We start from the raw sequence: 124,576 nt of genomic DNA on the forward strand, positions 1-124,576 counted from the left end.
GGATGTTACCATGAGGTCATTGGTGACTTTAAAACAGCTACAGAGTTCAATAGCTGTGATGGGAGAAAACTGAGGATGGATCGACATTGTAGGGACTCCACAACAATGACCTAAATGACAGAGTGAAAAGACGAATGTACAGAATAAAAATATCCAAAACATGCATCTTGTAGGCAATTAGGCACTAAAGTAATTAATGAGGGGGGACAGCAAAGGAACATGCTTTTTGGCCTAAATGCAGAGCCTTATGTTTGGGGCAAATCCAACAACAAATCACAGAGTAACTGCCTCCTTATTTTCCCAGAGTGTTGGTGGCTGCATCATGGTATGGGTATGCTTGACATTGGCAAATACTGGGGAGTTTCTGGATTTAAAAAAAAAAAAACAGGATGGAGCTAAGCACAGGCAAAATAGGAAAACCTGCTCGTCTGATTTACACCAGAGACTGGGAGAGGAATTCACCTTTCAGCAGGATAATAACCTACAACACTATGCCAAATTTAAACTGGAGTTGCTTACCAAGAAGACAGTGAATGTTCTTGAGTTGCCATTAGTATAATAATTGAGCCATGTTGTGAAGGAGCTGGTCCCAATGCATTAGGTTTTATCTTTACCCTGTCAGCTCAGACAGGATGACATAATAGGGGAGTTATGAACAAATGTTTTTGTTTCCGTGGTGGCCAAATTACAGATTTGACCTAAATATACTAGAAAATCTATGGCAAGACTTGAAAATTGCTGTGTAGCCATGATCCCCAACATCTTGACAGAGCTGAAAGAATTTTTAAAAGAATAATGGGCAAATATTGCGCAGGTGTGCAACGCTCTTATCGACTTACCCAAGAAGAATCACATTTGTAATCGATGCCAAAAGTGTTTAACTCAGGGAGCTGAATATATATATATATATATCTTTAAAAATATCTAATTTTCCTTCCCCTTTGGCATTAGAGTATTTTGTGTAGATTGTAGCACAATAAAATGTGAAGAAATCCGAGGAGTCTGAATACTTTTGCAAGGCACTGTGAATCTCACAAATAAAAAGGTTTTGTTGTGATAACTTGTGAAAGAGAAGGGTTAATATCACCAGCTTAAATGTCCTCCCATTAATTATTGCTTAAAATGACTGCTAGAGCTGCCCAGTGACACGAGATAAGCTAAATAACATCTATGCTCACTTCGAGGCAAATAACACTGAAACATGCATGAGAGCATGAGCTGTTCCGGACGACTGTGTGCTCACGCTCTCTGGAGCCGATGTGAGTAAGAAATTTAAACAGAATATAATTCACAAGGCTGCAGGGCCAGATGGATTACCAGGACGTGTACTCCGAACATGCGCTGACCAACTGGAAAGTTTCTTCACTGACATTTTCAACCTCTCCCTGGCCGAGTGTAACGCCAACATGTTTCAAGTAGACCACCACAGTCCCTGTGCCCAAGAACACTAAGGTAACCTGCCTAAATGACTACTGACCCGTAGCACTCACATCTGTAGCCATGAAATGCTGGTCATGGCTCACATCAACACCATTATCCCAGAAACTCTAGACCCACTTCAATTTTCATACTGCACCAACAGATCCACAGATGATGCAATCTCCATTGCATTCCACACTTCCCTTTCCCACCGGGACAAAAGGAACACCGGTGTGAGAATGCTATTCATTGACTACAGCTCAGCGTTCCATACCATAGTGCCCTTAAAGCTAATCACTAAGCTAAAGACCCTGGGACTAAACACCTCCCTCTGCAACTTGATCCTGGACTTCCTGATGGGCCGCCCCCAGGTGGTAAGGGTTGGTAACACATCCGCCACGCTGATCCTCAACATGTGGGTGCATACTCAGTTCCCTCCTGTACTCGCTGTTCACCCATGACTGCACAGCCAGGCACGACTCCAACACCATCATTAAGTTTGCCGATGACAACTGGTAGGCCTGATCACCGACAATGATGAGGCAGCCTATAGGGAGGTCAGAGACCTGACCACGTGGTGCAAGGACAACAACCTCTCCCTCAACATGATTGTTACGCACGCCTCTAAGGGAACGCACTACCCTGCTACAACTCAACGTGAAGCAAAAGAGGTATGGACTGTAGGTGCGAGTAAGGATGACAAGGCAGAATTTACCACTTACGAAGAATTTATTCCTTCACACGGTAATATGGGCTGGACAGAACCAAAGCAAAGAAAGTAAATATCAAAGCCCCCTCATTACATTTAAGTCATCATCTTACCTGCCTAACCACTACTTACCTAATTTAGCACCACCTGGTGCACTAACCAAAATACAGGGGGTGGTCCGCCCAGGTCTTACCTAGTGTGCCTAGACAATGAATATACTACGGGTATATGTATGCCCGTGGGCCTCTTGCCTAAGCACTCCCTTGGTGCCTTCCCCATTTCCCCCCTGGGAACAAATTAAACTGAATATTAAACAATCCACTTCACAACAAAACTGAGAAAAAAACTCAGGCCATTAAAGAAGCTCTAACAAAGCAACAAACACAGAACATAACAAAGCTGCTACCAACAACTAACATAGTACATACCAACGACCAACATGCTATACCCCCTCAGCCCTCAACCTCCTCTCTCAGCAATGATCTATATCACAATCAATCTCTCTGCAATGATCTCTCTTCTGAACAGAACACTGGCTTTTATATAGCTTCAGAAGTAATGGTTAATTGGCGACAGCTGCGTCTTGACGAAGGGGCGGGGTCAGCTCTCCAATTAGCCATGGAGTCGACCAATCAGCTGCTTGGGGAGAATTTAGGAAGCCGTCTCCTGAAACACACACTCAAATACACAAGCTATAACACAGAAACTGGGGAACGTAACAGTGATCAAGACAAAGGAGATGATTGTGGACTACAGGAAAAGGAGCCCCGAGCACTCCCCCATTCTAGTCGACGGGGGGCTGCAGTAGAGCAGGTTGAGAGCTTCAAGTTCCTTGGCGTCCACATCACCAACAAACTAACATGGTCCAAGCACACCAAGACAGTCATGAAGAGGGCACGAAAAAACCTATTCCCCCTCAGGAGACTGAAAAGGTTTGGCATGGGTCCTCGGACCCTCAAAAGCTTTTACAGCTGCACCACCGAGAGCAGCTGTGGTTGCATCACTGTTCGGCCTCCGACCGCAAGGCACTAAAGAGACTAGTGCGTACAGCCCAGTACGTCACCGGGGCCAAGCTTCCTGCCATCCAGGACCTCTATACCAGGCAGTGTCAGAGGAAGGCCTTAAAAACTATCAAAGAATCCAGAGAATCCAGCCACCATAGGCTGTTTTCTCTGCTACCGCATGGCAAGCGGTACCGGAGCGCCAAGTCTAGGTCCACAAGGCTTTTAAACAGCTTCTACCCCAAAGCCATAAGACTCCTCCTCAGCTAATCAAATGGCTACCCAGACTATTTGCACCCCCTCTTGATCGCTGCTGCTCCTCTCTGTTATTATTATAAGTGCATTGTCACTTTAATAACTCTACCTATATGTACCTCGATGCCGAGTACCGGTACTCCCTGTATATAGCCCCGCTATTATTTACTGCTACTCTTTAATAATTTATTATTCTTATAGCTGACTTATTTGAGGTATTTTCTTAAAACTGCATTGTTGGTTAAGGGCTTGTAAGTTAGTATTTCACTGTAAGGTCTACTACACCTGTTGTATTCGGCGCATGTGATAAAACATTTGATTTGATTTGAATCAATCAAATCTAGTCTACACCAGGGTTCCGTATTTATTTGCATATGAATAATGGGTATGAATAGTGTCAGGCAAGTTCTAAATGAATACTGGCCAAGGCCAGAGCTAAGTGCGTCATTCACAGATTCAGCTTAAGGCAAAGTAAAACACAAAAAATGAACCACCGCATGGCTCATAATGGGTTTCAAAGGGAGCATCAATGCATAATGTAAATTAGCCTTCTTTCGCTCTCTCTTCCTGTCTCTCTCTTTCCCTGCCTCCTTCACTTCCTTACTCCCAGTCCCTCCCTCTCTCTCTCCCAGTTCCACCCTCTCACATGCTGTCTGTGCTGCTATTATAAAAGGCTGACACTCCTCTAATCTGCAGGCGTAGAACCTTGATAATCCAGACTCATTAAAGGTTGAGATTAGCAGAGAGCTGGAAGGGGAGGAATGAAAAACATAGGCACAGATAGGAAGACAGGCAGGGAGAGAGGGAGAATGACAGTGCATGCATGACATGGATGAGCTATGCTGCTCTGGGATTGGTGAACATAAATAGCCAAGCAATCACAGAGGAGGCAGTGAAAATAACAAGGCTATCGAAAATATGGAGAAAGGGAAGAGCTATGAAAAAAAGATAGAGAAGGTGAAATCAAAAGACTACAGAGTAGAGGCAGCGCTAACAAAGACAGAGAAGGTATAAAAATGGGAGAGAGTGCAGATCAGTGAGATTTCCAGAGAAAACAGGAAGAGAGAAGAGAGAGAGGGGGGTGAGCAGCTAGAAGCATCAACACAGAGAAAATACGTCAGCCAGACCAACAGCATCAACCTGGGCACCCATACTCTGAGAGGCCTGGAGCAACGGGCCTATACAGGCAGCACACAGCAGGGCACAGGCCTAGTCAACAGGAGGGAGAGAAGACGCCCAGTCCACACTGTCAGCTGCTGTAGCCATGAGGACTGCACGGAAGGGGAGCATGGAGATGCCTGCATTTGTCCGGCAGCTGGTGAAGGAGACAGAGAAGAGGGTCAGCTCCTTCTTCAAAGGAGGGGGGCATGGAGGGGCAGGGCACACAGACGGGGAAAGAGAGGAGGTGATCCCCAGCCCCTACCTGGACCGTCCCATCCTGGACAAGTTGACTGAGGAGGGTTGTTCCTGCTGGGGCCTGACCTACGCTCTGTGCAGCATGCAGGGCTGGAGAGCAAGCATGGAGGACTACCACAACTGTGTGCCTCAGCTGGGCGCAGGGCTGACAGACTGGAGCTTCTTTGCTGTGTTTGACGGGCACGCGGGAAACAAAGTGGCACAGTACGTTTCACAACACCTGCTGGATCAGGTCCTAGCTACAGGTGAAATTTTTTTGACAGACTTATCATGTTACTTACCAGACAGTTTTATCTCTTAGTTTAAAAAGATGCTTGCTTCAAAATAGATGCATGAACAGATCTTGAAACAATGATGGCTCATTCGAGAGCAGATATTTATATGCAGCATTATACTCTTTAGGAGTAAAGCATGTGACTCCTCAAATATGCATTGAATAGTGTGTTAGAGAGAGGTTTGTACCTGGTAATAACTATAAAAGATCACTACATTTTAGAATAATATTACTGGTGACTGCCATTTTATCTTGCCAGTGTTTATGTGGTTATATAAATTATGTATATAAATGAATAACACCATTTAAAATTATACTGCCTGTGTGCACTGTGAACTAACTTCCTGTGTGTACTTACTGCTTGTGTACTTACTGCCTATTTATGCTTACTGCATGGGTGTACTTACTGTACCGTCTGTGTCTTGTAGGAGGGATCGGGCCAGACGACCACCCTAATCGGGTGAGAGGGAGCTTCATAGATGGCTTCCTACACACAGACAAACACCTGCTGACTGCAGCCCGCCGTGAGGGCTGGGAGCGGGGTGGCACCACCGTGACCTCCACACTCATCTCACCAAGATACATCTACTTCGCCAACTGTGGAGACTCGCGTGCCATGCTGTGCCAGGCAGGGCAGGTGTGCTTCTCCACTGAGGACCACAAGCCCTACAGCCCTCTGGAGAGGGAGCGCATCGAGAGCGCCGGCGGTTCCGTGTCCCTGCAGCGCATCAACGGCTCCTTGGCGGTGTCCCGAGCCCTGGGGGACTTCAGCTACAAGGGGACAGTGAACCGGCCGCCCACCCAACAGATGGTGTCTCCGGAGCCAGAGGTGTGTGTGGTGGAGCGGTCGCCCGGGGATGAGTTTCTGGTGCTGGCCTGTGATGGGGTGTGGGACACGGTCTCCAACGAGGAGCTATGTGCCTTCATCCAGAGTCGGCTGCGCGTCTGCACTGACCTCAGAGATGTCTGTTCCCAGGTCATTGACCTCTGCCTCTACAAGGTCAGTACACATGGTCATAGATCACCTGTAGATCCGTGCATGTGGACCACATCAGTGAACTTTATAAATAATCCTTACATGTACATGTTGGAGCATAAGTGTATCAATTCGCTGTCAAAATGTGGATGCACTTTCCTTAATGTAGACAGGGCAACATTCTCTGATCTGGTTAAACATGAGCCACACGGACATGTTGTTAGTTAAACAATCTGTGATTACATTATTTTAGTAGAGGCTTTATTTTCTATTTCATAATCTTAATCCTGTAAAATAATCATAAAATCAAATCAAATGTATTTATATAGCCCTTCGTACATCAGCTGATATTTCAAAGTGATGTACAGAAACCCAGCCTAAAACCCCAAACAGCAGGCAATGCAGGTGTAGAAGCACGGTGGCTAGGAAAAACTCCCTAGAAAGGCCAAAACCTAAGAAGAAACCTAGAGAGGAACGAGGCCATGTGGGGTGGCCAGTCCTCTTCTGGCTGTGCCGGGTGGAGATTATAACAGAACATGGCCAAGATGTTCAAATGTTCATAAATGACCAGCATGGTCAAATAATAATAATCACAGGCAGAACAGTAGAAACTGCAGCAGCAGCATGGCCAGGTGGACTAGGGACAGCAAGGAGTCATCATGTCAGGTAGTCCTGAGGCATGGTCCTAGGGCTCAGGTCCTCCGAGAGAGCGAAAGAAAGAAAGAGAGAAAGAGAGAATTAGAGAGAGCATACTTAAATTCACACAGGACACCGGATAGGACAGGAGAAGTACTCCAGATATAACAAACTGACCCTAGCCCCCCGACACATAAACTACTGTAGCATAAATACTGGAGGCTGAGACAGGAGGGGTCAGGAGACACTGTGGCCCCATCCGATGACACCCCCGGACAGGGCCAAACAGGAAGGATATAACCCCACCCACTTTGCCAAAGCACAGCCCCCACACCACTAGAGGGATATCTTCAACCACCAACTTACCATCCTGAGACAAGGCCGAGTATAGCCCACAAAGATCTCCGCCACGGCACAACCCAAGGAGGGGGCTGCCAACCCAGACAGGAAGATCACATCAGTGACTCAACCCACTCAAGTGACGCACCCCTCCTAGGGACGGTATGAAAGAGCCCTAGTAAGCCAGTGACTCAGCCCCTGTAATAGGGTTAGAGGCAGAGAATCCCAGTGGAAAGAGGGGAAACGGCCAGGCAGAGACAGCAAGGGCGGTTCGTTGCTCCAGAGCCTTTCCGTTCACCTTCACACTCCTGGGCCAAACTACACTCAATCATATGACCCACTGAAGAGATGAGTAAAGACTTAAAGGTTGAGACCGAGTTAGCGTCTCTCACATGGGTAGGCAGACCATTCCATAAAAATGGAGCTCTATAGGAGAAAGCCCTGCTTCCAGCTGTTTGCTTAGAAATTCTAGGGACAATTAGGAGGCCTGTGTCTTGTGAACGTAGCGCACGTACGTGTAGGTATGTACGGCAGGACCAAATTAGAGAGATAGGTAGGGGCAAGCCCATGTAATGCTTTGTAGGTTAGCAGTAAAACCTTGAAATCAGCCCTTGCCTTGACAGGAAGCCAGTGTAGGGAGGCTAGCACTGGAGTAATATGATCAAATTTTTTGGTTCTAGTCAGGATTCTAGCAGCCGTATTTAGCACTAACTGAAGTTTATTTAGTGCTTTATCCGGGTAGCCGGAAAGTAGAGCATTGCAGTAGTCTAACCTAGAAGTGACAAAAGCATGGATTAATTTTTCTGCATCATTTTTGGACAGAAAGTTTCTGATTTTTGCAATGTTACGTAGATGGAAAAAAGCTGTCCTTGAAACAGTCTTGATATGTTCTTCAAAAGAGAGATCAGGGTCCAGAGTAACGCCAAGGTCCTTCACAGTTTTATTTGAGACGACTGTACAACCATTAAGATTGATTGTCAGATTCAACAGAAGATCTCTTTGTTTCTTGGGACCTAGAACTCTGTTTTTCCGAGTTTAAAAGTAGAAAGTTTGCAGCCATCCACTTCCTTATGTCTGAAACACATGCTTCTAGCGAGGGCAATTTTGGGGCTTCACCATGTTTCATTAAAATGTACAGCTGTGTGTCATCCGCATAGCAGTGAAAGTTAACATTATGTTTTCGAATGACATCCCCAAGAGGTAAAATATATAGTGAAAACAATAGTGGTCCTAAAACGGAACCTTGAGGAACACCGACATTTACAGTTGATTTGTCAGAGGACAAACCATTCACAAAGACAAACTGATATCTTTCCAACAGATAAGATCTAAACCAGGCCAGAACTTGTCCGTGTAGACCAATTTGGGTTTCCAATCTCTCCAAAAGAATGTGGTGATCGATGGTATCAAAAGCAGCACTAAGGTCTAGGAGCACGAGGACAGATGCAGAGCCTCGGTCTGATGCCATTAAAAGGTAATTTACCACCTTCACAAGTGCAGTCTCAGTGCTATGATGGGGTCTAAAACCAGATTGAAGCATTTTGTATACATTGTTTGTCTTCAGGAAGGCAGTGAGTTGCTGTGCAACAGCCTTTTCTAAAATCTTTGAGAGGAATGGAAGATTTGATATAGGCCGATAGTTTTTTATATTTTCTGGGTCAAGGTTAGGCTTTTTCAAGAGAGGCTTTATTACTGCCACTTTTAGTGAGTTTGGGACACATCCAGTGGATAGAGAGCCGTTTATTATGTTCAACATAGGATGGCTAAGCACAGGAAGCAGCTCTTTCAGTAGTTTAGTTTGAATAGGGTCCAGTATGCAGCTTGAAGGTTTAGAGGCCATGATTATTTTCATCATTGTGTCAAGAGATATAGTACTAAAACACTTGAGTGTCTCTCTTGATCCTAGGTCCTGGCAGAGTTGTGCAGACTCAGGACAACTGAGCTTTGAAGGAATACGCAGATTTAAAGAGGAGTCCGTAATTTGCTTTCTAATAATCATGATCTTTTCCTCAAAGAAGTTCATGAATTTATTACTGCTGAAGTGAAAGCCATCCTCTCTTGGGGAATGCTGCTTTTTAGTTAGCTTTGCGACAGTATCAAAAAGGAATTTCGGATTGTTCTTATTTTCCTCAATTAAGTTGGAAAAATAGGATGATCGAGCAGCAGTAAGGGCTCTTTGATACTGCACGGTACTGTCTTTCCAAGCTAGTTGGAAGACTTCCAGTTTGGTGTGGCGTCATTTCCGTTCCAATTTCCTGGAAGGACATCAAGGAATCTTTGTGTTGTCTGTGAATTTATAGCACGACTTTTGATGTTCCTTGGTTGGGGTCTGAGCAGATTATTTGTTGCAATTGCAAACGTAATGGTCCGATAGTCCAGGATTATGAGGAAAAACATTAAGTTCCACAACATTTATTCCATGGGACAAAACTAGGTCCAGAGTATGACTGTGACAGGTCCAGAGATATGTTGAACAAAACCCACTGAGTCGATGATGGCTCCGAAAGCCTTTTGGAGTGGTTCTGTGGACTTTTCCATGTGAATATTAAAGTCACCAAAGATTAGAATATTATCTGCTATGACTACAAGGTCCGATAGGAATTCAGGGAACTCAATGAGGAACGCTGTATATGGCCCAAGAGGCCTGTAAACAGTAGCTATAAAAAGTGATTGAGTAGGCTGCATAGATTTCATGACTAGAAGCTCAAAAGACGAAAATATTTTTGTTTTTTTTGTAAATTGAAATTTGCTATCGTAAATGTTAGCAACACCTCCGCCTTTGCGGGATGCACGGGAGATTTGGTCACTAGTGTTGCCAGGAGGTGAGGCCTCATTTAACACAGTAAATTCATCAGGCTTAAGCCATGTTTCAGTCAGGCCAATCACATCAAGATTATGATCAGTGATTAGTTCATTGACTATAATTGCCTTTGAAGTAAGGGATCTAACATTAAGTAGCCCTATTTTGAGATATGAGGTATCATGATCTCTTTCAATAATGACAGGAATGGAGGAGGTCTTTATCCTAGTGAGATTGCTAAGGCGAACACCGCCATGTTTAGTTTTGCCCAACCTAGGTCGAGGCACAGACACGGTCTCAATGGGGATAGCTGAGCTGACTACACTGACTGTGCTAGTGGCAGACTCCACTATGCTGGCAGGCTGGCTAACAGCCTGCTGCCTGACCTGCACCCTATTTCATTGTGGAGCTAGAGGAGTTAGAGCCCTGTCTATGTTTGTAGATAAGATGAGAGCACCCCTCCAGCTAGTATGGAGTCCGTCACTCCTCAGCAGGTCAGGCTTGGTCCTGTTTGTGGGTGAGTCCCAGAAAGAGGGCCAATTATCTACAAATTCTATCTTTTGGGAGGGGCAGAAAACAGTTTTCAACCAGCGATTGAGTTGTGAGACTGCTGTAGAGCTCATCACTCCCCCTAACTGGGAGGGGGCCAGAGACAATTACTCGATGCCGACACATCTTTCTAGCTGATTTACACACTGAAGCTATGTTGCGCTTGGTGATCTCTGACTGTTTCATCCTAACATCGTTGGTGCCGACGTGGATAACAATATCTCTATACTCTCTACACTCGCCAGTTTTACAGTGCCTTGCAAAAGTATCCGGCCCCCTTGAACTTTGCGACCTTTTGCCACATTTCAGGCTTCAAACATAAAGATATAAAACTGTATTTTTTTGTGAAGAATAAACAACAAGTGGGACACAATCATGAAGTGGAACGACATTTATTGGATATTTCAAACTTTTTGAACAAATCAAAAACTGAAAATTGGGAGTGCAAAATTATTCAGCCCCCTTAAGTTAATACTTTGTAGCGCCACCTTTTGCTGCGATTACAGCTGTAAGTTGCTTGGGGTATGTCTCTATCAGTTTTGCACATCGAGAGACTGACATTTTTTCCCATTCCTCCTTGCAAAACAGCTCGAGCTCAGTGAGGTTGGATGGAGAGCATTTGTGAACAGCAGTTTTCAGTTCTTTCCACAGATTCTCGATCGGATTCAGGTCTGGACTTTGACTTGGCCATTCGAACACCTGGATATGTTTATTTTTGAACCATTCCATTGTAGATTTTGCTTTATGTTTTGGATCATTGTCTTGTTGGAAGACAAATCTCCGTCCCAGTCTCAGGTCTTTTGCAGACTCCATCAGGTTTTCTTCCAGAATGGTCCTGTATTTGGCTCCATCCATCTTTCCATCAATTTTAACCATCTTCCCTGTCCCTGCTGAAGAAAAGCAGGCCCAAACCATGATGCTGCCACCACCATGTTTGACAGTGGGGAAAGGGTGTTCAGGGTGATGATTGCTTTTACGCCAAACATAACGTTTTGCATTGTTGCCAAAAAGTTCAATTTTGGTTTCATCTGACCAGAGCACCTTCTTCCACATGTTTGGTGTGTCTCCCAGGTGGCTTGTGGCAAACTTTAAACAACACTTTTTATGGATATCTTTAAGAAATGGCTTTCTTCTTGCCACTATTCCATAAAGGCCAGATTTATGCAATATACGACTGATTGTTGTCCTATGGACAGAGTGTCCCACCTCAGCTGTAGATCTCTGCAGTTCATCCAGAGTGATCATGGGCCTCTTGGCTGCTTCTCTGATCAGTCTTCTCCTTGTATGAGCTGAAAGTTTAGAGTTACTGCCAGGTCTTGGTAGATTTGCAGTGGTCTGATACTCCTTCCATTTCAATATTATCGCTTGCACAGTGCTCCTTGGGATGTTTAAAGCTTGGGAAATCTTTTTGTATCCAAATCCGGCTTTAAACTTCTTCACAACAGTATCTCGGACCTGCCTGGTGTGTTCCTTGTTCTTCATGATGCTCTCTGCGCTTTTAACGGACCTCTGAGACTATCACAGTGCAGGTGCATTTATACGGAGACTTGATTACACACAGGTGGATTGTATTTATCATCATTAGTCATTTAGGTCAACATTGGATCATTCAGAGATCCTCACTGAACCTCTGGAGAGAGTTTGCTGCACTGAAAGTAAAGGGGCTGAATAATTTTGCACGCCCAATTCTTCAGTTTTTGATTTGTTAAAAAAGTTTGAAATATCCAATAAATGTTGTTCCACTTCATGATTGTGTCCCACTTGTTGTTGATTCTTCACAAAAAAATACAGTTTTATATCTTTATGTTTGAAGCCTGAAATGTGGCAAAAGGTCGCAAAGTTCAAGGGGGTCGAATACTTTCACAAGGCACTGTAGCTTTAGCCAGCACCATCTTCAGATTAGCCTTAACGTCAGTAGCCCTGCCCCTGGTAAACTGTATGATCGCTGGATGATTCGTTTTAATTCTAATACTGCGGGTAATGGAGTCGCCAATGACTAGAGTTTTCAATTTGTCAGAGCTAATGGTGGGAAGCTTTGGCGTCTCAGACCCCGTAACGGGAGGAGTAGAGACCAGAGAAGGCTCGGCATCTGGCTCCGACTCGTTGCTTAAAAACCGGTTGAAAGTTTCTGTCAGATAAACCATCATGTTAATGTTACTACTTTGCTTCAGCTGTTGGAGGTCCTGACGAACCAAGTCCAGATAAACCATCATGTTAATGTTACTACTTAGCTTCGGCTGTTGGAGGTCCTGACGAACCACGTCCAGATAAAGCATCATGTTAATGTTACTACTTAGCTTCGGCTGTTGGAGGTCCTGACGAACCAAGTCCAGATAAAGCATCATGTTAATGTCACTACTTAGCTTCGGCTGTTGGAGGTCCTGACGAACCAAGTCCAGATAAAGCATCATGTTAATGTCACTACTTAGCTTCGGCCGTTGGAGGTCCTGACGAACCACGTCCAGATAAAGCATCATGTTAATGTTACTACTTAGCTTCGGCTGTTGGAGGTCCTGACGAACCACGTCCAGATAAAGCATCATGTTAATGTTACTACTTAGCTTCGGCTGTTGGAAGTCCTGACGAACCATGTCCAGATAAAGCATCATGTTAATGTTACTACTTAGCTTCGGCTGTTGGAGGTCCTGACGAACCATGTCCAGATAAAGCATCATGTTAATGTTACTACTTAGCTTCGGCTGTTGGAGGTCCTGACGAATTGAGGGAAAAAACAAAAATATAAACGCTTATTAAAAAGTAAAAACCGTAAAGTTGTCAGGTAGCAAAGTAAGGTTGGCAACAAAACGCACAGCAACACTTAAACGAGTCTGCAAGTTGTGACCGGAAATGGCGTCAAAAATGGCGATAAGAAATAAGATTATTGAGGATATACCAGCAGGTTTAGACAGACTACTTGGAATTGAATGTGTGGTGCCACAAGACCTTTACAAACACATACACACCAGCACACACCCATTAAACACATACTCTGTGTGTACACAAGCTAAGTGAGCTGAGCTGGGCTGGCTTGTGGTTGTATAACAGTGTTCTAGTTTAGAGGTGCTACCCAACAACCTGACAATGTCACAGTTTCTAACCCTCTCACACACTTCACCACACTTCACCTTAGTAATCATTTCGAGAATCAGTTCAGTTCTGCATGAAGGAGGAAGTAGGCTATTCATGTTCCTGAAAGGAGACACAGTGCTTTAGCTTTGCTGTGTGGACGGCCAGTGTTAAACAAAGGCTAAGGTTGCCTACAGCATTGGTACATTAGACTTATATTGGCCCACTCAGGTCACATCAGGGAAGCCAATGCTGCTTGCTCACATCTTACAGACAGACACACATAATCTAAAGCCAACATAGTCACCAACGGCTAACATCAGTCACTGAAAACAGCTACCTGTGGCTAACGATCTATTCTAACACACCTACTATCAGTTGAGAATGGGTGACCTCTTCGACAAAAGGGGCTTTATTTCGTAAGGATCAGATGAATACAGAAGAGAAGTGGTCGTAATTGGAGGTCAAAGGTCACTACTTAGCACCTGCCCTCAGAGCAGGCATCTGTTGTAATCCTGCTAGTAGCCTTCTAGTAAGCCTTGTTTGGCACTCACCTGATTTGGCACTTGACCAACAAGAACATCTACAGCGCAGGTGATTTTCACCATTATCATAATGGTTGGAAAGATTATCCTATCGCACACTCTGTTCAGAGGTCAGCATACATCACTAAGATTCACTAATAACAGTCAACCCTGTCTACAAATGTAAGACGTACTCATGTCAGATCTGTACTGTACCCTAACATGAGGTCATCTCCTAACATGAGGTCATACTGTAGCTACTAATCTTGGTTGGCTTGTTCTCCTCTGCAGGGCAGTCTGGACAATATCAGTATCATCTTGGTCTGCTTCCCTGGTGCCCCCCAGCTCTCAGCAGAAGCAATACACCAGGAGGCAGAGCTGGAAGACCTGCTGGAGTCCAAAGTGGCAGGTGCAGTGATGTGGCGGTCGTTGTGTGCATACTTATATTCCTCCACTTCAGTTTATCCATGAGTTTACAACAGGATTTACACTGCTATAGTTAATTGCCCCTGAGAGAGGGCATTTTAATCATTGTTTTTTTTGTAACTACTGCCCTCTTCCTTTGATAGAGATTTATGAGGAACTGAGTACTCAGGGGAAGGAGCCTGACCTGTTCTCTGTCCTCACTGTTCTGGCAAACACTGATGTCCCAGGCTTACCACCTGGAGGCGGTCTGCAGAGCAAGTAAATTCATCTGAATGCATTGCATAGTGCTAAAAGTTCATTACAGTACAAGAGGTACTAAATAACAAAGTGCAGTAAGGATCATCTGAGTAGAGAAACTGCTTGTCCTTAAACCTGTTTCCTGTGTGTTGCAGAAGGAACTGTATCATCTCCGCCTATTACGAAAAGAAAGAGGCACACAATCCTACTACACCTAATGTAAGGGTTTGTATTTATATCAAACTGTCTCAGTTACTATACCAAAACTATATCATCTCAGACTTTGTCAGAATGTATGCACAATCACCTCACTGCAGTCTACATTTTTCTCCAGGGGCTTGGTGGTTCTGAGAAGCTCGTCTAGGTTCTGTCGCTTGGGAAACGTCTCTGGAAGACAATCAATGCCAAAAAAAACTGTTTTCATTATGTGGCAATTCAACAAATCACAAATGGAATTTTGTCTCTCATCCCTCACGCCAAGTAAAATCCTGATGTAACAAGTACAATGCAATTTGTGAAAGCTGAAACTATAGATTTTATATTTATACAATATGGCGAACATTTTATTTTATAGGACCTGGCGCTTTGAAACACAGAGATTCTGGCTCAGCAATATGATTCAGTAGTTGACAAACCATCTGATATACAGTGGGGAGAACAAGTGTTTGATACACTGCCGATTTTGCAGCTTTTCCCACTTACAAAGCATGTAGAGGTCTGTAATTGTTATCATAGGTACACTTCAACTGTGAGAGGCGGAATCTAAGACAAAAATCCAGAAAATTATTTTTAAGTAATTAATTTGCATTTTATTGCATGACACAAGTATTTGATACATCAGGCACAGAAACATTTGTTTGCAATTACAGAGATCATACGTTTCCTGTAGTTCTTGACCAGGTTTGCACACACTGCAGCAGGGATTCCGTCTCTCACAGTTGAAGTGTACCTATGATAAAAATTACAGACCTCTACATGCTTTGTAAGTTGGAAAACCTGCAAAATCGGCAGTGTATCAAATACTTGTTCTCCCCACTGTATATTCATCCAATAATATCTATAACAATGTCAAATTCTAAAAACATTTATTTACAGATTTCAGGTTGATGTTTAGTTTTAAGAGTCATCAAACCTCTCTCTCTCAGTCCTGTGTTTGGTATGATTTGCATGACCCGTACTGTGCTGCATTACTTACCTTGATGACATTAGTTTTAGAATGTTACAGTGATATGACATATGACCAAGACAAACCCAAGAATGGTCAGTAGATCCATGAATTTGTTAATATATTATCAAATGTGATTTAAATGAGTATGTGCTTTAGTTACATACTGTTTAGACATTACATGTTCTGACTGTTTTCAGACAGAATAAAGATTATGTGACTAAGAACTTGTTTAGGATTTACCAGAGAGCACCACAACATCCAGTTACATCTCCATCATGCGGATACTCAAGCTACGTATTTATTATGAAAAATATTTTATAGTTAATGTGATTAACTGATATGCAAGACCATTAAATGTTTTTGTGCAATAAATTATTACTGGCGTACGGTAAATCACAGACAACGAAGAGACTCCATTTCATTCATGTCCACTAGGAGTAAAAGTAATAATAAATAATAATAAATAAAAGTGTTCAGCACATTTCTCTTTGAAAAAATGTGTAATGAACAGTGGCGATTTTAGCATGTAAATCTTGGTGAGCCAAACTCAACATTTTTAGTTGCCTGCTAGCAAAGCCACTTACACAACACTAATGAATGAGTGAATGACCTGCAAAAAGAGAGCTGGGACCAAAGTAACAAAGCCTACCATCAGCAAGGGCATTGAAAGATGAAACGTGGCTGGGTCTTTCAGCATGACAATGATCCCAAACACACACACTCCAAAGTCCACTATGGCCAAGACAAAGAGCTGAAGGAGTGGCTTGGTTGGGAAGACTGAATAAGAAACATTTCAAGGTCCTGGAGTGGCCACAAGAACGGTAGCCAGTCTCCAGATCTCAACCCCATAGATCCCAAACACACCGCCCGGGCTTTTGAAAATCTTTTGGAGGGAGTTGAAAGTCTGTGTTGCCCAGCAACAGCCCCAAAACATCACTGCTCTAGAGGAGATCTGCATGGAGGAATGGGCCAAAATACCAGCAACAGTGTGAAAACCTTGTGAAGACTTACAGAAAACGTTTGACCTCTGTCATTGCCAACAAAGGGTATATAACAAAGTATTGAGATAAACTTTTGTTTTTGACCAAATACTTATATTCCACCATAATTTGCAAATAAATTTGTTAAAAATCCTACAATTTGATTTTCTGGATTTTTTTTCTCATTTTGACTGTCATAGTTGAAGTGTACTGATGATGAAAATTACAGGCCTCTCTCATCTTTTTAAGTGGGAGAACTTGCACCATTGTTGGCTGACTAAATACTTTTTTGCCCCACTGGTAATCTGTCCCAACAGCATAGCTTTTCTTTCAGCACCATGGAGTGAATCCTTACCACCGCTACACCTGGCTATTATCGGAGACTTGTCTGTCAGAGAAACAGTTCATTCAGCCTCATTTACTGCTTTTTTAAAAACCATAGCTGATATGGCTGACTTGCTTAAACAAATGTGGTTACTACTCACTCCTTGTAGATTTGTGCAAGTCGATAACCCTTATGAAAAAGATTGCAGTAATAGTGCAGTATAATTGCAGTACAACTTCAGTTAGAGTGCAGTATAACTGCAGTTCAACTGCAATACACTACAGTTATTCTACAATTACTTTAGCCAACTTTTTTCTACAATTACACAGCCGACTGCAGTTGCTGCACTTTTACTGCAGTTTTAATTTGTAAGGGCATTCTCCTTCAATAAAAAGGAATGTTTAGTTTTCACTTTTGAACCATACACAAACATTATTACATTTATTTTCAGTAAATTCATAAAGTTTATTATTATATCATTAACACTTAGCTCTAAGTATAAGCAATTGCAAGCAAAAGAGCTGCGACAATGTAGACCTATTCGTTCAGCACTTTCAAAATGGACATGACAGAAATTCAGATAGATGTTAGTTCAGATAAATTCAGCGAGATGTTGAGGCCTTAACTTTGCTCTTCTTTAAGTCACCACACAGAAAGAAAGGAAGGACAATGTACATTTGGCCTATAGTCAAAAAGGAAGGACAATACAATCATTAGAATACAATATACAACCTTCGGTGGTCGATGTCACCGGTTTTCTAGCCTCCACCGATCTACGTTTCATTGTCCATTTGTTATATCTTTATTGTACACACCTGGTTTCCATTCCATTATTATTTATTCCCTATTTAACCCTCTGGTTCCCACATGGTTTTGTGCGTGTTTGTTCTGTGTTTAGCAGTCGATACAATTTTGTGAGCTGGATTGTTTTCCCTGCGTGGAATTTATTTTGCTGTCTTCTAGAGTAAAAGTGCCTTATTACTCATCCTCTGTGTCCTGCGCCTGATTCCGTCCCACCTGCTGCACATTGACCCTTTACAGCACAGCTGCACAGACAGCGCATTGCACAAACAAAACAATACTCGAAATATCAGCTGGAATTACATTGGTCTACTACTGAACTTTTTGCTGAAAACAAATATTTGAATGGAATCTGGTAGTGATGCCTCTAGCACTGAGATGCAGTGCCTTAGACAGCTGCACCACTCGGGAGCCCCAAGTAAGCCACTGATTCCTTCCAAACCACTCATTGTTGAATTTGCGATTTCTGATCTGTTATGTAACGTTTATGTCCAATGGCCGATGAGCACTGATACGTTTTATCTATAATTTCTCTTCATATGACAAGGATTGAAAAGGATTTGCCAGTAGATTGTTGACGTGATTCATGATGATGACTGCTTGTCTAGCTTGATAGCTAAGATTTTGAAAGTATGATGTTATGATCAGTCCAATCGAAGCTACAGGAAATATAACGTGATTTGACGGAATTTAACTGTGGCCAATGACCTTGAGCTTTCTTCGATGGCCACTTCTAATTTAAATCTATGGCAGCACCCAAGGGGGCTTGAACTGCCTAGCTCTCCCTGTAGATCCTGCGATGACGTAGTGTCCCAATGAGTGACAGAACACTAAGTCAATCATGGCGCAGCTAGAGAAGATTACCATCGCCTACACTATGTATTTTCCACTGATTGCCCATCCACCACAGAAAGCACTGAGCTTGGCTGAAACACCTTCTTTTTGGAGCTGCCTTACTCAAGAAAGCAAGAAAGAAACCTTGTTTGTTTGTGGCTTTATTTTTACATTGTTTGCAAACTGATATGTGACAAGAATGAATGGCAAAATAACATGCAAAACACCCAACCAAAAAATATTCACATATATAAATATATATTTTTTTAGCTAAATAAGTGGGGCTCAAACAGGCTCAAACAGGCTCTGCCCTACCTGCCCTGAATGACTGGTTGACACTGGTAATGAACAGTGGTGGAAAAAGTACTAAATTGTCAAAGTAAAGATAACTTAATAGAAAATGACTAAAGTAAAAGTAAAAGTCACCCAGTAAATGCTACTTGAGTAAAAGTCTAATAGTATCTGGTTTTAAATGTACTTAAGTACAGTGGTAGAAAAAGTACTCTATTGTCAAAGTAAAAAGTAAAAGTATTAAGCAAACCAGACGGCATGATTTTCTTTTTTTGTATACGGAGAGACACGGGCACAATGCAACACTCCAACACTCCAACATAATTTACAAACAATGTATTTGTGTATAGTGAGTCCCACTTATCAGAGGCAGTAGGGATGGCAATGCGTTATATTGATAGGTGCGTGTATTGCACCATAATCCTGTCCATCCTGAGCATAAAAAATGTAATGAGTACTTTTTTGTGTCAGTGAAAATGTATGGGAGTAAAAACTACATATTTTCTTTAGGAATAAAGTGGAGTAAAAGTGAAAGTTGTAAAAAATATGAATAGTAATGTACAGATCCCCCCCCCAAAGACAACTTAATGAAGTACTTTACACCACTGGTAATGATAATGTGGTATGGTACAGGAAAATGGTAAAGAGATAACTATGGATGAACATGGTCATGCTTGAGGGAAATATTTGCATAGGTATGAGGGGGCCCGAACCAGTTAGGCACTGTGAAAATGAGCACAGAATATTGGCAAAACGTAACTCGCTCCAGATTATTGTGGATGTCACACTTTCATCCCGTTTATTGACATAAATACCTTTCCCAGGGCTAGATTATATTTGATGAAGATGAATAGGTTTTGTTTTCCCTTTTACAGCTCTCATACTGTGTGTCTGAGGGCTTTCTATCTAATTAATGCAACACAATTCAACTGTGATACATATTCAACAGGTTCTCTACCAGAGGCCTAGACATTAGGTGACCGAGGATGCATATACATAATATGGATACATATCTATGTTAACTGATCCCGGATACCACCCCATACAAATCCATTGTGTTGTGGTGGAGCTCAGGACACATCTGCAAAGCTCTCATAAATCAGTGGGTCTTCTCAAGAGGCCCGCCACGTCTCCATACTCCACACAAAGCCTGATTGCATTCAGCATTGTATTTGAGCCAATCACTTGAGCATTTCAAACCCATCTCCAGACAGACGCTGTTTAAATGAAAGGCATCTGTCCATTGCATCTCACCACTGAACCAAACAGGAACATTCAAGCAGTGTATTAATAGGAGATCAGTGATCAATGTTCCTCAATTTTTTTCGCCACTGAGCAAATTTCAGGTCTGCTGAGCGCAAACTTGAACTTTGTGAGAATTCTGTGCAACTTCTGGCATGCATTTACTTCTTTAAGTTACAGTTTTAACAGTGGCCAAGTAGGCTACTGTGGCTATTTGTTCATAATGTAGGCCTACCAGAGTGGCCTACCATCGAAAACAATGGAGAAATATGCATCCCATAACATGGTTGTTTAATGTAGGCCTACATTCCATAAGATTTTTGAAAAAAACATGCAGGGCTTGACATTAACCTGTTTATCCACTTGTTCTTCAGACAAGGTGACTGAACAGTTGTGTTGTTTGATGCAAGAAACCACTTTACAAAATAAAATAAATTGTTATTCCCATACCATTATTACAGAGAATCAGACAAATTAAGCTACCCTCTTCCTATCGATTTAGCTTATTCAAGACCGTCTCAAAATATAACAATGCCCCTTTAAGCTCTTCACCTGACTTGATTTTCAAAGATGGCTAGAAATGCACACATTTTGGAAGCAACCACTCCCAAATGATTGACTAGGAATTCACTATAACTCGGCTAATAACTCACAAACTAGCAAAGAATATGAACAAATGTGCGCAGGTGGCTACACAGCTCTCGCTTTGATCTCAAAACAAGTGCATCTACCCACAACCCTCATGCAGCCAATATGTCTACTGCAGCTCTGATTGGTTATGGCACAATGGCCTGCGGAGAGTATGGGCCTCTGTCATGCATGTCAATGCAACAGAATCCTACTCCAATGCGTGCTGCCTACAATAACATCTCTTGCACAGTTAGCTTTGCATAGTTCATTTTGTTTCGAAATGTTACATTGAAAGTGGCTAATATTGCGTTAATTTGAGCACAATTCCCACAGCAGAGCGAAACGTTGATAGTGTTAACAGAAGGGGAAAACTCTAGAAAGTTGAGAAAAGTTCAATCTGTGCGGCAGTCTGAGGGGAGCTGTGCACCAGTGCGCAGTTTAGAGGGACCATTGTCAGTGATCATCATGAATGTCTGGCATTCTGAAAAGCTGTCAGATGGAATAGAGGTCTGCTTTGGGCTATCATCATGTCTAGAACTATAACCTAGCTACCCTCAACATGAGTTACATTGAAAACGAATGAGTTTTATGTGAATATATTTACATTTGGCAAATATGTATGTCCAGCTGTAGTATCCAACTGTTATGTTTCACTACTGTACTGTGATCTACAAACAATGCTAATTCTGAGGATGAAACGTCACTAGTTTTCTAGGAATAACAGAAGAGGATCCAGCATCCAGTCTACCATTCGGTAATATTACAATAACCCTCAGAAAACAGTGCTTTATTTCTGTGAGTTAGTATGACTGGGGCCAGGTGTCATTACCTGTCCACACTGGTCTCCTGCAGGCGGTTGTTCATGATGGCAAATGCGCCCACCCCTCCAGAGAAGCCATTGTGACGAGGAACGTGGCTCTGACGGGGGCCCTGGTGGGCTGTCTCACACAGCTGCTTCTGCAGCAGCGCCAGAGACACCTTATTGGACGCTGTGAAGTCATTCACCGAGATCATCTCCCCAGAGAGACGCCGGCCTCCAGCGACCCCGTCCACCCCCATCCCAGCATCTGTCTCGCTGTTACACACTGTCTCCACCGAGGCGTCTGTGTAGCGGTGTCGCCTCACAGGGGGGTGTGATGGGGTGGGCTGCACAGCGTTGCGTTTGAGCCGCTGCTGGCGGAGCCGTGCGGGTGGAGGCCTCAAGCCGGCGTGTTTGTTAGGGAGGCAGGGGCAGCAGAGCCGCCGGCAGAGGCCCCTCTTAGGGCAAGAGCAGGGACAGCGCCGGCCTGGGCAAGCCAGCCGGGTCAGGATCCAGTTGAGAGTCTGTTTGATGATGATGGAGATAACGTTGAACAGGGAGTAGATGCAGCACACTCCCATGAGGATGAAGAGACAGTTGCCCAGGCGATAGGCATCCTGGGCCTCATAACGCTTCCTCTGGCTACTCACCAGGTCCCCGAAGCCGATAGTGCTGAAGGCCACAAAGCAGAAGTAAAGGGAGTCCATGTAGCTCCAGTCCTCCATGGAGCAGTACAGAAAGGAGGCACTGCAGGCGATCAGCACAGACGCCACTCCCAGGATCAGCATCACGTAGTAGACAGAGGGCTTCCAACCCTCCAGACTGTCCTCCTCACTGCGGGGCTCCCCGACCCCAGACACAGGGCCCACCCCTGAGCGCCTCATCCTCCGCTCGTGGCACCAGCGCATGATGTAGGCTAGCATGGTGATGATCCTCTCCAGGAAGAGGTTGAAGAAGAGGATGGTGGCGGCACAGCCGATGAGGCCGTAGAAGATCAGGAATATTTTACCAGGGATGGTAGCTGGGGTGTTCATACCAAAGCCTGGTGGGAAAGAGTACAAAAGAGAAGGGTCAATGTGCCAATTGTTTGTCAAATAAGTGCCTTTACATTTGTTCTTACTTAGCACTAGATGTCAAGATGATAAAAGATGTGGAGTGGCTATTTCATACCATGAATGCAATTTATATTAGAGTAAGGGATCATCATTTTACAGTACTGGACACTTTATGTTGACAAACTCAAAATAAGAGAGACTGAATGAGTCATGAAAACAGAAGCTGAGAGAAAGAAGGGATGAGATGGAAACATTAACAATGTTCAGTCATTAGTAGTGATCGCATAACAAAACACTAAAGTCCCAGAAATGTAAATTGACCTCACATTTTTCATTTCATTTTTTTCATTTTACCTTTATTTAACCAGGCAAGTCTGTTAAGAACACATTCTTATTTTCAATGACAGCCTGGGAACAGTGGGTTAACTGCCTGTTCAGGGGCAGAACGACAGATTTGTACCTTGTCAGCTCGGGGGTTTGAACTCGCAACCTTCCGATTACTAGTCCAACGCTCTAACCACTAGGCTACGCTGCCGCCCCAAGAGAGACGCCCAGATGCACATTGAAATTGAACTAATTTGACAAATAATGCCTCGGAGTCTCGCCGATCATCAATCTAATCCCGTCCCAGCTTCCTCTCCTCTCTCTATTCATCCCCTTCATCTACTCAAATAAATATTCTACATTATACTGTGTATCTGTTGAAACAGTTGTGTTCAGTTTGCATCTACATGACAGCAAAACTCTTTGCATCTTAAATACCCTGACTCTGACCCTCACACAGAGCAGCTGTCCAACTCACCGATGGTGGACACAACCGTGCCGACAAAGTAGAAGGCTCCAGAGAAGTCCCAGCGGGGCCTAAGAGCGTCCACTCTGATCCCAGCCCCATTGGCCTCTTCATACTGTCGCAGCAGCGCGTGCAAGGCTCCCAGGCTTACCTGGTGACTCAGGGTGAAGTTGGCCAGCTGCTGGTCCCAGAGGTGGTGGGCACGGAGCTCAGAGGGGCGCTCCAGGGCGGAGAACACAGCCGCCCCACACAGCAGGTAGAGCAGGATAAGCCCTGCCAGCAGGCAGAAGCGGGCATTGTCCTCATTGAGGGGCGGCCGGGGGCAGCAGCCTCCACTCCGTTTACGAGCCATGAGTGCAGCTAGCCCAGCACAGATACAACACCGCACTAACATACACTGCCTGTCTGAGCCTGCCTTATTTACATCGCTCACTACACACACATCACACACACCAAACTACAGCCTAAACACAAAAATACAAGCTTAACATACCCTAATATGCTAACAAAAAAGTGGGTACCCACACAGAGAACCTACACACACAGCTGCCCCCCGATGCCAGGGGATGTTGATGGTTGATCCATCCAGAGCGCTCTCAATGTGTTATAATGTCCTGAGTGGTCATTCACCTCTATGAGTTCTGAATCTGATGATGTGCCCACTGATAGAAGAGGACTCCTGACTGTATGGTCACAGTTTATGACTATGAAATCCTGAACTGGTCTGTGAACAAGATACAGGTACTACTGGGTAATTAACTTGGTATTGGAATTGTTTTCAATCAACAAGTAGAAATCCCTTTTTCGATCTTTTCTCAAAATGTGTATATTAATTTATTGACATCTGTCTTGTAAAGTAAAACTATCATGAATCACTAGAGCTATTTACTTTTCCTGAATATCAGAGTATCATCAAAACCTACACCTCTCATATTTTTCTTTTTTTACACGAATTGCTCATAAAGCTTTTCGATAATTCACATCACATATTATCTGAATAATAAAGAGAGACAAAACATACCTGATTTTTGAGATCTTGATTAATCCAATAATTTCACACTTTATTCAAACAGTTTTTGCACATGGCCATGGTGAGACTTGATCTGCGGTTTAAGGTACCTGCACTGAGCGTGCTTTTCCAAGGATCTGATGATCAGTGACCATGTATGTGTAGTGAGATGAGAGCGAGAGAGAGCGGGAGCGAGCGAGCGAGCGAGAGAGAGAGAGAGAGAGAGAGCAAATAGAACCCATGTTTGCAAGCAAACCTTGATTGGTGTAAACATTTCTTGATTTTAGAAGCTTTTCTATTCATGTCCTCCTGTAATCAACATTCAATCTAATATTCTCTCTCACTGGGCAGACAGTAACAGATGGTCTTCAATATATTATTGATATGCAAATACTGTATCTAAACTGATTAAAACACTGGATTTGAGCTGTAAACTGATTAAAACACAGCAACTTCTTATGTGCATGGTATTTATCTATGCAACATCTGACTGCAAATGTGGAATTCAAATACATCAGACCTTCAGAGGTCTTCTGAGGTGGTTCAGAGCTCATTGATTATACTCTTATCAGGCTTTACCAAGTGATTAACTGAGTCTAATTTTCAGACAACCAGATATGTTCTCCTCTCTCCTTTGGTTTAGTACCAAGTGTCTCAGGTACAAGGTGTGCCTCCTCTCTGTTGTAGTTTGTGTGGGAGGGATGGATTTGTTGTTCCTGACTGCTCTTTTGTGTTTGTCCGTCTGCCTTTAATCTTGGATGAGGGCTGAGGGGTACTAGAGGGGCATTGGTTCATGCTACGACACTGAAGTACTGAGTATCCAGGTGCAGAAGAAAGAGGCTGTGCATGAATGAGAGACACCGGCCTTTACACCTTGTGATGGAAATGTGTATAATGTGAAGAGACAGTCTTGAAAATGTTCATCTTGTCCTAGTGTCATAAATAATTATTGGTTCCTGGCTGTGCTTGGTAAAGATATGAGGGGGGCTCCTCCTCCTTAGGACCATCTGCACCCTGCATCCCACTGCTGGCTTGCTTCTGAAGCTAAGCAGGGTTGGTCCTGGTTCGTACCTGGATGAGAGACCAGATGCTGCTGGAAGTGGTGTTCAAGGACCAGAAGGAGGCACTCTTTCCTCTGGTCTAAAAAAAAATGTCAACAAATATCCCAATGCCCCAGGGCAGTGATTGGGGACACTGCTCTGTGTAGGGTGCTGTCTTTCAGGGTGGGATGTTAAATGGGTGTCCTGACTCTCTGAGGTCATTAAAGATCCCATGGCATTTATTGTAAGAGGAGGGGTGTTAAACCTGGTGTCCTGGCTAAATTCCCAAGCTTTCCCTCATATCATCCCCAGCTTACAATTGTCTCATTCATCCCCCTCCTCTCCCCTGTAACTATTCCCCAGGTCGTTGTTGTAAATGAGAACAGGTTCTCAGTCAACTTACCTGGTAAAAAATCAAATCTGGCAGAATGCCCAGAATATGTTCTACAAGTTAAAATAGGAGATGGTACCAACCCTACGAACTATGCCTATGTAACATGTCTGTAACCAGTATTTAAGGAACTAACGGGACTGCCCCGAGTAGAGCTCCTAATTGACATGTGTACTTGGTGCATTGAGTTGGTTGGAACCTTTCCAGCACGCTGATAATAAAAGTTGATTAATTTAATATTGACTTTGAGTGTCCCTAAGTAGAATTTTGACAGAAATTTGGCGTCACGATGTTGATGATTGATGCTGCCTGTGGAGCTTTCCACTGGGGATCTATGAGGAAAACCGGTGGTGCATTTTATGAAGCATGAGGGACATTCCCCACTGACCAAAAGACGATGAGATCCGCCCAGGCCAGACCCTTACAGTGAGCTGCCCAGGAGGAGACACATCATCTGCAAACAATTGAGGGACGGCAACTGATAAAATCAATCAAATTAAGGTGAGTAACGCATAAAAAGGTACTCATAGTCTTATAGAGAGAAGGCTATTTACTAGTCTAATGAGAAGACTAGAAGGAGGGTGTAATGGTACGATGAAAAGCCCCACTGACAGCTGTCTGTATGCATGTATAAGAAGTGACTACATGGTCCGCAGCCACTAACAATAACACGAGGTGTTAATATCTATATATAGGAGATACATTTGGTATATAACAAGTAACGACAAGAGAATCGTTGAAGATGCACATGGGTTCCTCAAGGGGTACCTCAGGGGTGTGTGCTCAGTCCCCTCCTGTACTCCTTGTTCAACAATGACTGCATGGCCAAGCACGACTCCAACACCATCATTAAGTTTGCCGACAACACAACAGTGGTAGGCCTGATCACTGACAATGATGAGAAAGCCTATAGGGAGGAGGTCAGAGACCTGGCAGTGTGGTGCAAGGATAACAACCTCTCCTTCAACACAATCAAGACAAAGGAGACTATTGTGGAATACAGTAAAAGGAGGACCAAGCACACCCCCATTCTCATCAACAGGGCTGTGGTGGAGGAGGTTAAATTGATCAGAAATACAGTGTAGACATTGTTAATGTTGGAAATGACTATTGTAGCTGGAAACGGCTGATTTTTTATGAAATATCTACATAGGCATACAGAGGCCATTATCAGCAACCATCACTCCTGTGTTCCAATGGCACATTGTGTTAGCTAATCCAAGTTTATAATTTTAAAAGGCTAATTGATCATTAGAAAACCCTTTTGCAATTATGTTAGCACAGCTGAAAACTGTTGTGCTAATTAAAGAAGCAATAAAACTGACCTTTAGACTAGTTGAGTATCTGAAGAATCAGCATTTGTGGGTTCGATTACAGGCTCAAAATGGCCAGAAACAAAGTACTTTCTTCTGAAACTTGTCAGTCTATTCTTGTTCTGAGAAATGAAGGTTATTCCATGCAAGAAATTGCCAAGAAACTGAAGATCTCATATAACACTGTGTAGTACTCCCTTCACAGAACAGCGCAAACTGGCTCTAGCCAGAATAGAAAGAGGAGTGGGAGGCCCCGGTGCACAACTGAGCATAGGACAAGTACATTAGTGTCTAGTTTGAGAAACAGATGCCTCACAAGTCCTCAACTGGCAGCTTCATTAAATAGTACCCACAAAATACCAGTCTCAACATTAGCAATGAAGAGGCGACTCCGGGATGCTGGCCTTCTAGGCAGATTTGCAAAGAAATTGTATGTAGCCATTTATAAGAGAAGTGTGCACGTGGTCGAGAACCACTGGAAGTGTTGAAGATACATATGGTGTCCTCTACCGCCCGTCGAGCTACAGGTAGTGAGCACTGACCGGAGAAGCCATTGTGTACCTCTCGGGCTGCTGTGCTGTAATCGTTGCTCATGATGTGGATGTCAAAACATAAAGATCTATAACGGTATAAAGGGATTCTGTATAGAGATATGGAAGGAGAAAGTAATATTCCCAAATATGCTGTTAAATAGAACTCTAACGTGAATATATATATATACATACCTTTATTTAACTAGGCAAGTCAGTTAAGAACACATTGTTATTTTACAATGACGGCCTATTTCGGCCAAACCCTCCCCTGTGTGCTGCCCTATGGGACTACTGATCACAGCCGGTTGTGATACAGCCCGGGATCGAACCAGGGTCTGTAATGATGCCTCAAGCACTGAGATACAGTCCCTTACACCGCTGCACCACTCCGGAGCCTATTTCAACCCCTGTATGAATAGAACACTTGTGTAGAGGAGGAATTTGTGATGTAACACACATTTAAAATGGGTTACTAGAGATAAAGTAAGATAATATTGAGTAAAATGGGTTACTACAGATCTGATGATGTAACAATAGAAATAATAACTTACCCACACGTAGACGTACGTAAGTGGTGTAAAAGGTATTCTGAGAAATGTTCAGTGGTCACTTTATGAATAATTTGATAAAGATAAGTTTAAAGCATTGTACGGGACTTGACTTACCCCTAACCAACACAACTATAAACAGATTTCCCCCACCCTTGTAAATAAACCCCATACCCTGTTAAAAAGACCCATTGATTTTCTGTATTCACCTACTCAACCGTATAACTTGCTATGGTAGAGACTTATTATGGATAGATCACCACCCTCTACATGGGACTAATAGACAGTGCCAGCCCATTTAATACATATTGATCCCTCCAAAGTATTACATATGAATCTTAAAATAATAGACATTTAATAAGTGTGAAGCAGAAAGTGAATATCCAACAGAGATTGGTAATAAAAATAGAGCATTGTTAGGGTAGACTCAAATTAAAACAATGCCTTCCAATATGGAGAAAGTTATCATGTTTGTTTTGTTTTAAACCTTGCAATAGGGGGAAAAGCAGAACGTTGTTTGAGAGTGATCCTTGTGTATTAGAAGTAGTAGATTGAGATGGTCTTCCTATTGGGAAGAAGGGAGTCCTAGTTGAAGGAAACATATGGAGACTAGTGAAAGTAACAAAGCGAATGGTAATTAGCTTTCAGATAGCACTCTAATAATGCAATATCTTAGTAATTTGAAGAAGTAAATGTTTTAATACAAGATCACATGACGAACAGAGGTATGAGGGTGCCATCTTGTGTTTGGGTAAGAGATAAGCCTCCAGTGGAACAATAGATCGTACACACTGAACTCAAACAGGTTGTAAGGAACACAGTGGGGGTAAGGGACACAGTGGGGAAATTTGGGACAGAGGTATGAATAATTGAATAACACACATTTTTGACAACTTATTGCTCAATTCTATAGTTTGGGTAGCACAAATGATTTAAGTAAGAAGGTAATGTCATCTAAAACAATAATCTGTTAGAATATTCAAAAATATGCATCATGTTTACAGTAATGCACTAAAGAAAAACTGCTGCAAATGTGGAAAATAAATTAACTTTTTGTCCTGAATATAAAGCGTTATGTTTGGGACAAATCCAACAAAACAAATCACTGAATATCACTTCATATTTTCAAGCATGGTGTTGGCTGCATCATGTCATGAGTATGCTTGTGATCGGCAAGGACTAGGGAATTTTCTGTGGAATAAAAATAAACGTAATAGAGCTAAACACAGGCAAAATCCTGAATCAGGAAAACCTGGTTCTGTCTGCTTTCCACCAGACACTGGGAGACAAATTTACCTTTCAGCAGGACAACAACCTAAAACACAAGGCCAAATATACAGTGGAGTAGCTTACCAAGACAACATTGAATGTTCCTAAGTCACCTAGAAACAGTTTGGACTTTAATTGTCTTGAACATCCATGGCAAGACTTGAAAATGGCTGTCAAGCAATGATCAAAAACAAACTTGAGAGAGCTTGAAGAATTTTAAAAAGAATGTGTAAAAATTGTACAATCCAGGTGTGCAAAGCTCTTAGAGACTTACCCAGAAAGACACATAGCTGTTATTACTGCCAAAGGTGATTCCAACATGTATTGACTCAGGGGTGTGAATACTTATCTAAATTACATATACAGTACATTCAGAAAGTATTCAGACCTTGAGCTGGCCTCTCGGCCAAACTGAGAAATCGGGGGAAGATGGCCTTGGTCAGGGAGGTGACCAAGAGCCTGATGGTCACTCTGACCGAGCTCCAGAGTTCCTCTGTGGACATGGGAGAAATTTCTAGAAGGACAACCATGTCTGCAGCAGTCCACCAATCAGGCATTTATGGTCAAGTGACCAGACAGAAGCCACTCCTCAATTAAAGATACATGACAGCCCGCTTGGAGTTTGCTAAAAGGCACCTAAAGGACTCTCAGACCATGACAAACAAGATTCTCTGATCTGATGAAATCAAGACTGAACTCTTTGGCCTGAATACCAAGTGTCACATCTGGAGGAAACCTGGCACCATATGGTGAAGAATGATGGTGGCAGCATCATGCTGTGGGGATGTTTTTTTTAGCAGCACTGACTGTGAGACTAGTCAGGATTGAGGGAATGATGAATGGAGCAAAGTACAAAGAGATACTCGATGAAAACCTGCTCCAGAGCACTCAGAATCTCAGACTGGGGCGAAGGTTCACCTTCCAACAGGACAACAATCCTAAGCACACAGCCAAGACAACGCAGGAGTGGCTTCGGGACAAATCTCGGAATGTCCTTGAGTGGACCAGCTAGAGCCCGAATTTGAACCCGATTGAACATCTCTGGCTTGAAAATAGCTGTGCAGCGATGTTCCCCAACCAACCTGACAGAGCTTGAGAGGATCTTTAGAGAAGGGCAGATACTCCCCAAATACAGGTGTGCCAAGCTTGTAGGGTCATACCCAAGAAGACTTGAGGCTGTAATCACTGCCAAAGGTGCTTCAACAAAGTACTGAGTAAAGGGTCTGAACATTTATGTAAAAGTGATATTTAAGTTTAAAAAATGAAATTAACTTGCAAAAATGTGGAAAAAGTCAAGGTGTCTGAATACTTTCCAAAATCACTGTATTTCCTTTTCAAAACATTAGAAAAAAAATCTAAAAACATGTTTTCACATTGTCATTATGGGGTATTGTGTAGATGGGTGAGAAAATATTGAATCCATTTTGAATTCGGGCTATAACAACAAAATGTGAAATAAGTCAAGTGGTATGAATACTTTCTGAAGGCACTGTACAAAATACCCTTCAACTGACACTTCTTTTAGTGATTTCAGATCGTATATCAATGTGTCCAGGAAAGCCTATTTTAAGAGGATATCTGCTAGCACAAGTTTGGTGCTGTAGTCTTGCGTTCAGACGTTTTTTTGCATCCATTATTTTTTCGTCTTAAAATGCTCATGTGTCACTTACCACACTGACCCTTATCATGCTGTTATGCACAGAATGAAACATGGCAATATCCTCAAATCATACAACCCATTCCTTTTCTTTATCCTGTGTTCAATAATTTGCCAAAAAAAAGCATCAGAAGCATCTCCCTTTTAATATCAATTCATTACAATAATTCAAATAAGGCAATATGTATAATATTAGACAATATATGAAGACAACATACAACAGATAGATAACAATTACATCTGCCTTAGATAAGGCTATCTACGTTATGAAAATTATATCAAAAACATGTTTTAGATTAAATTAGGTTCGATAACAATCTAAACAGACTGGCTGGTGGAATTATTGGAATGTTACCAAAATGTACAGTTGTCTGGTCATCTCCTGGTCCATGACATAAAGCTTTTTATCCAGTATTCTTTGTACTGTAGCACAACATTGCAATAGGGTTTTTTGCAATACAGCATGAGAGAGAGAGAGCGCAGATAGAACCCATGTGTGTAGGCATACCTTGATTGGTGTAATAATTTCATAATTTTAGAAGCTTTTCTATTCAGACACAGTGGTCAGTCAGCGATAGTGAGCTACAACAAAGAAGCTGTGTGGGACTCATAGTAGGGGTGCAGAATCAAGGGCCTGTACTCGAGCAGCAAAAAGCAAGACATGCTTCTCAACTGCTGTGTTGATTTCCTTTTGTGAGGCACGTGGATTCTTCTGCACAAAGTCTGCAATGCTCTGGATACATTCTTTCTGTGAGGACAGAAGTAAAGCAAGCAGGTCAGCAAGTGTCTACCCAGACACATAAACATGAACCACATAAACACTACAGTCAGGGCCGGCTCTACGGGTTGGTAAAGCCGGGCATGGACACCCCCCAGTTTTGTTTCCCCATAAACATAACAAATGGTATATGTACCCGACCCGGTTTTGCCAGGCCTGCCAGAGACACAGACCGGGACAGAGGCTATATGCCGGGTGTACGCTCATGATCTGAGGAGGGGTGAGGGAGGGGGTATGCAATAATGTAATATTTAGTATTTAACATTTTAAAATGCATTCAATTGGGCACCTAGCCATGCAATGTCACAAGGTACTGCCTTTATTGCCTTGTTTAGGAAGCTCATTGGATCCCAGGGTCGGTTTTATTTTTTTACAGAGAGGGGGAAAAAGTTATTCACTTTTGCAGACAGCGGCAGCTAATAATAGCCTAGCTAGTAGCTTTGTTAAGTTTTGGTAATGGCACGCTGAATAATTATAGCTAGTTGGCTAAGCTTTTATCAGCATGGATATCCAAAAATGGCTGGGCACTACCAAGAGCAAAAAAAAACTGATGACCACCATGTCGAGAGTAGAGGTCGACCAATTAATCGGAATGGCCGATTAATTAGGGCCGATTTCAAGTTTTCAGAAATCAGTATTTTTGGACACCGATTTGGCCAATTATTTTATTCATTTCTTACACCTTTATTTCATCTTTATTTAAGTAGGCAAGTCAGTTAAGAAAACATTCTTATTTTCAATGACGGCCTAGGAACGGTGGGTTAACTGCCTTGTTCAGGGGCAGAACGACAGATTTTTACCTTGTCAGCTCGGGGATTCAATCATGTAACCTTACAGTTAACCAGTCCAAAGCTCTAACCACCTGATTACATTGCACTCCACGGGGAGCCTGCCTGTTACACGAATGCAGTAAGCCAAGGAAAGTTGCTAGCTAGAATTAAACTTATCTTATAAAAAACAATCATAATCACTAGTTAACTACACATGGTTGATGATATTACTAGTTTATCTAGCGTGTCCTGCGGTGCATATAATCGATGCGGTGCGCATTCGTGAAAAAGGACTGTCGTTGCTCCAATGTGTACCTAACCATAAACATCAATGCCTTTCTTAAAATCAATACACAGAAGTATATATTTTTAAACCTGCATATTTAGCTAAAAGAAATCCAGGTTAGCAGGCAATATTAAATCAAATCAAATTTTATTTGTCACATACACATGGTTAGCAGATGTTAATGCGAGTGTAGCGAAATGCTTGTGCTTCTAGTTCCGACAATGCATTAATAACCAACAAGTAATCTAGCTAACAATTCCAAAACTACTACCTTATAGAGACACAAGTGTAAGGGGATAAAGAATATGAACATAAAGATATATGAATGAGTGATGGTACAGAGCGGCATAGGCAAGATACAGTAGATGGTGTTGAGTGCAGTATATACATATGAGATTAGTATGTAAACAAAGTGGCATAGTTAAAGTGGCTAGTGATACATGTATTACATAAGGATGCAGTAGATGATATAGAGTACAGTATATACGTATACATATGAGATGAATAATGTAGGGTATGTAAACATTTTATTACGTAGCATTGTTTAAAGTGGCTAGTGATATATTTTACATCATTTCCCATCAATTCCCATTATTAAAGTGGCTGGAGTTGAGTCAGTGTATTGGCAGCAGCCACTCAATGTTAGTGGTGGCTGTTTAACAGTCTGATGTCCTTGAAAGCCTCGGTCCCAGCTTTGATGCACCTGTACTGACCTTGCCTTCTGGATGATAGAGGGGTGAACAGGCAGTGGCTCGGGTGGTTGTTGCCCTTGATGATCTTTATGGCCTTCCTGTGACATCGGGTGGTGTAGGTGTCCTGGAGAGCAGGTAGTTTGCCCCCGGTGATGCGTGGGCAGACCTCACTACCCTCTGGAGAGCCTTACGGTTGTGGGCGGAGCAGTTGCCGTACCAGGCGGTGATACAGCCCGACAGAATGCTCTCGGTTGTGCATCTGTAGAAGTTTGTGAGTGCTTTTGGTGACAAGCCGAATTTCTTCAGCCTCCTGAGGTTGAAGAGGCGCTGCTGCGCCTTCTTCACGATGCTGTCTGTGTGGGTGGACCAATTCAGTTTGTCTGTGATGTGTACGCCGAGGAACTTAAAACTTACTACCCTCTCCACTACTGTTCCATCGATGTGGATAGGGGGGTGTTCCCTCAAGTCCACAATCATCTCCTTAGTTTTGTTGACGTTGAGTGTGAGGTTATTCTCCTGACACCACACTCCGAGGGCCCTCACCTCCTCCCTGTAGGCCGTCTCGTCGTTGTTGGTAATCAAGCCTACCACTGTTGTGTCGTCCGCAAACTTGATGATTGATTTGGAGGCGTGCGTGGCCACGCAGTCGTGGGTGAACAGGGAGTACAGGAGAGGGCTCAGAACGCACCCTTATGGGGCCCCAGTGTTGAGGATCAGCGGAGTGGAGAGGTTGTTGCCTACCCTCAGCACCTGGGGGCGGCCCGTCAGGAAGTCCAGTACCCAGTTGCACAGGGCGGGGTCGAGACCCAGGGTCTCGAGCTTGATGACGAGCTTGGAGGGCACTATGGTGTTAAATGCCGAGCTGTAGTCGATGAACAGCATTCTCACATAGATATTCCCCTTGTCCAGGTGGGTTAGGGCAGTGTGCAGTGTGGTTGAGATTGCATCGTCTGTGGACCTATTTGGGCGGTAAGCAAATTGGAGTGGGTCTAGGGTGTCAGGTAGGGTGGAGGTGATATGGTCCTTGACTAGTCTCTCAAAGCACTTCATGATGACGGAAGTGAGTGCTACGGGGCGGTAGTCGTTTAGCTCAGTTACCTTAGCTTTCTTGGGAACAGGAACAATGGTGGCCCTCTTGAAGCATGTGGGAACAACAGACTGGGATAGGGATTGATTGAATATGTCCGTAAACACACCAGCCAGCTTGTCTGCGCATGCTCTGAGGGCGCGGCTGGGGATGCCGTCTGGGCCTGCTCCCTTGCGAGGGTTGACACGTTTAAATGTTTTCCTCACGTCGGCTGCAGTGAAGGAGAGTCCGCATGTTTTAGTTGCGGGCCGTGTCAGTGGCACTGTATTGTCCTCAAAGCGGGCAAAAAAGTTATTTAGTCTGCCTGGGAGCAAGACATCCTGGTCCGTGACGGGGCTGGTTTTCTTTTTGTAATCCGTGATTGACTGTAGACCCTGCCACATACCTCTTGTGTCTGAGCCGTTGAATTGAGATTCTACTTTGTCTCTATACTGACGCTTAGCTTGTTTGATTGCCTTGCGGAGGGAATAGTTACACTGTTTGTATTCGGTCATGTTTCCAGTCACCTTGCCCTGATTAAAAGCAGTTTAAGTTTCAATTCAGTTTCACGCGAATGCTGCCATCAATGCAGGGTTTCTGGTTTGGGAATGTTTTAATCGTTGCTATGGGAACGACATCTTCAACGCACGTTCTAATAAACTCGCTCACCGAATCAGCGTATTCGTCAATGTTGTTGTCTGACGCAATACGGAACATATCCCAGTCTACGTGATGGAAGCAGTCTTGGAGTGTGGAATAAGATTGGTCGGACCAGCGTTGAACAGACAGGAGCTTCTTGTTTCTAGTTTCTGTCTGTAGGCAGCAACAAAATGGAGTCGTGGTCAGCTTTTCCGAAAGGAGAGCGGGGCAGAGCCTTATATGCGTCGCGGAAGTTGGAATAGCAATGATCCAAGGTTTTTCCAGCCCTGGTTTCGCAATCGATATGCTGATCAAATTTAGGGAGTCTTGTTTTCAGATTAGCCTTGTTAAAATCCCCAGCTACAATGAATGCAGCCTCCGGATATATGGATTCCAGTTTGCAAAGAGTCAAATAAAGTTTGTTCAGAACCATCGATGTGTCTGCTTGGGGGGGGAATATATACGGCTGTGAGATTATAATCGAAGAGAATTCCCTTGGTAGTTAATGCGGTCGACATTTGATTGTGAGGAATTCTAAATCAGGTGAACAGAAGGACTTGAGTTCCTGTATGTTGTTGTGGCAACAACACGTCACGTTTAACCAGGTGAAATTGTGTCACTTCTCTTGTGTTCATTGCACGCAGAGTCAGTGTATATGCAACAGTTTGGGACGCCTAATTTGCCAGAATTTTACGTAATTATGACATAACATTGAAGGTTGTGCAATGTAAAAGGGATATTTAGACTTATGGACGCCACCCGTCAGATAAAATACGTAACGGTTCCGTATTTCACTGAAAGAATAAACGTCTTGTTTTCGAGATAATAGTTTCCGGATTCGACTATGACCTAAGGCTCGTATTTCTGCGTGTTATGATGTTATAACTAAGTCTATGATTTGATAGAGCAGTCTGACTGAGCGGTGGTAGGCACCAGCAGGCTCGTAAGCATTCATTCAAACAGCACTTTGTGCATTTTGCCCGCAGCTCTTCGCAAAGCATCAAGCCTATCAACTCCCGAGATTAGGCTGGTGGAACCGATGTGAAATTGCTAGCTAGTTAGCGGGGTGCGCGCTAATAGCGTTTCAAACGTCACTCGCTCTGAGACTTGGAGTGGTTGTTCCCCTTGCTCTGCATGGGTAATTCTGCTTCGAGGGTGGCTGTTGTCGATGTGTTCCTGGTTTGAGCCCAGGTAGGAGCGAGGAGAGGGACGGAAGCTATTCTGTTACACTGGCAATACTAAAGTGCCTATAAGAACATCCAATCGTCAAAGGTTCATGAAATAAAAATGGTATAGAGAGAAATAGTCCTATAATTCCTATAATAACTACAACCTAAAACTTGTTACCTGGGAATATTGAAGACTCGTGTTAAAAGGAACCACCAGCTTTCATATGTTCTCATGGTCTGAGCATGGAACGTAAATGTTAGCTTTCTTACATGGCACATATTGCACTTTTACTTTCTTCTCCAACACTTTGTTTTTGCATTATTTAAACCAAATTGAACATGTTTCATTATTTATTTGAGGCTAAATTGATTGTATTGATGTATTATATTAAGTTAAAATAAGTGTTCATTCAGTATTGTTGTAATTGTCATTATTACAACAACAAAAAAGTTGTTAAAAATAGACAGATTAATCGGTATCTGCTTTTTTTGGTCCTCCAATAATCGGTATCGGCATTGAAAAATCAGAATCGGTCGACCTCTAGTCGAGAGTGATGGCAAGCTCACCGACCAGCCTGCAGGCCCCACCACCATCAGTGTTCTTCAAAGATATGGCGGGCCTTTGTCAGCAATGCCTACTGTGCTGTTGGCACTGAAACATGACTAACATTTTTGGGGAATCTACAGCAATGTGTGAAAATTCGTTCTCCACCCTAAAGAACATAGTCAGTGAACACAGAGCATGTTACATCAATGAGAAGCCCAGCTTATCCAGCTAGCCTTTGAGAGGGACCTCATATTGCTCAAATGAACAGCAAATGTGGTTTCTAAAAGCAGATAAAGCAACACCTCACGGCACAACGCCTCTACAGTCTTCCGGCACTACGGGGTGCCTGAGGAGTGGGGAGAACAAGTATTTGATAACCTGCAAAATCGGCAGTGTTTACATACAAAGCATGTAGACGTCTGTAATGTTTTATCATAGGTACACTTCAACTGTGAGAGACGGAATCTAAAACAAAAATCCAGAAAATCACATTGTATTATTTTTAAGTAATTAATTTGCATTTTATTGCATTTAGATTCCGTCTCTCACAGTTGAAGTGTACCTATGATAACAATTACAGACCTCTACATGCTTTGTAAGTTGGAAAACCTGCAAAATCAGCAGTGTATCAAATACTTGTTCTCCCCACTGTACCTTATTTGACCTCGATAGTTTGTGTGTATGTATTGATATGTAGGCTACGTGTGCCTTTTTTTAAATGTATGTAGTTCTGTCCTTGAGCTGTTCTTGTCTATTAATGTTCTGAATTATGTCATGTTTCATGTGGACCCAAGAAAGAGTAGCTGCTGCTTTGGCAACAGCTAATGGGGATCCTAATATAATACAAAAAATAACTGACAAGTATATTTTTCCAGGAAGGAGAATGAAAGGTTGAGAGGATAAACATAGCATCGAGGAGACTGCAACTCTTCTATGCATCTTTTAGATTTATCTGTGATTCTTAATGTCATCGATTGCTTTTACGGGTCTAATTGCTAATGATAGATATACAGCTTTGAGTTATTTGAAGGGTATCAGGACAATGACCAATGTAGCCTAATTGGTTGTGTTATGAGGTGAGCCCTGGCGCAGTGCTCCTGTTGTCCTGGCTGTCCACTTCAACATCACATGCTTTCTTGTGTGCAAAATGACATGTGTTGTGTATATGGCTGCATTTCACATAGGCCTACATTTTGTATGTCTCAGTATTAGGACCAATACCATGTGTAGCCTACTAAAAGAAGCAGGCAAACGTTCACTCTTATCATTCATTTGCATTACACAGTCATTGTGTGATAGGCTACTGTAAAGGTGATGTCAATACTACGAAAACGGCCTACTTTTTCACCCCCCTCCCTGCTCTCTTGCTATAGTGTGTGTGTGTGTGTGTGTGTGTGTGTGTGTGTGTGTGTGTGTGTGTGTGTGTGTGTGTGTGTGTGTGTGTGTGTGTGTGTGTGAAACTCTCCCACACAGAAAATATTGTGCACCTGGAAAAGTGGCAGCTTGGTTATGCTTATTGCGTAGTGTCACAAATTCAACAGCAATGTGGCCTATAGTTATAATGATTGAAATTGATGCTATGAAGCCTGTAAGAATCTTTGATAGCCTAGTGGTGCTCATTCTGTCGAGCTGATCTGTATGTGTTGGTAATCACAAATTATGTGTAGGCCTTAGACAGCTACGGCTGCATTTCGGATACACTAGTATGTCTAGTGGGGTGCATATATTTATTGTGTTATTATATACAACAAAGGTTGTTGATGTGTATGACCATGGACTTAAATGCCTTTAGGCATGTCATCCTCGAGCGGGGCCTGACTAGAATATGTTTGACAACTTCTGCCAAGATTGTTTAGTATGTAGACTGCTCCTATAGACTATAAGAATTGTCTTTCCATTCTGTTTAATCAATTCACCTTAAAAGCGTCCACTTCTCTTTGTCCTGTGAGACGGTTCATGAGCTCTCGTGCCACCTGAATGCCTGTGATGGCCGTTAAGATCTCCTTGTCTTCTTCGCTGTCTGAACGGAGCCAGCCCAAAAGCGCTAACTGGGAAAAGAGAGGGCAGGTTAGCAGCTGAGTACATGTTACAGCAACCACATATTTAATCTTACAGCACAATTCTTAATGCGTTTTTCAGCCAAACGAAAGCCCTGCCCTCCCACTTAGTCTACTATAGCTGAGCTATGGGGCTGGATAAATAACCACTCTCAAATTCAAAGACGGACCGATAGACGCAAGAACTGACATTGTTTATAACCATCTGAGTAAAATAACCTTGTATTTTGGGATATAATGGAATAATAAAAATGCTATATGAAGTACCCTGCCCGGTTTTGCCAATGAATGTAGCGCTAGGGATATCATTAATTTAAATAGCCATTGAACAGATCAAACAGGCTCCAACCAATAATGTATATGCCTATGACCAGAGCCATGTATTAAGATACATCTAAATATAGCTATGGCTCTGACTAACCAATCTATCTGCATGACATTATATATATTATCATTTGTAAACTAAATACGTCCAGGCTTTATCAATCGAAAATACTGACCTGCTGGAACAACTGCGAATTGGACATTTCACCTGGCCTCGATGATCCGGACATGTTCAAATATTTTACGTAAAACAAATATACAAGCTACTATAACAATAATTCTGTAGATGTGTAATTATCCGATTAAAATGAAATAAAAATGTAGTCTCAATCTCAAAAGACTCACAGGCCAAGAACGAACCCCGTGTATCCACTTCCTGTTTACATTTAACTACGCTACTTCGTGTGCTAAGATCTGCTACGCAAGTTACCACCACCTTGTGGCTATAGCGAGAATCTTACATCGTAATATATAATAATAATATAATTAAGCAATAAGACCGAGAAGCCCCTGACTGCAGTGTGCAGTTCCGGGCCGGGATCAATGTGGGCGGAGTCAAACGCGTTTAATCCGAACCCCTCCTTTCGGGTGACCTAAATAGTTTGGTTCACGTCGAAGGTATCAACGTCAACGAAAGCGAGTCTTAATCGAATTTAATCGAGTTACATGGATAAACACATTGGACATTAGGTGTTAGTACATTTCGTGTTGCCTTTGTTATTGTTTGTTTACTGTAAAACGAAGTTGCTCATTGCCGCTCTTATTATTTTCTAGAATTACAATGCGTTATAGCTGTTTCATTAACCTCTATAGTTTTTAAGTATAAATCCTACTATTTTAAAGTAATGGGTTTGAAAGTTGTGTCAAAGTGTGTCTGTTCATATTTGAACACATTTAACAGATACTGAGGCCACAAGCTAGGGAGATTTTCTTTCTAGATCCCCTCCATGGCACTGGCTGGAGAGAAAAGTAGCACCCAACCATTCAGGTTTTTCGGGCACCCGGTTTCATCCCACCTGGATAGTGGTAGTTCAGTTTAAAAAACTATTGCTCTGTTTAATTTGAAGTAAAATGTTATATGTAAAATATGTTTGTACTTGCATACAGCCACCTGAATGCCTTAAACAGATGGAAACAAAACCATAGACAACATTATCAGTGGGGCAGTTCTCTTTGAACTCATTATGACCCCTTAAAAAAATTGAGTTCGAGCCTTTGGGCAAATTCAATTCCAACTGTGTTCAAAACTGCATGCTGGAGTATAAAAAGCTGTTGAATTGTACTTTTTCTTAACTTTCACATACACTGTGTTCACAGAAACATTGCTCGAATCTTGTCCCCTGGACATTGGAGGACTTTTGGTGTGGATGATGTTCAGGTCAGATATTTCTTGAAATGATTCCACTGAACTGTACCATTTGATTGTCATTCCTTTATTGAAAAGTGTATCTTGTTCACACCACAGGACCTACCAATGCAAAGTTTCTCAAACAAATGTGGGGTGTTTGTTTTGATGGTAAGATGCTGGTTATTCAGTATTTTATATTAGTCATATTTTCTGTTGTTATAACATATGAACAATTATTATTTCTGTGCTTGCAGCACACTATTGTGGTGCCTAGTTCTCCTGCAGAACTTTCCATGTCTTAAGTATTTTTCAATTTGACCTTTATTTAACTAGGCAAGTCAGTTAAGAACAAATTCTTATTTTCAATGACGGCCTAAGAACAGTGGGTTAACTGCCTGTTCAGGGGCAGAACGAGAGAATTTGTACCTTGTCAGCTCAGGGATTTGAACTTGCAACCTTCCGGTTACTAGTCCAACACTCTAACCACTAGGCTACCCTGCTGCCCCAAAGTCTTGAACATTATACAAACTTTTCATTTGCTTCCTTAAAATCATTTGTTTCACTGTAGCCAGACTGACCTGAATATATTTTATGTATGTAATGTACGTCATTCACTCACTAAGGTCTGAAGAAGTGAGGTTGAAAGATTGAAAAAGGAGGCGAAAACAAAACACAGGTAGGAGGTATCATATGATGAGTGGTATAGTCTTAAACACATGTTTAAAGACTTAACCCCCCCTCCAATATATTTCAGGATGATGTATGACTCTCCCCCAAGAAGTCACAGCATGTCACATCAGCCTCCAGCTCTGCAGGATCAGGTACTGTATAGACTATTAGCTAAAGTAAGGTGCATTCCTGTACACACATCCCTAGAGGTTCCCTTACATTACTTAATGACAACAATCTGTTTTCTTTCTAGACAATACTGAAAACAAAATGCACGGCGAACTGGGAGCTGTGAACTGTGTTTGTAGTCTGTGTGTAATGCTGAAGGCTTGATGCATGGCAAGATATAATAGACTTGTTGAGTAGTTATAGATATCACTGAAAACCTCTTTAGTAATAGTGGCTTTTGTTTGCATGGTGGTATTGTAAAACCTGTAATTGATCACCCAATGAGGCACAACTCTTAATATTTATTCGTCCTTTTTCTTCAAGGAAGCAGCAAGGTGGTGCGAATGGCAAACATTTAAAGGCACCATTTCCCTCCCTAGTGTAATTGGGATGGAGGGGGAAGACCGTATTACAACCCTTAAAGAACTACGGTTGTATGATGGCCTGGATGAGGAGGAAAATATTATTCTCAAGAAACCATTCATGTTCTCATTCCAGTTACAGAGAGATTATTAGATGTTCTATGTGGAGGCAGTTGACAACAAAAAAAATGACTGTCTTTGCCTCTTTTGAGGAGCAGGAGTGAAGCAATTTTTGAGGAGTGGTCAAACCTTGTTTTTGTCTGCTGTGTTATTTGTTTCATTTGTTAATTGTGTTATGTTGTTTAGTAAAGATGACTTAGAAGTCACCCGAGTCTCTGATCTCTTTACTGGAGCTGGTATAACTTAATGTACAAAGCACATTCAGCTTGTCTATATGGTATAGTCTGTCTCCATACTGATGAGGAAAGTAAATAGCATTATAAATCAGGATAGCTAGTAACTGCATATTTATTCTCAATTAAATATTATAATTACAAAGTTATAACATTTATCAACACAATTTTAACAGTACATGACATGCATAACAAGTCTGTTGTTCACCGCAACAATATCAGTAGCTTGTCTCAAATATAGCATGAAGCAAAAAGTGTTTCAACATATGTGCTGGTACCACTTTATATAATATTTCTTACGATCTTCAAAAATGAAATATGTTTGTATTCAAAGTGTTCCTTGCACAAACGTGTGTGTTTGTATTCAGTGTGTGACTGTCAAACCTGTGGAGGACATTAAAAAAATACAGTGGGCGGGGTCAAATGTTTGACCCCGCCCACATTGAGCCCCACCCCAAACTACACATTGCAGTCAGGGGTACATGGCCAACATTCATAATCAGTACACACACACAAAATAGATAAGTCTAATATTACAGTGCAAATTACAATACATTATACAGTATATAAAATGTCTGTGTCTCTTCACAGTCCCCTTTTTTCAATAAGGTATTCTTTTATCTGTTATTTGAAATTGGTTTTATTGCTGGCTTGAGTTACCTGGGGTGGCAGAGATCCATGTAGTCATGGCTCTATTTGAAATCTATTTTGGACAGATTTTGGCGAGAGATAACCCTCTTGCTTCACCGATTCCTCTCTGATAGGGCGTAGGGTCAAGGGGTCAATTTGGGATTGGACCATTAGATTTGTCTACTGTCTGTTGCTGACTGGCAGTGTCTAAATTACTCCGGCATTTCTAATTGACTGTATATTTCACGAGCGTTAAATCAAATCAAAGTTTATTGGTCGCATACACAGTTTATTAGATGTTACAGCTGGTGCAGAAAAATGTTTATGTTACGACCTAACAATGCAGTAAGAGTACACCATTTCTATTTTTAAAAGTATAAGATTCCATAACTTGACCTCCTGTGACACGTAAGCATATAATAGTATTATAGTACCTTTTACATAATAGTAAAATTCACTTCCCATACTGATGATAAAAGTCTTTAATCCAAAACACTCAACAGGTAAATGTAGCAAGATGAAAGTAAGTATTTTACAACAATGACCAGAGCAACTGGTCTGCTCAACCCAACAAACTCACTGGCCAGAGATTGACTTAAACATTTATCATCATCATCATCAGTGCTATCCAGCTCTATGAAAGAGTACAGTGCATTGGTACTTTTATACAGTTCAGAACAATGGCCATTGCTTAGGACAATGACTGCACTTACTCAGCTGCAGATTGAAAGTAGTAATCTGACTAGTGAATGATGAACGTAACACAATGGATAATGGTGTATTATCCACATAACTAGAGGTAGCTACAACAGAGGGTGTGGAGACGGAAATAGTGTTGGTTATCGCTCTGCCTTAGGTTTGGAGAAAGTTCCTAGTTGCTTTGTGTTCACATCTTTCAGCTGGTCTAGCTGTCTCTGTCCGCGCCGGTAAAGGTATTCTATGTGCATGACATCAGTCTTCTTGATGCTGGAGTTCTCTCGGAACTCATCCCGGATCCTGGGTAGAAAGCCTGGCTTGTCCTGGCCAGCACGCAGGAACTGGCGGTACAGAGACAACACCTGTTTTTGCAGCTTACTGTGGCGTGCCATGGTGTGGAACACAGGGCAACAGCAACACAGTTGACAAGGGAGGACGACTAACCGAAAGATTAAGCAGTCTCACCGTTGACTAAGTCACAAATGCATCAGAGTGTAGATGAAGTGTCTCCTAAACCTATGGGGGGAAGACATAGTTGCTGGTGAAACAAGGATCTTATCTGGCCATGTTATAAATCTTATCTTATGGTTATAGTGTATAATAATGTATTAGCGTCATGACAATGCCTCTTCCCCCTCAGGAGGCTGAAAATATTTGGCATGGGCCCTCAGAAAGTAGTACATCTGTACCATTGAGAGCATCTTGACTGTCTGCATCACTGCTTGGTATGGCAACTGCTTGGCATCCGACTGCAAGGCGCTACACATGGTAGTGTGTATGGCCCAGTACATCACTGGGGCCAAGTTCCATGCCATCCAGGACCTCTATACCATGCAGTGTCAGAGGAAGGCCCTAAAATGATCAAAGACTCCAGCCACCCAAGTCATAGACTGTTCTCTCTGCTACCGCATGGCAAGCGGTACCGATGCACCAAGTCTGTAATCAACAGGACCCTGAATGGGGCGGCAGGTAGCCTCGTGGTTAGAGTGCTGGGCCAGTAACCGAAAGTTTGCTAGATCGAATCCTCGAGCTGACAAGGTAAAAATCTGTTGTTCTGCCCCTGAACAAGGTAGTTGACCCACTGTTCCTAGGCTGTCACTGTAAATAAGAATTAGTTCTTAACTGACTTGCCTAGTTAAATAAATAAAAAACAGCTTCTACTCCCAAGCCATAAGACTGCTAAATAGTTAAACAAATAGCTACCTGGACTACCTGCATTTAAAGTTTGTGCAAAAAGGCTGACTCATCACATACGCTGCTGCTACTGTTTATTATCTTTCACTTTATTCCTAGCTAAACAGTGCATTCAGAAAGTATTCATACCCCTTGATTTTTTCCACATTTTGTTACAGCCTTATTCTAAAATGGATTTAAAAAATGTTTTTTCATCAATCTACAATACCTCATAATGACAAAGCAAAAACAGGTTTTTAGAAATGTTTTAAAATGAAAAATTACACTTACATAGTTTTACATTTTTTATTTCACCTTTATTTAACCAGGTAGGCCAGTTAAGAACAAGTTCTCATTTACAACTGCGACCTGGCCAAGATAATGCAAAGCAGTGCGACAAAAACAACAGAGTTACACATGGGATAAACAAACATACAGTCAATAACACAATAGAAAATCTGTATACAGTGTGTGCAAATTAAGTAAGGAGGTAAGGCAATAAATAGGCCATATTGATGAAGTAATTACAATTTAGCAATTAACACTGGAGTGATAGATGTGCAGATGAGGATGTGCAAGTAGAAATACTGGTGTGCAAAAGAGCAGAAAAAACAAAAAGACAAATATGGGGAGGTAGGTAGTAGGTTGGATCGGCTATTTACAGATGGGCTGTGTATAGCTATACCGATCGGTATGCTGCTCTGACAGCCGATGCTTGAAGTTAGTGAAGGAGATACAGTGGGGCAAAAAAGTATTTAGTCAGCCACCAATTGTGCAAGTTCTCCCACTTAAAAAGATGAGGCCTGTAATTTTCATCATAGGTACACTTCAACTATGACAGACAAAATGAGAAAAAAAATCCAGAAAATCACATTGTAGGATTTTTAATGAATTTATTTGCAAATTATGGTGGAAAATAAGTATTTGGTCAATAACAAAAGTTTTTCAATACTTTGTTATATACCCTTTGTTGACAATGACAGAGGTCAAACGTTTTCTGTAAATCTTCACAAGGTTTTCACACACTTGCTGGTATTTTGGCCCATTCCTCCATGCAGATCTCCTCTAGAGCAGTGATGTTTTGGGGCTGTTGCTGGGCAACACAGACTTTCAACTCCCTCCAAAGATTTTCTATGGGGTTGAGATCTGGAGACTGGCTAGGCCACTCCAGGACCTTGAAATGCTTCTTACGGGCGTTGTGTTTGGGATCATTGTCATGCTGAAAGACCCAGCCACGTTTCATCTTCAATGCCCTTGCTGATGGTAGGCTTTGTTACTTTGGTCCCAGCTCTCTGCAGGTCATTCACTAGGTCCCCCCGTGTGGTTCTGGGATTTTTGCTCACCGTTCTTATGATCATTTTGACCCCACAGGGTGAGATCTTGCGTGGAACCCCAGATCGAGGGAGATTATCAGTGGTCTTGTATATCTTCCATTTCCTAATAATTGCTCCCACAGTTGATTTCTTCAAACCAAGCTGCTTACCTATTGCAGATTCATTCTTCCCAGCCTGGTGCAGGTCTACAATTTTGTTTCTGGTGTCCTTTGACAGCTCTTTGGTGTCTTGGCCATAGTGGAGTTTGGAGTGTGACTGTTTGAGGTTTTGGACAGGTGTCTTTTATACTGGTAAAAAGTGGAGGACTGCTTGTTTGTAGGTGACCAAATACTTATTTTCCACCATAATTTGCTAATAAATTCATTAAAAATCCTACAATGTGATTTTTCTGGATTTTTTTTCTCATTTTGTCTGTCATAGTTGAAGTGTACCTATGATGAAAATTACAGGCCTCTCATCTTTTTAAGTGGGAGAACTTGCACAATTGGTGGCTGACTAAATACTTTTTTGCCCCACTGTATCTCCTTCACTAACTTCAAGCATCGGCTGTCAGAGCAGCATACCGATCGGTATAGCTATACACAGCCCATCTGTAAATAGCCGATCCAACCTACTACCTACCTCCCCATATTTGTCTTTTTGTTTTTTCTGCTCTTTTGCACACCAGTATTTCAACTTCAGTGACTTTTGCAATTTGTTCCAGTCATTGGCAGCAGAGAACTGGAAGGAAAAGCGGCCAAAGGAGGTGTTGGCTTTGGGGATGACCAGTGAAATATACCTGCTGGAGCGCTTGCTACTGGTAGGTGTTGCTATGGTGACCAGTGAGCTGAGATTAGGCGGAGCTTTACCTAGCAAAAAAAATTGTATTCAGACCCTTTACTCAATACTATGTTGAAGCACCTTTGGCAGTGATTACAGCCTCAAGTCTTCTTGTGTATGATGCTACAAGCTTGGCACACCTGTATTTGGGGAGTTTCTCTCATTCTTCTCTGCAGATCCTCTCAAGTTCAGTCAGGTTGGATGGGAAGCGTTGCTGCACAGCTATTTTCAGGTCTCTCCAGAGATGTTCGATCAGGTTCAAGTTCAGGCTCTGGCTGGGCCACTCAAGGACATTCAGAGACTTGTCCCGAAGCCACTCCTGCGTTGTCTTGACTGTGTTTAGGGTCATTGTCCTGTTGGAAGGTGATCCTTCGCCCCAGTCCGACGTCCTGAGTACTCTGGAGCAGGTTTTCATTGAGGATCTCTTTGCTCCATTCATCTTTCCCTCGATCCTGACTAGTCTCCCAGTCCCTGCTGCTGAAAATCATCTCCACAACATGGTGCTGGAACCACCATGCTTCATCGCAGGGATGGTGCCTGGTCTCCTCCAGATGTGACACTTGGCATTCTGACATGCACTGTCAACTGTGGGTTCTTATATAGACAGGTGTGTGCCTTTCCAAATCATGTCCTTCTGTGGCCTCCAATTGCTCTTAAATACAAGTAAAACTAAATGCATGCTCTTCAACCGATCGCTACCTGCACCTACCCGCCTGTCCAACATCACTACTCTGGACGGCTCTGACTTAGAATACGTGGACAACTACAAATACTTAGGTGTCTGGTTAGACTGTAAACTCTCCTTCCAGACCCATATCAAACATCTCCAATCCAAAGTTAAATCTAGAATTGGCTTCCTATTTCGCAACAAAGCATCCTTCACTCATGCTGCCAAACATACCCTTGTAAAACTGACCATCCTACCAATCCTCGACTTTGGCGATGTCATTTACAAAATAGCCTCCAATACCCTACTCAACAAATTGGATGCAGTCTATCACAGTGCAATCCATTTGTCACCAAAGCCCCATATACTACCCACCATTGCGACCTGTACGCTCTCGTTGGCTGGCCCTCGCTTCATACTCGTCGCCAAACCCACTGGCTCCATGTCATCTACAAGAGCCTGCTAGGTAAAGTCCCCCCTTATCTCAGCTCGCTGGTCACCATAGCATCTCCCACCTGTAGCACACGCTCCAGCAGGTATATCTCTCTAGTCACCCCCAAAATCAATTCTTTCTTTGGCCGCCTCTCCTTCCAGTTCTCTGCTGCCAATGACTGGAACGAACTACAAAAATCTCTGAAACTGGAGACACTTATCTCCCTCACTATCTTTAAGCACCAACTGTCAGAGCAGCTCACAGATTACTGCACCTGTACATAGCCCACCTATAATTTAGCCCAAACAACTACCTCTTTCCCAACTGTATTTTATTTATTTGTTTATTTTGCTCCTTTGCACCCCATTATTTTTATTTCTACTTTGCACAGTCTTCCATTGCAAAACTACCATTCAAGTGTTTTACTTGCTATATTGTATTTACTTTGCCACCATGGCCTTTTTTGCCTTTACCTCCCTTTTCACCTCATTTGCTCACATTGTATATAGACTTGTTTATACTGTATTATTGACTGTATGTTTGTTTTACTCCATGTGTAACTCTGTGTCGTTGTATCTGTCGAACTGCTTTGCTTTATCTTGGCCAGGTCGCAATTGTAAATGAGAACTTGTTCTCAACTTGCCTACCTGGTTAAATAAAGGTAAAATTAAATTTAAAAAATGTCCAATCAATTGAATTTATCACAGGTGGACTCCAATGAAGTTGTAGAAACATCTCAAGGATGATCAATGGAAATAGGATGCACCTGAGCTCAATTTGAAGTCTCATAGCAAAGGGTCTGAATACTTATGATAATAAGGGCAATGTTTTTTTATACATTTGCAAAACAATTCTAAAAAACCTGTTTTTGATTAGTCTTTATGTGGTATTGTATGTACCGTAATTGCTGGACTATTAACCCCACCTGAATATAAACCGCACCCACTGAATTATTAAAAAATATGTATTTTGTACATAAATAAGCCGCACATGTCTATAAGCCGCAGGTGCCTACTGGTACATTGAAACAAATTAACTTTACACAGCCTTTAAACGAAACACGGCTTGTAACAAAAATAAATAGGCTTTAACGAAACACGGCTTGTAACAAAAATAAATAGGCTTTAACGTAACACGGCTTGTAACAAATTAAACAGTAGCCTACCGAGAAAGTCAATGGTCACCATCTTCCTCCTCCTGTGCACTGAAACCACTGAAGTCATCTCCTTCGGTGTCGGAGTTGAATAGCTTCATCCGATGTTGGATCGCTGCCCTCTTCAACACGCAGCAGTCCAGCCTTTCAAAACCCGTTGATGATAGTGGATTTTTTGACAATGCTCCACGCTGTCAGCAGCTCTATTTCCTTTTCCAACAGCCAGATCGATCGCCTTCAACTTGAAAGCTGCATCATATGCATTTCTCCGTGTCTTTGCCATGATGAGGGTGACAAAATGACTACCGTAATCAGAATGATGGGAAGTTTGAGCGCGCTCGATTTACTTCACATTATGTGACGGTGCTCAGTTTTTTGGCGACATGAATCTTGTGAAAGCGGGAAAATCCATAAATTAGCCGCGTCATTGTATAAACCGCGAGGTTCAACGCGTGGGAAAAAATTAGCGGCTTATAGTCCGGAAATTACGGTAGATTGATGAAGGAAATTAATTTAACACATTTTTGAATAAGGCTGTAATGTAACAAAAGGTGGAAAAGGGAAGAGGTTGAATACTTTCCGAATTAACTGTATGTACATATCAACCTCAATTAGCTCGGTACCCTTTGTACAGGGTCGGTTCCAGGCATAAGCGACATAAGCAGTTGCTTAGGGCCCCCAGCTGCTAGGGGACCCCAAGGAACTCAGTCAGGGTCTAAACTTACTATTTAGACGAGAGTAAGAATAGTAGAATACACCAGGTGCAATTTTGAAATTTGGTTGTGCATCAGCAGTTTTGCTCTTGTTATATCAGTCACTGACAGCCGCTCAATTAGCCATGTCAGCTAACAACTTTTAGATTGTTAGTTAGTCTAGCCAGTTAACTAAACTTGTAGTATTCATGGCCGAATACCGACCGACACGCAGGGCAAGTGCCCAGGGGCCCTGACCTCCAGGGGGCCCCTATTCCTTTTGCAAGTAATTCTCACAGATATCATATTAACATAAGTCATTACAAAATGTGTAGAATTGCAGGAAATCAGCTTCAAAACTGCAAAAATGTCTCTCCACCCGATGGCAAAATGAGTAGCATTGCAGGAAAACATACATTTCTCTCCACTGTCAAGAAGGGGGCCACTATAATGTTTTATCATGGGGTGGAGGGCCCCCCAACCTCATTTTACTTAGGGTCCCCAAAAGTCTTGAACCGGGCTGCGCTTGTATATAGCCAAGTTATCTATTATTACTTTTATAATGCGTTTTACTTTTCTATTACTTCTCCCCAAAAATATATCTATGCATTGTTGTGAAGGGCCCATAACTAAACATTTCACTGTTAGTCCACACCTGTTGTTTATTAAGTATGTGAGGAATACAATTTGATTTGATGACAGCCCATGAACCTTATTATCCCTGACGATTAATAAAGTATGGTCAGTACAGCAACAGTATTATATCAGTGAGTCACATCAATAAAATCGGAGAACTTCTAGCTTGCGCGCTTTCTGATTGACCTATACGAACAACAAAGAGGAAAACTTTACAACACATTTTACATATAGACTGATACCCGAAACACCACAATATGGGTTGAAGTCAATGAGCTAGATAGCTAGCGTGTAGCCTTACAGGGGTAAATTAGCTAGAACTGCTAGCTAGCCAGCTGACCTACCTTGATAGTCAGTGTCAACTTCGAAAAAAGCTTCGCTTGTCTTTAACAAAGAAGTGCGTCTCATATCAACTCTGAACCTTTCATTAATAACCTATTTAGCTACAATTTAAACAGCACGAGGAGAATATTGCTAACACACTACCACAGATGAGCATAATGAGCCAAACTTTTTACCAGATGTGTAAATCTGAAGCATCCGGTTGGCGTTACCACTCACCACCAAATATGGTGATCAAAGCAAGCCCAGTGGCTGGCAGTGGGAGAATATGGAGAGAGGTGGATTTTGGCCGACATACTGCACATTTTTATCATCGATGAAATATTTGATCTCAAAACAGTTTTCTGTTCCCAAAACTATAATCTATTAAGAACAGAGTGGACTTTACACTTTGAAAAAGCTTCTAAAAAGGTGCGTTGTTTAGGAGTGCAAGGGCACTTCACAGAAGAAGCGTTCCCTAACGTATATATGCAAATCCATGCTAGAACCCGCCAATAGGATCTCGCTAGTTCTTGCTTGACACGGCCCACTATGATGAATTTGCTTCTGTTGGAAACGAGTCTGTGGTCTATCTTGGGTTCGTTAAAAAAAAATCTACTAGCCACTAGCTAACAGTATGACCTTAATGATAACTCATGTTATGTTCATGTTACGAAAGCCAAAGACGACGGTACTATTGCTTTGGGTATTACACTTCCCTCTATTGGCTTGATTGTCTCACATCTCAATGTTGCTGTCAGCTCAAATCAAATTAAAGTTTATTGGTCACATGCACTGTGAAATGTTTACTTGCAAGCTCTCAGAAACAGTGCAATACACATTTATACAAACAAATACACAGTAAGTGATATTGTTGGTAAATATTTACACATAATAAGAATATACAGACCTAACAATGAATTTAGCTAAAGTGAGTAGGGACATGGTAGAGAAGCTTAGACAAATAGTAGCAGCAATGGGGCATGTGTGTGTGTAAGGGTGGGTGAGTGAAAATAGTCTCTAAGATACAGGTGTGAAAAGAGCAAGTGCAAATAATCTAGTGCAGGTGAGTACAGGTAGACAGGTCTGTGCAGGTAGACTGCTTCGGGTTAGCTGTTCAACAGTCTTATGGCCTGGAGGAAGAAGCTGTCCCGGAACCGACGAGATCTGATGCTTCGGTACCGCCTGCTGGAAGGTAGCAGCTCAGATGTTGGGGAAATGAACGTTTCAACAATTTTTTTCATTTATGAAATAAAACAAATCAAACAAGTTCATATATTTTTTTATTTAAGAAAATATTCTTAGAGGAATTCTATGCAAGCTATCATTCATTTCACATCATTTTTTTTTGTATACCCTACAATGAAAGTATGAGGCAATGTCAGATATTAGTGCAATACAAGGGTTGAGGTACATTACAAACTGTGTATTTTGGGTCCTGGTTGCTGATTGGCTAAAACAGTATTTCAGTCTTGTATATCAGACAATATACCATGGGTATGACTCAAAAATACTTATTTACTGTTCTATTTATATTGGTAACCAGTTTACAGTTTACAATAGCAATAAGGCTTGTGGTATATGTCCAACATACCACACCCTCTCGGGCCTTATTGCTTAAGTATAGCATCAATCAATCTTTCACATAGGCGATTAGATGACTCAAATTGGAGCCTGGGTGCCTGCTTGTTGTGCATAAACAACTGAGTGTTAACAGACGTTATACTTAGCAAGTACCACTTCTTCTTGACTCAGGTCACATGAGGCTCGTACCCAGGACCTCTGCCTTGCTAGCACACGTGACCGCCTTCCTGTAGCATCTTACCAGTCGACACCACGTGAAAAGCTAGCTACATACTGGTGCAAGTAGGGACACTTCAGGCTGAGGAGTAAGTTTCACACATCCCCATGTGCTACATTAGCAGAAACAGACTGGAACCCAGGCTATGTAACAAAACAGTGGCAGTTTCAGCATCCATTCACACAGTATAATAATGTTGGAACTGAGTATGCTGTAACAAGTATTGCACATAAAATAGTTTCTCATTATGCATTATTACATTCTGCTGGCTGACACCTCATGTCAAGGTCATTGTTATGCTACAATAGTGGATGCATACAGTATGCAATAGATAATACTTTTCAATGAGTTATTATCACTTTAGGCCAGTTAAGTGGTAGATGCAACTCTTTCAGTATACAAGTGATATGTAAAGCATTGGCACTGAACCTAGTTTTGATTTTAGACGAATATCTCTAAATATCTTAATGCTCCCTATACAAAGTCATACCAATACATTTGATTCATCTTCATCCTAATACATATATTTCAACAGAGTTCTTGGGTATATGTACTATTGGAAACTTTTACTTTGTATTACTGGTATTAGCTACATGCAATTATATTCCATATAATCTGGCACTTGTCAAAGCACATATTTATTGCTATATTATTACTGGGCTGGACTATAAATTACTTTTTGGGTGAACAAATATGTACAGTAATGTCTGTATATCACCTCTTTATTTCGCCTTTTAAACTGTTTTTCTATCCCTCACTGGGAAGCACTATATACTCTAATGTTCACTACCTTATTTACTGAACATATTGAAAAAAGGCACATTATCAAGTTTAGCCATGTGTTTTTGCATAAATCTGAGACCCACATCGATTATGATAATTAGAGGGAGAGGGTATGTAAAAGCCTCTGTAATCACAATCCTAATTTCAACAGTTTTCTAGTTTGGCTCCAGAATGGATAAAGAAAAAACAATAAGAATAGGGTATAGAATGTGGGATTATAGGTGATGTGGAAAAATTGCCTGGTGTGATAGGACTTTGGAAATGTATGATGTGGGGATGTGATACTAAGTAATCAAGTAATTAACTGCAAGTGGGAGAGTGGCTGATATTATAAAACAAGGGTGGGTGATTGTGGCATAAAATCGAACGGATCAATGTGTATGGTCAATAATAATGGGGGAAAAATGTCAGTCAGAGTCCTATGTATTCAGCAAGGAACACCACTAGCACCTTGGTGAGATTCTCGATAGTCTGAGAATGGATGTGTTCCGCTGTGTCCTCCAGAGTGTGCATAAAGAAGGGGAAGGGCGTTGTGATCATGTGTAGTACTGGAACCCCTGCAGGCATAGAGCAGAGTGGGTGGGAATGGCAGAGAGATAGAGGAGGAGAGAAGAAAAATGAGATAGGGTAGAGTGTAGAGGACAGATAGGGTAGACAGAGTTTGATAGAGTGAGAGAGAAAACAGGCAGATGGTACATTAAGTTCTACAGGGATAAAACTAAAGCAGGAGGGAACCAATCTCTGTAGATACAGTACAGTCATAAGGCCATAGTCTAATCAGCTGTGGAGGTATTCAATGTGTACTGTTAAACATCCATTCTTATTAGTCAGTAAATGTGCTCTCTAACCATCTGTCTATCTATGTACAGTAGGTGTGCTCTCACCCTGCTGGAGGAAGGGCACATGGTCATCCTCCACAGGGCCCAGGTTTATGTCCTTCCTAAAGTAGCTCACCTCTCTGGGGTGGGAGGACAGCAGACCCAGCTTATGGAGTCTCCTCTCTGGCAGACGGACATGACAGCCACCGCGGGCCATGGTCAAGGCCAATGATAAAGAACGGGAGGAATAAGCAGAGAGGAGACAGAACATTGAGGGAGTAAGAACAGCTCACTCCAGGTGTCTTATTACTGTGCCTGAGTGAAATTAAAGTCCGATCAGCACTGGAGAGCCTGGTCCTGTATCAGCATGAGTCAGTCATCCACCTACCTAACTCTCTTTGCCTTGCTCCCTGGCTCTTTCTGTCATTCTAGTGTACCTCAGCCTCCTTCCCTCTACTTCACAATCTCCATTACAACATGTTTTTGCCACATTATGATTAAAGTGAGCAATCAATGTGATAACAATTCTTTCATTTATCTGGCAATTTTTGTGATACTGTATGTGGAGTAAAAAATGTTGAGAAGTGGGGTGGGGGGGTCTTACCTGCATATATGAGCTCATCAAACCAGCGTACAGTGTTGTCAAAGTGGTTGACAAACATAGGGTCAGGTGCACCAATCAGATCCAACAGAACAAACAGGTCCTGCCAGTAAAAAGTCAGCAAACACAGAACACATTGCATACTACATATGGCTTGGCAAGGGAACATTGTAACATACACTAAAAAAGCCTCACCAAAGCATTTAACAGGGTAGTATGTTCGGCTCCTGGGGGATGAGGGGTGCGGGACATTTGTTCAGCAAGGTAACGTGAGCCATACAGAGAGTCGGAGGGGCTTGGCTGCTCAAACGCCTCATTACCATCAAAGAAAACCAACTGCAATGTCACCTGTGACTTCTACCAGAGAGAAAAACAGACAGAAAGAAAAAATGTACAGAGGATGGAGTGGTAGATCTTCTTGTAATATAACATACAGTATATGTTTAGAAAAAAAAGTTATAGGTCGAATAATATGTGACTACCATTCAATATCCTTTAAAATGCATTGCTTCTGCTGCCAACATGGGAGATGACAGGTGAGTGTTAATGATGTCTGGGCTCCAACCCATCAATGTCTGCACAGTTTAAATTGGAAATAAATGTATAAATAATTCATGTGTAAGCATGGGTAAAACTCTATAAATAGTCTGACATCTCGGGAGAGTGGCAAACTCTTCAGAGGGTAGTCCACCCACAAACGATAGCACAACATTTCATCTGTTTCCCTACGCTTTCTGCAAATCCAACATTTTATTTTCCCCATGCAACCGAGAACTTAAAAGGATCTGTGAAGTCATCACTTTCATCCTTGCCCTCTAAAGCATACCTTTGCCCTAAAGTAGCAGAGCAGACACAGTATTTACCTGTTGTTTTAGCACTTTCAGGTGGACGTCCAGTGCAGTCACCAGCTCCAGTATCATGGCACAGGGGACGGCCGCGTCGCTGGCCCCTAGGAACCTCCTGAGAGGACCGTCGGGGGTTTTGGAAGCTGGGGGCATGACCTTGGAGTCGTAGTGGCAGGCCAGCAGCAGACGACGCGGGGCCGAGGGGTCCAGGACTGCTAGCAGGTTGGAGAAGGTGATTAGTCCCTTTGGGGTAGCAGAGTTAAAGGAGTCGACCTCCAACGACCAACCCGCTGACAGGAACTCTAGATGGCTGTAGATGTGCTGTGGCAATCACAGAAAAAAAGTGTGGTTTTAATTTCAGTAAACAAAATGTTAATTGTTAGAATAACATGTAAAGCAGAGATTGAGAGATACCAATTCAGACATTATAGACACTCTACCCTGATGTCTCTTGCAGGAGTCAATACATTTCCTAACCTCACGCACCCTACGGCTGCCTCTTGTACCTGGCAGTCTCTCTACCATGATGGGCCTCAGGAGAGAGTACCAAAGCCTCCCCGAATTTACCTGGCCCACCAGACGTTTGATCTGGGCCACAGTGGACCTACGGGGGTTATGGGTCAACTGCAGAAGGGGAGGACAGCAGGAGAGAGAGGAGGCAGTTGCAGTATTTTTTTCACATATGCATTTTGAAAAACTGTCTGTTACCTTGCAGAAAATATTGTTTATTATTGAGCAATCAAATATCTGACTTGAGGTTAATTTTCTACCATCAGTGAAATGTATCAATATAGATGCTATTATAGCATCTATAGTTGAACAGACAGGGAGGGTTAAGTATTCCTGCTAGCTGGGGTATGTAGGCTGTAGCAAGATAGCATCACCTAAAAAGTATGCTACTCCTTTCGGCTTGGTGCAATAATGGAAAACTGGAGGCTACAATATACAATAAACAATACAGTATCTATCACCTACCTTGTCTCTTATTAGGTCTGGCACACGAAATTGTATGTTATCGTGCATATGAATACTGTCATCATCATCTCTTGTATCATTACTCGACAAATAAAATCCAAGTGTCAGAGCCATAGCCAGCATCCCGAATAGACAAACGAGAAGCATCCGAACTCGGGACATCCGGAGCCGGTTGCAGCGTCCCAGTAGCAGCTCGGTGCCCGTAACAGATCGGTGCCTCCGGATGGTTCTCATGACTTGAAGTATGGATAGATTCACACAACAGTACAGTCTGGTACAGAGCCTTTCTCAACTATTTGCGTAAAAGTGCATATGATTCCACGCTGGCGTATGGCAATGGAGAAGAACGCGCATGTTAAATATCACAAAAAAACAATATGACACCTTCCATGACTGATTGACTGTTTATGTAATTAATGAGGCCACTGGCTGCTTAGACTCGAGCCCATGTATGACATTTATTATTTCATTTGACACAATCTCAACAGGATAGGCTACCATTCAACAAGAACATAGAGGATAATTTACCTGAATGGAACACTTACGCAGTCATGTTGGGACATGCATGCATCGGCAGATCTATTAAATTAAATCTATCAACGTCCACACCAGTCGAATATTGATTCCGCCATATCATTCGTTATGGCCTAATTTTTGCACGCCGAAGTTCCGTGTCTGCCGTTGGTGCAAAAACAAGAGCAGTATTCAGGCAGACAAGTTCAGACCGGTACCTGCTGCAAAAATTGTCGTGCACGAAAAGGTTTAGGTTTACAATCGATGGAGAAAAAAAGTACTGGAAAAGTGGCTTAGTGTTTTTGGAATACATTCTGAAATGTCAACAGGTTAGATTTAAACAAATAAAATAATCCCACATTAGCCCCCAAAATATATGTGTATTGTTTTATCTATATCTGTATAATTGTACATTGTTGAATAAATGATTGAACCAGACAACTGATTGGTTAATCAAGTAGGCCACATTTCCACATGGTAATGTTCAAATCCAATATATTTCTTAAAAATCTTAGAACATTCACTGTACTCCCTAGGATAGGTCTGTGTCTAGCCTCGTGCAAAGGGATTGGTATTTTTTTATTGCAATGAGGTGACATGACTAGGACGAGCTGGCTAGAGTAAAATGATTTGATAAATAGAGAAAGATAGGCACAATTTCCTTCACTGCTAAACTTCTGCTTGGTAAGTGATTGGCAATTACGTCCACAGATATTGATGTTTTTTATTTAGTAGCTAATAATTGTAATTTATATTTCGCTTGCTTATCTCTGCTCGTCCGAGTCAAGTTACTCAGCTAACGCTACCTGGCTAGCTAGCTATATCGATTTTGCTATAGAATTAACGTTAGCTCAAACGTAGCTACGTTAAGATATTTTAGTTAAAGCAGCTGAGGAAGAGGCGAAGCATATAAAAGTTAAAATAATATTTGGTTAAAGGCGTGAAATTAAAACCAGTAACGTTAGCTAGACTGAGAGATGGCAAACGTCAGCTAGCTAGCAAGCTAATGTTACTTTGTATGGGACTGTGAACGGTAATCGTGCATATTTGACGCCCCCTGTGGCAGATTTGAGCAATGGCACCAGAACCCGCAGGCAGGGACGAGACTCGCTGGAAAAGGTCGTTTTAGCTTCTAAAATGGCCTGTTGCATGTCACTGTCAATAATTAGAAACGGGGCTTGAAGAGATCATGATAATTATTTACTGTAGCTAAAAAATGAGTAACTTATCTTACAGTAAGGATCAGCTGGACTGGAGCACATGCTGGAGGAACAGTCTGAAAGAGATTGCAGGCCTCCTGCCCATATCTGAGCCTAGGAATGGCCTCACCAAGGTTTATGCACTGACGTTCTTGATTTATTTGTATTCATGAATTCTCTGTACAAGTCTTTTGTGTCTGTTTTATATAGACAGTATGTGGGTGCATGTCGTTGCCTGAATTCAGTACGGTTACATTATGTGGGTGGGTGTTTCTGTGTGTGATGTCTCTCCTCTAATCTATCTTCAGAAGGAGACACTGGTCCACATGCTGCGCTATTTTGACTTTCTTCAGAGTAGGATGAGGACCCCGCAGTGCCGCTTGCCTCCCCAATGCATCCCCAAGCAGGAACCTGACACAGGTACCACCCCACCCCAGCATCAAGACAAGTACAGACTGTGCTTGAGTTTCATATCAATGCATTTACACTATGTGTGTTTGCATGCACAGGTTCTGAGAGTGAAGACAACACCCCCTTTGAGCCCTGTACTCCCCCTCACAATCCAAAGGCCAAATGCAAGTATGTCTGCAGTCGTTCCCGCAAGAGACCTGCCCCCACCTCAGGTACCAGCCCCACACCTCCCCCAACTCCCCATGACATTATGTTCAACACAGTTAAAGACTATTGTGAAGTGACGAGAGTAGTTCTGTTGATTACATCAAATATGATTACAAACTGTAGTTTTGTGTGTAATAACATCACACTAACCAGGATGTTGCTTTTCTGTTTGCTTTACTCAGAATTTAAGGCAGAGCTTCAGATGAAAAGAAGGAGATGGTACAAAGCTGTAGCTAATGGAAAATTAGTTGACCCAGAGGAGAAGGGTGTGTCTGTCCCCATGTGGGGAGTGCATTCTGATTGGTCAGAGCATTCTGATTGGTCAGAACTCCAGTCTAGTGATAGCCATGGGGCGTGGCCTGTGTATGACAGCGACTCCCAGCTGAGTTCCCTGGATTCAGGCTTCAGTTTCAATCAGCTGCTTCCCTTGAGCACGCTTCTGGAGGGTGAGTTAGACTGGAGGGTCCTCAGAGGTTTCAGGGCTATACAGGACAGGTATGTTTAGGACAAATGTACATGAGTCAATGCCTCTCTATATGTCTACCCTAGGGAGCAGTGGGACTCTGTGGACTCCATCTCCAACACAGGTAGGCCACTGCTCTATCTGTGAGGACCGCACCAGCAGTGAGAGCAGCCCAGGGAGTGGAGTCCTCTACTCTCCTACTGGGATGTGTTTACATCCCTGTAGCCACTGGCATTCATGCCTGTTTTTTATATTATTAAGTATAGTATTATTGCATGTGTTTTCAACCAATATGTGTGTGTTTAGGTCAGGATCACTTTTCCTGGAGGACCGCATGCTTGGTGTCATCCCACCCATGGGAAAGAAAAGAAAGCCCTTCCTAAGCCCTGCTGCTACACCCCAATGCCCCATCCTGCTACCTGTGTTTAGGATGGGAGACAGTCTGAACCTCAGCCCCTCCCTCACGTCCCCTGCCCGGGGCCTCAGCCACTGCCTGCTGCCTGAGGGAAAGGAGGAGCTCTACGGTAACACTTTTATTAATATCACACGCTCAATATTAAGCTGTTTGAACCTTGTCCTTAGTGACCACGGTGTTGCTGCTTTATGTTGGGTATGTATTAGAGGGTGACCGATGAATTGGGGCCGATTTCAAGTTTTCATAACAATCTGTTATCAGCCTTTTTGGATGTCGATTATGGCCGATTACATTGCAATCCACGAGGAGACAGCGTGGCAGGCTGACCACCTGTTACGTGAGTGCAGCATCAAAAGGACCTTGTGGCTGCAAGGAGCCACGGTAAGTTTCTAGCAAACATTAAACTTATCTTATAAAAACAATCAATCTTCACATAATCACTAGTTAACTACACATACTTGATGATATTACTAGGTCAACTAGCTTGTCCTGCGTTGCATATAATCTACTGTTAATTTGTCATCGAATCACAGCCTACTTCAACTTCGCCAAACAGGTGATGATTTAACAAAAGTGTATTCGCGAAAAAGCACAATCGTTGCACAAATGTACCTAACCTGTAATGCTCCGGGTGTTGTGGGTGTGGAGTCAAACGCAGGAGACAGAGAGTGCAATGCTGTGCGTCTTTAATAGCACCAACGCACCACAGGGTGCTCACAATAGTAACGGCCCCAAACACAGGGAATGAAAAATGTACAACGGAAAAAATCACGACCAGGCACTAACACGTACCTCTACAACAGAGCCGAAGGTTACACTGAAATAATCCCGCACAACAACCAGGCGGGCCGGCTGTCTAATAAAAGACAAACTAATCATACATAAACAGGTGCTACCAATAAACATACAAGGAGGGGGAGGAAAGACAATCAGTGGCAGCTAATAGGCCGGTGACGACGACCGCCGAGCGCCACCCGCCCGGGAAGGGAAGCCACCCTCGGTCGGACTCGTGACAGTACCCCCCATGACGCACGGCTCCCGCAGCGCGCCGACACCGGCCTCGAGGTCGCCCCGGAGGACAAGGTGCAGGGCGATCCGGATGGAGGCGATGGAAATCCCTCAACATTGATGGATCAAAGATGTCCCCCACCGGTACCCAGCACCTCTCCTCCGGGCCGTACCCCTCCCAGTCCACGAGGTACTGCAGGCCCCTCACCCCGTGTCTTGAGTCCAGAATAGCCCGGATCGTGTACTCCGGGGACCCCTCGATGTCCAGAGGGGGGGGGGGACCTCCGGCACCTCACTGTCCTGCAGGGGACCAGCTACCACCGGCCTGAGGAGAGACACATGAAACGAGGGGTTAATACGGTAATAGGAAGGGAGTTGTAATCGATAACACACCTCGTTTATTCTCCTCGGGACTTTAAAGGGCCCTACACACCGCGGACCCAGCTTCCGGCAGGGCAAGCGGAGAGGTAGGTTTCGGGTCGAGAGCCAGACCCTGTCCCCCGGTACAAACACGGGGGCCTCACTGCGGTGGCGGTCAGCACTCCTCTTCTGCCGTCCACTCGCTTGTTGTAGAGATTCCTGGACGGCCCTCCAGGTCTCCTTGCAATCCTGGCAATACGACCGCAGAAACCTACCCACCTCCTGGTTCACTCTCTCCACCTGCCCATTACTCTCGGGGTGATAACCGGAGGTCAGGCTGACAGAGACCCCCAAGCGTTCCATGAACGCTCTCCATACCCGAGACGTGAATTGGGGGCCCCGATCAGAAACGATGTCCTCCGGCACCCCGTAGTGCCGAAAGACATGGGTGAATAACGCCTCCGCAGTCTGTAGGGCTGTAGGGATACCGGGCAACGGGAGGAGACGGCAGGACTTAGAGAACCAATCCACAATCACTAGAACCGCGGTGTTCCCCTGAGATGGCGGAAGATCGGTCAGGAAATCTATGGACAGATGTGACCATGGCCGCTGTGGAACGGGGAGGGGTTGTAACTTCCCTCTAGGAAGGTGCCTAGGAGCCTTACTCTGAGCGCACACTGAACAGGAGGAGACATAACCCTTAACGTCCTTAGCCAAAGTAGGCCACCAATACCTCCCCTGAAGGCTCCCCACTGTCCTCGTCACCCCAGGGTGACCCGAGGAGGGTAGGACGTGAGCCCACCGAATCAGTTTGTCCCGAACACAAAGTGGCACGTACCTTCGCCCCGCTGGACACTGAGGAGGCGCGGGTTCAGCCCGTAACGCCCGCTCGATGTCCGAGTCCACCTCCCATACCACTGGTGCTACCAGCTTTGAGGCGGGAAGGATGGGAGTAGGTTCGGTGGACCCATCCTCTGTGTCGTAAAGGCGGGACAGTGCGTCAGCCTTTACGTTCTGGGAGCCCGGTCTATAAGACAAAGTAAACCGGAACCGGGTGAAGAATATGGCCCACCTTGCCTGACGTGGGTTAAGTCTCCTAGCTGCCCGAATATACTCCAGGTTCTGGTGGTCGGTCCAGGTGAGAAAGGGGTGCTTAGCCCCCTCAAGCCAGTGTCTCCACACCTTCAGAGCTCTAACCACCGCTAGCAACTCCCGGTCCCCCACATCATAGTTACGCTCCGCTGGGCTGAGCTTCCTTGAGAAGAAAGCGCAGGGGCGGAGTTTTGGTGGCGTACCCGAGCGCTGTGATAGCATGGCACCCACCCCAGCCTCGGACGCGTCCACCTCCACTATGAATGCTAGAGAGGGGTCCGGATGCGCCAACACGGACGCATCAGTGAACAGCGCCTTCAACTTGTTGAATGCTCCGTCCGCCTCTGCTGACCACTGCAACCGCACCGGGCCCCCCTTCAGCAGTGAGGTAATGGGAGCCGCTATCTGGCCAAAACCCCGGATAAACCTCCGGTAGTAGTTGGCAAAACCCACAAACCGCTGCACCTCTTTTACCGTGGTCGGAGTCGGCCAATTACGCACGGCCCTAATGCGGTCGCCCTCCATCACTACCCCCGAGGTGGAAATGCGATATCCCAGAAAAGAGACGGCTCGTTTAGAGAACACGCATTTCTCAGCCTTGACGTATAGGTCATGCTCCAGCAGTCTACCAAGCATCTTGCACACCAGAGACACATGCGCGGTGTGAGTGGCCGAGTAGATCAGAATGTCATCGATATAAACAACCACTCCCTGCCCGCACAGGTCCCTGAGAATCTCGTCTACAAAGGATTGAAAAACGTCTGGAGCATTTTTTAACCCATACTGCATGACGAGGTACTCATAGTGGCCTGATGTGGTACTAAATGCGGTTTTCCACTCGTCTCCCTTCCGAATACGCACCAGACTATACGCGCTCCTGAGATCCAGTTTTGTGAAGAACTGCGCTCCATGGAATGATTCCACCGCCCTAGCGATGAGAGATAGAGGGTAACTATACCCCACTGTGATGGCGTTTAGACCTCTATAATCAATACACGGACGCAAACCTCCCTCCTTTTTCCTCACAAAAAAGAAACTTGAGGAGACGGGTGAAATGGAGGGCCGAATGTACCCCTGTCCCAGCGACTCCGTGACATATGTCTCCATTGCCAACGTCTCCTCCTGGAACAGCGGGTACACGTGACTCTTGGGAAGCGCAGCGTCTACCTGGAGATCTATCGAACAATCCCTTCCCGCTCGATAAGGTGGTAATTTAGTCGCTTTCACTTTACTGAAAGCGATTGCCAAATCGGCATACTCGGGGGGAATGCACACCGTGGAACCCTGGTCTGGACTCTCCACCGGCGTGGCACCGATGGAAACTCCCAAACACCTTCCAGAACACTCCTCTGACCACCCCTGGAGAACCCCCTGTCTCCACTAAATTTTAGGATTGTGCCGGGCCAGCCAGGGAGTCCCCAGCACCACTTGAAACGCAGGTGAATCAATAATAAAAAAACTGATACGCTCCCTATGATTCCCCTGCATCACCATGTCCAGTGGGACCGTGGTCTCCCTGACCATCCCTGACCCTAATGGCCGGCTATCTAGGGAGTGCACGGGGAAAGGAGAATCTATCGGCACCAGCAGAACCCCTAACTTAAGGGCGAGTCCACGATCCATAAAGTTCCCAGCTGCGCCTGAATCGACTAGCGCCCTATGCTGGGAAGAGGGAAAAAAGTGAAGAAAAAAGGTTAAGACAAACATGTGGCCAACAGGGGATTCTGGGTGAGTTTGATGCTGACTCACCTGGGGTGACCGAGAAGCGTTCCGCCTGCCATCTCTACTCCCAGACGGACCCCCCCAGCACCGATCAGACGTGTGTCCTCTCCGACCACAGTTGGTGCAGGGAAGGCCTCCTCCTCCGGTACCCCTCGGCGCAGCCCCTCCCAACTCCATCGGAATGGGAGCGGAGGGTCTGGGTGGTAGAGCGCACACGACCCTCTCTGAACGCCCGCGGGCAGCCAGCAGATTGTCCAGTCGAATGGACATGTCAATCAGCTGATCCAGTTACAGAGTGGTGTCCCAACACGCTAACTCCCGGCGGACGTCCTCTCGGAGACTACACCTGTAGTGGTCCATAAGGGCCCTGTCGTTCCACCCAGATCCGGCTGCCAAGGTCCGGAACTCCAGCGCGTAATCCCGGGCGCTCCTCCTCTCCTGCCTGAGATGAAATAGTCGTTCTCCCACCGCTCGGCCGTCTAGAGGGTGATCAAACACGGCACGGAAGCGGCAGGAAAACTCTGGGTAGTGCTCCCGCGCTGAGTCTGGGCCATTCCAGACTGCGTTCGCCCACTCCAGAGCACGACCCGTGAGGCAGGAGATGAGGACACTCACCCTCTCCGCTCCTGAGGGAGTGGGTTTGACGGTGGCCAGGTATAGCTCCAGCTGAAGCAGTAACCCCTGGCAAGCCGCCGCTGCTCCATCATAAGCCCTCGGTAGCGTCAGACTGGAGATGGGGAGTCCAGAGCCGGGGGTGCCGAAGGTGGAGAGAGGAGACCACTCCTCTCCCATCGGTCCATTCTCTCCATCACCTGATCCATCGCGGATCCGATCCGATGGAGGACGGTGGTGTGGTGGAGAACCCGTTCCTCCATCGATGGGAGAGGGTTGGCTGCTGCTCCTGCTGACTCCATTCAATTTGATAGGTGTGGGATTCTGTAATGCTCTGGGTGTCGTGGGTGTGGAGTCAAACGCAGGAGACAGAGAGTGCAATGCTGTGCGTCTTTAATAGCACCAACGCACCACAGGGTGCTCACAATAGTAACGGCCCCAAACACAGGGAATGAAAAATGTACAACGGAAAAAATCACGACCAGGCACTAACACGTACCTCTACAACAGAGCCGAAGGTTGCACTGAAATAATCCCGCACAACAACCAGGCGGGCCGGCTGTCTAATAAAGACAAACTAATCATACATAAACAGGTGCTACCAATAAACATACAAGGAGGGGGAGGAAAGACAATCAGTGGCAGCTAATAGGCCGGTGACGACGACCGCCGAGCGCCACCCGCCCGGGAAGGGAAGCCACCCTCGGTCGGACTCGTGACATAACCATAAACATCAATGCCTTTCTTAAAATCAATACACAGAAGTATATATTTTTAAACCTGTATATTTAGTTAAAAGTCATTCATGCTAGCAGGCAATATTAACGAGGCAAATTGTGTCACTTCTCTTGCGTTCAGTGCAAGCAGACCCAGGTTATATGCAGCAGTTTGGGTCGCCTGGCTCGTTGCGAACTGTGTGAAGACCATTTTCTACAAATAAGACCGTAATTATTTGGCCAGAATTGTATAAAATTATGACGTAACATTGAAGGTTGTGCAATGTAACAGCAATATTTAGACTTAGGGTTGCCACTCGTTCGATAAAATACGTAACGGTTCCGTATTTCACTGAAATATATATTTTTTAAATCCCGAAATGATAGTTTCCGGATTTGACCATATTAATGACAAAAGGCTCGTATTTCTGTGTGTTTATTATATTCGAATTAAGTCTATGATTTGATAGAGCAGTCTGACTGAGCGGTGGTAGGCGGCAGCAGTCTCGTAAGCATTCATTCAAACAGCACTTTCCTGCATTTGCCAGCACTTCTTCTTCTTCAAGCATTGTGCTGTTTTGCCTATCAACTCCCGAGATTAGGCTGGCAATACTAAAGTACCTACACGAACATCCAATAGTCAAAGGAATATGAAATACATATGGTATAGAGAGAAATAGTCGACGTGTCATAATTCCTATAATAACTACAACCTAAAACTTCTTAACTGGGAATATTGAAGACTCGTGTTAAAAGGAATCGCCAGCTTTCATATGTTCTGAGCAAGGAATTTAAACCTTAGCTTTCTTACATGGCACATATTGCACTTTTACTTTCTTCTCCAACACTGGGTTTTTGCGTTATTTAAACCAAATTGAACATGTTTCATTATTTATTTTAGACTAAATTGTTTTTATTTATGTATTATATTAAGTAAAAATAAAAGTGTTCATTGTTCATTCAGTATTGTTGTAATTGTCATTATTATCATTATTATTACAAATATATATATAAAAACTGTCCGATTAATCGGTATCGGCATTTTCTTGGTCCTCCAATAATCGGTATCGGCGTTGAAAAATCATAATCGGTCGACCTCTAGTACATATGAGACCCTGCCTGCCATTTTATTTTCCTTTTTTTTTTTTACCTTCGTTTAACCAGGGAGGCTAGTTGAGAACACGTTCTCATTTACAACTGCGACCTGGCCAAGATAAAGCAAAGCAGTGCGACACAAACAACAACACAGAGTTACACATGGAATAAACAAACATACAGTCAACAACACAATAGAGAAAGTCTATGTACAGTGTGTGCAAATGAGGTAAGATAAGGGAGGTAAGGCCATAAATAGGCCATAGTGGTGAAATAATGACAATTTAGCTATTAAACACTGGAGTGATACATGTGCAGAAGATGAATGTGCATGTAGAGATACTGGGATGCAAAGGAGCAAAAAAATATATTAAAAAAATAACAGTATGGTGATGAGGTAGTTGGATGGGCTATTTCCATATGGGCTATGTACAGGTGCAATGATCTGTGAGCTGCACTGACAGCTGGGGCTTAAAGTTAGTGAGGGAGATATGAGTCTCCAGCTTCAGTGATTTTTGCAATTAGTTCCAGTCATTTGCAGCAGAGAACTGTAAGGAAAAGAGGAATTGGCTTTGGGGGTGACCAGTGAAATATACCTGCTGGAGCGCGTGCTACGCAGGGATGCTGCTATGGTGACCAGTGAGCTGAGATAAGGCGGCGCTTTACCTAGCAGAGACTTATAGATGACCTGGAGCCAGTGGGTTTGGCGATGAATATGAAGCGAGGACCAGCCAACAAGAGCATACAGGTCGCAGTGGTGGGTAGTATATGGGGCTTTGGTGACAAAACGGATGGCACTGTGATAGACTGCATCCAATTTGCTGAGTAGAGTGTTGGAGGCTATTTTGTAAATGACATCGCCGAAGTCAAGGATTGGCAGGATAGTACGTTTTACGAGGGTAAGTTTGGCAGCATACGTGAAGGATGCTTTGTTGCGAAATAGGAAGCCGAATCTAGATTTAATTTTGGATTGGAGATGCTTAATGTGAGTCTGGAAGGAGAGTTCACAGTCTGACCAGACACCTAGGTATGTGTAGTTGTCCACATATTCTAAGTCAGAACCGTCCAGAGAAGTGATGCTGGACGGGCGGACAGGTGCGGGCAGCGATCGGTTGAAGAGCATGCATTTAGTTTTACTTGCATTTAAGAGCAGTTTTGGACGCCACGGAAGGAGTGTTGTATGGCATTGAAGCTTGTTTGGAGGTTTAACACAGTGTCCAAAGAAGGGCCAGATGTATACAGAATGGTGTCATCTGCGTAGAGGTGGATCAGAGAATCACCAGCAGCAAGAGCAACATCATAGATGTATACAGAGAAAAGATTTGGCCTGAGAATTTAACCCTGTGGCACCCCATAGAGACTGCCAGATGTCCGGACAAAAGGGCCTCCATTTTGCCATTTTGACACACGGAGCTCTGTCTGCGAAGTAGTTGGTGAACCAGGCGAGGCAGTTATTTGAGAAACCAAGGCTGTTGAGTCTTGCCGATAAGAATGTGGTGATTGACAGAGTCGAACGCCTTGGCCAGGTCGATGAATACAGCTACACAGTATCGTCTCTTATCAATGGCTGTTATGATATCATTTAGGACCTTGAGCGTGGCTGAGGTGCACCCATGACCAGCTTGGAAACCAGATTGCATAGTGGAGAAGGTATGGTGGGATTCAAAATGGTCAGAGATCTGTTTGTTAACTTGGCTTTCGAAGACCTTAGAAAGGCAGGGTAGGATAGATATAGGTCTGTAGCAGTTTGGGTTTAGAGTACCTCCCTCTTTGAAGCTGACTGCGGCAGCTTTCCAATCTTTGGGGATCTCAGATGATACGAAAAAGAGGCTGAACAGGCTAGTAATAGTGGTTGTAACAATTTCGGCGGATTATTTTAGAAAGAGAGGTTCCAGATTGTCTAGCTCAACTGATTTGTAGGGGTCCAGATTTTGCAGCTCTTTCAGAACATCCGCTATCTGATTTGGGTGAAGGAGGAATGGGGGAGGCTTAGGCAAGTTGCTGTGGGGCGTGCAGGGCTGTTGACCGGGTTAAGGGTAGCCAGGTGGAAAGCATGGCCAGCCATAGAAAAATGCTTATTGAAATTCTCAAGTTTCATGGATTTATCGGTGGTGACAGTGTTTCCTAGCCTCAGTGCAGTGGGCAGCTGGGAGGAGATGCTCTTATTCTCCATGGACTTTACAGTGTCCCTGACCTTTTTGGAATTTGTGCTACAGGATGAAAATTTCTGTTTGAAAAAGCTAGCCTTTGCTTTCCTAACTGCCTGTGTATATTGGTTCCTAACCATTGAAGTGTATTTTAAGTGTCTGACTTCAAATAGATTAAGGGAGGCTCGCTGTAGTGTGCTTTCTACCAAGCAGTGCAGTCTGTAAAAGCTGGCTTTAACTCAGTTGGAAGGATTCCATCAGATTTTAATCATCTACAGTTCCTGGTGCAAGGGAGAGAGACAGAGAGAGAGAGTGAAACATAGCCAACATAGCCCTTCATCTTTTTTTACAGTGCTATTCGAGGATGTTTGGGTCACCCCTAAAACAACCCACACGAAAGTGTCCCGCTTGCCCCGCCATGACCCCACTGACTTGGTAAGCCTCACAGAATCATGTTTTCACAACACAAATCTTGAGTGTATAGTATGACGCCGGAGAAGAAGGCTGGCGTTTTACGTGTCCCCAACCAATTGTTTTTTTGTTTGTTTATTTGCGTTATTTTAACTTGTGTTTTTGTTGTTATTTTGTTCATAATGTTGCCGCTACTGTCTCTTATGACCGAAAATAACTTCTGGATATCAGGACTGTGATTACTCACCACGTACTGGCAGAATCCTCTCCTTTAACGAGTCTGACGAGCCCGACGCGAACGATATACTGCTTTCTCTGGAACAGGCCCAGATTCCCGTGATTTGCATGAAAAGCAGGGGGATAAAAAGGGGCCAAAGGGCGAGCTGCCTTCTGAGAATTCGTAGGCGATCAAATTAACCTCCACTTCCTTCCATTCTGCTAGTAAACGTGCAATCTTTGGAGAATAAAATAGATGAACTAGGCGGAAGATTAATCTACCAACGGGACATTGAAAACTGTATTAACCTAAGCTTCACGGAGTCGTGGCTGAATGACGACACTATCAACATACAGCTGGCTGCTAATACGCTGTACCGGCAGGATAGAACAGCGGCGTCGGGTAAGACAAGGGGTGGCGGATTATGTATTTTTGTAAATAACAGCTGGTGCACGATATCTAAGGAAGTATCAAGCTATTGCTCACCTGAGGTAGAGTATCTCATGATAAGCTGAAGACCACACTATCTACCTAGAGAGTTTTCATCTGTATTTTTCGTAGCCGTTTACATAACACCACAGACTGAGGCTGGAACTAAGACAGCATTGAATGAGCTGTATTCCACCATAAGCAAACAAGAAAACGCTCACCCAGAGGCGACGCTCCTAGTAGCCGGGGACTGTAAATGCAGGGAAACTTAAATCCGTTTGACCAAATTTCTATCATGTTAAATGTGCAACCGGGGGAGGGCTCTGGACCACCTTTACTACACACACAGAGACTCGTACAAAGCTCTCCCTCACACTCCATTTGGCAAATCTGACCATAATTCTATCCTCCTGATTCCTGCTTACAAGCAACAATTTAAGCAGGAAGCACCAGTGAGTGACTAGATAAATAAAAAAAGTGGTCAGATGAAGCAGATGCTGAGCTATAGGACTGTTTTGCTTGCACAAACTGGAATATGTTCCAGGATTCCTCCGATGACATTGAGGAGTACACCACATCAGTCATTGGCTTCATCAATAAGTGACCGTACGTACATACCCCAACCAGAAGCCATGGATTAAAGGTAACATTCGCACTGAGCTAACGGCCAAAGCTGCCCTCAGACGAACCATCAAACAGGCAAAGGGTCAATAAGGGACTAAGATCGAATCATACTACACCAGCTCTGATGCTTGTCGGATGTGGCAGGGCTTGCAAACCATTATAGACTACAAAGGGAAGCCCAGCCGAGAGCTGCCCAGTGACACGAGCCTACCAGACAAGCTAAACTACTTCTATGCTCGCTTCGAGGCAAATAACACTGAAACATGCATGAGAGCACCAGCTGTTCAGGAAGACTGATCACGCTCTCCACAGCAAATGTGAGTAATTAAACAGGTCAACATTCATAAGGCCATGGGGCCAGATGGATTACCAGGACGTGTACTCTGAGCATGCTTTGACCAACTGGCAAGTGTCTTCACTGAGATTTTCAGCAGCGGTAAAATAACAATAGCGAGACTATATACAGGGGGTACAGGAAAGAGTCAATGTGCGTGGGGCACCGGTTAGTTGAGGTAATATGTACAGTTGAAGTCGGAAGTTTACATACACCTTAGACAAACGCATTTAAACTCAGCTTTTCACAATTCCTGACATTTAATCAGAGTAAAAATTCCCTTTTAAGAATGTGAAATGTCAGAATAATAGTAGAGAGAATGATTTATTTCAGCTTTTATTTCTTTCATCACATTCCCAGTGGGTCAGAAGTTTACATAAACTCAATTAGTATTTGGTAGCATTGCCTTTAAATCGCTTAACTTGGGTGAAGCGTCCCACAATAAGTTGGGTGAATTTTGCCCCATTCTTCCTGACAGAGCTGGTGTAACGGAGTCAGGTTTGTAGGCCTCCTTGCTCACACATGCCTTTTCAGTTCTGCCCACAAATTTTCTATGGGATTGAGGTCAGGTCTTTGTGATGGCCACTCCAATACCTTGACTTTGTTGTCCTTAAGCCATTTTGCCACAACTTTGGAAGTATGCTTGGGGTCATTGTCCATTTGGAAGACCCATTTGCGATCAAGCTTTAACTTCCTGACTGATGTCTTGAGATGTTGCTTCAATATAGTCTGGCTTTTTTTATGGTGGTTTTGGAGCAGTGGCTTCTTCCTTGCTGAGCGGCCTTTCAGGTTATGTCGATATAGGACTCGTTTTACTTTGAATATAGATCATTCTGTACCTGTTTCCTCCAGCATTTTCACAAGGTCCTTTGCTGTTGTTTTGGGATTGATTTGCACTTTTCGCACCAAAGTACGTTCATCTCTAGGAGACAGAACGTGTCTCCTTCCTGAGAGGTATGACGGCTGCGTAGTCCCATGGTGTTTATACTTGCATACTATTGTTTGTACAGATTAACGTGGTAACTTCAGGCATTTGGAAATTGCTCCCAAGACTGAACCAGACTTGTGGAGGTCTACAATTTTTTTTCTGAGGTCTTGGCTGATTTATTTTGATTTTCCCATGATGTCAAGCAAAGAGGCACTGAGTTTGAAGGTCGGCCTTGAAATACATCCACGGGTACATCTCCAATTGACTCGAATGATGTCAATTAGTCTATCAGAAGTTTCTAAAGCCATGACATAATTTTCTGGAATTTACCAAGCTGTTTAAAGGCACAGTCAACTTAGTGTATGTAATTGTGATACAGTGAATTATAAGTGAAATAATCTGTCTGGAAACAATAGTTGGAAAAATGACTTGTGTCATGCACAAAATAGATGTCCTAACCGACTTGCCAAAACTATAGTTTGTTAACAAGAAATTTGTGGAGTGGTTGAAAAACGCTTTTTAAAGACTCCAGCCTAAGTGTATGTAAACTGTACAAGTGGGTAGAGTTATTAAAATGACTATGCATAAATGATAACAGAGAGTTGCAGCGGTGTAAAAGGGGGAGGGCAGTGCAAATTGTCTGGTTTGCCATTTGATTAAATGTTCAAGAGTCTTATGGCTTGGGGGTAGAAGCTGTTTACAATCCTCTAAATACCATAGTACCCTCAAAGCTCGTCAATAAGCTAAGGATCCTGGTACTAAATACCTCCCTCTGCAACTGGATCCTGGACTTCTTGACGGGCCACCCATAGGTGGTAAGGGTAGGTAACAACACATCCGCCACGCTGATCCTCAACACCGGGCCACTCAGGGGTGCATGCTTAGTTTTCCGATGACACAACAGTGGTAGGCCTGATCACCAACAACAATGAGACAGCCTATAGGGAGAAGGTCAGAGACCTGGCCGTGTGGTGCCAGGACAACAACCTCTCCCTCAACATGATCAAGACAAAGGAGATGATTGTGGACTACAGGAAAAAGAGGACAGAGCAGGCCCCCATTCTCACGGGGCTGCAGTGGAGCAGGTTGAGAGCTTCAAGTTCTGTGGTGTCTACATCACCAACAAACTAACATGGTCCAAGCACACCAAGACAGTCGTGAAGAGGGCACAACATATTCTTTATGGGTCCTCAGATCCTCAATAGGTTCTACAGCTGCACCATCAAGAGCATCCTGACTGGTTGCATCACTGCCTGATATGGCAACTGCTCAGCCTCCGACCGCAAGGCAGAGGGTAGTGCGAACTGTTCAGTACATTACTGGGGCCAAGCTTCCTGCCATCTAGGACCTCTATACCAGGCGGTGTCAGAGGAAGGCCCTGACAATTGTCAAAAGACTCCAGCCACCCTAGTCATAGACTGTTCTCTCTGCCACTGCACAGCAAGCGGTACCGGAGCCAAGTCTAGGACCAAGAGGCTTCTAAACAGCTTCTACCCCAAGCCATAAGCCTCTGAACATCTAATCAAATGTCTACCCAGACTATTTGCATTGCCCCCCTTTACACAGCTGCTACTCTCTGTTGTTATCATATATGCATAGTCACTTTAATAACTACCTACATGTACATATTACCTCAACTAACCAGTGACCCTGCACATTGACTTTGTACCGATACCTCACTGTATATATTCTCGCTACTGTTATTTTACTGCTGCTCTTTAATTACTTGTTACTTTTATTTCTTATTCTTATCTGTATTTTTTTTTTTTACTGCATTGTTGGTTAGGGGCTTGTAAGTAAGCATTTCACTGTAATGCCTGTTGTATTCGGCGCATGTGACTAATAAAATTTGATTTGAAATTATGTTAGGTACATGAGTATGTTCAAGTCAAATATAAAGCCACTGTTCCCCCTAGCTGTCGGAAGGTGAAGCTGTGGTGAGGCATGAAGGAGTGGCAGTCCTCCCCGGGGGAGGAGGGGGACATCACCTGGACCCCCAAGCAACAACTAGTCCCTCTGAAGTCGAAGACCAGCAGCGCAGCACGCCGGCGCAGTGGCAAAGCCTCCACCAGGGTTCACCCTCAAGTCCCTCCACCCCTAAAGAAGAAGAGTGTCAATGGCTTTATCATGTTCTGCCGCATCAACAGGAAGACCTAGCTCTGGTGAGTAAACCCTTTAACCCCCATAACCCTGTGTTTCAGCTGGATGTTCTCTACCTCTGTGTGTCTATAACTAAGATAGCTGCCATGTCTCTGAACAGCACTCACCCTGGCACTCCGTCTACTGTGGTCACCAAGGAGCTGGCCAGGCTGTGGCACGTCATGCCCAAGCAGGAGAGGCGTGTCTACTGGTCAGTATCCCTCTCACTGTGTTGGTCTCTGTACTCTGATATTGTAGTTTGGTAATGAGAGGACGTGCTTCATTAGTTTCTTTAGAGGAATGTGTGTTCGCTTTATCTCTCTGTCTGAAGGCACGTCGCTTCAGCCGCCAGCAGAACCGTAACGTGAGGAGTGAGCTGGTGGAGGGAGAGGGAGACCGGGAGGAAGAGGACTGTGTACCCACCCCCTCCACATGCTGCTGGCCCAGAGAGACCTGTGTGCTGCAGCCAGAGGAGGCTCCTAGAGAAGCTACCTCCTGACACTGACCATATGCATCTAGCATTGGATGTCCATATTTATATATGTGTCCATATTCAAATAAACTCTGTTTATTTAAGTCTTACTGTATGAGTTAATTATGGAGTTCGTTGGAGGTTAAATTATATTCTCAAACGCAGACACTTTATCTCTGTCTTGCACGCCACATTTGAAATGTTACTTATTGTTTTCTACTTCAGGTTGAAATGTATTTATACAAAATGTTCAAACTTGATTTTAAAGATATCATTGATTACATTTTTACTTGGGAGTTTTCTATTTACATTAAGTGAGGTCTTCCCTTGGGTTATAAATGCCAAGGCAGTGTTTTACTAGTCATGTCATTCTGTAACGAAGAGGAGTAGTAGGAAGGATCGGAGGACAAATGCGCAGCGTGGTAAGTGTCCATAACGATACTTTATTTACATGAACACTAAACTACAAAATAACAACGTGAATAACCGGAACAAACACTAACAGCTCGAGCTCAGTGAGGTTGGATGGAGAGCATTTGTGAACAGCAGTTTTCAGTTCTTTCCACAGATTCTAGATTGGATTCAGGTCTGGACTTTGACTTGGCCATTCTAACACATGGATATGTTTATTTTTGAACCATTCCATTGTAGATTTCGCTTTATGTTTTGGATTATTGTCTTGTTGGAAGACAAATCTCCGTCCCAGTCTCAGGTCTTTTGCAGACTCCATCAGGTTTTCTTCCAGAATGGTCCTGTATTTGGCTCCATCCATCTTCCCATCAATTTTAACCATCTTCCCTGTCCCTGCTGAAGAAAAGCAGGCCCAAACCATGATGCTGCCACCACCATGTTTGACAGTGGGGATGGTGTTCAGGGTGATGAGCTGTGTTGCTTTTACGCCAAACATAACGTTTTGCATTGTTGCCAAAAAGTTCAATTTTGGTTTCATCTGACCAGAGCACCTTCTTCCACATGTTTGGTGTGTCTCCCAGGTGGCTTGTGGCAAACTTTAAAACAACACTTTTTTATGGATATCTTTAAGAAATGGCTTTCTTCTTGCCACTCTTCCATAAAGGCCAGATTTGTGCAATATACGACTGATTGTTGTCCTATGGACAGAGTCTCCCACCTCAGCTGTAGATCTCTGCAGTTCATCCAGAGTGATCATGGGCCTCTTGGCTGCTTCTCTGATCAGTCTTCTCCTTGTATGAGCTGAAAGTTTAGAGGGACGGCCAGGTCTTGGTAGATTTGCAGTGGTCTGATACTCCTTCCATTTGAATATTATCGCTTGCACAGTGCTCCTTGGGATGTTTAAAGCTTGGGAAATCTTTTTGTATCCAAATCCGGCTTTAAACTTCTTCACAACAGTATCTCGGACCTGCCTGGTGTGTTCCTTGTTCTTCCTGATGCTCTCTGCGCTTTTAACGGACCTCTGAGACTATCACAGTGCAGGTGCATTTATACGGAGACTTGATTACACACAGGTGGATTGTATTTATCATCATTAGTCATTTAGGTCAACATTGGATCATTCAGAGATCCTCACTGAACTTCTGGAGAGAGTTTGCTGCACTGAAAGTAAAGGGGCTGAATAATTTTGCACGCCCAATTTTTCAGTTTTTGATTTGTTAAAAAAGTTTGAAATATCCAATAAATGTCGTTCCACTTCATGATTGTGTCCCACTTGTTGTTGATTCTTCACAAAAAAATACAGTTTTATATCTTTATGTTTGAAGCCTGAAATGTGGCAAAAGGTCGCAAAGTTCAAGGGGGCCGAATACTTTCGCAAGGCACTGTATGTGTAATGTCTGTGTTTCTATATTACACATTGTAAGAATCACTCATTTTTTACCAGGCAGGTAAGAACTGAAGTCTTAATGTTGTATTTAGTTATTCAAATTGAGAATGGAAGTTTGCTGAAGTGTTTCTATGCATGGTGTCAAAATATGTTTATACTCTACATGGCATATATATACATGGCCTAAAGTATGTGGTAATGTTAGCTATTCTAGTAATTTGACTTTGATTTGGGCCAAGAGCATTTTCTTAGTGATTCTTTCAGAAGCTAGGGAGATGGGAAAGGGACCTGCGGGGTTATTTTAAAGATCATTGCATTAAATCCATCAAGCCCTGCTTAATAGGTTTATTCTCTAAAGGAACATGTCTTTATATAGGAATTTACAATCAACATGCAGGATTTCTTCCTTAAATGTAATATTACCAAGACATACATTTCTACTAGAATTAATGAAAATAACATGTTAGCTATTCTAGTATCACTTTGCAGTCCCCCACCTGCAAACAGCCGACAATATAGTTTCAGTAATTAGGAGCGGAGAATGGCCAATTCATTAAGCATTTTAATGTTTTTCTTTGCTGATGTGAATACACCATATGATCAAACGTCTGTGGACACCTGTTCGTCAAATATCTTATTCCAAAATCATGGGAATTAATATGGAGTTGGTCCCCCTTTGCTGCTATAACAGCCTCCAATCTTCTGGGAAGGCTTTCCTCTAGATGTTGGAATATTGCTGCAGGGACTTGCTTCCATTCAGCCACTAGAGCATTAGTGAGGTCAGGCACGTTGGGCGATTAGGCCTGGCTTGCAGTCAGTGTTCCAATTCATCCCAAAGCTGTTCGATGGGGTTGAGGGCAGGGCTCTGCACAGGCCAGTCAAGTTCTTCCACACTGATCTCGACAAACCACCCGAGGACAGACAATTGTTACGCGCAACAGCACTCAGCGGTCCCATTCTGTGAGTTTGTGTGGCCTACTACTTTGCAGCTGAGCCGTTGTTGTGCCAAGACAATTCAGCTTCACAAAAACAGCACTTACAGTTGACCAGGGCAACTCTATCAGGGCAGAAATTTTACAAACTGACTTTGTGGAAAGGTGGCATCCTATGACGGTGCCACGTTGAAAGTCACTGAGATCTTCAGTAGGGGCCATTCTACTGCCAATGTTTGTCTATGGAGATTGCATGGCTGTGTTCTCGATTTTATACACCTGTCAGCAATGGGTGTGGCCGAAATAGCCAAATCCACTCATTTGAGTTATTTGAGACGAGTTAACATTTATTTTAAATACCACACAATATAGTATTTTAGATGATTAAAAAATAATTATTTGAAAAAATCACATTGTGTACTCAGTTTTTCATAATCTAAAGTCAAGGCCACTGGCCCTCAAACTAAGTATACTTAGTAGTCCTTTAAAAGTTATTATTACTTGACTTTGGGCATCTCAGGTTAAAGTATATTCACAGTGGTAGTAATTCAATTTGGTAGTCACCAGGTGAAGCTGGTTGAGAGAATGCCAAGAGTGTGCAAAGCTGTCATCAAGGCAAAGGGTGGCAACTTTGAAGATTCTCAAGTATAAAATATATTTTGATTAGTTTAACACTTTTTTGGTTACTACATGATTCCATGTGTGTTATTTATAGTTCTGATGTCTTCACGATGTAGAAAATAGTTAAAATAAAGAAAAACTCTGGAATGAGTAAGTGTGTCCAAACTTTTGACTGGTACTGTATATACAGTATATATTTGTATATAAACTCAGCAAAAAAAGAAACCTCCCCTTTTCAGGACCATGTCTTTCAAAGATAATTAATAAAAATCCAAATAACTTCACAGATCTTTATTGTAGATCGTTTAAACACTGTTTCCCAAGCTTGTTCAATGAACCATAAACAATTAATGAACATGCACCTGTGGAACAGATTACAGACGGTAGCCAATTAAGGTCACAGTTATGAAAACTTAGGACACTACAGAGGCCTTTCTAAAACACCAAAAGAAAGATGCCCAGGGTCCCTGCTCATCTGCGTGAACGTGCCTTAGGCATGCTGCAAGGAGGCATGAGGACTGCAGATGTGGCCAGGGCAATAAATTGCAATGTCCATACTGTGAGACGCCTAAGACAGCGCTACAGGGAGACAGGACGGACAGCTGATCATCCTCGCAGTGGCAGACCAAGTGTAAAAACACCTGCACAGGATCGATACATCCGAACATCACACCTGTGGGACAGGTACAGGATGGCAACAACAACTGCCTGAGTTACACCATGAACGCACAATCCCTCCATCAGTGCGAGACTGTTCGCAATAAGCTGAGAGAGGCTGGACTGAGGGCTTGTAGGCCTGTTGTAAGGCAGGTATTCACCAGACATCACCAGCAACAACTTCGCCTATGGGCACAAACCCACCGTCGCTGGACCAGACAGGACTGGCAAAAAGTGCTCTTCACTGACGAGTCACAGTTTGTCTCACCAGGGTTGATGGCCGGATTCGCATTTATCGTCGAAGGAATGAGCGTTACACCGAGGCCTGTACTCTGGAGTGGGATCGATTTGGAGGTGGAGGGTCCGTCATGGTCTGGGGCGGTGTGTCACAGCGTCATCGGACAGAGATTTTTGTCATTGCAGGCTATCTCAATATTGTGCGTTACAGGGAAGACATCCTCCTCCCTCATGTGGTACCCTTCCTGCAGGCTCATCCTGACAGGACCCTCCAGCATGACAATGTGTGATTTCCGCTTTGTTCAAGGACACATTATTCCATTTCTGTTAGTCACATGTCTGTGGAACTTGTTCAGTTTATGTCTCAGTTGTTGAATCTTGTTATGTTCATACAAATATTTACACATGTTAATTTTGCTGAAAATAAACACAGTTGACAGTGGGAGGACGTTTATTTTTTATAGTTTATATATCCTCATTCTCTGATCACATTTTGCAGACAGTCCTCCACCCCTCTGTTCAAGTTATCCCTCTCTCCTCTTAGTGTTGTTGGTCATTCTCTCTCTCTAGGCACCATTCCTGGGGCCACGTTGAACAACAGGCTGAGTTTACTAAGCTTTTCATTGGATGAAATAGACTCCTCCCACAGGCGCTGGTTGGTCTCCCTCAGAATCGTCACTTCACCCATCAGGGCTATCCTGTCCTGCTTCTCCTGACCGCCACAGAGAGCGACAAAGAGAGAGAGAGGTCATTGGGGTTATTTAAAAAGAGATGCTGAGGTGGTCAACACATGGATTTAATGATGATAGATGGGGGTTGTGTATCTGATATAGAAATGTCTCACCTTTTCCAGGTTGCTCTCCAAGTGTCTCAGCAGCACCTCCAGGTGGTGAAGTCTATCAGACAGATCACTGGGCACTTCACTTTAGAGAAGCAAAACATCTTGTTAATACAGAATAACTTCAACACAAGCTTCATGGGGGAAAAGATTATGTGCTGAAGGTGAATTAAAATATGCAACTCCATAATGGCACACTCCATACTATTCCCATGTGCCTTTGAGAATGAATAGCCAGATCTTACAGGACCCACAGTTTCATGAAGTCAGAGTAGAGCCATTATGTGTGTATATCCGCACAGTAAAGGGAAATGAACCATAGGGAGAGAGAATGTGTGTACAGTACCTTCTTATTACAGGCTGGAAATTGTAGTCCTGAGGAAGGTAGTAATTGGGTGGGCAAGCCGTGGGTCCACCCTTTGATCCATGCTTCATGGGCTTACTGGGGGGAATGAGCTCCACTGTCCTCTGTGCTATAAACATGAAAAATAAATGCACCATACACTGATGTCACAAAAATCCCTGCATATTCTCATTTAGTCTTAAATGCCATGGATCTCACAAACATTCATTAGGCAATTTCAGGCACATGGACATGCTTCTTGCACACATACTCTCCTACCCTCATAGGCCTTGGCACCGTTGACCAGGTTGCTCCACTTCAGGCTCCCTGCAGGGTCCGGTAGGGGGTTGTGCCCAGAGCCCCAGACCTCTGTCAGGGACAGCTCTGAGGCAGACAGGTCCTCCAGCCCCGCCAACTCTGAGCAGTCAGACACTGGGGAACAGGCCAGACTGTAGTCCATGGGACCACTGCCTAGACTGATCTCTGTAGAGAAGCTATGACGGCAGTACTAGGGGACAGATGCAAAATGAGCTGTGGTCAGTTAAATGTGTACATGGACATAATCTTGAACTTTAAAGGTTCAATACAGCTGTTTTTATCTTAATATCAAATAATATCTGGGTAACAATTAAGTACCTTACTGGGATTGTTTTCAATTAAAATTGTCAAAATAAAATGAAAATAGCTTCTTAGCAAAGAGCAATTTCTCAAGCAAGAATTTTGCTAGGACTGTCTGGGAGTGGTCTGAGTGGGAATAGAAAAACTGAAAACTACCTGTTATTGGCAGAGAGGTTTGGAACTCTCTTTCTTATTGGTTACTTATGATGTCACCAGGCAGGCCAAAACGCCTTCCCACAAGACAGACTGAAATTTCAATTTCAAGCGGTCTTTTCAAACAGCTCTTACGCTAAAAGGGCATTATCACCATTTTCACAATTTCACAGTATTATTCCAACTTCATAGTGTGGAAATATACACTGCTCAAAAAAATAAAGGGAACACTTAAACAACACAATGTAACTCCAAGTCAATCACACTTCTGTGAAATCAAACTGTCCACTTAGGAAGCAACACTGATTGACAATAAATTCCACATGCTGTTGTGCAAATGGAATAGACAACAGGTGGAAATTATAGGCAATTAGCAAGACACCCCCAATAAAGGAGTGGTTCTGCAGGTGGGGACCAAAGACCACTTCTCAGTTCCTATGCTTCCTGGCTGATGTTTTGGTCACTTTTGAATGCTGGCGGTGCTTTCACTCTAGTGGTAGCATGAGACGGAGTCTACAACCCACACAAGTGGCTCAGGTAGTGCAGCTCATCCAGGATGGGACATCAATGCGAGCTGTGGCAAGAAGGTTTGCTGTGTCTGTCAGCGTAGTGTCCAGAGCATGAAGGCGCTACCAGGAGACAGGCCAGTACATCAGGAGACGTGGAGGAGGCCGTAGGAGGGCAACAACCCAGCAGCAGGACCGCTACCTCCGCCTTTGTGCGAGGAGCAGGAGGAGCACTTCCAGAGCCCTGCAAAATGACCTCCAGCAGGCCACAAATGTGCATGTGTCTGCACAAACGGTCAGAAACAGACTCCATGAGGGTGGTATGAGGGCCCGACGTCCACAGGTGGGGGTTGTGCTTACAGCCCAACACCGTGCAGGACGTTTGGCATTTGCCAGAGAACACCAAGATTGGCAAATTCGCCACTGGCGCCCTGTGCTCTTCACAGATGAAAGCAGGTTCACACTGAGCACGTGACAGACGTGACAGAGTCTGGAGACGCCGTGGAGAACGTTCTGCTGCCTGCAACATCCTCCAGCATGACCGGTTTGGCGGTGGGTCAGTCGTGGGGTGGCATTTCTTTGGGGGGCCGCACAGCCCTCCATGTGCTCGCCAGAGGTAGCCTGACTGCCATTAGGTACCGAGATGAGATCCTCAGACCCCTTGTGAGACCATATGCTGGTGCGGTTGGCCCTGGGTTCCTCCTAATGCAAGACAATGCTAGACCTCATGTGGCTGGAGTGTGTCAGCAAGTTCCTGCAAGAGGAAGACATTGATGTTATGGACTGGCCCGCCCGTTCCCCAGACCTGAATCCAATTGAGCACATCTGGGACATCATGTCTCGCTCTATCCACCAACGCCACATTGCACCACAGACTGTCAAGGAGTTGGCGGTTGCTTTAGTCCAGGTCTGTGAGGAGATCCCTCAGGAGACCATCCGCCACCTCATCAGGAGCATGCCCAGGTGTTTTAGGGAGGTCATACAGGCACGTGGAGGCCACACACACTACTGAGCCTCATTTTGACTTGTTTTAAGGACATTACATCAAAGTTGGATCAGCCTTTAGTGTGGTTTTTCACTTTAATTTTGAGTGTGACTCCAAATCCCGACCTCCATGGGTTGATAAATTTGATTTCCATTGATCATTTTTGTGTGATTTTGTTGTCAGCCCATTCAACTATGTAAAGAAAAAAGTATTGAATAAGAATATTTCATTCATTCAGATCTAGGATGTGTTATTTTATTGTTCCCTTTATTTTTTTGAGTAGTGTATATAAAACACAGGTAAATCACATTTGTAAGGTTCGTACTCATATTGAATTTGAGTATGTTAGAACAATATTCAACACCTGTGCCTCTATGATGTGTGTTGAGGTCTTAACTCACTGCATCCCTCCCTGATTCCTCTGATGTGTTGTCCATTATGATGAGCCTCCTCAGTTCCTCCTCTAGATTTGTTGTCTTGCGGGTCTGTCGCGGAGAGGAAGGTCCCCGCAGCGAGGCCAGGACACCTGGCTGACTAAACACGTTCTGGGACGTCATGTCCACCTGTCTGATTACAGAGTGGTACCGCACAGTTACTCAGTAATTAATCATCTCAACACGCTGCAAATCCTGTTTGGATCAACTCAATAGAAATTTTCTTGGAACCTTCCTTTGTCAACTCAGATCCCATAGCCTTTTGTCTATACATTATAGAAGTATAATCAAATTACAAATCAATGAATTACACATTAATGAAGTAAGTACTTGATACATGCACTATAGAACTGCAATAACTGAAATAATATAGAATAACATTCTCTCACTCTCTCTCTCTTACGCTCAAACTAACCTCTTGATGCTGTTACTGTGAGAGCTGTTGTTGGTCTTGATGGTGTTGCTGTCTATGTTGGTGTTGTCCTTGTGCTGCCAGGTTGTGAGTCTCCTATAGACTGGAAGAGTGGGACTGAGGCTTGGCTGGTAGACCGGCTTGGGATGAAGGATTGGTTGGTAGAGAAGCTTGGGGCTTAGGCTTCGCTGGTGCTGCTGCTGGTTTGGTCTGGGCTGCTGCTGGTGCTGGAAAGGCTGACTCTGGTGCTGGTCCTGGCTCTGGTGCTGGCTCTGCTGTCGGCCAGACTGGTTAGGGTTCGAGGGGCGGGATCTGATAGTGGCTCTGAGCATGCGAGGTTTGTCCACTGTGGTAGTCTTAAATCCCTGAGTGCTGCTGTAGACACTGCAGGCAAAACAAACACACACATCTCAGAACCACGGGTACAGCACAAACATAGACAGACACAGCAGTACAAACAAACACACCAAAGAAATGCATACACAGTGCAGATGTGCAAACTCGCACATGGAACGCATAGAGAAATGTCGACATTATTGAGACTTATCCAAGCATTAATCCAATCACTTATTGCTAACCCGATGCCGCACCCAGTGTGTTTGTATGCAACAGTTATGTGTCACACGAAGGTTGTGGTCCCCCCATGTGGGACTCTGCAGCTCTCCGCTGACCCAGAATCATTACACACATCAATCTATACCAGGGTCCCTCCCACTATGGTCTCTGTCTCACTATGCCTGTCTCTCACCTTTTTGTCCCTTTCCACCTTCCCTTTTTGCACCCCTTCCTGTCTCTCACTCCCGCCAGGTGTCTTACCCACCAAGGTGTCCCTCCCTCACTTCCTTACTCCCCCTGTCTGTTACTCACCTGGGTCTGAAGACAGCCAGGGCTCTGCGGGGCAGGGGCAGGGTGTGGGCATGGTAGCCCTGGCACTGGTTGAGGGAGACAGGCCTGGCAGAAGAGGATGCCCCCCCTCTTCTCTCAGTGCTGGGGCTGGATATCTGTGGAGGGGGGCTGTATGTTCCCCAGCCATGCAGGGACCTCTGGGTGGCCCTGGGACAGGCATAGTGTGACTTGGCATCCTGAGGTTGTTTAGTGTCATTTGGGGAGTACAGATCTGTTGTGTCAAAGTCCCTGCCACTGAAGAGGATGTCCAGCCCAACCCCCTGGTGAACCCCCCTCTCACCAAACCAGCCCTTGTGGGCAGTGATACAGGAGGCCATGGCAGAGAGAGTGTCACTGCTGAGGGGGGGAGCACAGCAACTCCACCTGAGAAATAGAGTGTGTTTGACAGAGGTGATGGTTGGTATGTTCTATGGCAGCTATGGGAGAATGTATGACCAGACTGGCTTGAAAATGTAAAACTGGGGGGAGAGAAATTAGTAAGCATGTGTGGTAGTACTAGGCACCCTTGTTCAGCCCTAACACGAGCAAAACTCCTTGCCTGGTTTAACTGAGCTAAGGCTTCACTATATGAGAGGAGGGACTGTCCAGAGCCAGGCTAGAAGAGGCACGGGCTATATGCTCTGGCACTGAGGAATAGAGGGCTGATTGTTAATGTGAGTGTGGTCAATGTTCTCATCGTTAACACATAGCTGCTTTGTGCTGCACTGGGATTCGGAGCTCTGGGTTGCTCTGAATAGCACAGATTGAAGAAATTAATGTTGAAGGAATTTATTCATGAAATGTCATCAATTGCTTTTTTCTGCAAGACCTTGTTCCATTAATATCAATCAATTTTAACATCCCAACCATAATGCATGTATCAACCAAATCAGTGACCATTCTTCTGGTCATCTTTAGAGAACAGGTTGTAAAACGTTATTGTTGCAAAAGTGTCTTGGCTAACCCCCACAGGTTAGTGCCTACAGGCCTAATGCCAGCACATAACAACGACAGCAGGCTATCTATCTGTGGTCAAGACCATCAGCAAATTTTCCAAAAGCATCCATCAATCATGACCACTCACAAAACAGCTGGATAACTCTTGTCAATAAGTACTTAGACTATGTTATCAGTCATCACTGACGTTCTGTTGTTGACAGCAGACACAATAATACAATTTCTTAGCCATCATCTGCATATGCTAAATCCCATTCCGGAGAAATCAGGGAATAACTTGTAGAGGAAAAACAGAATACTTACCTCTATTCAGTGTCAATGAGCCAGTTCACATATCCTAAATGAACTCACAGTGCTCTCAGCCTCTGTCCACTGTGTGTGTGTGTGTCACACAAGCTCCCATAGAATTTCATATTTTTTCTGACAAATTAGCAGCTATGTTTAATACTCTACTCTTTCTAGCAACCTACTAGTTTTTCAAGAATTTTATGGAATTGTCCAACTTTAATCAATTTGTGATTGCATGTGGCCGTTCCTGCATGTGGGCATTCCTACATCTTCCTACAATGCCCCCTCTCGAGCATCCCATTGGTTTCTGCATGAACGTCCTCCCCCTCGAGCATCCCACTGGTTCCTGCATGAACACCCCCGCTCGAGCATGCCATCTTTATGCTTGTGCGACACTTTTGATATTCTGAATTTCCACTGATTGTCTATGAGATTAAAATGTTGGTCAAAAGTTTAATAAAAGTATTATCTGAGTTTTTCAGGGGTGAAGTACACTGTCTATCGGTGTGCTAGCTAGCTACCAATCCTGCCTGCTAGCTAACTAGCACACAGTGTCCTTCGCTCCTGCTTGCTGAACACCTGCCCTCGCTGTTGTTAACAGAACTGCAGGAAAACAGTGCCCAACAAGCGGGGGCAAAGGACACCGTCTACCGATGTCCTAGCTATCGTTAGCTAAATACCTATCCTGCCTCCTGTGAACCAGAGTCCTAGCTAGCTAACTAACTAACTAGCACCCTGTGTCCTCTAATTCCTGCCCTGACTGTCGTTAGAAGGACACGGTCTACCCGTGGTCCTAGCTAGCTGGCTACCGTTGTTGCCTCAGCCTCTTCTGTGGGGTTTATTGACAGTTGGCATTCAATGTTATGGTGCATTACCGCCATGTGAGAACTCCTTCAAGACTGTTGGAAAAGCATTCCAGGTGAAGCTGTTTTAGAGAATGTCAAGAGCGTGCAAAGCTGTCATTAAGGCAAAGGGATTGAAGAATCTCATGTGTAAAATATATTTTGATTTGTTTAAAGACTTTTTTGGTTAATACATGATTCCATATGTGTTATTTCATAGTTTTGATGTTTTCACTATTATTATACAACGTAGAACATAGTACAAATAAAGAAAAACCCTGTAATGAGTTGCTGTGTCCAAACTTTTGACTGGTACTGTACATATATATATATATATATATATATATATATATGTAAAGTATTCAGACCCCTTGAATGTTTTCACATTTTGTTACGTTACAGCCTTATTATAAAATTGAATAAATGTTTTGTTTTCTTATCAATCTACACAAAATACCCCATAATGACAAAGGAAAAAACGTATTTTTTTTAAGTTTTTGCAAATTTATTGGGGAAAAAACAGAAGTATTAAATATACATGAGTATTCAAAACCTTTACTCAGTACTTTGATGTAGAACCTTTGGCAGCGATTACAGCCTTGAGTCTTCTTGGGTATGACGAATGGCACACCGACCGCAAGGCACTACAGAGGGTAGTGCGTACGGCCCAGTCCATCACTGGGGCAAAGCTTCCTGCCATCCAGGACCTCTATATCAGGCGGTGTCAGTGGAAGGCCCTATAAATTGTCAAAGACTACAGCCACCCTAGTCATAGACTGTTCTCTCTGCTACCGCACTGCAAGCGGTACCGGAGCGCCAAGTCGAGTTCCAAAAGGCTTCTTAAAAAAATATTTGGGACTGGGGGGCAGTATTGAGTATCTGGTATGAATAAGGTGCCCAGAGTAAACTGCCTGCTACTCAGGCCCAGAAGCTCGAATTTGCATATAATTAGTAGATTTGGATAGAAAACACGCTGAAGTCTCTAAAACTGTTTGAATGAAGTATGTGAGTATAACAGAACTCATATGGCAGGCAAAAACCTGAGAAAATATCCACCAGGAAGTGGGAAATCTGAGGTTTGTAGTTTTTCAAGTAATTTCCCATCCAATATAAAGTTTCTATGGGGTCATATTGCACTTCCTACGGCTTCCACTAGATGTCAACAGTCTTTAGAACCTTGTTTCAGGGTTCTACTATGAAGGGGAAGCTAATAAGAGCTGTTTGAACCAGGGATCTGGCAGAAAGCCATGAGCTAAGTCACGCTTGCGGCCGTGTGAGCGGAATTGTCCGGTTGGAATATTATTGAAGATTTATGATAAAAACATCCTAAAGATTGATTATATATATAGTTTGACATGTTTCTACAAACTGTAATGGAACTGTTTTGACTTTTCGTCTGGACTAAGTGCCTGTGCCATGTGAATTTGGATTTGTGAACTAAACGCGCAAACAAAAAGGAGGTATTTGAACATAAATGATGGACTTTATCGAACAAAACTAACATTTATTGTGGAATTAGGATTCCTGGGAGTGCATTCCGATGAATATCATCAAAGGTAAGTGAATATTTATAATGCTATTTCTGAGTCTTGTGACACCGCTCCTTGGTTGAAAAATGGCTGTATGTTTTTCTGTGGTTAGGCGCTGACCTAACATAATTGCATGGTGTGCTTTCAACGTAAAGTTTTTTTTTAAATCTGATACAGTGGTTGCATTAAGGAGAAGTTTATCTATAATCGTATGTATAACACTTGTATCTGAGATCAATGTTTATGATGAGTATTTCTGTAATTTGATGTGACTCTCTGCACTTTCACCAGATGTTTGTTTGAGGCAATGCATTTCTGAACATAACGCACTAATTCCAAATGAGGTTTTTGGACATAAAGGTGAACTTTATCAAACAAAACACACATTTATTGTCTTACATGGAGTCCTGGGAGTGCCATCCGGTGAAGATCATCAAAGGTTAGTGATTCATTTTAAAGCTATTTCTGTCTTTTGTGACACCTCTCCTTCTTTGGAAAATGACTGTATGGTTTTCTGTGGCTCGGCGCTGACCTAACATAATCGCAAGGTGTGCTTTCGCCGTAAAGCCTTTTTGAAATCAGACAATGTGACTGGATTAACAAGAAGTTTATCTTTAAAATAATACTTGTATGTTTGAGGAATTTTAATTATGAGATTTCTATTGTTTGAATTTGGTGCCCTGCAATTTCACTGGCTGTTGGCGAGGTCCCACATATCCCAGAGAAGTTAACAGCTTCTACCCCCAAGCCACAAGACTCCTGAACAGCTAATCAAAGGGCTACCCAGACCCCACTTTCGCTCTGCTGCTTCTCTCGGTTTATAATCTATGCATAGTCACTTTAGCTCTACCTACATGTACATATTACCTCAATTACCTCAACTAACTGGTGCCTCCCCCACATTGACTCTGTACCGGTACCCACTGTATAAAGCCTCACTATTGTTATTTTACTGCAGCTGCTGAATTATTTGCTACTTTTTATTTTATTTATTTTTAAGTTAACTTTTTTTTAAAACATTGTTGGTTAAGGGCTTGTAAGTAAGCATTTCACTGTTAGGTCTACACACCTGTTGTAATCGGCGCATGTGACAAATAACATCATATTTTATATGTTTGAACAAGTTTAAGTCCGGGCTCTGGCTGGGCCACTTAAAGACATTCAGAGACTTGTCCCGAAGCCACTCCTGCATTGTCTTGGCTATGTGCTTATGGTTGTTGTCCTGTTGGAAGGTGAACCTTCACCCCAGTCTGAGGTCCTGAGCACTCTGGAGCAGGTTTTCATTAAAGATCTGTCTGTACTTTGCTCTGTTCATCTTTCCCTCGATCATGACTAGTCTCCCTGTCCCTGCTGCTGAAAAACATCCCCACAGCATGATGCTGCCACCACCATGCTTCACCATAGGAATGGTGCCAGGTTTCCTCCAGACATGAAGCTTGGCATTCAGGCCAAAGAGTTCAATCTTGGTTTCATCAGACCAGAGAACCTTGTTTCTCATGGTCTGAGAGTCCTTTAGAGAGTCCTTTAGTCTTTTAACTCCAAGTGGGCTGTCATGTGCCTTTTACTGAGGAGTGGCTTCCGTCTGGCCACTCTACCATAAAGGCCTGATTGGTGGAGTGCTGCAGAGATGGTTGTCCTTCTGGAAGGTTCTCCCATCTCCACTGAGGAACTCTGGAGCTCTGCCAGAGTGAACATTGGGTTCTTGGTCACCTCCCTGACCAAGGCCATTCTCCCCTGATTGCTCAGTTTGCCCAGGTGGCCAGCTCTAGGAAGAGTCTTGGTGTTCCAAATTTTTTCAGTTTAAGAATGACGGAGGCCACTGTGTTCTTGGGAACCTTCAATGCTGCATACATGTTTTGATACACTCAACACAATCCTGTCTCTGAGCTCTACGGACAATTCCTTTGACCTCATAGCTTGGTTTTTGCTCTGACATGTTGTAGCTGCCTCTAGTTGTAGAAACATCTCAAGGATGATCAATGGAAACAGGATGCACCTAAGCTCAATTTCGAGTCTCATAGCAAAGGGTCTGAATACTGAATAAGCCGAAGGACACCATCCCAACCGTGAAGAATGGGGGTGGCAGCATCATGTTGTGGGGGTGGCAGCATCATGTTGTGGGGGTGCTTTGCTGCCGGAGGGACTGGTGCACTTCACAAAATAGATGGCACCATGAGGGAGGAAAAGTATGTGGATATATTGAAGCAACATCTCAAGACATCAGTCAGGAAGTTAAAGCTTGGTCGCAAATGGGTCTTCCAAATGGACAATGACCCCAAGCATACTTCCAAAGTTGTGGCAAAATGGCTTAAGGACAACAAAGTCAAGGTATTGGAGTGGCCATCACAAAGCCCTGACCTCAATCCTATTGAAAATTTGCAGAAGACATCCTGGCCTACTTCAGTGGCAGCATCTCCCTCATCTCCAGCCTGCACTTCCTGCCTGTCAGGTTACTGAGAACAGTACTGGAGCAGGCCACAGCAGACGATGCCTTGGAGGAACTTGTCCCCTTACTCCCCAGCTCCCCAGACAGCTACAACATAGCCCTGGTGCCCATGATCAGCCCCGGGTATAAGGGAAACATGTCTGAAACAATCCCTCCTGTGGTGATCACTGTGAGTGAGATGCCTGAGCAGCAGCCTTGGCAGACAAAGAGAAGGACTAGGTCTGTAGTGCTACACTACAGCCTGACACCAGGCAGAGGAGCTCTGCAGGGTGAGTGTACAGGACATTGTTTATTGAAGTTTAGTTAAGATTCCGAAAATCTGTTAAAGGTTTATTACAGCGTATTGATAAGCTCATCTCTTTGTTTCCAAGTGGTGAAGTGGAGTGCCCCTGTCAGAGGGGTGGTGTGGGAGGACACAGTGGAATGTGAGCCTGTACCAGAAGTTGATGTCTGGGAGGAGCCTAAACATCAGTCTCAGGCTTCATAAAAAAGGCCTAGATGGTTTGGAGTGGCCTGTTGCTCCAGACGTATTTCTGCCTAATTCAGTGATCCGAGGCAAAGGCCAAAAGGTGGAGGAGTCTATTCCCACTAAGACTGAGCCCAAGGGTCTGCAGAGGAAGTTCCCAGAGGAGGATGTGCTTCAGCAAACAACAGACATCTCTCACAGCCAAAGCTGTGAGATTCACCATGCCTCCTACAAACCCTGTCCGAGTCTTCGAGCCAGAGGAGGAGGTCCAGTCCATTTCAGACATTGATTGTCTGAAGAGAATCATCATCCTCATCTTGAACCAGCTGGAGCAGGCAGATAAACAAGGCTATGAGGAGTACAGTGCCTCCCTGCTGGAGGTGGTCTGCTCACACTCACATACCCTGAACTCTGAGATTATTCAATTCATTAAGGTGTTGCTTCTAAGCCAAGTGGGGTGGGCAGGAGCCTTCATAGAGGCAGCTGGGGAGCTGGAAGAACCTGGAACTGCTCCAAGACGTGGACCTGGTGATGCTGGTGGTACCCCTGACTGACACCGACCCTGAGTTGCACCATATAGTGTGCACCATTCTGGAAAAAGCCTTCAAGATCACCAACAAGACCACCCTGAAGGGCAAGCTGAAGCAGATCGGTCTGGGGTGAGCCTGGGTTAGGTTGATTGTGAAATACAGTGTGAAAAATGCTGAAAATCAGTGATCAAAATACATTTTCTATCACAGCGACCATATTATTTTTGGCAAGCCCAATTGATTATGGCTTCGGACATATAAAATGTATATGTAAAACTATTTCAAAGATGCATACTTTCCGATTTCCCGAGCTCACTTGTTTAGCCTAAATCACTTGCGCTGATTACAGTTTGAAATTCAAAGAGGAAGTTCTAGAGGTTATGCTAGATGTTGATGGACTAAGAGGTCAGCCAATTAAAAACAACGTTTTTTTTGTCCATTCCTGCCATAGACTACCCTTCAAGTCTGTTGGGGAATAATCAGAATTAGTTGGTAACATAGGTAATATGTTTTATATTATTATTATTATTATCATATGTTTGTAAGTTACTTCTCATCAGAATGTTTATTTTTGTATAATACTGTGGCGGGGTTTGCAGTTATCTGTTAATTGTCAGGACTAAGTTACGTGGGCCGGAGAGAGGTCAAGTGTGTATCTCTTGGCTCCACAATGTCTGTGTGCAAGTCAATGTGTCTCTGTGATCTTGTCAAGATAGGATGGATTTGATATACAGTGTGGCAAAAAAGTATTTAGTCAGCCACCAATTGTGCAAGTTCTCCCACTTAAAAAGATGAGAGAGGCCTGTAATTTTCATCATAGGTACACTTCAACTATGACAGACAAAATTAGGAAAAAAATCCAGAAAATCACATTGTAGGATTTTTAATGAATTTATTTGCAAATTATGGTGGAAAATAACTATTTGGTCTGGAGTGGCCTAGCCAGTCTCCAGATCTCAACCCCATAGAAAATCTTTGGAGGGAGTTGAAAGTCTGTGTTGCCCAGCAACAGCCCCAAAACATCACTGCTCTAGAGGAGATCTGCATGGAGGAATGGGCCAAAATACCAGCAACAGTGTGTGAAAACCTTGTGACTTACAGAAAACGTTTGACCTCTGTCATTGCCAACAAAGGGTATATAACAAAGTAGAGATAAACTTTTGTTATTGACCAAATACTTATTTTCCACCATAATTTGCAAATAAATAAATAAAAACTCCTACAATGTGATTTTCTGGATTTTTTTCTTCTCATTTTGTCTGTCATAGTTGAAGTGTACATATGATGAAGATTACAGGCCTCTCTCATCTTCTTAAGTGGGAGAACTTGCACAATTGGTGGGTGAATAAATACTTTTTTGCCCCACTGTATGCCTGTTGATATGAGGATTTGTTTCGGTTCTGAGTTTGAGAAAATAACATAGTTTAGGAGACAAAGATGAACGATAAATTATGGCCAATGCTGTCAGGCTGTGTGTCTTTGCTATAAAGGATCTCAGTTGCAATGTGTAAGGGACTCTCAGAGAATACATTGATAGACACTGAATTGATCTGAGAGTCACAGGGTTGTGATGGAGCTCATATAATTAAAGATGGACTTTGTGATAAACTCTGACTTGTGTGTGGTTTGCTCTCATGATTTGGTAAATACAGGAAATTTCCACGACAAGTCCCATTCTGAGGGTTTGGAAACCAGACATCTCCACAGAGATGGTGGGCGAGATTACAATCAACCCTACCATCAGTAAGAAATATCTCATGCAACTGCTGAAAATACTGACTGAAGACTTAGAGCTCATGGTGCAAAGGAAGCCAGAGCCAAAGAAGACTAAGAAAGCAGAATGTCCCCAGCTTACTCAGACCAGACGTATGTTTGTCGACTTTAGGAAACAGCAGAGGGAGCACCCCCCTATCCACATCGACGGGACAGTAGTGGAGAGGGTAGTAAGTTTTAAGTTCCTCGGCGTACACATCACAGACAAACTGAATTGGTCCACCCACACAGACAGCATCGTGAAGAAGGCGCAGCAGCGCCTCTTCAACCTCAGGAGGCTGAAGAAATTTGGCTTGTCACCAAAAGCACTCACAAGCTTCTACAGATGCACAATCGAGAGCATCCTGTCGGGCTGTATCACCGCCTGGTACGGCAACTGCTCCGCCCACAACCGTAAGGCTCTCCAGAGGGTAGTCAGGTCTGCACAACGCATCACCGGGGGCAAACTACCTGCCCTCCAGGACACCTACACCACACGATGTCACAGGAAGGCCATAAAGATCATCAAGGACAACAACCACCCGAGCCACTGCCTGTTCACCCTGCTATCATCCAGAAGGCGAGGTCAGTACAGGTGCATCAAAGCAGGGATCGAGAGACTGAAAAACAGCTTCTATCTCAAGGCCATCAGACTGTTAAACAGCCACCACTAACATTGAGTGGCTGCTGCCAACACACTGACTCAACTCCAGCCACTTTAATAATGGGAATTGATGGAAATTGATGTAAAATATATCACTAGGCACTTTAAACAATGCTACTTAATATAATGTTTACATACCCTACATTACTCATCTCATATGTATATGTATATACTGTACTCTATATCATCTACTGCATCTTTATGTAATACATGTATCACTAGCCACTTTAAACTATGCCACTTTTTTTACATACCCTACATTACTCATCTCATATGTATATACTGTACTCGATACCATCTACTGCATCTTGCCTATGCCGTTCTGTACCATCACTCATTCATATATCTTTATGTACATATTCTTCATCCCTTTACACTTGTGTGTATAAGGTAGTAGTTTTGGAATTGTTAGGTTAGATTACTCGTTGGTTATTACTGCATTGTCGGAACTAGAAGCACAAGCATTTCGCTAGACTCACATTAACATCTGCTAACCATGTGTATGTGACAAATACATTTGATTTCATTTGATTTATACAGCAAACACCTCTGATTATTACACACAACCCAGCACTACAATATGTCCTCTTAGTTATCACTCTCTCCCTGTTTCAGGCATGACCATTACAGAGAAGCTTCCGCCGGTCATATCCATTAAAAAGCAAGGTAAATAACATCTGCATTATATTTGACCCATAGGGTAGCCATAGGGGAAAGGCATAGGGTACTTCAGAGAGACATGAAGGCAAAGTTAAAGCATGTTAGGTGCAGTATGCAGAGAATCTCAGCCAGATGGTTTTTCAGCATTTGACTAAATTGGTAATTCTCTCATGACAAGCAAATCAGGTGATAATCCCTGAGCTGACAGTCAGTAATACCAGCAGAGAATATGTGATGCCTGTGGAGGTGAAGGAGAAGGGAAAAGCCTCTGTGTTCCCCCCAGTATTCCCCCCTCCTCATGCCAGTGCCCCCAAACAGTGTGTCAAGAACAGGCCCTTCAAGCCGCTGGCCAGACAGAAGGTGGTGGAGGTTGTTGAGAAACAGGAGGTTGTAGTGTTCAACGACCCTTTGCTGTATCATCTACAGGAAGTCCCGTAGGCTCACTGCTGCGAAGACAGACCCCCTGCAGGTCCAGGCCAGTGACTCAGGCTTGTCCTCCTCACTGCAGGCCCCCTTTGTCCCTGCCCCTCACCCTGTCCCAGAGTACTGCCGCCTCCAGCCCAGCAGGGACGAGGCGGTCGCCAACTGGAGGGAGAGCCTCAGCAAGCTGGTCTCCCGCTATGGCTTCCACTCCCAGAAAGCATCCAATGCCTTACACTGCATTCTGCCCAGGGCCTCCTGTTCCTCTCTCTGTCACAGAGCCACAGGCCAAGTCTATGGCCCACAGCCTTCCCCAGCTGCCTTCCAGGCCTGTGGGCCAGTGTGCCTTGGGTGAGCGGGTGGGGCATATGACTCCAGGTAAGGAGGAAGACCTGGGAAAGACCCTCCTCTCAGTTCCAACATGAGCTTCCTCTGCCCCGGCAGCTGAGCAGCTACACTCTGTGTTCACGGGGGCAGAGCAGGTATGAGAGGCTGGAGCTGGACTGGGCCAGGAGCTCTGATGCTCACACACTGGCACACCCCCCTCTCAGCCCCGCCTGCCAAGGATTTGCCCTTTCTTAGCGAAAGGGAAGAGGACTCATGTGGGACCCATAGAGTTATATTTGAACCATATCAGGGATATATTAACAGAGCTTATAGTCTGGCAACATATACATGAATACATATTTTTTTACCAAAGTTAACTAGCATTATTTTTCATATATTATCATTTTTTGCAACTAGTAGAGCTCTTTCTATTCCCAGTTACAAATAAAACATTTTTGTTCAGCAACCTCTGTTCAGCTGACAAACTGCTGTGAGCCTGACAAATAACACAGAACAACAATTACTGCAAGACATGTGTAAGTTGGTCCACATTTTAATGGCTTCCATTTGAGTAGCCTGTCTAAGAAACCAGTTGCAGACTTTTCTCCAAATATCACAATTGTTCAGTTCTATGTTCCAGGCTGCCAATTTGATGAGCTACTCATATAATACTACTAAATCAATAAACACACTAATTGCTGTACATATGCTCTTTGCCTTAATGTCTTAGTTGTAGAGAAAAGATGGGGGGGGGGGGCATAACTGTCTCATCAATATAAAAATATATCTGCAGTGGCACTTAAATAAAAATGTATGAACAGTACGAATCAAAAGTCTGGACACACCTATTCATTCAAGGGGTTTCTTCATGGTAGAATTATAGTGAAGAAATCAAAACGATGAAATTACACATGGAAACATATAGTAACCAAAAAAAATGTTATACAAATAAAAATATATTTTATATTCTTCAAAAAAGCCACCCTTTCGCTTGATGATAGCGTTGCACACTCTTGGCATTCTCTCAACCAGCTTCATGAGTTCCCACATATGTTGAGCACTTGTTGGCTGCCTTTCCTTAACTCTGCGGTCCAAGTCATCCCAAACCATCACAATTGGGTTGAGGTCAGATTATTGTGGAGGCCAGGTCATCTGATGCACCCCTCCATCACTCTCCTTGGTCAAATAGCCCTTATATAGCCTGGAGGTGTGTTGGGTCATTGTCCTGTTGAAAAACAAATGATAGTCCCATTAAGCGCAAACCAGATGGGATGGCGTATCACTGCAGAATGCTGTGGTAGGCATGCTGGTTACATGTGCCTTGAATTATAAATAAATCACTGACAGTGTCACCAGCAAAGCACCCCCACACCTCCTCCTCCATGCTTCACAGTGAGAACCACACATGCAGAGATCATCATTCACCTACTCTGCGTCGAACCAAACATCTCCAATTTGGACTCATCAAACCAAAGGACATATTTCCACCGGTCTAATGTCCATTGCTCGTGTTTCTTAGCCCAAGCAAGTCTCTTCTTATTATTGGTGTCCTTTAGTAGGTTTCTTTCCAGGACATCGACCATGAAGGCCTGATTCACAGTCTCCTCTGAACAGTTGATGTTGAGATGTGTCTGTTATTTGAACTCTGTGAAGAATTTGTGGGTTGCAATCTTAGGGGCAGTTAACTCTAAGGAACTAATCCTCTGCAGCAGAGGTAACTCTGAGTCTTCCTTTCTTGTGAGGGCCCTCAGAGACAGTTTCATAGCGCTTGCGGGTTTTTGCAACTGCACTTGCAGAAACTTTAAAAGTTGTTGAAATGTTCTGTATTGACTGACCTTCATGTCTTGAAGTAATGATGGACAGTCAGTTCACTTTGCTTATTTGAGCTGTTCTTGCCATAATATGTATTTGGTCTTTTACCAATTAGGGATATCTTCTGTATACCACCGCTAACTTGTCACAACATAACTGATTGGTTTAACAAACTATAGTTTTGGCAAGTCAATTAGGACATCTACTTTGTGCATGACAAGTCATTTTTGTTTGTTTGTTGTTTACAAACAGATTATTTCACTGTATCACAATTCCAGTGGGTCAGACATTTACATATACTAAGTTGACTGTGCCTTTAAACAGCTTAGAAAATTCCAGAAAATGTCATGGCTTTAGACGCTTCTGATACACTAATTGACAATTTCAATTGGAGGTGTACCTGTGGATGCATTTCAAGACCTGCCTACCTTCAAACTCAGTACCTCTTTTCTTGACATGATGGGAAAATCAAGTTTAAAAATCAGCCAAGACCTTCACAAGTCTGGTTCATCCTTGGGAGCAATTTCCAAATGCCTTAAGGTACCACGTTGATCTGTACAAACAATAGTACGCAAGTATAAACACCATGGGACCACGCAGCTGTCATACCTCTCAGGAAGGAGAGGAGACGTTCTGTCTCTTAGAGTTGGACGTATTTTGGATGCGAAAAGTGCAAATCAATCCCAGAAGAACAGAAAAGGACATTGTGAAGATGCTGGAGGAAACAGGTACAAAAGTATCTATATCCAGTAAAACGAGTCCTATAATCGACATAACCTGAAAGGACACTCAGCAAGAAAGAAGCCACTGCTCCAAAACCGCCATAAAAAAAATCCAGACTACGGTTTGCAACTGCACATGGGGATTGTACTTTTTGGAGTAATGTTCTCTGGTCTGATGAAACAAAAATTAACTGTTTGGCCATAATGACCATCGTTATGTTTGGAGGAAAAAGGGGGAGGCTTGCAAGCCGAAGAACACCATCCCAACCATGAAGCACGGGGGTGGCAGCTTTATGTTGTGGGGGTGCTTTGCTGTAGGAGGGACTGGTGCACATCACAAAATAGATGGCATCATGAGGGGGGGAATTTATGTGGATATATTGAAGCAACATCTCAAGACATCAGTCAGGAAGTTAAAGCTTGGGCGCAAATGGGTCTTCCAAATGGAAAATGACCCCAAACATACTTTAAAAGTTGTGGCAAAATGGCTTAAGGACAACAAAGTCAAAGCCCTGACCTCAATCCCATAGAAAATGTGTGGGCAGAACTGAAAAGGGGTGTGCGAGCAAGGAGGCCTACAAACCTGACTCAGTTACAACAGCTCTGTCAGGAGGAATGGGCCAAAATTCACCCAACTTATTGTGGGAAGCTTGTTGTAGGCTACCCTAAACATTTGACCAAAGTAAAAAAAAAAAATGTTTTTTAAATGTAAAAAGCAATGCTACCAAATACTAATTGAGTGCATGTAAACTTCTGACCCACTGGGAATGTGATGAAAGAAATAAAAGCTGAAATAAATATACTATTATTCTGACATTTCACATTCTTAAAACAAAGTGGTGATCCTAACTGCCGGAAGACAGGCAATTTGTACTCGGATTAAATGTAAGGAATTGTGAAAAACTGGGTTTAAATGTATTTGGCGAAGGTGTATGTAAACTTCCGACTTCAACTGTATGTGTGTGTGTATATATCTTTATTTTATATAATCAATTTTAGAATAAGGCTGTAATGTAACAAAATGTTAAATTCAGGGGGGGTGGGGGGGGTATATGAATGCAGCTGACATTACATTAAAGCCACTAGAAGCAGTTTATCATAGCACACTACGCTTTATTACAGGCAATAGGTTCAGAACACATCACTGCATTCTCTACCAGAAAGTAGGCTGGCCCTCATTGAAGTCATGTAGGTCAATTCATTGCTTTCTTTAATCTATAAAGCGATCTTACAAAAACAAAAACTCGTACCTAACGTCATTAATGAGGTGGTTAAAAACACCAACACAGAATCCAAGTCCAATTTGTGAACAGTCTCTTGGTTATCCAACCCTCTAAGGTGAAACGTGACGTGGCCATTCAGATACGTTATGGTTCAGGTGGGAGGGGGTGTTTTGGTTTTGATGAGGTTCTGTCAGTCAGATTGAGGTTCAGGTCTGGTAAGGCAGTATGTCAGTCAGGACGTCGATGAGGTTGTCCAGCCCCCACAGGTACCCGTCCTCTCGGTTGCCCTCTTCCCAGGGGGTGCGGTGGTCCAGGGTGAGAGGAGGCGGCAGGGGAACAGTCTTCCCAAAATCAATCATCCATACTCCAGTCTTCCCTGTACTGTCATGCACAAAAAGCAGGGAGCTGCCCACAACCTGCAGAGAGACAGATGTTAGTGTGCACGTCTCCAAACATAGACCAGCATCAAGACATGCATTATACTGTGAAAGCAGTGCAAAACAGCTTACCTCGTGTGTCCTGAAGAAGTCAGATGTCTCCAACACAAGTCGAAGCTCCTTCAGTCGTCTTAGATATCCCTTCTGAAAATGAAGAGAAATGTCATCCTGAACGAGGAAGGGGGATGACGGGGGTAAGATTAAGAGCAACACACACTCACCACAATTAGAGCGTTGCAATCCACATAGTCCTGCAGTGCCTGCTTCACCGCTTCTCTGCTCTTGGTCCTTTTGAAGTTTGTGTTGCACACACCATCAGCCTTCTAAAACAGGCATTTAACAATGTTGTAGAAAATGTCAACTACAAAATACATACAGTACAAATACCATGCTATATTGCATGCTCCAAAACATTTGGAAATTATATTATACTAATATTGCTCAGAGAAAGACATTTGTTAAATGATTGGCAACCCTAAACATCTCCCTTTAAAGAACTGTTTTGGCCTTCCACTGCTTCCCGTTTCACTGGGGTATAAAGATTGGGTCAAATCCCTTTGTCATTCATCACCATGCAGAAATGCAAAGAACTCACAAATGAAGAGACAAAAACTGTGTAAAGAAAAGTAAATACTATTACTACCACTATTAGGGCAACAATTAAGAAGTTGAAAACCCCTGGAACAGTGGTCAACTTACCAGGTGGAGGACACGTGTGGGCACCTTAATTTAAAATATATTTTGGCAACATCCTTACTAAATTTAGGTACATTTAGGTCTGAAAGGCACTTGCCTATTGGGCAAGTCAGGAATATTTGTTGGGTTCCCGAAGACTATAGCCACTTGCCCATAAATTTGGGAATAGTTGATTACACACAGAAATGCCATAACTGTTCAGGCCCTAAAACAACAGGGAGGAAACAGAAAAATGAATTAAATTGACTGACCTGCTAGCGACATTGGACACGCAACATTTGCCAAGCGTGAGACGCTCCTATGAAACTTGGGCCCCAGTATAGGTCCTATGCTAGGTTATTGAAATTATTTGCAGTATGGTTGTTTTCGGTTTTAAAAATCACCTGCCTAATGGGAAAACCCCAAAGCAGTCTGAAATTGTCAGTCTTTCACTTAAACAAAACAATGGGTATGAACCAAAAATATGTTTTAGGCTAGGCCTAGTTGAATTCTTTGCAGTTTTGTGTTGTATTTTTTTAATCAACTGGGGCTACCTCAGAGCAGTTAATTGTTATTATTATTGTTTTACCAGGCAAGTTAACTGAGAACACAATCATTTAGAGTAAAGACCTGGGGACTAGTTACGGGGGGTGAATGAGCCAATTGGAAACTCGGGTTGATTAGGTGGCCATGATGGTATGAGGACCAGATTGGGAATTTAGCCAGGACACCAGGGACACCATGGTATCTTTAGTAACCACAGGGTCAAGACACCTGTTTAATGTCCCATCTGAAAGACAGCACCAATCATTGCCCTGGGGCATTGGTACATTGTTTTTAGACCAAAGGAAAGAGTGCCTCCTACTGGCCATCCAACTCCACTTCCAGCAGCATCTGGTCTCCCATCGAAGACCAATCCTGCATAACTTCAGAGGCCAGCCAGCAGTGGGATTCAGGGTGGTATGCTGCTGGCTACTTGCTCAGTTCACTTGCACCAGGCAACCCTCAAAGTCAATCCCTGCTTCCTTATCTATAGGACTATGCAGGGGAAAAAGTGGGAAGAGGGAAGTTCTCTCTCTCACTCAAATGTTCAAGCATTGAAAAAAATATTGTAGACAACTAATGGTTCAGGCTATAGTATGAGGAAGCATTGCCCACTAATGTTTGTACCATGTTTTGTGCTGCTACCATATGTTGTTGCCTTGCATTGTTGTTGTCTTAAGTCTCTCTTTATGTAGCGTTGTCTCTCTCGTCATGATGCGTGTTTTGTCCTATATTTTTAATCCCGGCCCCACAGGAGGTCTTTTGGTATACCGTCATTGTAAATAAGAATGTTCTAAACTGACTTGCCTAGTTAAATAAAGGTTCAATAATAAATCAATTTTAAAATTAAATGTAAAAGCATGATTTAAGTTCATTTCAGATATTTCTAGCGTCTGAAACCCTACTTCTTTAAAGAGTATCTTAAATAAATCCACTGTCTGCTAAATTACTAAGATGTCATTTCTCTTCCAACGTTCACCAGCCTTGGCTCCGGTCATACAGCACTTAAGCCATAGAAACACAATGGATCAATACATCTGACCAACTTATCTCGTCTCCCTGTATTTGTCTGTCTGTCTGTCTGTCTGTCTGTCTGTCTGTCTGTGTCTGTCTGTGTCTGTCTGTGTCTGTCTGTCTGTCTGTGTCTGTCTGTGTCTGTCTGTGTCTGTCTGTGTCTGTCTGTGTCTGTGTCTGTCTGTGTCTGTCTGTGTCTGTCTGTCTGTCTGTCTGTCTGTCTGTCTGTGTGTCTGTCTGTGTGTCTGTCTGTGTGTCTGTCTGTGTGTGTGTCTGTCTGTGTGTCTGTCTGTCTGTGTGTCTGTGTGTCCATGCCTTGATTCCCTCAATGCGGAAACCCAGAGTGGTGGTGGAACTCAGGGTTTCTCTCCACTGCATGTATCTGGTCTTGAGTACTGCCTGTAGGGCTTGCTCCTCTGCAGTGGGGGCCTCTGGGTCCACGTCCACCATCTTCTCATACATGTCTTGACGAGGCTGTGGACGCTCCCGAGCCTTCGTCAGCTCCTCCTCCAGGTATGTCCTAACAGAGCAGACAGCTCAATATTATATACATACTCATCACAAGACAACACACCCAGAGCCAGTTAGCCTATTCCTGGACTCAAAAGAACACTTTTGAGGTTTGTTTAATCTGGGTCAGGGTAAACCAGTGTCTCTAAATCACACAGTCACACACCGGGTGCCAATCTTGCAGTCCATGATGGCGGGGGAGTTGAAGTGAGTGAGCAGGTCATCCATCATGTTGTAGTCCTGTTCAGCCTGCTGCACCACTCCGTGGTAGCCTGGTACGAAGGGCCTCAAAGAGTCCTCCATCAGCCTCTGCAGGCACTGTTGCTCCCCCTCAGTGTAGCGCTTCAGCAGCATCCCATAGTCCCCTGCATGGAAGCTCCCTGGCACACCAGCCACAAAAGGGGGAAAGAGGGGGGAGGGAGACTATGCATGTTATACTTTCAAAACACATTTGGTACTACACAGCCATTTTTATTAGCAGTAAGAAATGCTAACTTCACAAAACCATCAAGGCAGCAAAAGACCAATTAAAGATTGCCCGACAAAGAACCAACCTGCATGTCCGACCACTTGTACCCAGGGCTGTGGCTTCTTGGGGGGCACGGAGAGGGGAGGCAAGGTCCCTGTACTTCCAGGTTTCTTCCATGTGACGCCCTGCATGGGAAGAGCAAGCATTCTTGCAAATTACACCTCACAACCCCATTCCTTAGCGTACAGTGCAACACCTCTAGCTTACATTTCCTTCTCGGTCTGTCCTACTCCCTTGTAACTCCACTGAGAGACTCCGTCATGAGAAAGACAACCTCAGACTTCAGACTCCGTCACACAACTTGTTGACCTATGGCTGAGTGTCTCTATGGAAACAGCCATTGACAGACTACTAGACTGAGCCAAGACATGTTGGAGAGGTTGGGCTGGAATCTTACGCAACAGTAGCTATTAAAAATATTGCCTACTCAGACCATTATTACCGTTCCTGCTGGCCGATGTGCGTTGTTAGGTAGATAATGTTAAGTGTAGCACAGAGAATTTTCAACCAAACCTTTACTTAACAAAATTCCCAACTTGGAAGACAACACGTGCTAAACATCTATGTCTAGTTTCAGGGGGTTCTTGGAATTTAGAAAATGCTCCATTATTACATTAAATAAATGTTTTGTGCCACAAAGTAATCCAAAAAATGATTTTAATAACGGAGCATTTTCTAAATTCAAATGAACTAGACATGGACGTTTAGAAGAAGTGTTGTCTTCCAAGTCGGGAAATCGGGAAGAATAGCCAAGTAAAGGGTCTCTGTGCTACGTTTAACATTACCTACCTATTAACACATATCAGCCAGCAGGAACAGTAATGGCCTGACTCGACAATATTTTTAATAGCTGTTGCAACAGCTGCACACATTCATCAAACATTTACAGGCTGCTGGACTTGTTTTGATCAAAGATGTAGTGAATGTGAGACCACACCCACACGTTAAAGTACCACAGTGAGTATGCAAAGTGGGTGTTCAAATCAAATGTATTTGTCACATACACATGGTTAGCAGATGTTAATGCGAGTGTAACGAAAAGCTTGTGCTTCTAGTTCCGACAATGCAGTAATAACCAACGAGTAATCTAACAATTTCAAAACTACTACCTTATACACACAAGTGTAAAGGGATAAAGAATATGTACATGAAGATATATGAATGGGTGATGGTACAGAACGGCATAGGCAAGATGCAGTAGATGGTATCGAGTGTTGAGTTTGTTGTTCTGCTCTAAGTCTCTGTAGTTTGACAATATTCTAAAACATGTCCCCCAGTATGTATAGATGAGGATATGCATTTATGTGGAAATACTTGCCCAATCTGTTCTCCATTAGTGTAGTGGCATGCAGCTACATCTGAAACTACAAGGTAAGTATACACCTGAAGGAGTTGACCAAACCTTTTTGTTCTTCAAAACTTAGTTGTCTAGAAGTAGACTACTTTCTTTCTATACAAATACAATGAGATTTCAAAGAATAAATTGTCCCATCTTTGTCCAATCTCTAATATATCCCCACACATCTATGTCCATATTTTTTCTATCACCCATTCCCTCTCTCCTGCATGTTGTCAACTGTAGGATAGTGGGCAGCCAGAGCAGATAAACTCCATAAACAATGGATGCCAAGGGAGAGGCCAGCGTAGTATTAGTGAATGAGAGGGTGTAAAACCTTAGTTCATGTAGACAATACTCACTATATATCACTGGAGTGTTGGCTAGTAGACATGAAGCAACACCCTGGTGCTGCCAGGGGTGAAATTCTGTAATCATCTCTGTATCAGTCTAATACTCTTTAATGCCAGAAAATCTTATGTAGCACAAATACAAATAGCCTATCCCCAGCTCAGCCTATACAGTGACAGGCTTTGAGCCTCGGTCTGTAGATACAGAGGGATGAGGAGAGGGCACCTAGGAGACAGATCACAAGTGTGTTTCGAGTTTCTGTGTCATTGTGGACTTCTTTTCCCTTTGCAGTCACAGTAATAAAAAAGGCATAAGATGTACTGACACAACAGGTGGAAATTTACCGGGACTGGAGAAATCTCATACGTTGCCCTCATTTCCAATAGTTTAGGCTAAATTTAGCAGAACTGTTGAGCCAAAGCTAGTTCTAATCATATAATCTAATGAAACCTGCATCTTCCTGAGCAGAATGTTACATTATTTCAGACTCATGCTGATATGTCCCATCATATGGCAGCTGATAGAGTATGATATCATTAACATAATATTGGTTGGGCCCTCTCCATCACAGGGGCGCACTCCACAAATGTTAACACGCACACACTCACCCGGGGAACCTCATCAGGAAAGCCGCGGTCGTCCTCGTATTCTTCAAAAGACGAGGCGGGTGACAACCCAGACGATGAGGCGTTTGACAACTTTCTGAGTAGAAGTGATGCGGGGGAGCCTCCGAACCCACTGTCAGAGCAAATCGAATCATCGTCGGGATGAGAGCCAACGGAGATCCCGCTAACCCTGATGGACTCCAATTCAATTGGGCATGGGCTTGTATTACGTTTGACCACCAGTTGTGGAACATTTTCGTGTGCGTTTTCGCAATGTGAGAGGAAATCAGCGGCATGTTTTGTAGAGTCTGCCTTCCCGTTTGCCGACCATAAAGGAACCCCCGATACGTTTGGGTAACTGTGGTTCATCTCCCCCATACTCATCGGGCTATGAGCTGTGGTCACTGGGTTTTAGTCATACTCATCGGAAATTTAGCGGTGAATGAGTGCAGCCTCACCTGATTTAGCTGCTGCCGAGGTTTGCTAGCTAATCCAAACGAAAAGAGAGCCACCGTGCATTTCATCTCCGAATGGAAACAATAACCTGGCTGATCTCAGCAACTCTATGCCCCTTTGAACCATCCAGAACAGTTTAACCACCTAAGCAGGCCTATTGTTACATTACCTTTTGCACGGGTAATAAGGCAGATATTGCGATGTTTTAATTAACAAACACATTCACATTTTTATAACCGCGACCAAATGTTTTCAACCAGATGCTGGCAACAATTCTTCGTCACCACATAGGGGTGCGAGATTTACATGAGTTATTCTTTAGCCACTCCCTGTTGACCCAGTTAACTCCGCCCATAAGCTACACTGCGTTGGCCACATGTTAATCATCGATAAGTGGCTGTCTTGCCATGGGGCTGTAGCTCAGTTTATGATAACGAAATAGTCTTGCCTTTATTTTCTGGAGAATTGCCATTTTAGTTAAAAATGGTTATAAAGTATTGAGCACGTGCTACACAAGCACCGCATTTTGCATTCGTAACTAAAACCCATTGAAAGAGAGGACATTCAATGTTTAAATGTGTAAAGTTATGAATGATCCTCTAAGAAACAACTTCTGATAGATGGTGATTTAGTTAAGTGGAAAGCATCTGACATTTTATTAGCAGTCGAGGTCAAATATACACACTCCTCAAAAAAATAAAGGGAACACTTAAACAACACAATGTAACTCCAAGTCAATCACACTTCTGTGAAATCAAACTGTCCACTTAGGAAGCAACACTGATTGACAATAAATTTCACATGCTGTTGTGCAAATGGAATAGACAACAGGTGGAAATTATAGGTAATTAGCAAGACACCCCCAATAAAGGAGTGGTTCTGCAGGTGGGGACAGACTACTTCTCAGTTCCTATGCTTCCTGGCTGATGTTTTGGTCACTTTTGAATGCTGGCGGTGCTTTCACTCTAGTGGTAGCATGAGACGGAGTCTACAACCCACACAAGTGGCTCAGGTACTGCAGCTCATCCAGGATGACACATCAATGTGAGCTGTGGAATGAAGGTTTGCTGTGTCTGTCAGTGTAGTGTCCAGAGCATGGAGGCGCTACAAGGAGACAGGCCAGTACATCAGGAGACGTGGAGGAGGCCGTAGGAAGGCAACGACACAGCAGCAAGACCGCTACCTCCGCCTTTGTGCAAGGAAGAGCAGGAGGAGCACTGCCAGAGCCCTGCAAAATGACCACCAGCAGGCCATAAATGTGCATGTCTGCTCAAACGGTCAGAAACAGACTCCATGAGGGTGGTACGAGGGCCCGACGTCCACAGGTGGGGGTTGCGCTTACAGCCCAACACCGTGCAGGACGTTTGGCATTTGCCAGAGAACACCAAGATTGGCAAATTCGCCACTGGCGCCCTGTGCTCATTACTGATGAAAACAGGTTCACACTGAGCATGTGACAGACGTGACAGTCTGGAGACGCCGTGGAGAACGTTCTGCTGCCTGCAACATCCTCCAGCATGACCGCACAGCCCTCCATGTGCTCGCCAGAGGTAGCCTGACTGCCATTAGGTACCGAGATGAGATCCTCAGACCCCTTGTGAGACCATATGCTGGTGCGGTTGGCCCTGGGTTCCTCCTAATGCAAGACAATGCTAGACCTCATGTGGCTGGAGTGTGTCAGCAGTTCCTGCAAGAGGAAGACATTGATGCTATGGATTGGCCCGCCCGTTCCCCAGACCTGAATCCAATTGAGCACATCTGGGACATCATGTCTCGCTCCATGGATGCTTTAGTCCAGGTCTGGGAGGAGATCCCTCAGGAGACCATCCGCCACCTCATCAGGAGCATGCCCAGGCGTTGTAGGGAGGTCATACAGGCATGTGGAGGCCACACACACTGAGCCTCATTTTGACTTGTTTTAAGGACATTACATCAAAGTTGGATCAGCCTGTAGTGTGGTGTTCCACTTTAATTTTGAGTGTGACTCCAAATCCAGACCTCCATGGGTTGATAAATTTGATTTCCATTGATAATGTGTGATTTTGTTGTCATACCATTCAACTATGTAAAGAAAAAATTATTTAATATTTCATTCAGATCTAGGATGTGTTATTTTAGTGTTCCCTTTATTTTTTTGAGCAGGAATATGTATATAATTTATTTTTAAACTCCCGTCCAAAAAACAGCAGAAAAAGGCCCGTCAACTTCATTCAATATTGTCATCCTCCTACAGTAGTAAATGGAAGCAGCTCTTCCAGCTGCTCACCCAGGAGTGGAAGGGTCCAGGCCTGGAAGGTTCACTGTTAATGAGACCCAGCCAGCTGTAGTGGCAGCTGCCCCTTGAGTAAAGCCCTAAGGAGGAACCTTCAGCCCATTCAAGCAACACTAACTGTACTGCAGAGAGGACACTGCACGTAGTTCACTCACACAACTAAGAGGAAAAGCTGCTGCAGTGATGATTAAGAGTAGATACGTTGAGTAAAAGTAACAATATTTACAGACTCAAATACATAAAATCACAATAAACTTTCCATTCATCAATCACTTGTTTTATAAAAAGGGAAATGGGGTATTACTGTCACAACATACACAATGCATGAGTTATAAAACCATAGTATAAAATCAGTCACTCAGTTCAAATTCAACAAACTGTGGCTTAACAGCCTTCACAGTGGTGTCTTTATCCACAGATCAGGCACTGTCTGCCAGAGGACAACAGAATAAGCTGTGTGTGCATCCGTGTTTGTACTTGCATAAGCCTATCGGTTGATAATGTCTGCTTGTGTGCAAAAATATCATAGGTGTAGTGCAGTGGTCTTGTTTAGTCAGTGTCGACTCCGATTGTAATCCTTGGTCTCAGTTTGCAGCACAGGAAACACGTCAGAACCTATTGTCCGGACTGGGAGTGTGCAGAATTGATGGCTTTAGTGCCCCGTGTTCAGGTCCCTCATATAGTCTTGTAGTGCCTGCAACCGAGCATCGATCTCAGACAGGTCAGCCCCATCTATGGAGCCCTCTGGGTAAAAGACAAGCAGTACACAGCCAATGTTAAATTATTTGTTTCAGCAAGGGTCTCACACAGAATGTTACTAGGGCTCATATTAAAAAGACATTAATTTTTTTTAGCTAAGTGACTCTGATTACACTTTATATTGGAGAGTAGGGCATGGATTGGTTACCTTTGTCTGATCGTATCCTGCGTGTGGGAGTGCTGCAATGGGGCTTCCTGGTCAAATTTCCTCCTCTGGGCTACAAAAAAAAGTCACTGTCACTCAACTAGTCAAGGTCTATCACCAGCTGTAAAAAATAAAATAAAAAAAATAAATAAAAACACCCACTCACCATGGTTGGACCATTGTAGGTCTGCTTCCTTCCTCTGAAACGCATAACAAAATTAGAAACTGTCTGAGACACACAGTAAAGCAACAGAACATCTCCCATTTTCTCAAACAAACCCAGTTTGAACTTTAATACCATATGATATAGATGCAAGTTATAGAATAACTCACCCGATTGTCAACTCATCCAACTCCACCAATGAATTCACAGAGGACTGTCTGCTCCTCCTACTCTCTATTGATAAACTCCTCCCTCTGCTCCCACTGCCTGCCCTGGTTAGCTGGGGATATGCCTCCCTGGACCGAGATCGGCCCCTCTCCAGAACAGGCGATGCTAGCATGTCCCTCCGGACCTTCCTCTGGCTGAGAGAGAACACAGGAGGCCAAGTTAAGTTGTGATTAGTCAAAGTATCACTCAGTATTGGTTTTTATATTAGCATTAAGCTAAATGGGTTGCCATTTGAAATCCTTGAATGCATTTCAGCAGATGAAAATCACTATAACAGTGTTCACATACATGGTATAATTGGCACAAGCTTGGACTGCAGATAGTTATGACAATTAAATGATTAGAGGGAGATGTCTGACTTTTTGAGCTCCCCCTCTCTCAGTCGGCGCTGCCTGTCCTGGATATATGCAGTGGGGTCGAAGCGTGGTGCTCGCGAACCTGGAAATAGGAACGACAGGATTGACTGGGAGCTCAGAGTAAAAAACCAAGCAGAGTCAAGCTCTGACAGCTTTACTCAGACTTGGTGCTACATCAACTTTGATTGAATCCATTTCATTACCAAACTTATACTAAGTCAAAAACAATGCAATGAAGCTAAATTACCGTTAATCTCCAAAGCCTAATAAAGAGAGAATAAAATGTAATACCTGTGGGAGAAGGTGAGGGTCTGGAAACATGCGAGCGGGGCCCTGAGGAGTCTGCCCTACGACCTTCTGACCTTCGACCCCTCTCTTCTGTCCTCTCCCTGGACCCTGAGCGAGCCCTGACCACAACACGTCCCAAACTGCGCTCCCGGGACAGTGAGCGCCTGATCTCCCCATCACCCCGTGAGGCACTGCGCCCAGAGAGGGCAGGGGTCAACCTACTTTAGACACACATAGTATACAACATTAGCCACAGGCAGAGAGTATCATAAGGAGTGTGTGAGTCAGTAGGAAAGTGAGTGAAAGAGAAAAGAAAAAGGAAAGACATACATGCTTAGATTGACTAACCCTCGCCTAAGCAACGCCAGCTCATTGGTCAAACTCTTAACGCGAATCCGGAGAGCTCGCTCCGATGCTCTTAGCTCCTCCAACTAGGAGACAGGAAACGTCTGCATTACCAGCTTAACAGAGGAATCTGCACCAACAATGCTACTTATAATGGCACACAAATTAGTACTTCTAAGTCTTGACATGCACACAAGGACTTGTTATGGTATGCAGGAATCTATGTTACTAGCTACATTATTTCCATCAACACAAAGCCAGTCATGCGGAATTATTTAAAGTTATAAAAGTTACAGACAACATGCTTACTTGAAATAGGATGCAAGCAAGGACCAACCTGCTCCAGTAGGCGGCGCTGCTCCTGGCCCCTCTTGGTGGCAGAGCGCTGACTCTTGGCCCTCTCTCTGAGGAGCTGGTCCTCTAAACTCCTGACCACCTCTCTGAGCCCCCGAGCCCCTCCTCCAGGGGTGGAGCCAGTCCCCACTATCTGCAGACGCTCCAGAGCCTTGGTCAGGGCCTCCTTCTCGTCTCTCACCAAGGCAAGTCTGACAACAGACAGAGAGAAGTGAGGGCCCTTAACCTCTAGCCTGAGTTTGGCCAAGAGTCTAAAGAACAATAATAGATTATAATTTACTCTGCCCGTAGCCGGCGTATCTCTGGCTCTGCTGGTTTGTGCCCTGCATGGTTGGCAAGGGCGTTTAGCTCAGTCTTCAGGGCTCGGATCTCCTTCTGCAGGGCAGCAGGGTCAGGCTTGCCATGGTAGGGCAGAGGCAGGGGGTAGTGGATCCTATAGGAAATAATGATTTATGTAAACCCTGGATTGCTGACGCTATGTATTGTCCAATCAGAGGCTTTGAAGCCACAGGTTGGTCATATTGGCACTCCCCAGAAGGAGCAGTCCTCCATAGGAATGAATGGAATTCTACAGTATTTAAAGTACATGCATTTCATTATTTTAAAAGTTGTTTAGCTCACATAATATAATTTTAAAGCATGCATTAAGGTGTCTGTAATAGAATAAACATGGCAAAATCAACTGTAGACAATATATATTATTTTACAATGGTGGGGGAGACCCCGCGCCCAGTCAGTCATCTAGTGAAGTGGTTCCAAACCAGGGGGAAACCACTGAAAATTGGAATGCAGAAGGTGAAATTTCAAAATTGTTTTCCTCTTGTCATGTCAGTCATTGCATACCTTAGAGAGCCATTTATAACTTGTCAGAAATGTCCAGATCACTAGCCCGACAGCTGTTTTTAGCTAAGTTTTTAAGCCCATAGATTGTAGTCAAATATCAAATTAATACACATTAGACATGGCAAAATGTATAGAATTGCAAGAAAATGCATTTTAAAACAGCATAATGTCCTCTGCACTCCATGACAAAATATGTAGAATTGCAGGCAATAAGCTATGGAATATCCACATTTAATCCATATAATATAGCCTACACCTTCACAAAAAATCCATTATTTATTTTAGACAGGTCTAAAGAATCATTATATGAAGAAAGTGTAGCCTATTTCAGAAGAACATACTCTGAGTTGTCCTAATACTCTGAGTTAGGTCCTGATTTGGCTATTCCAAATAGCTGTGGGCTACATTTAGCAAACACGATTTTCTTCGAATTTGCTTCGCATATTTTATAGTATGAAGAACACAATTGAACAAAGCTGAATAAAATAAAATTGACATTTTCTCCAAACAATTTGAGGGAGTGCGCACATGCGCCAATTCTGTGTTGAGCAGTTAACAAAGAAATAGGTACTCATATATGCTTAATTTAGAGTTATTAATGTAACTTTAGTTGTTCTACAAACATTGGGCTATAAGTTTGAATTTTTAATACATTGTAAGGCTGCATGATGTGACTAATAATGATTTGAAAAAAGTTGCTTGAAAAGGCATGAGCTCTGCTTTGTTTTTTGCGCAGGCTGTAAACACTACATCAGCCATTCATTCACAATTTGACTAGAATGCCTAGAATTTCACGGCGGCATCCCCTTCGTGTGGCTGTAACGCACCCTAAACAAATCCATGACTTTTGCGGCCAGTGGCAGTTGTGCCCTTCTCCCTGAGTGCTGCGCGCTTCAAAATACCTATCACTCACATGGCTCTCCATCACATGATCGGGTCTTTCTCACAGAATACAAGTTTCGTCCCACATCGGTGCATATTGAAGATATTGGAAGAACTGTCCATATTTACTTTTCGTCAGCCAACAAGATGAGTAGGCCTAAAGAACAGCAAAAGCAAAATCACTAGCCTATGCATAGTCCCTGTACCCCTACCTACATGTACAAATTACCTCGACTAACCCCCGCACATTGACTCGGTACCACCTGTTTATAGCCTTGTTATTGTTATTTTATTTAGATTTAACTTTACATTATTTAGTCAATATTTTCTTAACTCTATTTCTTGAACTGCATTGTTGCTTAAGCGCTTTTAACTAAGCATTTCACAGTAAGGTCATCCTGTCATATTCGGTGCATGTAACAAATAACATTTGATTTAATGTCAAATCTACTATCCCCAAGAGTACAAAAGTCAGATATTCTATGCAAGATATAAAATATTCCAAACAGTCTGGGACAATTGTATTAATTTGGGATCTATCGCATCTCACAACCACTAGCATAAAAATAAAACACATTTACATAATATGGCTATCGCAACAGATCAGAATATTTAGCTTAAAATGTTGATAAACTATTAGGCTATGTCTTCACATTATAGGCTCAACAATGCGCACATGGTAGTAGGCTTGAAGCGAGAATGTTCCATTAGCGGAAAACACCATTACCAAAGTGACCGCAAATGCAATTATGCATGGAATGCTTTTATTATAATGGTGCGTTATGTGAAAATGATCATCCCCAATCTTGAAACTCACATGATGCTTATGTATGCCAGTTAGGCTCTACACCACTTGTAAAGCAGATTAATGTGCTTCATTTTAAGAAGTTATTTGGTCACTTTAGATGTGATACAAACCGTATCAAAACATATAGGGGGCTAGGCTACATTAAGTGTGCGACTATGATTCGAAAAAGTTGCAAAAAAAAGCATTGTTTCTGATGTTGGGCACCATTCATCATGATAATATAGAATTCACAAATGATAGGCTAATACTGTCCCCCATCAGACTATTCTTGATTTAATATTACCTTTACATATACTAAATAATATGTGACAATTGTTTTTATTTCGAATGGACCATTATCATGCAGCTGTCTCGAAACAGGGGCAGCAGGAAAAAAAATACATGTCATCTATGCACTTAAATAGCAAATGGAGGAAGCTTTTCACATGTTCATTTTCATGCCAGCCAGGTATGTTATACTCCTGTTGTAAATATAAGCAATGTGCTTAATATTAGGAAAGTTGAGAAATAAATATAGTAGGCCTAGCCTATAGAAAACTGATGGGATCCTGATGGGATTATTGCACAATTGCATAACCAATAGAAATATTGCGCAACATGAGCTCTTATGAAGTGTTTGATTAGATTTTCGATTACAATTCCATTGATGTCAGAGTGATTAGAGGGACAATAGAATGCTGATGCCTTGTACGAATCCGACGGCGAGTGGGTAACCTGCCTCTACTATCAGTCCTATTAGCCAACGTACAATCTTTGGATAACAAAATGGACGAGCTACGATCACAAATATCCTACCAACGGGACATTAAAAACGGTAATATCTTGTTTCACAGAGTCGTGACTGAACGACTACATGGATAACATACAGCTAGCTGGGTTTTCGGTCCATTGACAAGATAGAACAGCTGCCTCCGGTAAAACAAGGTCTGTGTATATTTGTAAACAACAGCTGGTGCACGAAATCTAATATCAACGAAGTCTCGAGCTTTTGCTCGTCTGAGGTAATCACATAATGGGCTCCCGAGTGGCACAGCAGTCTAAGGCACTGCATCTCAGTGCTTGAGGCGTCACTACAGATACACTGGTTCTAATCCAGGTTGTATCACAATTGGCCAAGCATCGTCCGGATTTGACCAGTGTAGGCAGTCACGGTAAATACGAATTTGTTCTTAAATGACTCGCCTAGTTGCATTAAAACATTTATTTTAATTATTTTAAGTTGTAGACCACATTATTTACCAACTATTTATTTTTTGTAGCTGTCTATTTACCACCACAAACCGATACTGGCACTAAGACCGCATTCAATGAGATTTATAAGTCCAAAAGCAAACAGGAAAACGCTCATCCACAGGCGGTGCTCCTAGTGGCCGGGGACTTTAATGCAGGGAAACAAATCTGTTTTAACTCATTTCTACCAGCATGTTAAATGTGCAACCAGAGGGGGGAAAAAAACTACACCACTTTTACTCCACACACAGACACGTACAAAGCTCTCCCTTGCCCTCCATTTGGCAAATCTGACCATAATTCTATCCTCCCGATTCCTGCTCACAAGCAAAAGCTAAAGCAAGAAGCACCAGTGACTCGCTCAATACAGAAGTGGTCAGATGATGCAGATGCTAAGCTACAGGACTGTTTTACTAGCACAGACTGGAATATGTTCTGGGATTCTTCCGATTGCATTGAGGAGTACACCACATCAGTCACTGGCTGCATCAATAAGTGCATAGATGACGTCGTCCCCACAGTAACCGTACGTACATACCCCAACCAGAAGCCATAGATTACAGGCAACATCCTATCGTGGAAAATTACATAATTAGTCATGCTATCCCGTATTTTACTGTTTAAAGAATTGTGTCATTTTATGCTAGTGTTTTTCCAACCTGATACAAACTTGTCTTTGTGAAACTTAGTAATAAGACTGGGCATATAGCTAAGGCCCGCTTGGGTGACATCCCCTGGGTTTACTATCTACAGAAAGTCACATGTATGAAAACTTACAGAAAGGAGCACATTATAACATTTTACTGTTGCGAATGTGCTAACTAATGACCTTTTACACACTATCTGCTGACAGCCACATATACAGAAAGGGGTTGTATGTATTTTCTCTATAAAAGCAGAGACCCGGCTATGTTTGTTAAGCTTTCAACTCAACCATTCTTGGTGATGTTGATTGCTTCATCTTTGCAAATCTTATGATGAAGTGTTGTTTGAAAGAATCCGCAGACTCTCTTCCCATGACAAACCGCACTGAGCTAAAGGCTAGAGCTGCCACTTTCAAGGAGCGGGCCTCTAGCCCGGACACTTATAAGAAATCCCGCTATGCCCTCCGACGAACCATCAAACAGGCAAAGCACCAATACAGGACTAAGACTGAATCGTACTACACCGGCTCTGACGCACGTCGGATGCGGCAGGGCTTGGAAACTATTACAGACTACAAAAGGGAAGCACAGCCGCAAGCTGCCCAGTGACACGAGCCTACCAGATGAGCTAAATTACTTGTATGCTCACTTCGAAGCAAGCAACACTGAAGCAAGCATGAGAGCATCAGCTGTCCCAGAAGACTGTGATCACGCTCTCCACAGCCAATGTGAGTAAGACCATTAAACAGGTCAACATTCACAAGGACACAGGGCCAGACGAATTACCAGGACGAGCATGCGCTGACCAACTGGCAAGTGTCTTCACTAACATTTTCAACCTCTCCCTGTCTTGAGTCTGTAATACCAACATGTTTCAAACAGACCACCATAGTCCCTGTGCCCAAGAACACTAAGCTAACCTGCATAAATGACTACCAACCCATAGCACTCATCTGTAGCCATGAAGTGCTTTGAAAGGCTGGTCCTGGCTCACATCAAAACCATTACCAACAGATCCACAGATGACACTGCCCTTTCACACCTGGACAAGAGAAACACCTACGTGAGGATGCTATTCATTGATCACAGCTCAGCATTCAACACCACAGTGCCCTCAAAGCTCATCACTAAGCTAAGGACCCTGGGACTAAACACCTCCCTCTGCAACTGGATCCTAGACTTCCTGTCCCCAGGTGCCACGCTGATCCTCAACACAGAGGCCCTTCAGGGATGCATACTCAGTTCCCTCTTGTACTCCCTGTTCACCCATGACTGCATGGCCAGGAATGACTCCAACACATCATTAAGTTTGCCAACGACACAGTGGTAGGACCGATCATAGACAATGATGAGACAGCCTATAGGGAGGAGGTCAGAGACCTGGCCATGTGGTTCCAGGATAACATCCTCTCCGTCAAGGTGATCAAGACAAAGGAGATGATTGTGGACTACAGGAAAATGAGGACCAAGCACACACCCATTCTCACCGACGGGGCTGTAGTGGAGCAGGTTGAGAGCTTCAAGTTCCTTGGTTTCCACCACCAACAAACTATCATGGTTCAAACACACCAAGACAATTGTGAAGAGGGCACAACAAAGCCTATTCCTCCTCAGGAGACTGAAAATATTTGGCATGGGTCCTCAGATCTTCAAAGTTTTACAGCTGCACCATCCTGACTGGTTGCATCACTGCCAGGTATGGCAAAAGCTCGGCCTCCGACCGCAAGGCACTACATAAGGTAGTGCGTATGGCCCAGTACCTAACTGGGGCCAAGCTTCATGCCATCCAGGACCTCTATACCAGGCAGTGTCAGAGGGAGACCCTAACAATGGTCATAGACTGTTCTCTCTGTTACCGCACGGAAAGCGATACCCGGAGCGCCAAGTCTAGGTCCAAAAGGCTTCTTAACAGCTTCTACCCCCAAGCCATAAGACACCTGAACAGCTAATCAAATGTCTACGTGGACTATTTGCATTGCCCCCCCCTTTTACACTGCTGCTACTCTGTTTATTATGTATGCATAGTCACATTACCTCTAGCTACATGTAAATATTACCCCGACTAACCTGTGCCCCCACACATATATACATATACATATGTATATACATATGTATACATATACACATATATACACACACATACATACATATATATACACACATACATACATATACATACATACATACACATACATACATATACACATACATACATACATACATATACATATACACATACATACATACATATACACATACATACATACATATACATATACATACATACATATACATACATATACACATACACATACATACATACTACATATACATACACACATATATATACATTATATATATATACACACACACACACACACACATATACATATATATATATACACACCTGTCAAATTCAACAGTGTAGATAAGGATGAGGTATCTTTTGGCACTGAGGTTAGGAGATTGCTGTTGGGCACGTGGACGACCAACAACCCCAGCTTTACGGTTCCGCAGGAGCTCCAGGTCAGCATAGGTCAAGAGGTCAAGGGTAACAGACTCACTAGTCTGAAGAAAAATAATGCATTATAATCACAACACTTAAATCATACATGTTTTAGCTTCCTTTAATGCTTCACAGACTCACATTACTAACAGCAGATTCCAACATGCTGCAGAAGACGGGAAATTGCTTGAAGTTGCCTGTTTTGCGAGTGAGGTCTTCGATGTCTGGAACACAATGAAAACATGATAAGACCATACATAGTCATGTCTACAATGTCCATATAAATTCATTGTAATTTAACAATACTTCACTTACATGCTGGATCAAACTCTCCCCTCCACTGGTCAGCTGTCATTGCATCAGATATCTCGACTATTAGCAATCCTTCTTCTAGCTCGATCTTCACAGCAAACCCTACTCCTCGGAAAATAATGTCCTCCTGTACCACTGAGCCCACCTCCATCTCCCTGCTTTGGTCGCAACGTCTACAGACCTACAAGACCGAGACAGACCATGAATCGATTCACAGCATCTCACAAATTTTGAGTAAATAGCCAATGAAAATGTGATTACGAATCTTTGCTGGAACGTAATATAGCTAATATATGCCAAGTTAAATAATGGTTCAATAAAATAAATAACGTTAGTTTAGCTGGAGAGAACTTAACTAGCCAACAACATCTGGTTTGTTAGCTAACGAACGATAACTAAACCAGCTAGCGAGCAGGCTTGCAAATGAATTGCTGTTTTCTGCTAACTATAATACTGCATGATAACTTAATTACACTGCTATCTTGCAAGTAACTCAACTAGCGGGCAAGTTTGCTTGCTCGGTCTGTGTTGGTAAATAACAGCTAAGTTAGCTAGCCAGCTAACGTTAGCCAGCTTGCTAGCTAGGTAATATGTGCTTGGTTAGTTACATACCCGTAGTGAAGTGCTCGAACACAGATTCCAAATTGCTACACCTTGGATAGCATTGTTTTTCTCAAAATAAAATACAAATACCGAATGAAGTCAGATAATGTCTTTGGCATGAAAGAGTACACCCCTCTTTGATTCCTGACCGTTTGGATGCCGCCGCCACTGTTGAATGTAGCGGTTCCTTAACCGGGAATGCATAACTACCGCCCCCTACACAATGTCAAGTAAATATATTGGTCTAAAATACTATACAAGGAACTCTGATTGGGTGGAGCTCCCGTCAGTCATATGTAAACGCTGTGAGGATCTCGCGGGTGCTCAAGCATCAGCTCCGAGGCCCTCTAGTGAAATTGATGCTGAGCCCCATGATAAGCAACACGGCTTTGTAAATATAAATCCTCAAAGAGCTAAATACTTTTGTAGCTGTTCTACCAGAACAGAAAATAGTAAGCTGGCGGGCACTTGGTCAGTAGGAATTATTTAATTGCAACAACACACATGTATGCAGACAAGCACAGTCACACACACACAAATCCTGCCCCTGTTGCCTAGGGATGTGTACACCATGGCCCTGGCCCCCCATCACCCCTGGTTGATCCGAAAAGGGGCTGAGCTGGTGTATGCAGTACTGCCTGACCGTAGAGTGTTCCTGGATTTAGTGTGTTTGTGTGAGCAAGGAGGAAAAGGAGGCAGGACGGTGCTAAACATTGTAATACACTTTATGAGAGAGGTACACACACGCGCACAGACCATACTGGAACAATGCGACATGTTGGAGCTACTATAAACAGACAAACACACACACACATGTGCATCTGTCCATTTTCTGTAGTTTGAAAACACCTGCCTCACTAATACTGTAATACAAGCACAAACTAGAATGAGTCCTTCAGAGTAGGACTGTATTTGGATCACCAGGCAGGCACTATGCTATGTCCTTCTACTATAGCGTCTCATACAAAATTCCCCTCCCCGTCAGAGTCCATATCTCATTCACTTTGCCCCTCTATCTTGGGTTTTGGCTTCATTGCTTTAAGACTACTGCTAAACACAGATTGAGCTCTCTCTAGAATTCAAAGTTATTTTCCCCAAATCCTATGATATTGAAAATAGTGTGTCTTATCTCATCTAATAAGTGTCTCCAGTGAGACTTCATCTCTGAAGACAGTGTGTAGTACTGTAGGCTATACAATGTTTTCAGAAAGTTATCTCAACTTGTCCTTTTAGTGTGTTATAGCGCATTCTATTTCAGAGTTGTTGGCAATTTTTTATGTAGGCTACAGTACATAATATTGTAGCGACCCGCACAGACAGCTGTGTGTTATGTGTTAGGCTAGGAGGTGGTTGTGTTGTACTGACCAGTACCCGGTGTTCGCGGGGTCCGACATGTCAATCAACCTGCTATCTGCCAATCACGGGAATGCCTGGAATGTTCTGATGCCGGGCATCCTGGTGGTTGGCGGAGTGGCGTGGAGGGGGGTTGGGCAGGTGGGTGGAGCATTGGAAGTTAAGACCAGGTTCAGCCTTTGTTCTCTCTCTCTTACGTCTGGGCTTCACAAGAGAAGGTCACGATTGGCTTGTGGGTTATCTGTCATCTATTTGGCGTGTGCTACGGCCCAAACAGTAGCCTGTGTAAAGTTGGTTTAATAAACCGTCAATTCGCAAACTCAAGCCTCTGTCTGGACAATTGTTCATTTATGATCTAGTCAGGTCATTACATTGGTGTCAGAAGTAAAAACGTTGATACAAGTTAGCCAGCTAGCTAGCTGACTTATGTGGCTAGCTACCGTAGGTGAGAACGGGGATTGAAAATGCTTCGAGGAATCCGAAAGTGAAGGTGGAGGTAGGGGACGATTATGGCCAAGGAGGTGCGTGTGAATGGACGTCGGGGTTCTGTCTGAGGAGATCGCCAGGGCGTCGGAGCGCAGAGGCCGCTTGAGGGAGGACGTTAGAGCGATGGCGGCTGAAGCGGGCATGAGTGCTTCGTCGACTGTATTTCGCGCGGATTCTGGTGGGCGGACCGAAGTGGTGACGTCGACGCGGCGTGACGAGGAATCTGGGGCTCAGGATGTAAACAAACATGGCGGCGCCCAGTTCCCGGCTGCGTCCGTATCTGTTAAGACCCCGAAGTATTCCGGTAAGGCGGATTGGGAAGCTTTTCATGCTCAGTTTGAACTGTTAGCTCATTTTAGGGGGTGGTTGGATGAAGAAAGGGCACTGCAGTTGGCTTTATGCCTCACGGATGAAGCTCTGGCCTGTTTGATATTGATTAGCCCCGAGGACAGGCATGATTATGGTGCTTTAGTGGGAGCACTGAGGAGGCGCTATGGACAGTGTGTACAGCCCCGGCTACTGCGCTCCGAACTGAGTAAGCCTCTACGGGTGCTAGCTAATGACATTGAGAGCCTCTCTCGGCGGGCATATGCTCACATGCCCCCCTCCGTGCAGAGCAAGCTAGCATGGGACCAGTTCATACAGGCGCTCTCTCCTACGGAGCTGCGCATACAGACCCAGCTGGCTCATCCTGAGTCATTGCAGACAGCCTTGGAGATGGCTTTGGAGAGGGAGCTGGTGTGGGCTGGGGCTTCAGCTGGGGCTTTGGTGGGGGTGCAGGGAGACACACCCTCTGTGCGAGCTGGGGGGCAGAGCAGCCCGGAGCCGGAAAAGCCTGCTTGGGTGGCCGAAATGACAAAACTCATTCGTGCTGTGTCGCTACAGGCGGAACGAAACACACGCCCTGGTCCCAGGGTCTGCTGGGGTTGTGGCTAGCCAGGCCATCTGCGCCGAGATTGCCCTATGTCCCCCAGAGCTCAGGGAAACGGCTCGGGGTCCGCATAGACCGGGTAGTGCGGACCCCTGGCTTTCTATCCCAACCACCATCATCTTCAGGAGGAGCCCACCGGCACAGACGGGGAAGCAAGGCTCCACTTCCCCCAGAAGCAGACGAGGGCAAGCGGATGGAGCCTGTTGTTGTGGTGGGCCGGACCTGTGTTGGGGACTTTTGTCATGTCCCTGTCACTGTGGAGGGGGTGCCCTGCTCCGCCCTGGTGGACACTGGGTCCACAGTAACCCTGGTGAGGCCAGATATTGTGCCAGGTTGGACTCAGTGTGAGCCTACAACTGTGCAGCTCCGCACAGTCACAGGTGAGCTGGCACCCATGAAAGGGAAGGGAATAATGACTCTGACAGTAGGGGACAGGACTGTGCGTCATCCTGTGTGGGTGGCGGCTGTGCAGGACCCTTGTATCCTGGGGTTGGACTTTCTTAGGAGCACAGGCTGCCAGTTAGACCTAAATAGGGGCACACTGAGCTTCCAGGGAGGGACGGAAGTCACCATGGCCCCCCCTAATGTCACATTCACTCAACCCAACAAACCCTTTACTCCAACAGTTAAAGCAGCAGAGACTCATGGCTGCGCCCCCTCCCCCACAGCTGTGTGTGACTTTTCCCCAGTCCCCCTGTCACCTACGGCGGTGTGTTACATTTCCCCAGCTACCTCCATGACACAGCCCTCTGTGAGCCCGGGCCGCACCCCCCCAGCCCAGCTACCCCAGATGGGAGAGGAGAGGACACTGTCTGCAGTGAGGGAGATATGGGGGAGGAACCGTGTTGGTCTTGACCCCGAGCAGCAGGAACGGTTGTGGCAGTTGCTGTTTGAATTCAGAGACAGCTTTGCGTTGAGTGAGGAAGAGGTGGGTCAGACTCATCTGGTGCAGCATGAGATCGACACAGGTGATGCTCGACCCATCAAGATGCGTCCCCGCCGTATCCCGCTGGCACGCCAGGAGGCGGCAGACAAGGCTGTGTTGGAGATGCAGCGGGCAGACTTCATTGAGCCCTCAGACAGCCCCTGGGCGGCGCCAGTCGTCATGGTTCCGAAGAAGGGGGGCAAGCTGAGGTTCTGTGCGGACTACAGGCGGCTGAATGAGGTAACCAGGAAGGACTCATACCCCATACCACGTATCGATGAGTCGCTGGACCTGGTTAGGGGGTCCTCCTGGTTCTCCTCACTAGACCTCCGCAGTGGCTACTGGCAGGTGCCCCTCTCCCCAGAGGCCAGAGCCAAAACTGCGTTCTCCACTAACAGAGGACACTGGCAGTTCAATGTCCTGTGCTTTGGCCTGTGCAACGCTCCAGCTACTTTTGAGCGTTTGATGGACAGGGTGCTGGATGGCATCCCCCGACAGCAGTGTCTGGTATACCTCAATGACATCCTGGCCCATGGCAGCTCCTTCCAGTCAGCCCTGGGGGCGCTACGGCGTGTGCTGGAGAGGGTGGCTGCCGCAGGTCTGAAGCTCCACCCCGAGAAGTGCCACTTCATGAGGAGAGAGGTGTCCTTCTTGGGCCACCGAGTGGGGAAGGAGGGGATCAGCACCATGGAGGACAAGGTAGGGGCTGTCAGAGACTGGCCCACCCCCACCGACCAGCGTCAGCTGAAGAGCTTCCTGGGCCTGGCCTCGTACTACAGGAGGTTTGTACGGGGCTTCTCAAGCGTTGCTGCTCCACTGAACCGCCTGCTGCCGAAGGACAAGGCTTTCACTTGGACAGTGGAGTGTGAGGAGGCGTTCAACACCCTCAAACGTGCACTGATCGAGGCCCCGTGCTCGCCCCCTGACCTCACCTTGCCCTTTATCCTGGACACAGACGCGAGCAATGTGGGCATGGGTGGGTGCTGGCCCAGGTGGGGCCAGAGGGGGAGAGAGTGGTGGCGTACTTCAGCAAAACATTTGACAAACATGAGCGCCGCTACTGTGTCACCCGGCGGGAGCTCTTGGCTGTTGTGGCTTCCGTCAAACACTTCAAGTACTACCTGGGTGGTCTGCCCTTTACTGTAAGGACTGACCACTCTGCTCTCCAGTGGCTCATGTCTTTCAGAGAGCCAGAGGGGCAGGTCGCACGCTGGTTGGAGGAGCTTCAGCCGTATGACTTCACGGTGGTGCACAGGGCAGGGGCACGCCACTCCAACGCCGACGCCATGTCCCGTCGGCCCTGTACTGCAGACGGCTGCCGCCACTGTGAACGGAGAGAGGGACGGGAGAGAGAGCTGCGGGCAGAGGAGGGTGTCTGTGCCACAGTGTGTCGGGCGAGCGGGCCTGTCTGCTGTGAGCTGCAGACTGTCGACGTGGCTGAATGGCGGCAGCAGCAGGGACGGGACACAGACCTACAGCCAGTGCTACAGTGGGTAGAGGCGCAGGTGAGGCCACCATGGGAAGAGGTGACAGCGCTCTCACTCGCGACCAAAGGGTTGTGGTCGAAGTTTGAGAGACTGCGGCTGGCTGATGGCGTGCTACAGCGGGCATGGAAGGAGTCAGCTACGGGAGAGGAGAGGTGGCAGGTGGTGGTCCCAAAAGCATTGCGGGAGGCTGTGCTCCAGAGTACTCATGGGGGTGGGGACTGGACACTTTGGGGTCACAAAAACACTGCGCCGTCTCCGTCAGGGCTTCTACTGGGGGCAGCACAAGAGGGATGTGGAGGACTTTTGTCGCCGCTGTGACAACTGCACAGCGAGAAAGGGCCCCCAGGCCGCTCTCATGCTCAGCTCCAACAGTTCCCAGTGGGGCTCCCATGGAGAGGGTGGGAGTGGATGTAGTTGGGCCGTTCCCCACCACAGACAGTGGAAACCGCTGGGTGCTCACGGCCATGGACTATTTCACAAAATGGCCCGAGGCCTATGCTCTGCCTGACCAGGAGGCAGAGACCATCGTCGACGCCCTGACAGCGGGGATGTTCAGCAGGTTTGGAGCTGCAGAGTCCATCCACAGCGACCAAGGCAGAAACTTTGAGTCCCGTGTGTTCGCCACCATGTGTGAGAGGCTGGGTATGCACAAGACCCGCACTACTCCTCTCCATCCTCAAAGTGATGGCCTTGTGGAGCGCTTCAACAAAACGCTTGGACAGCAGCTGGCCATCGTCTCTTCCAAACACCAGCGTGACTGGGACAAGCACCTGCCTATGGTCCTCATGGCATGCCGCTCCGCTGTCCAAGACTCCACTTCCTGCACGCCTGCCCTCCTCATGCTGGGGAGAGAGATCCGCACCCCTGCGGAGATGGCGTTTGGTCGGCCCCTGGATAGCCCTCATGTTCCTCCGGGGCCGGAGTATGCCCGGAGACTCCAGGACCGCCTGGAGACAGCCCACACCTTCGCCAGAGAGCAGCTGGTGAATGCAGGTGTGAGGCAGAAAAGGAACTATGACGTGCACACCCGGGAAGGCACTTTGTGGCTGGGGAGCTGGTCTGGGTCTACAGCCCCTAAGGAAAAAAGGCAGATGCCCCAAGTTGGACAGTCACTGGGTGGGACCCTGCAGTGTCCTGGAGAGGGTAGGGGAGGTTGTGTACTGGGTGCAGCTTCCTCCCAGGGGGAGAAAGGTGGCACTGCACCGGGACAGGTTAGCCCCATACAGAGGGGCCTCTTCTCCCCAAACCCCAGGAACCCCCACAAATCCCCTCTCTGGCAATGACATTCTCCAGGCACCCACCCTCAGGTGCCGCAGACAAGGCTCCAGACAGCCCACTCCCCCTGTCTCCCCCCCTGTGTCACCGCGTGGTTCCCCAGAGCCACGGACTGTATTACCCGTTCCCGCTTCCTTGTCCCCCATATCCCTGCCTTCATCCCCTGGTTCCCAGAGGGGCACTCTGCGACCATCACGGCCACGCAGGCAAAGGAGACCTCCAGGTCGCTTCAGAGACTTTGTTTGTTCCCTCGGGGACGAGGGACTTTGTGGTGGGGGGGCTGTGTAGCGACCCGCACAGACAGCTGTGTGTTATGTGTTAGGCTAGGAGGTGGTTGTGTTGTACTGACCAGTACCCGGTGTTCGCGGGGTCCGACATGTCAATCAACCTGCTATCTGCCAATCACGGGAATGCCTGGAATGTTCTGATGCCGGGCATCCTGGTGGT

General features: G+C 44.1%; 8 protein-coding genes and 1 long non-coding RNA gene across 18 annotated transcripts; 3 read left to right on the forward strand and 6 right to left on the reverse strand.

Annotated features, from left to right (window-relative positions):
• The first annotated feature begins 3,797 nt into the window (after positions 1-3,797).
• On the forward strand, positions 3,798-16,189 carry LOC118391294 (protein phosphatase 1A-like). The gene is made up of 6 exons (XM_035782543.2): positions 3,798-5,045; positions 5,503-6,074; positions 14,256-14,373; positions 14,534-14,648; positions 14,783-14,846; positions 14,962-16,189. The coding sequence occupies exons 1-6, from the start codon at positions 4,649-4,651 to the stop codon at positions 14,989-14,991; spliced, it is 1,296 nt and encodes a 431-aa protein (XP_035638436.1). The 5' UTR covers positions 3,798-4,648; the 3' UTR covers positions 14,992-16,189.
• Positions 16,190-19,650: 3,461 nt separating this feature from the next.
• LOC118391699 (potassium channel subfamily K member 13-like) lies at positions 19,651-23,966 on the reverse strand. The gene is made up of 2 exons (XM_052457998.1): positions 23,555-23,966; positions 19,651-22,739 (listed from the first exon to the last, which is right to left on the reverse strand). The coding sequence occupies exons 1-2, from the start codon at positions 23,934-23,936 to the stop codon at positions 21,724-21,726; spliced, it is 1,398 nt and encodes a 465-aa protein (XP_052313958.1). The 5' UTR covers positions 23,937-23,966; the 3' UTR covers positions 19,651-21,723.
• Positions 23,967-31,429: 7,463 nt separating this feature from the next.
• Positions 31,430-51,333, reverse strand: sdhaf1 (succinate dehydrogenase complex assembly factor 1). 4 transcript variants are annotated; one of them, XR_004827114.2, is made up of 3 exons: positions 51,108-51,275; positions 39,166-39,297; positions 31,430-32,050 (listed from the first exon to the last, which is right to left on the reverse strand). XR_004827114.2 is itself a non-coding variant. In XM_035782544.2 (3 exons), the coding sequence occupies exons 1-3, from the start codon at positions 39,858-39,860 to the stop codon at positions 31,910-31,912; spliced, it is 327 nt and encodes a 108-aa protein (XP_035638437.1). In that variant the 5' UTR covers positions 39,861-39,956; the 3' UTR covers positions 31,430-31,909. The 4 variants fall into 4 exon arrangements, 3 of the variants coding, with proteins under 3 accessions (XP_035638437.1, XP_035638438.1, XP_052313957.1); XM_035782544.2 differs by lacking the exon at positions 51,108-51,275 and adding an exon at positions 39,807-39,956; XM_035782545.2 differs by lacking the exons at positions 31,430-32,050; positions 39,166-39,297 and adding an exon at positions 43,628-44,372 and having other exon boundaries at positions 51,108-51,333.
• LOC118391296 (uncharacterized) lies at positions 40,180-42,503 on the forward strand. Its single transcript, XR_008060884.1, has 6 exons — positions 40,180-40,320; positions 40,948-41,008; positions 41,096-41,146; positions 41,602-41,654; positions 41,733-41,799; positions 42,140-42,503. It is a non-coding gene; the product is annotated as an uncharacterized LOC118391296 (long non-coding RNA).
• A 1,017-nt stretch (positions 51,334-52,350) lies between the features above and the next one.
• Positions 52,351-57,613, reverse strand: LOC118391298 (glutaminyl-peptide cyclotransferase-like). Of its 3 annotated transcripts, XM_035782546.2 has the most exons (8): positions 57,436-57,604; positions 56,908-57,143; positions 56,410-56,556; positions 55,951-56,253; positions 55,283-55,444; positions 55,091-55,190; positions 54,553-54,669; positions 52,351-54,225 (listed from the first exon to the last, which is right to left on the reverse strand). In XM_035782546.2, exons 2-8 carry the CDS (start codon positions 57,139-57,141, stop codon positions 54,080-54,082), a joined length of 1,209 nt encoding a protein of 402 aa, XP_035638439.1. In that variant the 5' UTR covers positions 57,142-57,143; positions 57,436-57,604; the 3' UTR covers positions 52,351-54,079. The 3 variants fall into 3 exon arrangements, with proteins under 3 accessions (XP_035638439.1, XP_035638441.1, XP_035638440.1); XM_035782548.2 differs by having other exon boundaries at positions 54,623-54,669; positions 56,908-57,613; XM_035782547.2 differs by lacking the exon at positions 56,410-56,556 and having other exon boundaries at positions 56,908-57,599.
• A 349-nt stretch (positions 57,614-57,962) lies between these two features.
• On the forward strand, positions 57,963-74,531 carry LOC118391299 (uncharacterized). The gene is made up of 11 exons (XM_035782550.2): positions 57,963-58,104; positions 58,657-58,753; positions 58,928-59,039; positions 59,129-59,242; positions 59,420-59,683; positions 59,787-59,824; positions 60,007-60,224; positions 69,220-69,302; positions 73,727-73,972; positions 74,071-74,160; positions 74,281-74,531. Exons 7-11 carry the CDS (start codon positions 60,035-60,037, stop codon positions 74,446-74,448), a joined length of 777 nt encoding a protein of 258 aa, XP_035638443.1. The 5' UTR covers positions 57,963-58,104; positions 58,657-58,753; positions 58,928-59,039; positions 59,129-59,242; positions 59,420-59,683; positions 59,787-59,824; positions 60,007-60,034; the 3' UTR covers positions 74,449-74,531.
• A 3,517-nt stretch (positions 74,532-78,048) lies between these two features.
• Positions 78,049-85,353, reverse strand: LOC118391700 (uncharacterized). The gene is made up of 8 exons (XM_035783203.2): positions 85,101-85,353; positions 83,823-84,224; positions 82,959-83,339; positions 82,511-82,676; positions 80,127-80,355; positions 79,851-79,977; positions 79,511-79,589; positions 78,049-79,378 (listed from the first exon to the last, which is right to left on the reverse strand). Exons 2-8 carry the CDS (start codon positions 84,176-84,178, stop codon positions 79,220-79,222), a joined length of 1,497 nt encoding a protein of 498 aa, XP_035639096.1. The 5' UTR covers positions 84,179-84,224; positions 85,101-85,353; the 3' UTR covers positions 78,049-79,219.
• Positions 85,354-98,214: 12,861 nt separating this feature from the next.
• LOC118391300 (inositol-trisphosphate 3-kinase C-like) lies at positions 98,215-105,289 on the reverse strand. Of its 3 annotated transcripts, none has more exons than XM_035782551.2 (7): positions 104,482-105,281; positions 102,212-102,311; positions 101,824-102,037; positions 101,463-101,667; positions 99,137-99,238; positions 98,988-99,059; positions 98,215-98,894 (listed from the first exon to the last, which is right to left on the reverse strand). In XM_035782551.2, exons 1-7 carry the CDS (start codon positions 104,860-104,862, stop codon positions 98,685-98,687), a joined length of 1,284 nt encoding a protein of 427 aa, XP_035638444.1. In that variant the 5' UTR covers positions 104,863-105,281; the 3' UTR covers positions 98,215-98,684. The 3 variants fall into 3 exon arrangements, with proteins under 3 accessions (XP_035638444.1, XP_035638446.1, XP_035638445.1); XM_035782553.2 differs by having other exon boundaries at positions 104,937-105,279; XM_035782552.2 differs by having other exon boundaries at positions 98,745-98,894; positions 98,988-99,045; positions 104,482-105,289.
• A 2,178-nt stretch (positions 105,290-107,467) lies between these two features.
• Positions 107,468-117,876, reverse strand: ccdc61 (coiled-coil domain containing 61). 3 transcript variants are annotated; one of them, XM_035782556.2, is made up of 13 exons: positions 117,682-117,876; positions 117,073-117,250; positions 116,899-116,981; positions 116,659-116,819; positions 110,125-110,277; positions 109,828-110,035; positions 109,494-109,576; positions 109,149-109,363; positions 108,861-108,939; positions 108,444-108,635; positions 108,277-108,310; positions 108,114-108,183; positions 107,468-107,950 (listed from the first exon to the last, which is right to left on the reverse strand). In XM_035782556.2, exons 2-13 carry the CDS (start codon positions 117,218-117,220, stop codon positions 107,859-107,861), a joined length of 1,518 nt encoding a protein of 505 aa, XP_035638449.1. In that variant the 5' UTR covers positions 117,221-117,250; positions 117,682-117,876; the 3' UTR covers positions 107,468-107,858. The 3 variants fall into 3 exon arrangements, with proteins under 3 accessions (XP_035638449.1, XP_035638448.1, XP_035638447.1); XM_035782555.2 differs by having other exon boundaries at positions 109,149-109,366; XM_035782554.2 differs by having other exon boundaries at positions 109,149-109,366; positions 109,476-109,576.
• Between the last annotated feature and the right edge of the window lie 6,700 nt (positions 117,877-124,576).

This window comes from Oncorhynchus keta, chromosome 12 (assembly GCF_023373465.1).
Source record: "Oncorhynchus keta strain PuntledgeMale-10-30-2019 chromosome 12, Oket_V2, whole genome shotgun sequence".
NCBI lineage: Eukaryota > Metazoa > Chordata > Actinopteri > Salmoniformes > Salmonidae > Oncorhynchus > Oncorhynchus keta.

Coding starts and splice junctions, on each gene's coding strand:
- LOC118391294 (XM_035782543.2), top strand. CDS start 4,649: ATGAGGACTGCACGGAAGGGGAGCATGGAGATGCCTGCATTTGTCCGG. Junction 5,046..5,502: donor GGATCAGGTCCTAGCTACAG/GTGAAATTTTTT, acceptor TGTGTCTTGTAG/GAGGGATCGGGCCAGACGAC. Junction 14,374..14,533: donor GCTGGAGTCCAAAGTGGCAG/GTGCAGTGATGT, acceptor TTCCTTTGATAG/AGATTTATGAGGAACTGAGT.
- LOC118391699 (XM_052457998.1), bottom strand. CDS start 23,936: ATGTTAGTGCGGTGTTGTATCTGTGCTGGGCTAGCTGCACTCATGGCT. Junction 22,740..23,554: donor CACGGTTGTGTCCACCATCG/GTGAGTTGGACA, acceptor CTTTCCCACCAG/GCTTTGGTATGAACACCCCA.
- sdhaf1 (XM_035782544.2), bottom strand. CDS start 39,860: ATGTCCGGATCATCGAGGCCAGGTGAAATGTCCAATTCGCAGTTGTTC. Junction 39,298..39,806: donor ATTCGCAGTTGTTCCAGCAG/GTCAGTATTTTC, acceptor CTCTTTTCCCAG/TTAGCGCTTTTGGGCTGGCT. Junction 32,051..39,165: donor GAGAAGTGGACGCTTTTAAG/GTGAATTGATTA, acceptor CTGTCCTCACAG/AAAGAATGTATCCAGAGCAT.
- LOC118391298 (XM_035782546.2), bottom strand. CDS start 57,141: ATGAGAACCATCCGGAGGCACCGATCTGTTACGGGCACCGAGCTGCTA. Junction 56,254..56,409: donor GCAGCCGTAGGGTGCGTGAG/GTTAGGAAATGT, acceptor TGATTGCCACAG/CACATCTACAGCCATCTAGA. Junction 55,191..55,282: donor CTACCCTGTTAAATGCTTTG/GTGAGGCTTTTT, acceptor TTTTACTGGCAG/GACCTGTTTGTTCTGTTGGA.
- LOC118391299 (XM_035782550.2), top strand. CDS start 60,035: ATGCTTGGTGTCATCCCACCCATGGGAAAGAAAAGAAAGCCCTTCCTA. Junction 69,303..73,726: donor GCCATGACCCCACTGACTTG/GTAAGCCTCACA, acceptor TGTTCCCCCTAG/CTGTCGGAAGGTGAAGCTGT. Junction 74,161..74,280: donor CAGGAGAGGCGTGTCTACTG/GTCAGTATCCCT, acceptor CTCTGTCTGAAG/GCACGTCGCTTCAGCCGCCA.
- LOC118391700 (XM_035783203.2), bottom strand. CDS start 84,178: ATGGCCTCCTGTATCACTGCCCACAAGGGCTGGTTTGGTGAGAGGGGG. Junction 83,340..83,822: donor CTGGCTGTCTTCAGACCCAG/GTGAGTAACAGA, acceptor TTTTGCCTGCAG/TGTCTACAGCAGCACTCAGG. Junction 79,590..79,850: donor TTCCAGCCTGTAATAAGAAG/GTACTGTACACA, acceptor GCTTCTCTAAAG/TGAAGTGCCCAGTGATCTGT.
- LOC118391300 (XM_035782551.2), bottom strand. CDS start 104,862: ATGAGTATGGGGGAGATGAACCACAGTTACCCAAACGTATCGGGGGTT. Junction 99,060..99,136: donor ATTGCAACGCTCTAATTGTG/GTGAGTGTGTGT, acceptor CTTCATTTTCAG/AAGGGATATCTAAGACGACT. Junction 98,895..98,987: donor ACTTCTTCAGGACACACGAG/GTAAGCTGTTTT, acceptor GTCTCTCTGCAG/GTTGTGGGCAGCTCCCTGCT.
- ccdc61 (XM_035782554.2), bottom strand. CDS start 117,220: ATGGAGGTGGGCTCAGTGGTACAGGAGGACATTATTTTCCGAGGAGTA. Junction 116,982..117,072: donor GGGAGAGTTTGATCCAGCAT/GTAAGTGAAGTA, acceptor ATTGTGTTCCAG/ACATCGAAGACCTCACTCGC. Junction 108,636..108,860: donor AGAGAGGGGGAGCTCAAAAA/GTCAGACATCTC, acceptor GTTCTCTCTCAG/CCAGAGGAAGGTCCGGAGGG.